Source organism: Lepisosteus oculatus, chromosome 9 (genome assembly GCF_040954835.1).
Source record: "Lepisosteus oculatus isolate fLepOcu1 chromosome 9, fLepOcu1.hap2, whole genome shotgun sequence".
NCBI classification, from domain to species: domain Eukaryota; kingdom Metazoa; phylum Chordata; class Actinopteri; order Semionotiformes; family Lepisosteidae; genus Lepisosteus; species Lepisosteus oculatus.
In genome coordinates, this window is record NC_090704.1 from 25,989,836 (window position 1) to 26,118,605 (window position 128,770).

A 128,770-nucleotide genomic window follows, 5' to 3' on the forward strand; every position below is an offset into this window, starting at 1 on the left:
GGTTTTTCAGTAGCCAATTCATTCATGTATCTAATCTAACCCTTTCTTCAGGGACGTCAGGATATCAGCGTCCACATCATAGTTGGGATGTTTGTTCCAGGCCCCAAACCCTTTGAATAAAAATATGCATTTCCCTGTTTGGTAGATTTAAACCTCTTATATTTTTTAAATCCAAATAGTTTCCCCTAGTTCGTGCTGCACTACTAAATCTTATGAAGTGCACTACTGTAGGTCAGTAGCTTTGAGGATTTTGAATACTTACAGTAAATCAGGTCTTGCTATAACTATGAATAGAATTATGAAGGCTAAGACTGTTTTATTTTTTTAATGGTATAGTACACCAATAAGATATTTACAGACAACTAACAAACCATTTTGTGATTTAGTTGAAAAGTGTCTGGTCATGCATGTGGTAGTGTGCTCACCTATTTGAATAACACAACATTATACAAAAACATGAATGCGATTATTTTTATTTCAGAAACAGTAGATCAGCTAGGCAAATGAGGTTCCCATCATTAGAACTCCTTTTTTGAGTTTTCATTGCAAGGAGTTTCCCCTCCATGTGAAACATGTTTGATGGTGGCAGATGGATTATTACAGGAAGGCTCTGGATAAAGCAGTCGACATCTTCGACAGCAACGATGTTTTTTTTGGCATCTTCCTGGAGTTTGGAATTACAGGGATCCCTGGAAACACAGAGTGGTTTGACATGTCACTGTTCCAGTTTCTTTATTCCATGGCAGCAGGTAAGATAGACTTTGGATACAGTTCTACCCAGAGGCATCTTAATGTCAGGTTTATTCAATAAGAAGCTATTTGATTAAAGGTGTGTGGTAATTTGGCTATTAGACAACTGTTTTTCAGTCATTTCAATCACATTCATAACTATTATTCCTGTCATCTTCTATTGGACTATTCACCCCTGATCTGTACTATTACCTGTCCCTTAACCAGTTCAATACATGAATTTCCCTAAATGCCTATTGCCTTTAATTTAAGAAGAACATTATCAAAAGCATCTTTAAAATCTAATCATATCATTTTGTACGTTCTGTGTGTTTACTGCTGTCACTTGTTTGAAGAATTTTAACAAGATGGTAAAGGAAGAATGACCTTTTCTAAAACCATATTGACTACTGCTAGGGTCTTATTTTCATATGAGCGATCCTGTTGTTTAGTTCTAAAGTGGTTTTCATAACTTTACTTGTAAAAGAAGGAAGACGTATTAGCTTATATCTTATATCTATCATATAAGTCACATTTAGTCATATTTACTATACCGAGAGATACTGTAGAAGGGAATGAGGGAGGGCACTGAAAATTGAGAAAATAGAGTACTGTTGAAGAGGACTGCCAAAGATTGATGCAGTGGACAATGGACTATTTAGAAGAAGAGAGATCAGGGAAGAGTAGAGGTGCACAGTTGACCACTTGATCAGAGTGGAGTTTAGAGTTCTGCCTCACCATTCCTATGGAGGTAGCAGAGTCAAAACTTGCCGTTTGCAGAACACTAAGGCCAATTTGTATACAAATCAGTTTGTTTTTTAAAGGATTCTAAATTTAGGATGAATTCCCCCATTCTACATAAATTCCATCCAATGTCTAATTCTGAACCACACTTGTCACTAATGTGCTACACAAAATAAAATCACAGTCACAAACTAAATACTCACCATATGGAGTGTTCTGAGGCTTATTCCTACTGAATCTGTCCAAACTAAAAGCTTTTTTTGAAGAACTATGAGCACACAAAGAAAACAATTTAGGAATATTTCTTCCACAGCTATTATACTTGAACTGTTACGTACTGTATTGATCTTGATAAATTTGTAGTCATTATTCATACAGAACATTCAGCATTGGCCACCATACAGTAGCAGTTGCTATTCTTGTTGATTGCAATTAATAGGAATGTCTTCTAGAATGTTATTTGATGTACAAATGAGCATTCTATTCAAATAATTTCTGTAGTGCTAATATTAAAAATACAATAATGCCCAAATTAATTAATAATTAAAGTTTGGGTAACTAATCCATACCTTGTGTTTTTGAGGCTTGTTGTACTCATCAGGCACTTGAAATGGTCCAAAGCTTTCACAGCTCCCACGTCCACTGGATGTTCCCTGGGCTCTTAACTTTTCCAAAGATGGATTTGTTTCATTCTGAATTCTGACGTCTTTTGACCTATTACCCATGATCTTATGCTTTATCATGGAGCCAAACTTTTTCAAAGGATGTTTCTTGACTTTCTGGCTCACATTCACATCTTCATCCGGCATATTAACTGCAAAGGGGATGTTGCTGTGAGAGAGAAGCCCTTCGCTCTTAGAGTTTTGGTCAGTTGCATTGGGGTCCTGTAATGTTTTGCTATGTCAATGCGCAGACCACTCTTGCTTTGGGCTGGACTGAGATTTTTGTCCTTATTAAGGCTGGGATTGTACACATACCAAGATGAGTGTCCGGGCAACTCCTGTCACAAAAAAACAAAAAGTTACAGTTCAATGATTGTTCAGTGTAAATCAAAACAAGTAACACTTCTCTTACTGAAAAGAAGATAAGGATTATGGGGTGTGTATATGTTTTTAGCACTGACGTTAACACTAGAATAAAGGCAGACAATGAAATATAAAATAATAAACCAATGTGAATGTTTACAATTGCATGTATAGAAAATAATGCATCTCAGTTTTTTTTATGATGCAGACATCAGTTTGGAAATGTAGACAATACTTTGAGCAAGTCTCTCTATAGTAGCATTAACTCACCTGATTGCTCTTGTACTAATTGAATAAGAAAGTGATAAAGCTGACATCCACAGACACGTGAGTTTAGAACGTATGCTATGAACTGACAGTAGGGATATTTCTGAGATGTTACACAGTGTTAGGGAAAACAAATCTGGATTTGTAGTTTTATTGTAAAGGAAAATGCACAACATAACTATCATCATATTTACAAAATAAAAGTTTCATTTTCCAGTACCTTCTACACAAATGTCTGTTAATTAGGTACAGAACAGGTCCATCCTACTTTCATAAGAGAAATTTTTACAGGTTTGGAACTGTTGGTCATACCTCATCAACCACATCATGCTAAGAGGACTCCAGAAGTCGTGTTTTAATACAGTCTGGCCTAGAGGAGCTTTTCTTCCCTAAAGCCTTACACTGCTGTACTCCTTCTAGATACTGGACTCTTTGAACCAGATAATCTCCAGGCTTCTCTCGTGTCTCAGAAGCTAACAAGGTGTCACACCAACAGCTTCTCCTAGGGAACGTGATGAGCAGGGCTTATCCATAGTGTCTTCTGGCTGGAAACTGTTTTCAAAACCACTTGGGACTGTTGGAGAAAAGCCTTTTGGAAACTTTGTCATAGAAGACTGTTGTTTTTTACTTCTGACTGTTCGACAAATAACAGGTGAAGGTTCTAACTGGTCCATTTTGGTGCACATGAGCTGCTCAGTGCTCCGGGTTTCCATATCAATGGCAGCTTGAGGAGTACTGGCTGGAACAGTTTAGCTGAATTTCCTTTAGCAGATTATGTGTGATTCCATGTACTATTTCAGAAGAAACAAGAGAAACTTCAGAAAACTGAGGACTGGGTATTGCCTCTTTGTTGTGCTCACTAGTTATGTTAATATCACCCCTCACCTCATCAACGATCTCACTTGCTTCTCTGCTAATACTGGTCTCTGGTGAAAGGGATGAACATCGGGAAGCTGAATGTGTCAGCTTGGAAATGTTGGTCACCATAGAACTGATTATGGTTTTGACCACTGTCTCATTTCTGGTGGCTACAGCTTTCTGTAGAACCTGTTGGGATCCAGTTTGGCACAGCAATTCATTGTGAACAGAGCTAGCAACCTGCTGAATCTTGTGTGGTTCATGAAACACATCATTATCCTGTTTCACAACTGTTATCTCCTGGTTTTCGGACAAGTCCTGCAACACACTGTCAAAGAGGTCCACAGCTATCTGACTCAGCAAAGACACAGACATCTTCCCTGGGATTTCAGTAGAAGTTTCCTCTTTTATCAAAGTAGGGTATATCTGCAATAGCAGCTGTGTTATGATGTTTTCCACAGTCTCAGTACACACTAAAGTCATATTAAGTGATTCTGTTGATTTAGCCATAGAAATTTCCTGGAGCCCAACTGAGGAAACCGGTTCAATATTCAACGGTTCTACAGGGACACTGAGTGGTTTGATTTCAGAACTGTTTTCAAGATGGGAGTCTCTTTTCAGTTCCTCAGAAGAACTGTTCTCAATTTCTGATGTAACGATATGATTATATACGTGTATTGCGACATTTCTTTGAAAAAATAGAATAGCAATATTATGGACAATTAATTGACTTTTATATTTCTAAATATCACAACATGATCGAATTTAAGTCATTTTAATAAACAATGAATAGTCACCTATGCGTTACAATATAAACATTTATACTGATTTAAATCGCAAACGAGGGTTTAAATTTATTTGTTTTTTGATTCACAATCAGACAAATGCAACATTTGCAGAACTGGTCCTCACACTGAACGCATTCTCTTTCAATAATCTTTTTTACCAACAGGTCAGTGGAGTTGCCATGGGCACCAGAATGGGACCCAGCTATGCCAACATTTTTGTCGGCTGGGTAGAAGAACGCTTCTTCGCTTCCTACACTGGCTATGTCCCTGACCTCTACAAACGATATATCGATGACTGCGTCGGTGCCGCCACATGCTCCAACGATCAGCTTGAATTCTTCCTGCACCATTTCACCAACTTCCACCCGTCCCTCAAATATACGGTTAACATTTCTTCCACCACTCTTCCGTTTCTAGACATCCACTTGTCTATCAACTACCCCCGACTGTCCACTTCAGTTTATTACAAACCCACGGATTCACACAGCTACCTCCTGTACAGCTCATTTCACCCCAACCACACTAAAAACTCTCTTCCTTTTTCACAGTTCCTTAGGTTACGACGATTATGCAGCGACGACATCGACTTCGAAAACCAAGCCCTCGAAATGTACTCCTTTTTCATCAACAGAGGATACCCCAGCAGTGTGATTGACAGGGCCCTTGCCCGAGCCAAAAACACCCCCCGGACCATCAACCCGATCAGGAACTCCCGCCGTAACAACCGCATTCCTTTGGTGCTTCCTTACCACCCTAACACACTTCCTATCCCCAGGACCATTAACCAGAACTTTTCCATCCTACAGGATGATCCCTCCATTGGGGCCCTCTTTTCTGATAGCCCTATCATCTCATATCGCCGACCACCTAATCTGCGTAACCTCCTTGTCCACAGCTCCCTTGACCGCCCTCAGCAACCATCCACACCAGGCACTTTCCCTTGCAAAAGAGCTCGCTGTACCACCTGCAAGTACACAGCCACCACCACACTCATTCAAGGCCCCTCAGGACAATTCCGGATCACCCAGACAGCATCTTGTACCTCCAGCAACCTTATTTACTGTATCTCTTGCAGTAAATGCCCAGCCATCTACATTGGGGAAACAGGAAGGAGACTCGGAGACCGCTTCAGAGAACACGTCAGGGCTGTGAAGATTAAAGATCTCTCCAAGCCCATTGTTTCTCATTTCACCTCTGACGGCCACGACCACTCTAATCTCTCCGTCTGTGTTCTCAAAGACGGTTTTCCGAACTCATACATCAGAAAGACCACCGAAACTAAAATTATTCTGCAGCTAGGATCACACATTCTCCCTTCCCTTAACGACAGATTACTGTTCTTTTAAATTTTCTCCATTCATTGGAAGTTTCATTTCACACCTCTCTGCACCCATTCTGACTTCACACCTCTTGATTGGCCTCTCTTTCTGTCCCCTGCTCCCGCCTCTCACTCCTCCTCCCTCTCAACCTTTGTTCTCCCGCTACTTTACCTTTGCCTACTGCCCTGTCTCTCTCACACCTGAAGAAGGCTCCATGGCCGAAACGTTGTGTTCTCTTTCTTCTTTTTTTCAGCATGGAATAAACCTATTACTTGTTCCTTTGCAGCCTACGCATGCTGACGCAGCTACCCACATAAATTGATATCTTTGTCTTCTAAGTATCTTAATAAACTTTCAGCATAGCTTTCTCTCTGTTTAGATTTATTTTTCTTGGGATCTTGGGATCAAACGTGGAAAGATTAGATTGTAATCATTTTATTTTTTAAATACATTTTAGAAAAGTGTAATCTATACTAAAAAGCTGTACACCACCTGCTATAAAGATACATATTGTAATACTTTCGGGCTCAGATAGGACGGACACAAGAACTCAGATTTGCGGAGTTAAATCTCAACAAAACAACAACAAATCTCAATATCTAGTACGAATTATTTGTAATACAAACCAAAAACTCTCAAATTCCTACAATTAGCATAGCCTGCCCCTTATGCAAAACTAAACCCTCCTCCCATCCCAGTTTATCCTCTTTATCATAAACAAAATCCAATTTTCAACATACAGCATTACACAAAATCAATACATCAACACTCTATACTCAATAACGATAATTCACAAACAGCCAGAACATGTAACTCCACATTCCCAAACAGAACTAATTTCCATAGCCCCGCCCCTTATGTAAAACCATCATCCCTCCCCTGTTGTCTCTCTCCGCTGGCCTTTGTAATCGTTTTTATTTTTAAATTAGTTTAGCAAAGTCATGTATTTTAAAAATCTTAAGATTTCTATATTTATGTCTTTATTTAGTGGTTTCATTAGTGACAAAGGCTAAACTTTCTTGGAAAAATGTCTTTTATGTAAATCATATTTGCTATTAATTCATTTAGGGCTAGAATATGTTCATTGTCTTCCAATGAAAGAAGGGTTCCTTTCGCCGTAAATGTCGGGTTGACATTACAAGCTTGCCACGCCCGGACTGTTACACCAACGTATTAGCATGTTAAAGCGATTTCATTGAGGAGCCTAGCTTTCTTAACTAGTAAGTACTGTACTTTTGGAGGGGGGGAGGTGTCTTTCGCTGGAAATCTTGCCCCCTTCTACTGTGAAACCGGTTTAATTCGTCACAGCCAGCACTCCCGCAGAGAGGGGGGTTGTACTCGTTAATGTCTAAACCAGAACACATCATTATATCTCATTTTGTATTTCTATAAAAAAATCGTTTGCCCAGCCTGACACTATTGTTGTTATTGTTTTTATCCTGTAAAGCGCTTTGAGGAGCCACCTTTAAAGGCGCCATATACAATAAAGTTCATTATTATTACTATTGTTAATTTGCTGGACAGAGAGGTGAACATTATTACGCAGAAGACAAAGATAGCGATTTACGTTGCATTGTGCATTGTGCTGCTGTAATACAGTTAAAAATAATTAAAAATCTAAACAGTATCAGCTTTATTTATGGGTTGCAATTTAAAAAAAGTCAAAAACCGCACTCAAAATGCAATTTAGAGCTTTCTGGCAAGAGGAGACACCCAAATTAATAATGTCACATGCCACTGTTTGTGCATGAACAAGGTTATACTGCTAGTTCCTTAGATACGCGATTAAAACGTTTTTAATAAAATGCTTTTATTCACTCATAATCTGACAATTTCAGGAAGACTAAGGAAGGACTAAGGGAATTGTCATCTGTTGTTGAAGCTCTGTGAGCTAGGTGACTTTGAGACCACTTGTTATCCCAGGTTGTTTGAATCGCCACAATTCAAATAGAGAAAAAAGAACTGACTGACAAGATTTAAGATGTGGCTGTCAATGTTGGATTAAAAAAAACACGTTGCCTGACGTTAGTTGCATTGCTTGAAAAATAATTTTATTTCGAGAGACTGGATAAGTAATTCAAGTGTTTTTTTAACTTCCTGAAAAACAAATAATAATTAAACTACATGTGCAAACGTTTTATGATATTTCGCTGTTGTGAATGTCTGTGGAGTGTATCTTATTTGCCTGTCTGTCCTGGCTGTGCTCTCTGGGTACAATGGGGACAGATGGGTACAATCAGTGTTGGGTATTTACTTTGCTTTGAGATGCCACTTTTAAAGGTGATATATAAAATCAAGGCTTTAACTTGCTTTGACTCCGCAAGTCTGAGTTCTTGTGTCTGTCCTATCCGAACCCGAAAGTATTACAATATGTATCTTTATAGGAGGTGGTGTACAGCTTTTTAGTATAGAATACACTTTTCTAAAATGTATTTAAAAAATAAAAATGGTTACAATATAATCTTTCCACATTTGATCCCAAGAAAAAATAAATCTAAACGGGGAGAAAGCTACGCTATTTTATTAAGATACTTAGAAGATAAAGATATCAATTTATGTTGCATTTGTCTGATTATGAATCAAAAAACATGTATTTAAACCCGCGTTTGCGATTTAAATCAAAACGTGATTTAAATCAATATAAATGTTTATATTGTAACGCATAGGTGACTATTCATTGTTATTAAAATTACTTAAATTCGATCAGAGTGGGAGTCAGGAACCTAACCCACAGCGCCACCAGCAAGGTCATATGCAGAGTGCTGAAAAAGCACTACAGAAACATTATCAACGGACAATGTACAGCGTGTACTATTCTTGTGTTGCGGTATATGAATATAATGATATCTTTATTAATTTCTTTAGATACACAATTCCATATTATATTCCCTTTTAATCAAATTCTAAAAGTATGCTTGTTGACTCCAGTATCACATTAGTTAAAGACTTCGAAGCTTAAAATGTTTAGGGAGAAACAAAATACTGGTGTGTATTGTTTAGTACCGAGACCAGCCATATACTGTATGTTTATGTTCCAAAATTAATACCATTTATGGCCTTCACACACGTTACAGTATGCTCCTATTCTTTTTATGCTCAGCTACTAAGATTTCCCTTCAGTGGTAAAATTCCATATAAATATTCAATACTTAAACTGGCACAGTAAAGACATTTAAATCTTTCTACGACCGATCAACGCACCACGAGTGCCCGTCGGTCAACCCATCACGTACCGCGGTATTTTGCATCATCTCGCGTCACGATGCGCGATGACGTAGCCAATTACCCCCGGTACGTGCCTGTGCCGCGCACTTTGAATGGCTGCATCTGTAAATCCAGGGTACAACGTCTATGATTTTTTTGTCATAAAGAAATTACTATTGTATTTTAAGTCTTTTTTTCCTTTCAATAGTTCGTTTTGAAACGATTCACCAGAATGTATTCTTGAGGAGAGTAATGTTTGTGAGATGCTTGCCTTGCCTCGCTTCTTTTAGTCAACTGTTGACTCTTTGTCAACTGCTGCAGTTCAGTTCTACAGAGCTCTGCTGGTTTAAAATGCAGAAAATGAGCTCTAATCGCATAAGATTATTCCAGTTTTGCCACAATGCTCATGTCAAACATGGGTGACCCCTAAAAACAAGAGCTATTTTTGCTTTGTAGGCCACTACATCACCTAGAAATGATCAAGGCTGCTTGACCCTTCTTCTCTTGCCACAGGTTCTGTTCATCTCCCAGAAGCACCAGTGCACCCACAGACTGGCAACAGACACTAGTATTGTTTAAGTGCCCTTTTTATTTTCTAGTGATCTCAACAGTTAACACTGTCCAACACCCAGGACACATTGTACAGTGTCACAGTTCTAGAGCAGTATACAGGATGTGATACTCTTTTATGTGTTTTTGGAATCATACAGGTTTATTCTGTATAAGCTGCCAGACCACGATGAAGGAAGAGGTCTGCGATACCTCTACATGGATGACCATACCAATGGCTGGGTATATGGGAAGAAATTGGTGAATGACTCCAAGAGTGCAATGGGGCAGACTTTGCAGCCTTTTTTGTCCTACATTATAAAAAGGTAAGAAACCTTTATTTATTATTTGTGTCATCTCCCAGAATGTGAGGTAAGGATGTACATTATCTTTTCAATCTGTTTATTTTCACAGGTTTCTCCTATAATTCAGAAGCCTTTTGTGCAATACAAATACAAATATAAACTTTGTATTGGTATTTTTTATATTCCTTCCTAAAAGACTGTGGACATTGGGTATCTTCTATACAACGATCAACCTCCAAAGTCATTTAAACCTGCTCCTTCATCTTTTGGACACAGCAAAGGTAAGTAACATTTTATAATGTACAAGACAGAAGGGCACAGAAAATGGGGGGGGAAAAAACATCATAGACAACACAACAAACAATAGAATTGTATCTGCAAAGGAACAAGTAATAGGTTTATTCCATGCTGAAAAAAAGAAGAAAGAGAACACAACGTTTCGGCCGTGGAGCCTTCTTCAGGTGTGACACGGATGCTAAAACGGGCACAGTAAAGACATTTACTGTAAATCTTTCTACGACCGACCAACGGACCACGAGTGCCCCTTTCGGTCAACCAATCAAGTACTGATGATGTTTTTTTGCGTCATCGATGCGCAACGCCGTAGCCAATTACCTCCGGTACATGTCTGTGCCGCGCACTTTGAATGGCTGCGTCTCTATGGCTACTGAATATATGGCTTTATTCACTCATTCTCTCATTCATAGTCATGGCCTACACTATCTTGGTCTACATACATCAAAAACTTTTTAAAGATACAACAGATAGAAAATCAAGGTACTGTATATTTATATACAGCCACTACATTTTTTAACTTGTACTTCATAGCAACTAAAATGTTTATACACTATTAAATGATTTGATTTGATTTCCTTCTTAACTTGATTTTCACTGTCTTCAGGCTCCGTTGATAAATCACACGTAGCAGACAAAACATCCATGACAGACTTTACAAGCAAGCTGGAAAGCTGATTAATTGCATCATGGTACATCTGTGAACTGGGCACTGATGGTGCAGTACTTTTCTGTGGTCTGTGATCCTTGGCAGTCAGAGACATTTTCTCTGAAATCCTTTGGGAAGACTTAAATTCCGTATTTGTATCACACTCTTGAAAAAGTGAAACATCTTTCTCATTTGTGTGAAAAGTTGGAGAATCTGGAAAACTGAGGCACTGCTTCAACAGCCTTTTCACTGATTTCTCAGTAAATGAATACAACAACTGCATAGAAAGCTCTGAGGACTTTGGATGGGATAAATCCTGAACTACTAGACGGCTCGTTAAAGTTGGATCTGAATTAGATTTGTGAGCTGTGCCCAATTGTACTGTAATTCCTGATTTCAAAATTAAATGGAAAACATTTTTGACAAGTTCTTCTGAAAATACACGCAGAGATCCACTCGAGACAAGTTGTTCCACTTTCCTTTCAATTGGACTCATTGTAGGACTCTCTGTGGAGGTCCTGACTTGGTCCTTAGGCTCTTCTGAAACCCTTGTCTGCAGTGGGGGGAGATTGTGCTTTGCTGTGGCTCCTGGTACTTGAGATGCACAGGACGCCTCTTCAGCTGAAAGCTTTTCAATGTTCAAGTTAACATTATTGGAATGGGTATGAAATGCTATATTCTCAGTGACGAGACCAGCAACACGCCAAACACGGGACCGGGGAACTTGATTGCTTTTACATGTCAATTCATTTTCTTGTTCTGCTGTAGTGTAGGTTGATCCTGAAGCTTTGATGAAGCATCAGTCAGGACTCTATAGGGAGTGTCCTGACTCATGACTTCTGTGTCATCTGTATAAGAATCAATCACCATCCCAGGCACATTTATGGGTGGGAAACGTTGAACAGAATATTCTCTACGGTTACTTTTAGTGTATTCTTTATGGACAGTGTCTTCTCCACTAGACATCCTGTCTTTCCCATATTGTTCACCAGAGAGGTGCATTGTTTCATAATCTGGCTTTAAGACCACATCTGAAACTTTAAGATTTTCAAATGTAGATAAAACAGAATCCACCAGTTCACTTGCTTAAAGGGTTTCTTCTGAGGGTTTTGCTTTGCTCCTGAGCAACATCCTTTGTCATCCCTATTTATTTCACTCCTGATTGTTTGCAATATCTGACTGCCAACATCCTTGGCACAGATGATTAAATTTGCCTGATTTTCCTGAGTAGTCCTGCTTTGCCTTGAGAAATCAACGTTCATTAACACACCTAAAGGTTCTGAATCTTCACTAAGATGCTTACGGGGTGCCGAGTTTGGTACTGACATGCTTTTCTTAGTCAAGTGTGGTTCACTAAAGCTCAGGTGTGAAACCTGGACTGAAGGAGGAAACATCTCAAGTGAATCTGCTGATCTCTGCTCTTTAGCAGATAAAACTTTCCTTGCTTTGAACAAAGACAGGCTCTTCTGATTCCAAAAGTGTTTCAGTTTCTTCTTCACAGTTTTGAAGAGTTCCTCAGTCATTGTCCTAAGGTGCTCAGCTGTTCTAGTATCAGTTTTAATTTCTGATGTTCCTGGTAACAGGGCTGTATCACAACTTTCTCATTTAACTTTGTAGTCTGTTGAGAAAGAAATCTTCTAAATGCATGTAGCGTAATGTAGTCTTTCTTAAACATCAACAACAATATCTGAAGCCAGTTCAGTGTTTTGCACATGAGAAGAAGAGTCTGAGGACATTGCTTCTTGAGCATGTTTTGTTGCATCCGGTGTTTTACATACATCATCAGCTGTACTGTTTGGTTGCTCAGGGAGATGGGCAAGTCCAGAAGATATATATTTTGCAGCTGCTTTTTCAATAATTTCACTTATTATCCTTGTTGCTGTTCTATGGAATACAGAGCTGGAGGTCCTCAGCATCTTCTCTGACCCTTCACTTTCTGCATCTGATTTAATGCTCTGTCCAGAAGGTACTCCAAAACTGAAGTAACAACCTCTCTAGCCAGAAGGCTTTCATCTGAAGCCTTCTTTGCCACTGTTGTGCAATAAATCTCCTGGTCTAACTCTTTTTTTTCATTGCTTCACAAATGGCTCCAGCAGTTTCTACTGTATAGGTGCACAAATCTGAAATATCTGACACAGAATCAGAAAACACTGAATTTGTTGGTGAAGAGCAGACACTTGAGCTCTTTGCATTGCTTTGAGCACGAGAACTGGAACTAGATACATCTTCTTCAGTCTGGGTGAGTAAAGATTTGAGCTTTCCAAATATAGTCCTTCCAATGCCTTTTGCAACTGAACTAAAGTCAAAGGTATGATCAATGGATCCTGTTTCTGTGCTGCTTCTAGAAGTTTGAAGAGCAGCAGCAACATTTTTTTTATTTTATTTATTTTTAGAGAACAAAACCAAACCATTTTATATATGAACATCCATTATTCAGCCTTACATTGCAGGCACAAATTCCTGTTTGTTCCCCTAATTTTTACAATTATATAACTTTTTAACAAAACTATATACATTCAAAAGAAGGAAGATGTATACATTTATGAATATGAAAAGGAAGTACACTATATAAATGTATCTTATTACATTTCAGTTATTCTGTATCTCAACAAAATCTGACCTTAAAGGTTTAATGTGCTGAACCCATCTAAACCAATATTTGACCATTTTTTTCATTTGTAATTTTAGTGAAAATGTTATTTTTTCCATTAGATATATTTATTTTATTAATTCAATCCAATCATTCATTGTTGGTAGATCTGTGAGAAGCCACTTTCTTGTTATAGCTTTCTTCCCTGCTGATATAAGGACTCCAAACAAATATTCATCCGTTCCCCTCCAATCAAAATCCAGTTTACCAAAATATAAAGCCTCAAATGTAAAGGGTACATTCCTTTCAAATATAGTTTCCAGGGCCTCATGTAATTCATTCCAGAAAAGCCTTATTTTAGGGCAGTTCCAGAATATATGCCAATGATTACCTTGGTTTCCGCACTGTCTCCAACACTTAGCGTTTTCCTCAGTATGGTGCGCCTTCTGACCCGGAGTAACGAAAAATCGAACAATGTTTTTCCAGCAAAACTCTCTCCATAAATGCCACTCTTCATTCAAAATTCTAACTTCACTTTCTTTCACCCATTTATCTTATATATTCTCTGTAGAATATGATTTCTTTTCCATAAAACTTTTATATAATCCAGATTTAATACCTTTGCCTAATTCTGATTTGTAGGCTTCTATAACTATTTTCACTACTCCATCATTAACAATATGTAAATCTCCCCTTAAAATCTCCTTATTAAAATAATGGCTACAAACTGAAAACTTTGTAGCTGATTCTTATCCATTATATTACAAAATGCAGTTATTCCTTTTGTAATCCAAAATTTAAATCTATTATCCAATTTATTTGGTTTAAACTCTGTATCATAGGCGCACCATCTGAGTATCTTTATCGCCTCACCTAAATTATACTCTTTTGTGATCATATTCAATGTCCTTAATTGAAACTTTATCCATGGATTGAATATTTTTTCAGTAATTTTGTCTAAATTTCTATTACCTAATAGTGCCTGAATTGGGGGGCTATTTACAAGGGACAATTCAATATCTTTCCATCTGGCTTGATATTCTGGATTACAGGAATTAATGAGAGGTTTAACCTGAGATGCATAATAATAATCTTTTAAAATTGGTAAAGCCATACTCCCTTTATCTTTTGAAAGTTGCAATATTTTGAAACTAATTCTAGATTTTCTCCCCTCCCAAATAAACCTAGAAATCATCTTATCCCATTCTGAAAATTGTTTTGTAGAGAGTTTTACAGGGAGAGCTTGAAATAGAAAGAGTAACTAACTGAGGCAGTAGACTCATTTTTACAGATTCAATTATAATACCAAAATATCTTTTGGTAAATAGACTCCTAAATATCTCATTGAACTTTGGGTCCCACTTAAGGTGGTATTTGCCTTTTAATAAATCAGGAGGGTTGTAATTAAAAGTTAGAATTTGTGTTTTTTGAACATTTAACTTATAGCCTGCCAGCAAGCCAAAGCTATCTAAGAGTTTCATTACTTCTAGAAATGAACTAGTGGGATCCTCCAGATATAATAAAACGTCATCTGCGTACAGTGCTATATTTTTGCTCATTACCTTGTGTAGTTATATCTTTTATTTTGTTATTTTGTCGTATCCACTGGGCTTGTGGCTCTATATATAGAGCAAAAAGCAATGGAGATAAAGGGCAGCCTTGTCTAGTCCCTCTTTCTAAAGTTATTCTATCGGATAAATAACCATTTATTTTAATTCGTGCTGTTGGTCTATCATATAAAGTTTGAATACCTTTAATAATATTTTCACAAAACCCAAACCTACCTAAAACCCCATAAAGGTATTTCCAACTAACAGAGTCAAAAGCTTTCTCAGCATCTAGGCTCATCAAAGAAGCTTCTAAATTATGTTGCTGAATATGGTTCATGATATGCAATGTGTGTCGAATGTTATCATGGGTTTGTCTATTTTGAATAAACCCTGTTTGATCATAGTGTATCAAATGAGGGAGAATCTTTTCAATTCTTTTAGCCAGTATTGCTGTATACATTTTATAATCCACATTAAGGACTGAGATTGGTCTGAACGATCCACAATCCAATCTATCTTTCCCCTCCTTAGGGATAACGGAGATGATAGCCTCTCTCCATGATGGGGGCATTTTCCCATCAATTAATACCGAATTACAAGCAGAAAGAAGATTTGATATCAATTCAGCTCGGAAGGTTTTATACCATTCTGAATTAAAACCATGAGTTCCAGGTGATTTATTAGCTCTGAGGCTCGTAATCACTGAATTCAGTTCTTCTCGTGTTATAGTCGTTTTTAATATATTATTTGGATCTTCCGTAAGAGTTGGTAAACTGAGATTCCAGAAAAGTATCCATCTTTTCTTCACTTTCTGAATGGGGTTGTGTATATAATTTTCTGTAAAAATGTGTTAGTGTTTTGAATTTCTTCCCATTTATATAATACACCCTTACAGTTCTGGTCCCTTATTTTATCTATTGTATTATCGGTCTGTTTATTTAATTTTCTTGCCAACAGCTTTAGTGATTTTGACCCTGATTCATAATATTTTTGTCAAGTAAATATATATTTTTTTCAATTTCCTGTGTATATAAGACATCTATTTTGTTTCTTTATTTCTTTCATGATTTGTGAATCCTGTTTTTCTTGATGTTTTTTCTCCAACTCTTTTAACTTTATAGTCAGATGATATAATTGTAGTTGCTTTACCTTCTTCTTATGACTACTCAGAGCAATAATTTCCCCCCTTATAACTGCCTTTAATGTATCCCATATCATCTCTGGTCTCACTTCCCCATTATCATTCTCCTCCAAAAATCATTTTATTTCTTGTTTTATCTGTTCTTTACATTGTGGATTGTTCAACAGACTTGAGTTCATCCTCCATGTTGTATTTTCCCGATTACTTAATCGTATGGACAATGACATAGGAGCATGGTCTGAAAAATTACTTCTACCAATATCACAATCTTGGATCCTATGTCTATCTCTCTTGTGTATAAAAAAAAATAATCAATCCTTGAATATTCCAAATGAGGGAAGGAATAGTGAGTGTAATCCCACCCACTTGGATAGAAATCTCTCCAAAGATGTATTATTCCCATTTCCCCCATCAGTACATTAATCTTTTTATACAGTGACTAATCTCTCTGAGAAGATATATTTGTAGAATCAAGCCTGGGGTTAAAACACACATTCCAATCATCCCCACAAATCAGTACCCCTTGTGCATTAACCATCAAATCGACCATTTTTTAATAAAAATTAAAATCACTACCAGGTGGAGCATATACATTAAGTAATGTTAGTAATTCCCCTTCAATTTTTCCCAATACTAATACATATCTCCCCTCCTTATCTTTAACTTCTGTAAGCAACTCAAATTGAACCTTTTGAGATATCAGTATAGCCACTCCTCTCCTATGGCCAGATTTATATGAGGAGAAATAGATTTTTGAGAAACCCATTCTCCTTAATTTCTCATGTTCCAATACACTCAAATGTGTTTCTTGTAAAAAAGCAATATGAGCCCCTTTCTTCATTTTAGACAAAATCTTACTCCTCTTAAGAGGGTTAAGCACTCCATTAACATTAAATGTAACTATTGTAAGGTCTTGCTTGGACATACTTTATGTAAATGGTAAAACTTTCAAAATCTCTCCCATACAACATATGTTTCATATTGTTAAACATCCTCTTCCTATAATTTTTTTCTAATAATGCACCACAATCAAAAAACACAATAAACAAAGACATTAACCAAACAATCTTAAACAAAACTGTATCCATCTCCGTCTCTTTCAGAGTACTTTCTTCCAACTGTGCGGTTCTTTTCAAACGAACCCTATGTGGGCTTCTCTCCGTTAGGGAAATCCTCCTTCTCCTCTGGAGGAGGGCCCTTAAGTAGGGGGCGGTGGCAAATCCGAACTTATATGATAAAGAGAAAAAAAAAGGAGTGTAACCAGAAAAATAAAAAGTCACCAAGAATCTGTCGTAATCACCAAGTATCTGTCCCGACATGTACAAATTCTCTTAAAACATGGCAGGAAACTTATTTTTTTTAAAAAACCCTTAACTATTAAATCACGACCAACTCACTATCAAATTTCTTCAATCTTGCGAGGGGGGTCTTCTCCTGAAACTCTGTAATTTCTCCTGATATTGCTGTTTTGAGGAATGGTCTTTCCCAGGACCACCCCGTCTTCCAGCCTTCTGCCAAGTAAACAGTCGCTTGATGCTGCTGAATGGTATAGGCAGGTGCCGTCTTCGTAAAACACCCGCAACCTCACTGGAAATGGAGTCTGAAATTTAATTTTCGGCGATTTCAGCTCCTTTTTTACTTCAGAATATTCCATACATTTTTTTAGTACTGTCGGGGGGTAATCATTATCACCCTAAAAGTGTTTGTTATTGTGGAAGAGTTCTTTCTTTTGCCAAGCTTTACGCAACACTAACTCTTTTATCTTGTAGCTTAAAAACGTGGCGACAATGGAGCGCGGTTTGGCGTCAGGGCCTTTAGGTCTCGGCGCTAACGCTCTATGCGGCCTTTCAATTCCCAGTTCCACGTCCTTCGGTAAATCAAGTTCCCCCCCTAGCAGATTTTCAAGGAAGGTGACCATGCAGCGACCCTCCGATTCTTCGGGGATTCCGTAAATCCAAATGTTTTCTCTGCGCCATCTTCCTTGCTGGTCTGTTAATTTAGTTTCTAAAGTAATTTGTCGTTGCAAGAGTTTCTTTATCGCAGTTTCTCTTGTTAAGACCCTTGTTTCCACTTCTTCGATTCGTCCCTCTGCTTTATCCAGTCTCTTATTAACCTTGCTCAGCTCCTGTTTAATATCCATAAGCTGCTCTTTATTATCCCATCTGAAGTCTCTAAGTTCGTATAATATTTTCTGAAGACTGGCGTCTGCGCCATCTTGTTCAGAGTCCGTTGAGCTACTTCGACTATGGTCCGAAGTTGCAATTTCGACATTTTCCACGGTCGTTAGTTTTCTCCTGCTTCTCCTGACAGCCCCTTCAGCCATAGTTATTATTTTTTCAAACGTAATGTAGAAAAAAAAACACTTTTTCAGGGCTTTATTACAAAGTTGCTGGGAGATCCGTATTTATGCTGCCTTTCCCATCCGCATTCTAACCGGAAGTCAGCAGCAACATTTTTATTGGATTCTTGCAGATATTTATTTGTTTCAATACAATTCAGTGCAAACAAAACATTTTCAAAAACAGAATTTACAATGTCCTTGGCAATAACAGTGACCCTATTGTTGGGAATCTGAGATTTTGGACTTCTTTTTTCCAAAATGGAGATTTCTGCAGCTTCTGGGAGCAATAATGACTCTTTTGAGTTACTCTCATGTAAATTGTTACCCGCAGGGGTGAAATCCCGCTTTGTTTTTTCAACGATCTGAGAGACTATCTGTTCAGCAATTTCAATGATTTTGGCTTTAGAGATCCCAAAAGCAATATCACTGTTTGCTCTTTCCATTCCCACACTTGATTCCAAGGAGTGAGACTTTAATTTGAAAGATGGGGGGCTACTGCCATTTGTTCTTTTCTTAGTCACTTTCGCCTCATCTCTCTCATTCTGCTGGGCATCAGGACTCTGAAGAAGGTAGTTCTTCTCCACAGATAGCAGTGTACCTTACCTGTCCATATAAACTCTTCTCAATCACCTTCCTTTCACTAAACAACATTATGATAAAAATTAATGTGTGACATTGTTACTACATGGCCAAAATACTAACTAGATTTTGCAATATTAAACAATGGTGACTATTTAACAATATATAGGCATCTTTTCTAGTGGTAGAACAATTAATCTATTTTAAAGCACATTCCTGTGTAAAAAAGATGGCCTCCTAACCATGATGTTGTGGGAAATCCTACATCCAAGGAGCAGGACACAGTCTTTGTGGATTCAGTTGTTTTATTGAGCTCAATAATAACATCAACGCGCGTTGGGTCTGCCCAGCAGGACAGACGAACCACAAGGGTTTCCCAGCTCTTATATACAGTATGATCTCAGGAAGTTGTTTTGTTTCATAGCTTCATGTGTATTCGTCTTGCCCTTTGATATGTAGCATGAGTTGACCGGTTGGTCCTGTCTGAAGTCCTGTCCTTTGATGCGTAGCTGTAATTGTTGGAGCTGCTTAAGAAATGTTAAAACACCCGACATATTACACAATGTGCCTGAACCAACACTGTAGTGTTGAATACAGATATATATATATTTTCCATCAATGATATATATATATAAGTGTTTTTCTACTTCAATGATTATGTTCGTACTTTTTCAATTTACCTACTGGATGTCTAAAACTTGCTTAGGTTTTTAACTTTAATATGAGAGACTTATAAAATAAAAATCACCACAACAAAATAGGACATTGGAAATTATAAATCTTTAACTTCAAACTGCAACTGTTCCATAACACTTTAGCAAGTATGGTACAATCGTGTTCCTATGTGAAGAAAGATCACTGGTAGTTAACATCATTGTGTTTTCAACAACAACTACTTGGTCAGGTGCAATGTATCTAACCAGTTTCATACTGGGTACTTCATAATTGACACATAACAAATACAGTTAAATTCAGAAAATAAATAATAAGTCTATATTGAAATGTGCAGAAATATGTCATGTTTATGTTTGTACCCTGTTAACTTCATAGAGATTAGACCTTAGAGAATTTAACGATTCTGTGAAACACGCAGTTTGACCAGAGGATCCCAAACTTTTCCATACAACTGTATGTTGCTGCTGCATCATTCAGGACAAAGCCCAAAATGCGTTTCCAACACATTTGATGACTTAGTTTTACTTAGTTGTTACTGCCCTCTGGTGGTTGTTGATTGAAACATAACATCCATTCTAAAACGACCAGACATTTCTCCCACTGTCAATACTTCAGCAAAACTTCACATTTTATACCGGTGCCACAACATGTTGTTAGTTATTATGATAGAAATGTGTTTTAATATGACTAATATATTATTGTTGTAATGCAGTATGATCAGAGTTATACATAAGTACAATACAACAGTTTATTTTTGCGAAGGTTCAGTTAGTGTATTTTGACTGCTGCTCTAGTCATTGTCAATATCAATATTCAAAGTCAATGTTCTAGTCATTACAACAAAGCCAGTCTATGGTAAACTATATCTAGGATTTGGAAAAATGCACATGAGCTAACACGAAAATGTGCACATGTACTGTACTGTTAACAGACTGATTCATGCATTCGCAAAGAGAGAAAAAGCAATTTAACGAACGCAGCTGGGGAAGTGAGCTCAAAATAGAAAACAGTTCCTCTTTAAACATTTACACATCACCATACTAAAATGATTAAAATAAAAACTTTCTGTACGCACTGATGCTTAACATACCACAACTGCAGAATGTAGGACTTACCCATCAGACAGCCTACTGATCAGAGGGACTTCATGAAACCAGTTGGAATCAGTAGTCACCTCTTCAGTGGAGTCAGGTGAAATATGAACTGACCCAAGAGAAAAGAATTATTGTCGCATTAGAATTCTCATGGCATGCATAAAAAAGTGATCAATCCAATTAACATCCAAAATAGGCAGAAAACATGTATTTATTCATAGATAAAATTAGGATGCTGATTAGGGTTTATTTATCTGTTTACCCATATAATTTAAACAAATTCTACAGTTCTGTAATCAGTAGTAAACCTGAAGGTGTTGTCAACCTGCATCATTCCCTCTGGCCAACAAACTAAAACACATTAAATTGTGAACTAAATCTCAGTTGTATCACCATTGGATCTAGAAGCTTACCCTGTTTTCCAGACTGAAGAATCTCATTAAAATATTGCCTTTTTATTCTGTCTTGCATTTCTCTTTCAAAATCCTTCCTTTCCTGTAAACTCTCATTTAGCTATTGCTGCTGGAGAGCAACCTTCCTTTTATAGAATTAAAAATGCCTGAGAATGACAGAAAACCTTTCACAAGTGGCTATTCTTTAAAGAAAAAGGAAAGCCTCTCAACAAAAGATGAAAAGGTCCATATCATTGTTGAACATCTTGTATTAAAAAGCACATGTTTTTCCATTACTCTAGTATTTAATGACAAATGAACTAGCTTGCAACCCAACATGTTGCTAGTAGAAAACTTCCCATCCATAAGGTCACAGTTTAATTTAGTATCAGACAGAAGCTGTTGGGCACCACTGAAATTCCAGCTCAAGTAAAAACTACAGGAGACTCCTGGAGTCTGGTCAGAGCTCAGAAGAAAGGCTGGGTCCGACATTACTTGGATGAAAGACTCTGTGTGTAGTTCAGAACCTTGCAGGCTGGGTATAAGAGATTGAAGCAGCAATGTCTCTCCTCTAATGCTTAGGTAATGAAGAGGAGAGATCATCAACCACCCTCTTGGATCCTCTTGGGAAGATACCCCTGAGGGATACTTTAGAACAGCCAATTATGCAAAGCAGCATGTCTCTGGGATGTTACTTGGAATTAAAACCCACAACACGCAGAATAAATGGCAGGTGCCCAAGGCTGGAGATAAACCATGGGCTTTGGAGAGTCAGTGCTATAACCAAACACTACCAGAATATGGTGCTTTGGCACCTCTGTAGAATATCTTGGCATAACCACCCTAGAGTAGACACACAATATAAGAGGTGCCAACATACCATGCTCATTGTGGTCACTGAGGATCCAAAAAGTATTAGTTTAGGTTATTAATTTAAACCTATAGGTGGTCATCTTGGAAATACAACAAAATATAGCTGTAAGGTCAGTGTCAGGTCCGGAATTTGCATGAAGAAAAGTTCACCTTAAGAGGATGAATCCAAACATCCCTTACTCCAGTACCTTTTTGTGCCTTCTAGGTCTGGTCTCTTTCTTCATCTGGGCCTGTCGCACCTCCCTCCGGGCATCTTCCTCTATCCTCATCTGAAAAGCTCTCTCTCTGATTTTCCACATCTGTAAAGCCGTCAGTGAAAAGGCAAAGCAGATGACAAACAGCAGAAAGCTAGATTGTGTTGAGCACAAAACAGCTACGCTACTAGACATTTATATTTATATATGTCACCTGCTTATAGGTGGTACATTAAATATTTAGGATTCTGTTAGATCATGTGGAGCTGAATCTCTCCCCTTTTTACAATCTAGCAATTGAGGCCTTTGGGCATTTTTCAGCATATTACAGTAGGAGCATTCAGCAGCTGAATGTGGTCTGGGAAGCCAAAAGTAAAAATAACTGGGAAAATAACATACCATACAGCAATGTACAGTGAGAATGTGAAAAAAAAACAAGAAACATGATTTAGCTGATGTAGAAAACCGATGAGGCTAAATACTATATATTGATAATGCTGATGATTTGAAAGCTGATAAATCAATGAAAGGGGTGAATAAACTATGTGTTTTAAAAGTGAGTTAAGCTATAGAGTGGAATGTGAAATGGAAATCTAATAAGTAAATTGATTCTTAAAATGTAGAGAGCTTTGCAAAAAATATATATTGGTGCTTTTAGAAAGTACATTTCAAGGATGTAACCGCTGAGGTACGGGCAGAATTTTAGAAAACAGTGCATCAACAAAGTACGCCTTGTTTAGGTTACTTTAGAAGACAATGTACCAAAACAATATATGCTGTCTGGGTCATTAGATTAGCTGAAAGTAACTGATAAACTTTGAAAAACAAATCTAGTGGTGCTTCTTTCGTTTTATGATGTAATCTGTTTGGTCTTAGGGAAAGGGGAAGTGTTAGAAGGGACAAAGTGTTGAGCTTTCTCTTACAGCGCAACATCTTATTAAAACCCTGTACTGCTTGTAACAAATTGAGTCTCTGATGCACTTTGCAGAGTGGCAACAGGGCTCCCAATATTGCAATATTGAAATAAAGACCTTACTCAGGTGAGAACTCTCTCTTGTGGCTTCCTTGAAAATTAATATTTCCATGACAATTGTAAGATTCATAAAAGCATATGAAAAGTGTCTGAAGTCCAAGTGTGACGATACAGTAACATGATTCACTAAGGGTATCCACTCTGCAGAAATCTGTTCGGCTGGAAGAGGAGTATACAGTATAAGGTGAGAGAATTTTTTTAATTCGCATTATGCAACATAAATGCTTAATTATTTGTCAGAAAGACAACATCTTTTAAAACAGTTATGCTAGAGATCCTGTTATCTTTTGCTTGCTCCCCAATCATGCTGTATTTACAGAGGTGTCACAAAGTCACTTGCCAGAGTGGATATAAATGTCTCTAATCAGTTTAAGATGCAGAAGGAAACCAGCTATTAAAGATCTCCCATCCTGGTGATGACCAGGAGCAGCCCTGGGTCAAAATAAATCAAACTGTATTCTCATACCTCAGCCTGTCTGCTGTACTGCAGACCTTTCATACGCTGTATTTCACCACTGCATATCTCCTCTGTTTTCGGAGCTCCTGCCTGGTGCCTTCATAAACAACAACAGAAAAGAAAGCTTAATCCACAAGGCAAGGTCAAAATGTCAGACAGCAGCAGAGGAATTTGTGAATGTGGTATTTCCGTAGAGCAAATGCCAGCAGCCATATCACTCTGCAACTCACAACTGGCAGAGCCTGGTCAGTACCTGGATGGGAGACCTCCTGGGGAAAACTAAGGTTGCTGCTGGAAGAGGTGTTAGTGGGACCAGCAGGGGGTGCTCACCCTGTGGTCCATGTGGATCCTAATGCCCCAGTATAGTGACGGGGACACTATACTGTAAACAGGCACCGTCCTTCGGATGAGACGTAAAACCGAGGTCCTGACAGTCTGTGGTCATTAAAAATCCCAGGGCGAAAAGAGTAGGGGTGTAACCCCGGCATCCTGGCCAAATTCCCCATTGGCCCTTACCAGTCATGGCCTCCTAATAATCCCCATCTATAAATTGGCTTCATTACTCTGCTCTCCTCCCCACTGACAGCTGATGTGTGGTGATTGTTCTGGTGCACTATGGCTGCCGTCGCATCATCCAGGTGGATGCTGCACATTGGTGGTGGTGGAGGGGAGTCCCCATTACCTTAAAGCGCTTTGAATGGAGTGTCCAGAAAAGCGCTATATAAGTGTAAGTAATTATTATTATTATTATTATTATTATTATTATTATTATTATTATTATTTTAATACCCTGAATGTATGAAATGAGCACATGCTTGTTTTTAGCCTAGTCCTGCTGACAATCACATTGCTGGTCTGATCACCTGCAGGATACGAGAACTCCGTTTCTATAATATTTTATCTTTGAAGAACTGGCATCTGATTAATTTCCAGTAGTCTCTTTCATTACTTGACTGTCTGTTGGGAACTTAGTCCTTAGTCCTGTGTTTATTCTGCAGTCTGGTGAACAACAGGTTGTGAAATTAAGATCTATTTGATTAATTGTCTTTTATCCACCCTTTATCAGAAGGCTACTTATTCCTGTTTAAGGGTTTAGCTGACCAGGAGTCTATTCCAGAATCCCAGAGGTGTAACTCGGCATTAGTAGTATACTTGTCCTCTTGTAGGGTACATACACAAACACACAGGGCGATATAGACATTCCAGTGAACTGAACAAGCATGTGTTGAAGATGGAAGTTGAAGGGAATCACCCAAAGAAAGATTATGTGAAAGCAGGGAGAACACGCAAACCCCCTACATAAGGTGCACACGTCTGGAATCAAATTAAATGACCCCCAAACACGTTCACCAATTTTATTTCTAAAAAGATAACTTTCTGCATTATGATAAATGATGAATGCACCTTCGTGTTTATTAAAATATTATTCTAAATGATTTTTAAAAATGGTGTTATTTTTATGTAAGAACTGTTTCAATCAAACACAAAAAAAACAATATTTTAGGAAATGTTGGAAAAGGAAAAGATGGTTGAAAAGTATGGAAGCCCGTTTCCGCCAGGGAGTAAAAAAAAACACGCTATGGTATCTCAGAATTGCGGCTTAGTATCTCACATTTGCGACTTCGAAATAGCCCATATTTCATTGTCTGTCCTTTTGTTATTGTAACAGATTCGGGTTCTAGGGCTTGTGCCCTCGCCGCTGTCGCAAATGTGAGATATAAAGTCGCAATTCTGAGTTGCTAAGTCGCAATTCTGAGATACCATAGCGCGTTTTTTTTACTCCCTGGCGGGAACGGGCTTCCATACTTTTCAACCATGTTTTCCTTTTCCAACATTTTCCAACACTTCCTAAAATATTGATTTTGTTTAGAAAAAGCCTAGAATGCAAGTGTAATCCTTACTTAAGGGGAGCCGGGTTTTAGAACTGGCTACAGTTGCTCACGGACATAGCGTTGGCTTTATGAACTACAACTCCCATAACGCACTACTCAAGTTTACGTCACAGTCCCTATTCTGCCTGGCTGTGGTGACCTCTAGCGGGTCCCTCTCAGTTCTGGCAGCTTTACCGTTGATCTTGTGCACTCACCGGCGTGCGCAAGAGGAACTCATACACGGCTCCCTTTTTTAAAGTTTATTTTCTAAAAAATAGAAGAAAATAAGGGAGGGTTTCCAGAAATACGTACAAGTCAGGTTTACAGCAGGCTGGTAGCAAGAGTCTGACTCCTACCCTCGTACATGTTGTTTTCCCCTGTTTACTATAACACCATTTAAACGCGACACAACATAACAACTCAACTCACTAAGAAATTAACTCACAACACACAGACAGTTTTCATCTAGCGACTTAACACAGTTAGCTAACGAAGTTCAATTTCGTCTCTGATAACCCGCAGAGCCCGAATACACTTTTGATACTCTTAAAACAAATATAAACGAGTAAACCTTAAACCGAAACTATGACATCAGTAAACATAAATTTACAGACCTTTTAAAAAAGCCTTATTACTTCAGATCTTACCTAACAAATTAGAAAGAACCATGGGAGAGAAAGTCAGGCGGACAGCAGGCTGGAAGCGAGGGTCTACCAGCCCGCACGAGGCGCTGTTCCCGATTCCCGTGCCCAGCTGCACATCACCTGGTTGCACAAGCTTGACTTTTCATTTTCATTACTATATTTTCAGGTTGTGTTTTTCATACCACTACCGAATAAAAAACATATTTTAGAGGAAGATGTATAAAAAAATATTGCTCCTTTAGCCTAGTCCCTTACTGTACTAATTCTGTCACCTACTGGACAAGGTAATAAATAAAACAAGAAGAAAATCATAGAATATAACACCCACATTACAGGCCAGCCAAGTAAAGGGTGTAAGATGACCAGGGGAAGGGTCATTCATAACAGGTATTTTCAGAATGACCTAGTTAAAATACTAGATATGGACCCGAGCAAAATGGCTGCCAAAAAGAATCAGCTGACCCGTATATGGAAAGGGTCTACCCTGAGAAACAATGAGACACAGCTGAGCCGCATCAGGAACCGAAATATAAGTGCCCCGGAGGCAGTGAACAGGGTGGAAGTCGATAAGGTGAATGCGGTTTGGAGGAAGAGAGAAGAAAGAGGTTTATGTTAAAGATTGGACTAAGGAATAATGGACTACTGAAATGAGAAAAGGTTTATGGTTTTTGGATTGCAGATATTGGATAAGGATACATCGCGGATTGGCTTTATTACAGACTTTTGGAACTCGGATCGGAACAGGATTAAGAGAGCGGATTATGGACTGGATTTGGAAGATAGGTAGAGGAAGAAACGCCACGAAACTCAGGAAAGAAAAGTGTGGTGTGAGTACTTCTCTCATTTGCATAAATGTTCCCCCGGAGGCATCACAAGGGATATCTGAAGGACTGAAAAGAAGTGCACTGATTGTCACATTATCTAAGGTTGTCTTTTAAAATGTACTTGTATTCCATTAATAGCATCTATTGCATTGTCCGAGAAAATTAGAAATTACTGTATGTAATTTGTTGGAATTGGGTTCCTATGAAAAAGACTTGTGAAGAAACCCAGCTGGGACTCAAAACCCTTGGTATCTCTTCAGAAGAAGAGAATGCAATGTGCCCCAAGCAGTATGATTTTCAAAACACAGATTTAGTACCAGAAAGAAAAAATTTGTAGCTATTTTATACGAACCTTTCATCTTTTGTTTTAATTGTAATATGTGTATTAAAATGCACGATGCTTTGGTTTTGGGAAGAGAAGGAATAGGAGGGAGAGAGGTAAGAAGGGAAAGCAAACAAAAGAATAGTCCAGAATAGGCTGTAGGCTGTAGAAAAAATGAGAATAGAATATGACGTATTCCAAGGAGAAGTCGGGGAAAAATAAGACCTTAAAAAGAAATCAGCCTATCGCTGTTTGCTGGGAGAATGGATGAATCCTGTCTAATGCTCAGCTGACACCCTGTTAAAAGCAATAAAAGACAATGTTAGTCCTCCGTGGTTAACATACATTTATGCTGTTGCTTTAAAACAGATAACAATAGAAGAAGTGAATGACATTGTGGAGAATATAGTGGCGTGGGTGGGAGTGTCCATTATCAGAGTGCTGCTCCCAGCCATCTCCCTGTACGATGAAAAGAGGAGATGGAGAAGAGTCTCCTAATCACCTGCTGCAGATCTAATAACCTTGCCTCTGAATTGTGGATGGTGTTCTTGAATGTGTCAACTCTCCCTTGTCAGCAAATAAGCCAAGAAGAAAGAATTCCCACCCCAAAGACTGTGCGTCTTGGTCAATCTGCAGACTCAGAGACTGACAGTGAGATTTTACAGGTTATCTCTAAAAGCTTGAACCACTTTCACTGGATGTATTGAGTCAGTGTCAGTCTACAGTCTCCATATTAAATGAGATGTAAAGTCTCAAATTGCACTTAATGAGTATGTTTTCTTTAGTGTTTTAATGAGACTTTCTGGTAACAGAATGGATGTAGTGTTTTTTGCAATGGAATGCACAGCAGCACTGTTACAGAAGGATATACAAAAGGTAAAATGTACTGTAATATTGTGGTAAAATAGTTGATAGGTGAATGGATATGATTCAAAATTACAGTGGTTTCCAGTAGTAAAATTAGTGTTAAAAGGAAAGAATTCTATGAAGGTTTTAATCTATCCATTTTCTAACTGCATTACCCAATACAGGGTTGCAGGGGAGCCAGAGTCATGATTTACCCTGAACTGGACCCCAGTCCATCACAGCGCACACTCACACCAGGGACAATTTTCACAAAAGCCAAATACCTGAAGACAACCCAAGCAAACACATGTAGAACCTACAAACCCCAGGTCTGAGGATGAACTCATGGCCCCAGTGCTCTGAGACAGCACCACTGTGCCACTTTTTTTATGCTACTATATTCCAGTTAAATACCAGTGTTTACTGTTGCTTATTTTAGCCTGGAAGAGATACATTATGATTATTTGATACTGGCAAATATTCTTGTAGTGCAAGGAAAGCGGTACAAACATTATATTTCCACTAGGGGGAACAGTAGGCTTTTGGACTAAACTGTCCTGCTTTGCCAACACTGTATATTTATGGTATATAAATTAATTATTTCTAGATAATCACTTCAGGAACTCACTTTATCCCCTGACCAGTAGTCACTGTAAATATCATCTGTCTTTTATTATTTCCCAAAACAATTCAATATTTCCCACTGTACTGCATACAGTATTTAGCCTCTAGAATTTAATTTGCTCAATGTTAGTCTAGAAGCATGTAGTTAGTACTGTATAGGTACTATCATTTAACAGCATTCATGAGATACATTCAAATAGAATATTAATTCCATATATTCAATTGAATCTTTCAAAGAGAACAACCATTTCCCTGCGAAATTAGGCGTTTCTCTGTCACTTCTCAGGTGGCTCTGACAATCAGCTGCCGTTAAATTGTGGCTGTTGGCATCTGTTTCAATGGAGTTTGTACTCCCTCTTTAAGTGTGATATTAGAAATACATATTTTTTTTGCTCAAAAACTGCCTTTTACAAATTAAAGATATGGCTTTAAACTAATATGACGTTTTGGGAACCTGTTTTTTCTCTCTTCTCTCTTCAGCATGGAATAAACCTATTGTTCCTTTACAGACTACGCATGCTGACGCAGCTACCCACCTGCACTACTATAAATGAATATAGCATACAATGGCATCTAATTATAACAACATATACTTGGGAATTTTTAAAGAATCGTTTGTTTTTAATCCACAGCATAATATTACATTATGAAAGACAGTTTTGTGCAGAAAAAAAGCACCTTTACATTTTCCTTTATTTATTTAAAAAGTAAGAGCTTTTTTTTAAATGGTAAGAATGGTAAATTGTGCCATGTGAAGTTCATTTTTCAGTTTCCACTGTCTACATTCCCGGGCACAGCTTATATGTGGGTTAATATTTACCTATCGGATTAGCAAAGGTTAAAATAAAACAATTGAAACAGGATGAGGAAATGTGCACACACTCCTCTGGCATACTCATGAGAGAGAGTCTTTCCCCGCTTGACATGCTTTGAGCTTATAAAGAGAGATCACCCACTGGAGAAGAACACGACTGTGAGTGACATCACTGTAAGGTCACAGGCATTGAGCAGGTCAGTAAATCAAGACTTCAAGGGGAAACTCAATCCTACCCGACATTAGAGACATGCCTACTTTTGCAAGTGCCAGCTTGATAATGGTTTAAGTTCCTCAGATATTTTTTAACTTCAGCTAGGTGTATGGCCTTTGACTTAAAAATCAGTAAATCATTAAGGAATGCTGGAAGGTTTATTAGACTTAAGATATTCTTACCGGATCGAAACACCAGCACGGCACTGTAACCTTATTCTTTATAAAAATGTGAACATAAACTCTCTCTTTTAAACTGTACAGGCCTATTACAAAGCCAGTCGAAGTGGACAGCTCCACAGAGTAAACAGTCATACTGTATAATCCAATGCTTCAAGTTGATCAAAAATGTAGTAACTGTACTGTATATGAAGATGTGGTGATTGTTTTTATTTACCTTTATGACTATTATTTAACCTTATCCACCTGTTCTGAAAAGAATGATTGTGTTCCAGAGTACTTATTCTCGGTAGTCATAAAGGTAAGACAATGCATATTGAAAACTTATTTTATTTTCTTAAATGTAGCACAAAAGGGACAACAGTGAACACTAAATCCCTGATCCACCCCTCTTCATATTATACTCACTGGATATATATGGCATACAGTATATATGGGGAAACAGCCAAGTCCTGTCAGCTGCAAGTGGGCAGGGAGGTTTTTGGTAACATTTGGTAGAAAACAGACCTTTTGCTCTTTGAGTAAGCAAAACATGCAGCTATCTGGAACCTGATTCTGTGATTTTTTTAAGGAGCATATTTGTGATTTTAAAAGTGGGGCTTAGTTTCTGATCATTAATATTCATGTTTTGTTTAGGTAAGATGACGGTCACGATCATTGTTGATCATTGAGAGAGGTTAATGTTACAAATTACTGCCAGAATTACTTCAGTATACAAACTACCAAGAACAGAAAAACGCAAAAGAGGTTACAGACACAAGTGGGTTGCTCAAGTGACTGTATTCATTAGGTTGCTAGTAGCTAGTAGTTTACTGATGAATCATGTGAAACTGTCTCTTGTACTGTAGGAATCCCAGGAACAGGTTTATCTCTAGAACAAATCTGACAGCTTGTCCCAGAGACAGTTCCCCCTCTCAATGCATGACATCATCCTGGCGCCCAAAAGCTGACACCAAACAAATAGCAGGTTTAAGTGAAATTAAGTCAGAAGGAAGTCCCTACCTTCTGGGTCCAGTGAATGCACACACGCTACATACTCCTGCATGGCCTGTTCTTTGCTCATGTCCCCAAGCTGCTTCCAGGCCTGCCTGCAACATCACAGCACAATGTGTAACCCATCAGCAGCCTTGCAGAGTAGAAACTCTTAACCACTTTTCAGTAGGGCAAATGTTTTGTTTTCTATTTTTAATACAGTTCGGCAAGGAGACTGTCAATACTAGAACTCAGCTTCTCGGGTATGTAATTTAGTCATAGTCTATCCCATAAGTTGACTGACAGATCTTACTTGCCTAGGATGTTATTTAGCCTTTAACAACTGAAATCCTACTTACACTCCCTGGTCTGTTGGGTTTCTTACAATCACTGTAAAAGTTCGCACATTTACCTTTCTTTTTTCTGGACAACACTGAAACCTATATTTAGTGTGGGTTTTGTGGACTCGCAAAGATTTGTCTCTTGCCTCGTGTAACTTAAAATGACTTTGTGCACAATACTTTAGCTATCGCTTACTGAAAAGAATACATATTCAACAACTGAAAAGGTATCAATGAGAAGAAGCAAACTTTAAGAATATGATTAGCTAGTCATCATGTGAACACAGGATAACAATGGCTGTTTCAAACAGCAAATCCACTGGAATTTAACTGTATTTAACTGTATTCCTATTTTAAATTCACAGTGGCAATATGCTCACTGTGTGGAAAATGATTCAATTTATTTTTTAAATGTACCTGATATGATATAGATATATTTTATTACCCTGTTCATTTATGCCTACTGCTTATTTCTAAATTTTGCATATAAATAATGTATAAAACTCAGTATATGTGGCCAGTAGGTTTGTCAGTAATACAAAATATTTGGAGAATACCAGGAGAAATAAAGTCACAGGTCCAATGTAGCCCTACTACAAGGAGGTACTGTAGATGGATTATGCTTATAATCACAATGTAGTTCTACAATTATCTAAGAAGACAGTTTCCAATTTAACCCGTTTAACTGTAATTCATTCTAACTTACCATTTCCTTTGTCAATGGACCCTGGTTTTGCTGTTACATGTTCCAACTTTGACCTGAAAAGTCAAACCAGATAGAATGTGTCTGGCCGAGCCGGGTCGGTACCTGAACCTGTAGCAGAGTCGGGGGAAGACGATGGAGAGCGAGACGCCATATTGGAGTATGTCTATAAATATAAATGTTATGATCGTAGTTTGAATTTCTCGAATAATCTAAATCGATCTACAGGGAGAAAAAATTATATTAAAATTACGCTGGGAAAACGTTCCGAGGTCAAATTCTTCCAGCACGGGGGTACCTTTAAAGCCGAGACAACGGCACCGAAATTTTTTGGCGCGCCTTCTCTTTAAAGCCCTGGCCAAATATGAAGACAGTACGTACAGTTATAATTCAAACGGAATTAAAAACTACACATCCCAGTTACCATGGTGATGCTTGTGATCATTGCGTTTAACCAGGGCGAAAAATCAGTCACATGACTTTGGGGCAGAGTTTCGAAAGCTTAACCTATCAGCAACAAAGCGAAATTTACACGATGGGCTACCACAAACTGTCAGTTACACGACTGCGTATGTCGCTTAAGCCACTCCTATTTGGCATTTTAGTTATGGAGGCGAGAAGACGCCCCCCCCCCTCTCTGGGTGCCTGATTTGCCGCCATCTTTAACCGCTTCGTGTCCAAATCGCAGTAGCTACGCGTACGAAATAAAGTTCATCCCAGCTACAAAACATATATATTTTTGTGGTAAGAGGGAGCAAAACATCAGTATTTACTGCTTTTAATTAGTGTACGATTTATAGTTGAAATCTGAGCCTAAATATAAAGTTAAAATCTCGACAAAGCAATGTAGGAAATACAGAGAAAATAAATCCTTTCTGACATCTAAAATCAGTTTCGATCAAGGTCTCTAAAACGAACAAGAAAAAGAGGATTTTCGGAGGGCAATTACGCTGTATTTATATAGAATAAGTGATTTATGAGCAATCTAATTTCTTGTTCGTTTAAAACAGTGAAATGTCAGCTGCAAAAGATCGCACCAGAAACAGCACTCTCTCTGCCTGTCATAGACGTTCAGGAAAGGCTGAATGAAGTCATGGTGATCAATAATAACAGTTGTAGGACAAGAAACAAAAGATAGTGAAAACTTAAGATTTTTAAGGCTAAAACTCAAATTCATTCTACAAATTAAGGCAAATGAAAATTCAGGACGTTAAAGTGCTAGAGGTGTAAAAAAATACAAAAATGCACATGAGCAAAAAGTTTTAGAAATGGAGCAAACAGAATAAAAGCCATGCCTATAGTGCAGAAGAGGGATGCTGGAACACTTGCTTAGATATACAAAAAAATTACAAAAAGGTGTATGTTACAAAAGAACATGTAAACATGTACATCAATTTCCCTTCGCGATCAATAGTCTTATCTATAAACATGAAACAGAGTGAGGAATCAGAAATTAGCATGCATAAAAAACAGCAATTCTGTCAGTGAGCCCTAAATGAATTAATAGCAACTATGGTTTCATGGAGGGCTTATCAGATAGTTGGGCATTTAGGTAAACTGCCAGGTGAAAGGACTTGTAAACATATTTTGTTAAAGCAAGTCAGTTTTTTCCGCAACACATAAAAGACATTTTTCCAAGAAAGTTTAGCCTTTGTCACTAATGAAACCACTAAATAAAGACATAAATATAGAAATCTTAAGATTTGTTTTATTTAATGTTGGTAGCAGGATGAACTGTCAGGTTGAGCCAAGTGTATATTTTGTCGCAGAGTTGCTATAAGATGTTAACAGTGAAAAGGGTATTTAGAAATGAGTTATTTCAAGATGAAAATATTCAGAATAATTGCAAATCTAGCAGGATAGAGAAAGCACAGAAAACTGGCAGTTAGATTGATCAGATTAGTATGAAAAGTCATTTAGCAAAGGGAATGAAAAGAGTGACAAACTAGTATACTTTAGATCTTTTTTTCTGAACCAGGGAAAATCTGATCATGTTTCCCTATAACAATAATAAAAAAAATATATTTTATATATTACCATTAAAGGTGGCATCTCAAAGCAATACAGTAGATGTAAAAACGGATAAAAGGACCACAGATTACAAAGTAAATACATATAAGAAAGACAAGCAGTTAGAGGTGCTACCAAAATTAGAAAATGAAGCAGATACAGACACTAAGTCTTCTGAAAAGAAAGGTTCTGAGGTTAGATTTAAATGCACTCATGGTACGTGACTGATATCACTGGGAATACAAATTGAGAGCTCTGGGGTGCAGCTAGAGAAGACCCTGTCACCCACAGAATGTAGATGTTCTTGAGGACAGCTAGAAGACCAGAGTCAGACAGACAAAGGTGGGGGAGTAGACAGATAATAAGCCATATACTGTAGGTACAGAATGAGGATGAGGAATTTGAAGTTGACTCGAAACCTGATAGGTAACCAGTGCAAGGACTTGAAAACAGGTGTAATGCATCCCTGATAGGATTCTTGCTGTCATATTCTGAACATATTGAAGATTTCTCAATGTGGATTTAATTTCCCCAGTGAACAGGATGTGCATTTATTAATTCTAGGAAAAAAAGCCTTTCTTAATTTCTCTAGTTCTTAGTTTCTCTAGTTCCCTTTAAAATAAACTATTATCCCACAATGCAGAGTATTAAATGGCCAGTATTTACACATGATATTTGTGATTTAAAGAAATTAACACAAGCAGCTTTTGGGGATTTAAGTGTTGGCTGAGTTATTGCAGGATAAAAGACTAGAGATGTTGGTAAGAAGAAGATAATTTTGGGAAAGCTAAGGAATACACTGATAACAAGAACACTTCCTAATGGGGTTAAGCATACTTTTGATGAAGATGATGAAGTTAACAGACTGTATGTTTACATAGATACTGAAATGAGGATTGTATTTTAGATTTTGTGCAGTTACTAGTGTTGAACTGTGTGTTGGATGCACATGAATTGAAGGAATGGGCAAACATACTGTAGCTGATGCGGATCCACAGAGCCAGCATATTAAGATGTTTATAATTAGAGGTAATTTGTTTAAATAACTAGGTATGGATACTGATGTGCAAGAGAGGTGAAAAGGCCAGCAGTATAAAATATTTTATTCTCAGTGAGATGCTGCCATTTCATAGTGGGTTTCTAACACTGTGTATAGTTCCATCTATTTCTAATCTCTTTATCCAGTACAGAGGATTTGGAGCCTATCCCAGTAAGCAACGGACACAAGGCAGAATACACCCTGGACATAGCGCCAGTCCATCACAGGACAGACAGACACAAACACACACACACCAGGGCCAGTTTTCCCATAAACCAATTAACTTACCAGTATGTTTTGGAGTGCGAGAGGGAGTCATATCACACATATGGAGAAAAACCATGTAACCCAGAGAGAACATGCAAACATCACACACACACAGGATGGCAGGAATTGAATCTAGGACCCCAGTGCTCCAAGATAGCAATGCTAACCACTTTGCCACCATTATAAATGGATGGATATCTTAGTTATCTTTCTAGTTCACAGGTTTGCATGCATAATTTAATTTTGAAAGGCGCTGAGACATCAGGTACTACTGTTGTATTTATGAAAAAGAAACAAAACAAAAAGCATACTAACAACTGTGCCATCCTACTCTTTAGTTAATACAATTTATTATTTATAAACAGTTAACATTGTTAGCAAAATATTTTGAATTATATTTAACCCTATTTCTTCTTTAGTTTTGTATTTAACTTATTATATGATAGTCAGATTTAATGTATATTTGAACAATGAAAATATATTTTTACAAGATGCGGGGGAAAGTGCAACAACTTATTACAGTGCTAAATTTAATATTGATTGCTAATAGTTTATGCTAACACCTAACTTTCTTAATAAGGTGTAATTAAAACAGTGAACTAAGTGTAACATACCATTCAGAAATACAATCGAGAATAGTTTTGTGGTGTTTGTATGGATGAAACGTTTCTAAAATGTATAACGTAACAAAATTAAAGACGATTAAATTCTGTAATCTTTCCAATTGTAATGTCATTAGACAGAACAAGAAGTTTCTGCTTTGTCTAAGGATGGTATCAAAAAGTAGTCTAGGTGGTGAGAAAGCTGTGCTTGATAATTAAGTTACTTAAAAGTAAAAAGAGATGCTTCATATTGCTTGATTAATTTTAAAAACTAAGTTATAAATGCAGACGCGATCGCTGCCATAAGCGCTCCAGGCAGTAGAACGTTCGTTCTGTGCTGCTGAGCTCCGCGCCTCCTCCCTCTCTCGGTGCCGCGCCCCTCTCTGACGGAGCGCAGTGGGCGGTACGCTATTTTCAGAGCCTCTGATTGGGGAAAAAAAGACCTGCTGATGAGTTTCACACAACAGGAAGAGAAAAGAATGGGATTTTTTCTCTTCGAAACGTGTGTTGTCTTTATGAAATTCGTGAATTTTAAACGTTTAATTAAGAAGTAAAAACCTTACAGCGTACACAGAGATTCTGAGCTGATCACGAGGAAGAAAAATCACCCATTTTTCGCGCATAAAAAGTGGTTTTTAACTCTCGAAACCCATTTTTATAGGTTTTAAAGTCGTGCAATGTCTAAGTTGAGCAGGAACACATCATTATATCTCATTTTTTATTTCTTTTAAAAAAAATTTAAAAATCGTTTGCCCAGCCTATTAAAATTACTCCATCCTGCAGACAGTATCAAGATGCTGGCTAACCGTTTCGGGACTTGTTCCTCACCGCGGTCCGTTTACCGTTCGCTCCCCTAAGCGGTCCGAATGGAAACCAAAAAGAGACTAGATAAGTTCCTGGTCCATACAGTATATATATATACACACAGTACAGATGGAAAAAAGAAACGCAACACTTTCTGGAATGAGAATACTATAGTTATAGCTTATGTACTTTCACAAAAAGTTGGCAATTTGTTTTAAGCCCTCTGACCAGGAATACAGCTTGTGCAGTGAGGCATTGCAACTTGCCAATCACACGAAAGTTCATTAGGTGCACTTGTTGGTGCACAGTAGAACGTTGATAGTTCATCTGGCTTGCCTGGTTTTTCAGTAGCCAATTCATTCATGTATCTAGTCAAACCCTTTCCTCAAGGACGTCAGGATATCGGCGTCCACATCGCAGTTGGTATGTTTCTTCCAGGCCCCAAACCCTTTGAATAAAAATATCCATTTCCCTGTTTGGTAGATTATTTAAACCTTTTATATATTTTTTTTAAATCCAAATAGTTTCCCCTAGTTCATGCTGCACTACTAAATCTTATGAAGTGCACTACTGTAGGTCAGTAGCTTTGAGGATTTTGAATACTTACAGTTAATCAGGTCTTGCTATAACTATGAATAGAATTATGAAGGCTAAAACTCTTTTATTTTTTTAATGGTGTAGTACACCAATAAGATATTTAAAGACAACATTAAAATTAACCAACCATTTTCTGATTTAGTTGAAAAGTGTCTGGTCATGGATGTGGTAGTGTTCTCACCTATTTATATAACACAACATTATAAAAAAAAACATGAATGCAATTATTTTTATTTCAGAAACAGTAGATCAGCTAGGCAAATGAGGTTCCCATCATTAGAACTCTTTTTTGAGTTTTCATTGCAAGGAGTTTCCCCTCCATGTGAAACATGTTTGATGATGGCAGATGGATTATTACAGAAAGGCTCTGGATAAAGCAGTCGACAACTTCGACAGCAAATATGTTTTTTTTGGCATCTTCCTGAATTTGGAATTACAGGGATCCCTGGAAACACAGAGTGGTTTGACATGTCACTGTTCAAGTTTCTTTATTCCATGGCAGCAGGTCAGATAGACTTTGGATACGGTTCTACCCAGAGCCATCTTAATGTCAGGTTTATTTAATAAGAAGCTATTTGATTAAAGGTGTGTGGTAATTTGGCTATTAGACAACTGTTTTTCAATCATTTCAATCACATTCATATATATTATTCCCGTCATCTTCTATTGGACTATTCACCCATGATCTGTACTATTACCAGTCCCTTATCCAGTTCAATACATGAAATTCCTTAAATGGCTATTGCCTTTAATTTAGGAAGAACATTATCAAAAGCATCTTTAAAATCTAATCATATCATTTATGTACGTTCTGTGTGTTTACTGCTGTGACTTCTTTGAAGAATTTTAACAAGTTGGTAAAGGAAGAATGACCTTTTCTAAAACCATATTGACTATTTAGAAGAAGAGAGATCAGGTAAGAGTAGAGGTGCACAGTTAACCACTTGATCAGAGTGGAGTTTAGAGTTCTGCCTCACCATTCCTATGGAGGTAGCAGAGTCAATACAACTTGACGTTTGCTGAACACTAAGGCCAATTTGTATACAAATCAGTTTGTTTTTTAAAGGATTCTAAATTTAGGATGAATTCCCCCATTCTACATAAATTCCATCCAATGTCTAATTCTGAACCACACTTGTCACTAATGTGCTACACAAAATAAAATCACAGTCACAAACTAAATACTCACCATCTGGAGTGTTCTGAGGCTTGTTCCTACTGAATCTGTCCAAACTAAAAACTTCTTTTTTGAAGAACTATGAGCACACAAAGAAAACAATTTAGGAATATTTCTTCCACAGCTATTATACTTGAACTTGTTGTAACAGAAGGAATAAGGTTCTTGATCCCGAGATGAAGTAAAACAGATGAGTTTATTGCATGCAAGGAACAATAAAGCCGAAGTCTTGTTTCCCGCAAGAAACAACAAAACCGAAGTATTGTTCCCCGTACTGTTACAAACTTTTGGGTTATATAGTGTTTTCTTCTCCGTTTCTGACGTCACTCGGTCTGATGGAAAAGAGGGGGGTTCATGGTATTTGGCCAGTTTACGATGTTCTGGACAAAAAATGGTCAGTTTAAGATTACCCCCATTGGGGTTCCTAGCTTGCATCTGCAATCCTTATCAGTTAACCCCCTTTCCTGCCATAAACCCCAGCTTGTGACTTAGAAGTCTAAACCCCCTACAGAAAGGATTAAATTCAAACCCCCGTCTTCACATCTTTCTTCAAACTGTTACGTACTGTATTGATCTTGATAAATTTGTAGTCATTATTCATACAGAATATTCAGCTTTGGCCACCATAGCAGTTGCTATTCTTGTTGATTGCAATTAATAGAAATGTCTTCTAGAATATTATTTGATGTACAAATGAGCATTCTATTCAAATAATTTCTGTAGTGCTAATATTAAAAATACAATAATGCCCAAATTAATTAATAATTAAAGTTTGGGTATCTAATCCATACCCAAACTTTAATTTTTGAGGCTCATTGTACTCATCAGGCACTTTAAATGGTCCAAAGCTTTCACAGCTCCCACGTCCACTGGATGTTCCCTGGGCTCTTAACTTTTCCAAAGATGGATTTGTTTCATTCTGAGTTCTGACATCTTTTGACCTACAGTATTACCCATGATCTTATGCTTTATCATGGAGCCAAACTTTTTCAAAGGATGTTTCTTGACTTTCTGGCTCACATTCACATCTTCATCCGGCCTATTAACTGCAAAGGGGATGTTGCTGTGCGAGAGAAGCCCTTCGCTCTCAGATGTTTTGGTCAGTTGCATTGGGGTCATGTAATGTTTTGCTATGTCAATGCGCAGACCACTCTTGCTTTGGACTGGACTGAGATTTTTGTCCTTATTAAGGCTGGGATTGTACACATACCAAGATGAGTGTCCGGGCAACTCCTGTCACAAAAAAAAACAAAAAGTTACAGTTCAGTGATTGTTGTTTCATTTTTAAAAGTAAATCAAAACAAGTAACACTTCTCTTACGGAAAAGAAGATAAGGATTATGGGGTGTGTATATGTTTTTAGCACTGACGTTAACACTAGAATAAAGGCAGACAATGAAATATAAAATAAGAAATCAATGTGAATGTTTACAATTGCATGTATAGAAAAAAATGCATCTCAATTTTTTGTATGATGCAGACATCAGTTTGGAAATACTGGTAGACAATACTGTGAGCAAGTCTCTCTATAGTAGCATTAACTCACCTGATTGCTCTTGTACTAATTGAATAAGAAAGTGATAAAGCTGAAATCCACAGACACGTGAGTTTAGTACGTATGCTATGAACTGACATTTCTGAGATGTTATACAGTATTAGGGTAAAGAAATCTGGATTTGTAGTTTTATTGTAAAGGAAAATGCACAACATAACTATCATCATATTTACAAAATAAGAGTTCCATTTTCCAGTACATCCTACACAGACGTCTGTTAATTAGGTACAGAACAGGTCCATCCTACTTTCATAAGAGAAATTTTTACATGTTTGGAACTGTTGGTCATACCTCATCAACCACATCATGCAAAGAGGACTCCAGAGGTTGTGTTTTCATAAAGTCTGGCATCGAGGAGCTCTTCTTAGTCTTCTTAACTGTCTTCCCTGAAGCCTTACACTGCTGTACTACTTCTTGATCCTGGACTGTTTGAGCCAAATAATCTCCAGGCTTCTCTGGGGTCTCAGAAGCTAAGAAATCTTTTTTCTTATTAGAACAAGGTGTCACACCAACAGCTTCTCCTAGGGAACGTGATGAGCAGGACTTATCCATTGTGTCTTCTGGCTGGAAAATGTTTTCAAAAACACTTTGGACTGTTGGAGAAAAGCCCTTTGGAGACTTTTTCATAGAAGATTGTAGTTTTTTTACTTCTGACTGTAGTTACGTTTGAGTCCACAATTTTCTCCTGTTTGGACTTACTGGTTTTCTGAGAAATGAGAGATTGTGAAGATGGAATTGAACACCCGCTTCGTAAACCATAATTTGCAATAGTTTCTTTAGCCACACAACAGGCCATTTCCTTGATCATTTCTGGATTCTGTGAGGCAATTCCTACTTGTAATACTTTCTTGCTGCCAATGGATTCCATCAGTTTGCTGTAAACAGAGTAAACAGTATTCTTGATGGCTTGCTGTAATGGAAGATCTTCAGCCTTTGGTTCACTGATGGTTAGAGTGGAAACCTTTGACAATTCCTTCAGAGCATCTTTGGTGAGTTTCAGTGCCAGGTCTCTGACCTGAGACTCAGACAGCTCTTCCAATTCCCCAGAATAATCTTCTGGGTTGGGGAATCCAGGGCGAATTTTCAAAAGCAGTTTTGCCATGATATCTTTCACTGCATCTGTTCGACCAATAACAGGTGAAGGTTCTAACTGGTCCATTTTGGTGCACATGAGCTGCTCGGTGCTCCGGGTTTCCATATCATTGTCAGCTTGAGGAGCATCTGAAGACTCGATATCTGAATGTTGGAACTTCATAATTTCTCTCACAAGAGAATCAACTATCTTTTGGGCCAGGGCCTCACTCTTGGCTGCTACTGCTTGCTGTAAGTTGTCTTTGGAACCAGCACTCTGCAGCAGTTCTCTGTAAATACGGCTGGCCACTTGTTTGACAGAAACCAGCTCACATTGGATATTGCTTCCCATTGTTGGATTACATTCTGAGGTATCTGGGGCTGTAAATAGTTTCTTCAGCACATTGTCAATAATGCCCACAGCAAATTCACTAAGCTCTCAACAAGATAAACTTTCCATAATCTGTTCTTGTTTCTCCTCCCTCTTTGGAGAAATAGGATGAATTCTTAAGAGCAGCTTAGTTAAAATTTGTTTCACAATATCTGAATATGGTAGCTGAGTATAGTGAGTAGACATCGCGAGACAACGGAACGGGAGAGTAGAAGGCGGGAATATATGGTGTAAGGGAGTGATCTGTGTAGTTAATAAAATAGTTAAAATAATATAAGAACGACTCTTTATTAAGATACACAACATTTATTGGGACGAGAGATGAGTGCTTGGCGAACTCAAAGCGAGCAGAACACTGCAGATTTTAGTTCTCGTGCTGGTTGAAACGAACTCTTGAATTTTCGGACTGTTCGTTAAGCTTGCGCCATGGAAGATACGGCCGCCGCGCCGAGAAGTTTTGCTTATGCCCAGCTTTCTCCACCGCTTCCACTGAACCTTGGAGCTCCGGATTTGTATACGGAATACAAGACATGGATGAAGTCGTACAGATGTTTTGAAATAGCCAGTGGATCTACAGAAGCTCCGGATGCCTGAGACGGGCTGCATTACTGCACTGCATCGGGGCGCCCCTGCAGCGGATTTTCGCCAACCTCGCTGGAGAAAAAGGTCCATATGAACAGACTAGCTGCCTTAGACGCTTACTTTACACCGCGGAGAAATGTGGTTTTGGTACGGCATAAATGTAGGAATTCGTCTCAGGACGAATCTGTTGATGCTTTTGTGAATTCACTAAGAGAACTGGCTAAATCGTGTGACTTGGGAGTATTGGAAGCTGACATGTTAAGAGATCAACTTGTGGGAAAATGTGCACATAAGAGACTGCGTGATAAATTGTTGTAGGAGGGCTGACTTTAGAAAGAGCTCTTACAGTCGCTTACAATTCATGAAGCGGCTCAAGCAGAATCAAGAAATGCTTTCTGACCACAGTGAGATACCATAGCGTGTTTTTTTTACTCCCTGGCGGAAACGGGCTTCCATACTTTTCAACCATCTTTTCCTTTTCCAACATTTCCTAAAATATTGTTTTTTTGTGTTTGATTGAAACAGTTCTTACATAAAAATAACACCATTTTTAAAAATAATTTAGAATAATATTTCAATAAACACGAAGGTGCATTCATCATTTATCATCATGCAGAAAGTTATCTTTTTAGAAATAAAATTGGTGAACGTGTTTGGGGGTCATTTAATTTGATTCCAGACGTGTGCACCTTATGTAGGGGGTTTGCGTGTTCTCCCTGCTTTCACATAATCTTTCTTTGGGTGATTCCCTTCAACTTCCATCTTCAACACATGCTTGTTCAGTTCACTGGAATGTCTATATCGCCCTGTGTGTTTGTGTATGTACCCTACAAGAGGACAAGTATACTACTAATGCCGAGTTACACCTCTGGGATTCTGGAATAGACTCCTGGTCAGCTAAACCCTTAAACAGGAATAAGTAGCCTTCTGATAAAGGGTGGATAAAAGACAATTAATCAAATAGATCTTAATTTCACAACCTGTTGTTCACCAGACTGCAGAATAAACACAAGCAGGACTAACAGTTCCCAACAGACAGTCAAGTAATGAAAGAGACTACTGGAAATGAATCGGATGCCAGTTCTTCAAAGATAAAATATTATAGAAACGGAGTTCTCGTATCCTGCAGGTGATCAGACCAGCAATGTGATTGTCAGCAGGACTAGGCTAAAAACAAGCATGTGCTCATTTCATACATTCAGGGTATTAAAATAATAATAATAATAATAATAATAATAATAATAATTACTTACACTTATATAGCGCTTTTCTGGACACTCCATTCAAAGCGCTTTAAGGTAATGGGGACTCCCCTCCACCACCACCAATGTGCAGCATCCACCTGGATGATGCGACGGCAGCCATAGTGCACCAGAACAATCACCACACATCAGCTGTCAGTGGGGAGGAGAGCAGAGTAATGAAGCCAATTCATAGATGGGGATTACTAGGAGGCCATGACTGGTAAGGGCCAATGGGAAATCCTACACCCCTACTCTTTTCAAGAAACGCCTTGGGATTTTTAATGACCACAGAGAGTCGGGACCTCGGTTTTATGTGTCATCCAAAGGATGGCGCCTGTGTACAATATAGTATCCCCGTCACTATACGGGGGCATTAGGACCCACATGGACCGCAGGGTGAGCGCCCCCTGCTGGCCCCACTAACACGTCTTCCAGCAGCAACCTTAGTTTTTGCCAGGAGGTCTCACAACCAGGTACTGACCAGGATCACGCCTGCTGAGCTTCAGTGGGTTGCCAGTTGTGAGTTGCAGAGTGATCAAATGGATTGTATTCTCTTTTTTTACTAGGGATGTGAATTTGAAGGACTGTATCCACATCTTTTTGCACCCAGCCTGACCGTGTGGCTCTGCAGATCAATCAGTGAACACACATTTAGTTAGCTAATTTGATCCCTCTTTCATCCACTGAGTCTTTTTCAGACGTTCCAAGCTTTGGCATTTGTATTATGTAATCTTGGTCACAAATCCGAATGCAGATTCTGTCCAAAAGAAAGGATAATTCTCTTGCAACTGAACAGATAAGCAGTATAATTGTTGCAAATTTTCTTTGCTCTCACACTGCAACAGAAATAAAGAAACTGACCTCTGGTAATTGCAGAGCCCTTCTCCACAGCATTGAATTGGATCAAGTGATTAGACAATCGATGGATAATATTCCATGTGTCATGCTGCTGTGACTGAGAATATTGAGGACAACACCTGTATAACTATAAATGGCTACAATACCAGAATTGACCATAATTAAAATTGCATTTCTACACTTCTTTTCCATCCCAAAGGATCCCAAAGTCCATCACGCATTGTTCACCATTATACCAACAGTTCCTGGGAGCTACAGATGAAAAGTGGTTGAAAAGTGAGAAATGTCTTCACCAATTGTTTTAAGGAAAAACTTTAGGAAGGCCAGATTAAGAATTCCAGAGTGAAATCTAGCCAGAATACAGAGGGGTTAACACACCTATTCATTTAAACGGGGATCTGAAATAACCAAGTATGAAATTTAAAGCACGGCATTGCTACGGTACAAATACCTTCAGCCAAACCGCAAACAACCAGAACACATCTCGAGGCTGAGGAATTAGGAACCTCGTGAAATGGCCGTTCTGTTGTGACCTCATCCTACCGTCGCACCCAGATTAGTTTTTAAAAAGTTTCTGTCTGTACGTTTTTAATCCCTTTCTGCAGCTACCCAGCTACAGATACCATCTTACCAATTTAACCTTCTTCCTGCATATTAGGTGTCGTTTTAGACATATCTAGAAAAGACACATACAGACACATCAACCGCCAAAAAGCAAGACTGGGCAGAGAGAGGATGTTTTCATCCTTATTTCACCGGTGAAGCCCAACTGAAAGGAACTAGGAGACAGCAGAGTGCAAGAGTAGCATTATAAAATGCTTTGAAAAAAAAGTATTTTATAAGACTATAAAATCTACTGTATATACAATATACTTATATAAGAAATTAAGTCTGAAGGTGAACCGGACTCTCGTCACATTACGGACACTACAAAAAGTAGTTATTTTTAGGATATTTTCTTCAGCAGCACCACTTGCTTTCTATAACACAGTTAGGAAATGGAAGGGCACATCGCGGTAGTCACTGGAAACTAGGTCTTGATATACAGAAAAAAGACATTGTTTTTAAAAATAGTAATGTTGGAGATTTCCGTATGTACTGTGGCAACTGTTTTGTTATGTTGCTCTGTACAAATTACTAATCAGTCCATGCTTTTCAAATAAGGTGTTTATTACTTTGTATTATTATTATTATTATTATTATTATTAGGGGTGTAAATTCTTAAAAGGCAAACCGTGTGTTATATTTTTGGGGTCTCCAGGCTCCACTGGCAGAGCCAGACTGTTTGGGACGTGTGACCACACAGGTTTGATACCGTGAAGGCTTTGAGTTAGAATGGCGACATTCAAATTAGTATCCAAGATGTACTTCTTAAATTGAAATATTTAGATCAACAAACTACAGTAGCTCAGCCTTCACTCTTATACATATGCAAACACATTCGATCGGTGTGAGTTCAAATTAAAAATCTAATGGAAAAAGTCAGTGTTGGTTTTGAAGTGCACACTCGGCTATAATAGTGCTTAGGAGAACCTTGCAACGAAGGGAGTGTGACACTCTAGTAAAAGGCTGTGCTGGCTTTCAGAAAACAATAGTGAAGAAGTTCTTGGAGCTCCAGGAGCAGAACGAGATTCCCAGGGATATCAGCTTCACCGATGTGAGGGAATGGCTCCTGGAGGAAGGATCCAAGAATATTTCAGACCAGTTTATGGCTAACAGAGACAGGTAATGACATACGTAAGCTCCTCACTCTTTAACAGAATGTTCCTGCCTTTTAGATTCCCTGATTTGTTATATTTGTATCACATTTTTTTTTCGTTTCGCTGTAAATATTACTGTTATGTTAAAACATTGGATGTCAAGAATACAACTGTAAGTAAAGGTTTGCCTTAAGTTAATTAATTGTGCTAGCAAGTGGAAGTCTTGACTGAGTCAAAGTTTTCCAAAAGATAAACATTTATAATAATAATTGCTTACACTTACTGTATATAGCGCTTTTCTGGACACTCCACTCAAAGCGCTTTACAGGTAATGGGAACTCCCCTCCACCACCACCAATGTGCAGCATCCACCTGGATGATGCAACGGCAGCCATAGTGCGCCAGAACGCTCACCACACATCAGGTATCAGTGGGGAGGAGAGCAGAGTAATGAATTCATAGATGGGGATTATTAGGAGGCCATGATTGGTAAGGGCCAATGGGGAATTTGGCCAGGATGCCGGGGTTACACCCCTACTCTTTTCGCCCTGGGATTTTTAATGACCACAGACAGTCAGGACCTCGGTTTTACGTCTCATCCGAAGGACGGTGCCTGTTTACAGTATAGTGTCCCCGTCACTATACTGGGGCATTAGGATCCACATGGACCACAGGGTGAGCACCGCCTGCTGGTCCCACTAACACCTCTTCCAGCAGCAACCTTAGTTTTCCCCAGGAGGTCTTCCATCCAGGTACTGACCAGGCTCTGCCAGTTGTGAGTTGCAGAGTGATATGGCTGCTGGCATTTGCTCTACGGAAATACTACATTCACAAATTCCTCTGCTGCTGTCTGACATTTTGACCTTGCCTTGTGGATTAAGCTTTCTTTTCTGTTGTTGTTTATGAAGGCACCAGGCAGGATCTCCGAAAACAGAGGAGATATGCTGTGGTGAAATACAGCGTATGAGAGGTCTGCAGTACAGCAGACAGGATGAGGTATGAGAATACAGTTTGATTTATTTTGACCCAGGGCTGCTCCCGGTCATCACCTGGATGAGAGATCTTTAATAGCTGGTTTCCTTCTGCATCTTAAACTGATTAGAGACATTTATATCCACTCTGGCAAGTGACTTTGTGACACCTCTGTAAATACAGCATGATTGGGGAGCAAGCAAAATATAAAAGGATCTCTAGCATAACTGTTTTAAAAGATGTTGTCTTTCTGACAAGTAATTAAGCATTTATGTTGCATAATGCGAATTAAAAAAATTCTCTCACCTTATACTGTATACGCCTCTTCCAGCCGAACAGATTTCTGCAGAGTGGATACCCTTAGTGAATCATGTTACTGTATCGTCACACTTGGACTTCAGACACTTTTCATATGCTTTTATGAATCTTACAATTGTCATGGAAATATTAATTTTCAAGGAAGCCACAAGAGAGAGTTCTCACCTGAGTAAGGTCTTTATTTCAATATTGCAATATTGGGAGCCCTGTTGCCACTCTGCAAAGTGCATCAGAGACTCAATTTGTTACAAGCAGTACAGGGTTTTAATAAGATGTTGCGCTGTAAGAGAAAGCTCAACACTTTGTCCCTTCTAACACTTCCCCTTTCCCTAAGACCAAACAGATTACATCATAAAACGAAAGAAGCACCACTAGATTTGTTTTTCAAAGTTTATCAGTTACTTTCAGCTAATCTAATGACCCAGACAGCATATATTGTTTTGGTACACTGTCTTCTAAAGTAACCTAAACAAGGCGTACTTTGTTGATGCACTGTTTTCTAAAATTCTGCCCGTACCTCAGCGGTTACATCCTTGAAATGTACTTTCTAAAAGCACCAATATATATTTTTTGCAAAGCTCTCTACATTTTAAGAATCAATTTACTTATTAGATTTCCATTTCACATTCCACTCTGTAGCTTAACTCACTTTTAAAACACAAAGTTTATTCACCCCTTTCATTGATTTATCAGCTTTAAAATCATCAGCATTATCAATATATAGTATTTAGCCTCATCGGTTTTCTACATCAGCTTAATCATGTTTCTTGTTTTTTTTTTCACATTCTCACTGTACATTGCTGTATGGTATGTTATTTTCCCAGTTATTTTTACTTTTGGCTTCCCAGACCACATTCAGCTGCTGAATGCTCCTACTGTAATATGCTGAAAAATGCCCAAAGGCCTCAATTGCTAGATTGTAAAAAGGGGAGAGATTCAGCTCCACATGATCTAACAGAATCCTAAATATTTAATGTACCACCTATAAGCAGGTGACATATATAAATATAAATGTCTAGTAGCGTAGCTGTTTTGTGCTTAACACAATCTAGCTTTCTGCTGTTTGTCATCTGCTTTGCCTTTTCACTGACGGCTCTACAGATGTGGAAAATCAGAGAAAGGGCTTTACAGATGAGGATAGAGGAAGATGCCCGGAGGGAGGTGCGACAGGCCCAGCTGAAGAAAGAGACCAGACCTAGAAGGCACAAAAAGGTACTGGAGTAAGGGATGTTTGGATTCATCCTCTTAAGGTGAACTTTTCTTCATGCAAATTCCGGACCTGACACTGACCTTACAGCTATATTTTGTTGTATTTCCAAGATGACCACCTATAGGTTTAAATTAATAACCTAAACTAATACTTTTTGGATCCTCAGTGACCACAATGAGCATGGTATGTTGGCACCTCTTATATTGTGTGTCTACTCTAGGGTGGTTATGCCAAGATATGCTACAGAGGTGCCAAAGCACCATATTCTGGTAGTGTTTGGTTATAGCACTGACTCTCCAAAGCCCATGGTTTATCTCCAGCCTTGGGCACCTGCCATTTATTCTGCGTGTTGTGGGTTTTAATTCCAAGTAACATCCCAGAGACATGCTGCTTTGCATAATTGGCTGTTCTAAAGTATCCCTCAGGGGTATCTCCCCAAGAGGATCCAAGAGGGTGGTTGATGATCTCTCCTCTTCATTACCTAAGCATTAGAGGAGAGACATTGCTGCTTCAATCTCTTATACCCAGCCTGCAAGGTTCTAAACTACACACAGAGTCTTTCATCCAAGTAATGTCGGACCCAGCCTTTCTTCTGAGCTCTGACCAGACTCCAGGAGTCTCCTGTAGTTTTTACTTGAGCTGGAATTTCAGTGGTGCCCAACAGCTTCTGTCTGATACTAAATTAAACTGTGACCTTATGGACGGGAAGTTTTCTACTAGCAACATGTTGGGTTGCAAGCTAGTTCATTTGTCATTAAATACTAGAGTAATGGAAAAACATGTGCTTTTTAATACAAGATGTTCAACAATGAGATGGACCTTTTCATCTTTTGTTGAGAGGCTTTTCTTTTTCTTTAAAGAATAGCCACTTGTGAAAGGTTTTCTGTCATTCTCAGGCATTTTTAATTCTATAAAAGGAAGGTTGCTCTCCAGCAGCAATAGCTAAATGAGAGTTTACAGGAAAGGAAGGATTTTGAAAGAGAAATGCAAGACAGAATAAAAAGGCAATATTTTAATGAGATTCTTCAGTCTGGAAAACAGGGTAAGCTTCTAGATCCAATGGTGGTACAACTGAGATTTAGTTCACAATTCAATGTGTTTTAGTTTGTTGGCCAGAGGGAATGATGCAGGTTGACAACACCTTCAGGTTTACTACTGATTACAGAACTGTAGAATTTGTTTAAATTATATGGGTAAACAGATAAATAAATCCTAATCAGCATCCTAATTTTATCTATGAATAAATACATGTTTTCTGCCTATTTTGGATGTTAATTGGATTGATCACTTTTTTATGCATGCCATGAGAATTCTAATGCGGCAATAATTCTTTTCTCTTGGGTCAGTTCATATTTCACCTGACTCCACTGAAGAGGTGACTACTGATTCCAACTGGTTTCATGAAGTCCCTCTGATCAGTAGGCTGTCTGATGGGTAAGTCCTACATGCTGCAGTTGTGGTATGTTAAGCATCAGTACGTACAGAAAGTTTTTATTTTAATCATTTAAGTATGGTGATGTGTAAATGTTTAAAGAGGAACTGTTTTCTATTTTGAGCTCACTTCCCCAGCTGCGTTCGTTAAATTGCTTTTTCTCTCTTTGCGAATGCATGAATCAGTCTGTTAACAGTACAGTACATGTGCACATTTTTGTGTTAGCTCATGTGCATTTTTCCAAATCCTAGATATAGTTTACCATAGACTGGCTTTGTTGTAATGACTAGAACATTGACATTGAATATTGATATTGACAATGACTAGAGCAGCAGTCAAAATACACTAACTGAACCTTCGCAAAAATAAACTGTTGTATTGTACTTATGTATAACTCTGATCATACTGCATTACAACAATAATATATTAGTCATATTAAAACACATTTCTATCATAATAACTAACAACATGTTGTGGCACCGGTATAAAATGTGAAGTTTTGCTGAAGTATTGACAGTGGGAGAAATGTCTGGTCGTGTTAGAATGGATGTTATGTTTCAATCAACAACCACCAGAGGGCAGTAACAACTAAGTAACACTAAGTCATCAAATGTGTTGGAAACGCATTTTGGGCTTTGTCCTGAATGATGCAGCAGCAACATACAGTTGTATGGAAAAGTTTGGGATCCTCTGGTCAAACTGCGTGTTTCACAGAATCTTTAAATTCTCTAAGGTCTAATCTCTATGAAGTTAACAGGGTACAAACATAAACATGACATATTTCTGCACATTTCAATATAGACTTATTATTTATTTTCTGAATTTAACTGTATTTGTTATGTGTCAATTATGAAGTACCCAGTATGAAACTGGTTAGATACATTGCGCCTGACCAAGTAGTTGTTGTTGAAAACACAATGATGTAAATTACCAGTGATCTTCCTTTACATAGGAACACGATTGTACCATACTTGCTAAAGTGTTATGGAACAGTTGCAGTTTGAAGTTAAAGATTTATAATTTCCAATGTCCTATTTTGTTGTGGTGATTTTTATTTTATAAGCCTCTCATATTAAAGTTAAAAACCTAAGCAAGTTTTAGACATCCAGTAGGTAAATTGAAAAAGTACGAACATAATCATTGAAGTAGAAAAACACACATATTGATGGAAAATATATATATATATGTATTCAACACTACAGTGTTGGTTCAGGCACATTGTGTAATATGTCGGGTGTTTTAACATTTCTTAAGCAGCTCCAACAATTACAGCTACGCATCAAAGGACAGGACTTCAGACAGGACCAACCGGTCAACTCATGCTACATATCAAAGGGCAAGACGAATACACATGAAGCTATGAAACAAAACAACTTCCTGAGATCATACTGTATATAAGAGCTGGGAAACCCTTGCGGTTCGTCTGTCCTGCAGGGCAGACCCAACGCGCGTTGATGTCATTATTGAGCTCAATAAAACAACTGAATTCCCAAAGACTGTGTCCTGCTCCTTGGTTGAAGGATTTCCCACAACATCATGGTTAGGAGGCCATCTTTTTTACACAGGAATGTGCTTTAAAATAGATTAATTGTTCTACCACTAGAAAAGATGCCTATATATTGTTAATTAGTCACCATTGTTTAATATTGCAAAATCTAGTTAGTATTTTGGCCATGTAGTAACAATGTCACACTAATTAATTTTTATCATAATGTTGTTTAGTGAAAGGAAGGTGATTGAGAAGAGTTTATATGGACAGGTAAGGTACACTGCTATCTGTGGAGAAGAACTACCTTCTTCAGAGTCCTGATGCCCAGCAGAATGAGAGAGATGAGGCGAAAGTGACTAAGAAAAGAACAAATGGCAGTAGCCCCCCATCTTTCAAATTAAAGTCTCACTCCTTGGAATCAAGTGTGGGAATGGAAAGAGCAAACAGTGATATTGCTTTTGGGATCTCTAAAGCCAAAATCATTGAAATTGCTGAACAGATAGTCTCTCAGATCGTTGAAAAAACAAAGCGGGATTTCACCCCTGCGGGTAACAATTTACATGAGAGTAACTCAAAAGAGTCATTATTGCTCCCAGAAGCTGCAGAAATCTCCATTTTGGAAAAAAGAAGTCCAAAATCTCAGATTCCCAACAATAGGGTCACTGTTATTGCCAAGGACATTGTAAATTCTGTTTTTGAAAATGTTTTGTTTGCACTGAATTGTATTGAAACAAATAAATATCTGCAAGAATCCAATAAAAATGTTGCTGCTGACTTCCGGTTAGAATGCGGATGGGAAAGGCAGCATAAATACGGATCTCCCAGCAACTTTGTAATAAAGCCCTGAAAAGTGTTTTTTTTTCTACATTACGTTTGAAAAAATAATAACTATGGCTGAAGGGGCTGTCAGGAGAAGCAGGAGAAAACTAACGACCGTGGAAAATGTCGAAATTGCAACTTCGGACCATAGTCGAAGTAGCTCAACGGACTCTGAACAAGATGGCGCAGACGCCAGTCTTCAGAAAATATTATACGAACTTAGAGACTTCAGATGGGATAATAAAGAGCAGCTTATGGATATTAAACAGGAGCTGAGCAAGGTTAATAAGAGACTGGATAAAGCAGAGGGACGAATCGAAGAAGTGGAAACAAGGGTCTTAACAAGAGAAACTGCGATAAAGAAACTCTTGCAACGACAAATTACTTTAGAAACTAAATTAACAGACCAGCAAGGAAGATCGCGCAGAGAAAACATTTGGATTTACGGAATCCCTGAAGAATCGGAGGGTCGCTGCATGGTCACCTTCCTTGAAAATCTGCTAGGGGGGGAACTTGATTTACCGAAGGACGTGGAACTGGGAATTGAAAGGCCGCATAAAGCGTTAGCGCCGAGACTTAAAGGCCCTGACGCCAAACCGCGCTCCATTGTCGCCACGTTTTTAAGCTACAAGATAAAAGAGTTAGTGTTGCGTAAAGCTTGGCAAAAGAAAGAACTCTTCCACAATAACAAACACTTTTAGGGTGATAATGATTACCCCCCGACAGTACTAAAAAAACGTATGGAATATTCTGAAGTAAAAAAGGAGCTGAAATCGCCGAAAATTAAATTTCAGACTCCATTTCCAGTGAGGTTGCGGGTGTTTTACGAAGACGGCACCTGCCTATACCATTCAGCAGCATCAAGCGACTGTTTACTTGGCAGAAGGCTGGAAGACGGGGTGGTCCTGGGAAAGACCATTCCTCAAAACAGCAATATCAGGAGAAATTACAGAGTTTCAGGAGAAGACCCCCCTCGCAAGATTGAAGAAATTTGATAGTGAGTTGGTCATGATTTAATAGTTAAGGGTTTTTTAAAAAAAATAAGTTTCCTGCCATGTTTTAAGAGAATTTGTACATGTCGGGACAGATACTTGGTGATTACGACAGATTCTTGGTGACTTTTTATTTTTCTGGTTACACTCCTTTTTTTTTCTCTTTATCATATAAGTTCGGATTTGCCACCGCCCCCTACTTAAGGGCCCTCCTCCAGAGGAGAAGGAGGATTTCCCTAACGGAGAGAAGCCCACATAGGGTTCGTTTGAAAAGAACCGCACAGTTGGAAGAAAGTACTCTGAAAGAGACGGAGATGGATACAGTTTTGTTTAAGATTGTTTGGTTAATGTCTTTGTTTATTATGTTTTTTGATTGTGGTGCATTATTAGAAAAAAATTATAGGAAGAGGATGTTTAACAATATGAAACATATGTTGTATGGGAGAGATTTTGAAAGTTTTACCATTTACATAAAGTATGTCCAAGCAAGACCTTACAATAGTTACATTTAATGTTAATGGAGTGCTTAACCCTCTTAAGAGGAGTAAGATTTTGTCTAAAATGAAGAAAGGGGCTCATATTGCTTTTTTACAAGAAACACATTTGAGTGTATTGGAACATGAGAAATTAAGGAGAATGGGTTTCTCAAAAATCTATTTCTCCTCATATAAATCTGGCCATAGGAGAGGAGTGGCTATACTGATATCTCAAAAGGTTCAATTTGAGTTGCTTACAGAAGTTAAAGATAAGGAGGGGAGATATGTATTAGTATTGGGAAAAATTGAAGGGGAATTACTAACATTACTTAATGTATATGCTCCACCTGGTAGTGATTTTAATTTTTATTAAAAAATGGTCGATTTGATGGTTAATGCACAAGGGATACTGATTTGTGGGGATAATTGGAATGTGCGTCTTAACCCCAGGCTTGATTCTACAAATATACCTTCTCAGAGAGATTAGTCACTGTATAAAAAGATTAATGTACTGATGGGGGAAATGGGAATAATACATCTTTGGAGAGATTTCTATCCAAGTGGGTGGGATTACACTCACTATTCCTTCCCTCATTTGGAATATTCAAGGATTGATTATTTTTTTTTATACACAAGAGAGATAGACATAGGATCCAAGATTGTGATATTGGTAGAAGTAATTTTTCAGACCATGCTCCTATGTCATTGTCCATACGATTAAGTAATAATCGGGAAAATACAACATGGAGGATGAACTCAAGTCTGTTGAACAATCCACAATGTAAAGAACAGATAAAACAAGAAATAAAATGATTTTTGGAGGAGAATGATAATGGGGAAGTGAGACCAGAGATGATATGGGATACATTAAAGGCAGTTATAAGGGGGGAAATTATTGCTCTGAGTAGTCATAAGAAGAAGGTAAAGCAACTACAATTATATCATCTGACTATAAAGTTAAAAGAGTTGGAGAAAAAACATCAAGAAAAACAGGATTCACAAATCATGAAAGAAATAAAGAAGCTTAGAAACAAAATAGATGTCTTACATACACAGGAAATTGAAAAAAATATATATTTACTTGACAAAAATATTATGAATCAGGGTCAAAATCACTAAAGCTGTTGGCAAGAAAATTAAAAAAACAACAGACCGATAATACAATATATAAAATAAGGGACCAGAACTGTAATGGTGTATTATATAAATGGGAAGAAATTCAAAACACTTTAACACATTTTTACAGAAAATTATATACACAACCCCATTCAGAAAGTGAAGAAAAGATGGATACTTTTCTGGAATCTCTCAGTTTACCAACTCTTACGGAAGATCCAAATAATATATTAAAAACGACTATAACACGAGAAGAACTGAATTCAGTGATTACGAGCCTCAGAGCTAATAAATCACCTGGAACTCATGGTTTTAATTCAGAATGGTATAAAACCTTCCGAGCTGAATTGATATCAAATCTTCTTTCTGCTTGTAATTCGGTATTAATTGATGGGAAAATGCCCCCATCATGGAGAGAGGCTATCATCTCAGTTATCCCTAAGGAGGGGAAAGATAGATTGGATTGTGGATCGTTCAGACCAATCTCAGTCCTTAATGTGGATTATAAAATGTATACAGCAATACTGGCTAAAAGAATTGAAAAGATTCTCCCTCATTTGATACACTATGATCAAACAGGGTTTATTCAAAATAGACAAACCCATGATAACATTCGACACACATTGCATATCATGAACCATATTCAGCAACATAATTTAGAAGCTTCTTTGATGAGCCTAGATGCTGAGAAAGCTTTTGACTCTGTTAGTTGGAAATACCTTTATAGGGTTTGAGGTAGGTTTGGGTTTTGTGAAAATATTATTAAAGGTATTCAAACTTTATATGATAGACCAACAGCACGAATTAAAATAAATGGTTATTTATCCAATAGAATAACTTTAGAAAGAGGGACTAGACAAGGCTGCCCTTTATCTCCATTGCTTTTTGCTCTATATATAGAGCCACAAGCCCAGTGGATACGACAAAATAACAAAATAAAAGGTATAACTACACAAGGTAATGAGCAAAAATATAGCACTGTACGCAGATGACGTTTTATTATATCTGGAGGATCCCACTAGTTCATTTCTAGAAGTAATGAAACTCTTAGATAGCTTTGGCTTGCTGGCAGGCTATAAGTTAAATGTTCAAAAAACACAAATTCTAACTTTTAATTACAACCCTCCTGATTTATTAAAAGGGAAATACCACCTTAAGTGGGACCCAAAGTTCAATGAGATATTTAGGAGTCTATTTACCAAAAGATATTTCGGTATTATAGTTGAATCTGTAAAAATGAGTCTACTGCCTCGGTTACTCTTTCTATTTCAAGCTCTCCCTGTAAAACTCTCTACAAAACAATTTTCAGAATGGGATAAGATGATTTCTAGGTTTATTTGGGAGGGGAGAAAATCTAGAATTAGTTTCAAAATATTGCAACTTTCAAAAGATAAAGGGAGTATGGCTTTACCATATTTAAAAGATTATTATTATGCATCTCAGGTTAAACCTCTCATTAATTCCTGTAATCCAGAATATCAAGCCAGATGGAAAGATATTGAATTGTCCCTTGTAAATAGCCCCCCAATTCAGGCACTATTAGGTAATAGAAATTTAGACAAAATTACTGAAAAAATATTCAATCCATGGATAAAGTTTCAATTAAGGACATTGAATATGATCACAAAAGAGTATAATTTAGGTGAGGCAATAAAGATACTCAGATGGTGCGCCTATGATACAGAGTTTAAACCAAATAAATTGGATAATAGATTTAAATTTTGGATTACAAAAGGAATAACTGCATTTTGTAATATAATGGATAAGAATCAGCTACAAAGTTTTCAGTTTGTAGCCATTATTTTAATAAGGAGATTATAAGGGGAGATTTAGATATTGTTAATGATGGAGTAGTGAAAATAGTTATAGAAGCCTACAAATCAGAATTAGGCAAAGGTATTAAATCTGGATTATATAAAAGTTTTATGGAAAAGAAATCATATTCTACAGAGAATATATAAGATAAATGGGTGAAAGAAAGTGAAGTTAGAATTTCGAATGAAGAGTGGCATTTATGGAGAGAGTTTTGCTGGAAAAACATTGTTCGATTTTTCATTACTCCGGGTCAGAAGGCGCACCATACTGAGGAAAACTCTAAGTGTTGGAGACAGTGCGGAAACCAAGGTAATCATTGGCATATATTCTGGAACTGCCCTAAAATAAGGCTTTTCTGGAATGAATTACATGAGGCCCTGGAAACTATATTTGAAAGGAATGTACCCTTTACATTTGAGGCTTTATATTTTGGTAAACTGGATTTTGATTGGAGGGGAACGGATGAATATTTGTTTGGAGTCCTTATATCAGCAGGGAAGAAAGCTATAACAAGAAAGTGGCTTCTCACAGATCTACCAACATGAATGATTGGATTGAATTAATAAAAGAAATATATCTAATGGAAAAAATAACATTTTCACTAAAATTACAAATGAAAAAAATGGTCAAATATTGGTTTAGATGGGTTCAGTACATTAAACCTTTAAGGTCAGATTTTGTTGAGATACAGAATAACTGAAATGTAATAAGATACATTTATATAGTCTACTTTTCATATTCATAAATGTATACATCTTCCTTCTTTTGAATGTATATAGTTTTGTTAAAAAGTTATATAATTGTAAAAATTAGGGGAACAAACAGGAATTTGTGCCTGCAATGTAAGGCTGAATAATGGATGTTCATATGTAAAATGGTTTGGTTTTGTTCTCTAAAAATAAATAAAATAAAAAAAATGTTGCTGCTGCTCTTCAAACTTCTAGAAGCAGCACAGAAACAGGATCCATTGATCATACCTTTGACTTTAGTTCAGTTGCAAAAGGCATTGGAAGGACTATATTTGGAAAGCTCAAATCTTTACTCACCCAGACTGAAGAAGATGTATCTAGTTCCAGTTCTCGTGCTCAAAGCAATGCAAAGAGCTCAAGTGTCTGCTCTTCACCAACAAATTCAGTGTTTTCTGATTCTGTGTCAGATATTTCAGATTTGTGCACCTATACAGTAGAAACTGCTGGAGCCATTTGTGAAGCAATGAAAAAAAGAGTTAGACCAGGAGATTTATTGCACAACAGTGGCAAAGAAGGCTTCAGATGAAAGCCTTCTGGCTAGAGAGGTTGTTACTTCAGTTTTGGAGTACCTTCTGGACAGAGCATTAAATCAGATGCAGAAAGTGAAGGGTCAGAGAAGATGCTGAGGACCTCCAGCTCTGTATTCCATAGAACAGCAACAAGGATAATAAGTGAAATTATTGAAAAAGCAGCTGCAAAATATATATCTTCTGGACTTGCCCATCTCCCTGAGCAACCAAACAGTACAGCTGATGATGTATGTAAAACACCGGATGCAACAAAACATGCTCAAGAAGCAATGTCTTCAGACTCTTCTTCTCATGTGCAAAACACTGAACTGGCTTCAGATATTGTTGTTGATGTTTAAGAAAGACTACATTACGCTACATGCATTTAGAAGATTTCTTTCTCAACAGACTACAAAGTTAAATGAGAAAGTTGTGATACAGCCCTGTTACCAGGAACATCAGAAATTAAAACTGATACTAGAACAGCTGAGCACCTTAGGACAATGACTGAGGAACTCTTCAAAACTGTGAAGAAGAAACTGAAACACTTTTGGAATCAGAAGAGCCTGTCTTTGTTCAAAGCAAGGAAAGTTTTATCTGCTAAAGAGCAGAGATCAGCAGATTCACTTGAGATGTTTCCTCCTTCAGTCCAGGTTTCACACCTGAGCTTTAGTGAACCACACTTGACTAAGAAAAGCATGTCAGTAACAAACTCGGCACCCCGTAAGCATCTTAGTGAAGATTCAGAACCTTTAGGTGTGTTAATGAACGTTGATTTCTCAAGGCAAAGCAGGACTACTCAGGAAAATCAGGCAAATTTAATCATCTGTGCCAAGGATGTTGGCAGTTAGATATTGCAAACAATCAGGAGTGAAATAAATAGGGATGACAAAGGATGTTGCTCAGGAGCAAAGCAAAACCCTCAGAAGAAACCCTTTAAGCAAGTGAACTGGTGGATTCTGTTTTATCTACATTTGAAAATCTTAAAGTTTCAGATGTGGTCTTAAAGCCAGATTATGAAACAATGCACCTCTCTGGTGAACAATATGGGAAAGACAGGATGTCTAGTGCAGAAGACACTGTCCATAAAGAATACACTAAAAGTAACCGTAGAGAATATTCTGTTCAACGTTTCCCACCCATAAATGTGCCTGGGATGGTGATTGATTCTTATACAGATGACACAGAAGTCATGAGTCAGGAAACTCCCTATAGAGTCCTGACTGATGCTTCATCAAAGCTTCAGGATCAACCTACACTACAGCAGAACAAGAAAATGAATTGACATGTAAAAGCAATCAAGTTCCCCGGTCCCGTGTTTGGCGTGTTGCTGGTCTCGTCACTGAGAATATAGCATTTCATACCCATTCCAATAATGTTAACTTGAACATTGAAAAGCTTTCAGCTGAAGAGGCGTCCTGTGCATCTCAAGTACCAGGAGCCACAGCAAAGCACAATCTCCCCCCACTGCAGATAAGGGTTTCAGAAGAGCCTAAGGACCAAGTCAGGACCTCCACAGAGAGTTCTACAATGAGTCCTATTGAAAGGAAAGTGGAACAACTTGTCTCGAGTGGATCTCTGCGTGTATTTTCAGAAGAAAATGTCAAAAATGTTTTCCATTTAATTTTGAAATCAGGAATAACAGTACAATTGGGCACAGCTCACAAATCTAATTCAGATCCAACTTTAACGAGCCGTCTAGTAGTTCAGGATTTATCCCATCCAAAGTCCTCAGAGCTTTCTATGCAGTTGTTGTATTCATTTACTGAGAAATCAGTGAAAAGGCTGTTGAAGCAGTGCCTCAGTTTTCCAGATTCTCCAACTTTTCACACAAATGAGAAAGATGTTTCACTTTTTCAAGAGTGTGATACAAATACGGAATTTAAGTCTTCCCAAAGGATTTCAGAGAAAATGTCTCTGACTGCCAAGGATCACAGACCACAGAAAAGTACTGCACCATCAGTGCCCAGTTCACAGATGTACCATGATGCAATTAATCAGCTTTCCAGCTTGCTTGTAAAGTCTGTCATGGATGTTTTGTCTGCTGCGTGTGATTTATCAACGGAGCCTGAAGACAGTGAAAATCAAGTTAAGAAGGAAATCAATTCAAATCATTTAATAGTGTATAAACATTTTAGTTGCTATGAAGTACAAGTTAAAAAATGTAGTGGCTGTATATAAATATACAGTACCTTGATTTTCTATCTGTTGTATCTTTAAAAAGTTTTTGATGTATGTAGACCAAGATAGTGTAGGCCATGACTATGAATGAGAGAATGAGTGAATAAAGCCATATATTCAGTAGCCATAGAGATGCAGCCATTCAAAGTGCGCGGCACAGACACGTACCGGAGGTAATTGGCTACGGCGTCGCGCATCGATGACGCAAAAAAACATCATCAGTACTTGATTGGTTGACCGAAAGGGGCACTCGTGGTCCGTTGGTCGGTCGTAGAAAGATTTACAGTAAATGTCTTTACTGTGCCCGTTTTAGCATCCGTGTCACACCTGAAGAAGGCTCCACGGCCGAAACGTTGTGTTCTCTTTCTTCTTTTTTTCAGCATGGAATAAACCTATTACTTGTTCCTTTGCAGATACAATTCTATTGTTTGTTGTGTTGTCTATGATGTTTTTTTCCCCCCCATTTTCTGTGTCCTTCTGTCTTGTACATTATAAAATGTTACTTACCTTTGCTGTGTCCAAAAGATGAAGGAGCAGGTTTAAATGACTTTGGAGGTTGATCGTTGTATAGAAGATACCCAATGTCCACAGTCTTTTAGGAAGGAATATAAAAAATACCAATACAAAGTTTATATTTGTATTTGTATTGCACAAAAGGCTTCTGAATTATAGGAGAAACCTGTGAAAATAAACAGATTGAAAAGATAATGTACATCCTTACCTCACATTCTGGGAGATGACACAGATTATAAATAAAGGTTTCTTACCTTTTTATAATGTAGGACAAAAAAGGCTGCAAAGTCTGCCCCATTGCACTCTTGGAGTCATTCACCAATTTCTTCCCATATACCCAGCCATTGGTATGGTCATCCATGTAGAGGTATCGCAGACCTCTTCCTTCATCGTGGTCTGGCAGCTTATACAGAATAAACCTGTATGATTCCAAAAACACATAAAAGAGTATCACATCCTGTGTACTGCTCTAGAACTGTGACACTGTACAATGTGTCCTGGGTGTTGGACAGTGTTAACTGTTGAGATCACTAGAAAATAAAAAGGGCACTTAAACAATACTAGTGTCTGTTGCCAGTCTGTGGGTGCACTGGTGCTTCTGGGAGATGAACAGAACCTGTGGCAAGAGAAGAAGGGTCAAGCAGCCTTGATCATTTCTAGGTGATGTAGTGGCCTACAAAGCAAAAATAGCTCTTGTTTTTAGGGGTCGCCCATGTTTGACATGAGCATTGTGGCAAAACTGGAATAATCTTATGCGATTAGAGCTCATTTTCTGCATTTTAAACCAGCAGAGCTCTGTAGAACTGAACTGTAGCAGTTGACAAAGAGTCAACAGTTGACTAAAAGAAGCGAGGCAAGGCAAGCATCTCACAAACATTACTCTCCTCAAGAATACATTCTGGTGAATCGTTTCAAAACGAACTATTGAAAGGAAAAAAAGACTTAAAATCCAATAGTAATTTCTTTATGACAAAAAAATCATAGACGTTGTACCCTGGATTTACAGATGCAGCCATTCAAAGTGCGCGGCACAGGCACGTACCGGGGGTAATTGGCTACGTCATCGCGCATCGTGACGCGAGATGATGCAAAATACCGCGGTACGTGATGGGTTGACCGACGGGCACTCGTGGTGCGTTGATCGGTCGTAGAAAGATTTAAATGTCTTTACTGTGCCAGTTTAAGTATTGAATATTTATATGGAATTTTACCACTGAAGGGAAATCTTAGTAGCTGAGCATAAAAAGAATAGGAGCATACTGTAACGTGTGCGAAGGCCATAAATGGTATTAATTTTGGAACATAAACATACAGTATATGGCTGGTCTCGGTACTAAACAATACACACAAGTATTTTGTTTCTCCCTAAACATTTTAAGCTTCGAAGTCTTTAACTAATGTGATACTGGAGTCAACAAGCATACTTTTAGAATTTGATTAAAAGGGAATATAATATGGAATTGTGTATCTAAAGAAATTAATAAAGATATCATTATATTCATATACCGCAACACAAGAATAGTACACGCTGTACATTGTCTGTTGATAATGTTTCTGTAGTGCTCTTTCAGCACTCTGCATATGACCTTGCTGGTGGCGCTGTGGGTTAGGTTCCTGACTCCCACTCTGATCGAATTTAAGTAATTTTAATAACAATGAATAGTCACCTATGCGTTACAATATAAACATTAATAATGATTTAAATCACGTTTTGATTTAAATCGCAAACGCGGGTTTAAATACATGTTTTTTGATTCATAATCAGACAAATGCAACATAAATTGATATCTTTATCTTCTAAGTATCTTAATAAAATAGCGTAGCTTTCTCCCCGTTTAGATTTATTTTTTCTTGGGATCAAATGTGGAAAGATTATATTGTAACCATTTTTATTTTTTAAATACATTTTAGAAAAGTGTATTCTATACTAAAAAGCTGTACACCACCTCCTATAAAGATACATATTGTAATACTTTCGGGTTCGGATAGGACAGACACAAGAACTCAGACTTGCGGAGTCAAAGCAAGTTAAAGCCTTGATTTTATATATCACCTTTAAAAGTGGCATCTCAAAGCAAAGTAAATACCCAACACTGAGTGTACCCATCTGTCCCCATTGTACCCAGAGAGCACAGCCAGGACAGACAGGCAAATAAGATACACTCCACAGACATTCACAACAGCGAAATATCATAAAACGTTTGCACATGTAGTTTAATTATTATTTGTTTTTCAGGAAGTTAAAAAAACACTTGAATTACTTATCCAGTCTCTCGAAATAAAATTATTTTTCAAGCAATGCAACTAACGTCAGGCAACGTGTTTTTTTTAATCCAACATTGACAGCCACATCTTAAATCTTGTCAGTCAGTTCTTTTTTCTCTATTTGAATTGTGGCGATTCAAACAACCTGGGATAACAAGTGGTCTCAAAGTCACCTAGCTCACAGAGCTTCAACAACAGATGACAATTCCCTTAGTCCTTCCTTAGTCTTCCTGAAATTGTCAGATTATGAGTGAATAAGAGCATTTTATTAAAAACGTTTTAATCGCGTATCTAAGGAACTAGCAGTATAACCTTGTTCATGCACAAACAGTGGCATGTGACATTATTAATTTGGGTGTCTCCTCTTGCCAGAAAGCTCTAAATTGCATTTTGAGTGCGGTTTTTGACTTTTTTTAAATTGCAACCCATAAATAAAGCTGATACTGTTTAGACTTTTAATTATTTTAAACTGTATTACAGCAGCACAATGCACAATGCAACGTAAATCGCTATCTTTGTCTTCTGCGTAATAATGTTCACCTCTCTGTCCAGCAAATTAACAATAGTAATAATAATGAACTTTATTGTATATGGCGCCTTTAAAGGTGGCTCCTCAAAGCGCTTTACAGGATAAAAACAATAACAACAATAGTGTCAGGCTGGGCAAACGATTTTTTTATAGAAATACAAAATGAGATATAATGATGTGTTCCAGGTTAGACATTAACGAGTACAACCCCCCTCTCTGCGGGAGTGCTGGCTGTGACAAATTAAACCGGTTTCACAGGTATTTTCAAAGTAGAAGGGGACAAGATTTCCAGCGAAAGACACCTCCCCCCCTCCAAAAGTACAGTACTTACTAGTTAAGAAAGCTAGGCTCCTCAATGAAATCGCTTTAACATGCTAATACGTTGGTGTAACAGTCCGGGCGTGGCAAGCTTGTAATGTCAACCCGACATTTACGGCGAAAGGAACCCTTCTTTCATTGGAAGACAATGAACATATTCTAGCCCTAAATGAATTAATAGCAAATATGATTTACATAAAAGACATTTTTCCAAGAAAGTTTAGCCTTTGTCACTAATGAAACCACTAAATAAAGACATAAATATAGAAATCTTAAGATTTTTAAAATACATGACTTTGCTAAACTAATTTAAAAATAAAAACGATTACAAAGGCCAGCGGAGAGAGACAACAGGGGAGGGATGTTGGTTTTACATAAGGGGCGGGGCTATGGAAATTAGGTCTGTTTGGGAATGTGGAGTTACATGTTCTGGCTGTTTGTGAATTATCGTTATTGAGTATAGAGTGTTGATGTATTGATTTTGTGTAATGCTGTATGTTGAAAATTGGATTTTGTTTATGATAAAGAGGATAAACTGGGATGGGAGGAGGGTTTAGTTTTGCATAAGGGGCAGGCTATGCTAATTGTAGGAATTTGAGAGTTTTTGGTTTGTATTACAAATAATTCGTACTAGATATTGAGATTTGTTGTTGTTTTGTTGAGATTTAACTCCGCAAATCTGAGTTCTTGTGTCCGTCCTATCTGAGCCCGAAAGTATTACAATATGTATCTTTATAGCAGGTGGTGTACAGCTTTTTAGTATAGATTACACTTTTCTAAAATGTATTTAAAAAATAAAATGATTACAATCTAATCTTTCCACGTTTGATCCCAAGATCCCAAGAAAAATAAATCTAAACAGAGAGAAAGCTATGCTGAAAGTTTATTAAGATACTTAGAAGACAAAGATATCAATTTATGTGGGTAGCTGCGTCAGCATGCGTAGGCTGCAAAGGAACAAGTAATAGGTTTATTCCATGCTGAAAAAAAGAAGAAAGAGAACACAACGTTTCGGCCGTGGAGCCTTCTTCAGGTGTGAGAGAGACAGGGCAGTAGGCAAAGGTAAAGTAGCGGGAGAACAAAGGTTGAGAGGGAGGAGGAGTGAGAGGCGGGAGCAGGGGACAGAAAGAGAGGCCAATCAAGAGGTGTGAAGTCAGAATGGGTGCAGAGAGGTGTGAAATGAAACTTCCAATGAATGGAGAAAATTTAAAAGAACAGTAATCTGTCGTTAAGGGAAGGGAGAATGTGTGATCCTAGCTGCAGAATAATTTTAGTTTTGGTGGTCTTTCTGATGTATGAGTTCGGAAAACCGTCTTTGAGAACACAGACGGAGAGATTAGAGTGGTCGTGGCCGTCAGAGGTGAAATGAGAAACAATGGGCTTGGAGAGATCTTTAATCTTCACAGCCCTGACGTGTTCTCTGAAGCGGTCTCCGAGTCTCCTTCCTGTTTCCCCAATGTAGATTGCTGGGCATTTACTGCAAGAGATACAGTAAATAAGGTTGCTGGAGGTACAAGATGCTGTCTGGGTGATCCGGAATTGTCCTGAGGGGCCTTGAATGAGTGTGGTGGTGGCTGTGTACTTGCAGGTGGTACAGCGAGCTCTTTTGCAAGGGAAAGTGCCTGGTGTGGATGGTTGCTGAGGGCGGTCAAGGGAGCTGTGGACAAGGAGGTTACGCAGATTAGGTGGTCGGTGATATGAGATGATAGGGCGATCAGAAAAGAGGGCCCCAATGGAGGGATCATCCTGTAGGATGGAAAAGTTCTGGTTAATGGTCCTGGGGATAGGAAGTGTGTTAGGGTGGTAAGGAAGCACCAAAGGAATGCGGTTGTTACGGCGGGAGTTCCTGATCGGGTTGATGGTCCGGGGGGTGTTTTTGGCTCGGGCAAGGGCCCTGTCAATCACACTGCTGGGGTATCCTCTGTTGATAAAAAATGAGTACATTTCGAGGGCTTGGTTTTCGAAGTCGATGTCGTCGCTGCATAATCGTCGTAACCTAAGGAACTGTGAAAAAGGAAGAGAGTTTTTAGTGTGGTTGGGGTGAAATGAGCTGTACAGGAGGTAGCTGTGTGAATCCGTGGGTTTGTAATAAACTGAAGTGGACAGTCGGGGGTAGTTGATAGACAAGTGGATGTCTAGAAACGGAAGAGTGGTGGAAGAAATGTTAACCGTATATTTGAGGGACGGGTGGAAGTTGGTGAAATGGTGCAGGAAGAATTCAAGCTGATCGTTGGAGCATGTGGCGGCACCGACGCAGTCATCGATATATCGTTTGTAGAGGTCAGGGACATAGCCAGTGTAGGAAGCGAAGAAGCGTTCTTCTACCCAGCCGACAAAAATGTTGGCATAGCTGAGTCCCATTCTGGTGCCCATGACAACTCCACTGACCTGTTGGTAAAAAAGATTATTGAAAGAGAATGCGTTCAGTGTGAGGACCAGTTCTGCAAATGTTGCATTTGTCTGATTGTGAATCAAAAAACACATAAATTTAAACCCTCGTTTGCGATTTAAATCAGTATAAATGTTTATATTGTAACGCATAGGTGACTATTCATTGTTTATTAAAATGACTTAAATTCGATCATGTTGTGATATTTAGAAATATAAAAGTCAATTAATTGTCCATAATATTGCTATTCTATTTTTTCAAAGAAATGTTGCAATACACGAATATAATCATATCATTACATCAGAAATTGAGAACAGTTCTTCTAAGGAACTGAAAAGAGACTCCCATCTTGAAAACAGTTCTGAAATCAAACCACTCAGTGTCCCTGTAGAACCGTTGAATATTGAACCGGTTTCCTTAGTTGGGCTCCAGGAAATTTCTATGGCTAAATCAACAGAATCACTTAATATGACTTTAGTGTGTACTGAGACTGTGGAAAACATCATAACACAGCTGCTATTGCAGATATACCCTACTTTGATAAAAGAGGAAACTTCTACAGAAATCCCAGGGAAGATGTCTGTGTCTTTGCTGAGTCAGATAGCTGTGGACCTCTTTGACAGTGTGTTGCAGGACTTGTCCGAAAACCAGGAGATAACAGTTGTGAAACAGGATAATGATGTGTTTCATGAACCACACAAGATTCAGCAGGTTGCTAGCTCTGTTCACAATGAATTGCTGTGCCAAACTGGATCCTAACAGGTTCTACAGAAAGCTGTAGCCACCAGAAATGAGACAGTGGTCAAAACCATAATCAGTTCTATGGTGACCAACATTTCCAAGCTGACACATTCAGCTTCCCGATGTTCATCCCTTTCACCAGAGACCAGTATTAGCAGAGAAGCAAGTGAGATCGTTGATGAGGTGAGGGGTGATATTAACATAACTAGTGAGCACAACAAAGAGGCAATACCCAGTCCTCAGTTTTCTGAAGTTTCCCTTGTTTCTTCTGAAATAGTACATGGAGTCACAGATAGTCTGCTAAAGAAAATTCAGCTAAACTGTTCCAGCCAGTACTCCTCAAGCTGCCATTGATATGGAAACCCGGAGCACTGAGCAGCTCATGTGCACCAAAATGGACCAGTTAGAACCTTCACCTGTTATTTGTCGAACAGTCAGAAGTAAAAAACGACAGTCTTCTATGACAAAGTTTCCAAAAGGCTTTTCTCCAACAGTCCCAAGTGGTTTTGAAAACAGTTTCCAGCCAGAAGACACTATGGATAAGCCCTGCTCATCACGTTCCCTAGGAGAAGCTGTTGGTGTGACACCTTGTTAGCTTCTGAGACACGAGAGAAGCCTGGAGATTATCTGGTTCAAAGAGTCCAGGATCTAGAAGGAGTACAGCAGTGTAAGGCTTCAGGGAAGAAGAGCTCCTCGAGGCCAGACTGTATGAAAACACGACTTCTGTCCTCTTAGCATGATGTGGTTGATGAGGTATGACCAACAGTTCCAAACCTGTAAAAATTTATCTTATGAAAGTAGGATGGACCTGTTCTGTACCTAATTAACAGACATTTGTGTAGAAAGTACTGGAAAATGGAACTTTTATTTTGTAAATATGATGATAGTTATGTTGTGCATTTTCCTTTACAATAAAACTACAAATCCAGATTTGTTTTCCCTAACACTGTGTAACATCTCAGAAATATCCCTACTGTCAGTTCATAGCATACGTTCTAAACTCACGTGTCTGTGGATGTCAGCTTTATCACTTTCTTATTCAATTAGTACAAGAGCAATCAGGTGAGTTAATGCTACTATAGAGAGACTTGCTCAAAGTATTGTCTACATTTCCAAACTGATGTCTGCATCATAAAAAAAACTGAGATGCATTATTTTCTATACATGCAATTGTAAACATTCACATTGGTTTATTATTTTATAGTTCATTGTCTGCCTTTATTCTAGTGTTAACGTCAGTGCTAAAAACATATACACACCCCATAATCCTTATCTTCTTTTCAGTAAGAGAAGTGTTACTTGTTTTGATTTACACTGAACAATCATTGAACTGTAACTTTTTGTTTTTTTGTGACAGGAGTTGCCCGGACACTCATCTTGGTATGTGTACAATCCCAGCCTTAATAAGGACAAAAATCTCAGTCCAGCCCAAAGCAAGAGTGGTCTGCGCATTGACATAGCAAAACATTACAGGACCCCAATGCAACTGACCAAAACTCTAAGAGCGAAGGGCTTCTCTCTCACAGCAACATCCCCTTTGCAGTTAATATGCCGGATGAAGATGTGAATGTGAGCCAGAAAGTCAAGAAACATCCTTTGAAAAAGTTTGGCTCCATGATAAAGCATAAGATCATGGGTAATAGGTCAAAAGACGTCAGAATTCAGAATGAAACAAATCCATCTTTGGAAAAGTTAAGAGCCCAGGGAACATCCAGTGGACGTGGGAGCTGTGAAAGCTTTGGACCATTTCAAGTGCCTGATGAGTACAACAAGCCTCAAAAACACAAGGTATGGATTAGTTACCCAAACTTTAATTATTAACTTGGACATTGTATTTTTAATATTAGCACTACAGAAATTATTTGAATAGAATGCTCATTTGTACATCAAATAACATTCTAGAAGACATTCCTATTAATTGCAATCAACAAGAATAGCAACTGCTACTGTATGGTGGCCAATGCTGAATGTTCTGTATGAATAATGACTACAAATTTATCAAGATCAATACAGTACGTAACAGTTCAAGTATAATAGCTGTGGAAGAAATATTCCTAAATTGTTTTCTTTGTGTGCTCATAGTTCTTCAAAAAAAGTTTTTAGTTTGGACAGATTCAGTAGGAATAAGCCTCAGAACACTCCATATGGTGAGTATTTAGTTTGTGACTTGGATTTTATTTTGTGTAGCACATTAGTGACAAGTGTGGTTCAGAATTAGACATTGGATGGAATTTATGTCGAATGGGGGAATTCATCCTAAATTTAGAATCCTTTAAAAAACAAACTGATTTGTATACAAATTGGCCTTAGTGTTCTGCAAACGGCAAGTTTTGACTCTGCTACCTCCATAGGAATGGTGAGGCAGAACTCTAAACTCCACTCTGATCAAGTGGTCAACTGTGCACCTCTACTCTTCCCTGATCTCTCTTCTTCTAAATAGTCCATTGTCCAGTGCATCAATCTTTGGCAGTCCTCTTCAACAGTACTCTATTTTCTCAATTTTCAGTGCCCTCCCTCATTCCCTTCTACAGTATCTCTCGGTATAGTAAATATGACTAAATGTGACTTATATGATAGATATAAGATATAAGCTAATACGTCTTCCTTCTTTTACAAGTAAAGTTATGAAAACCACTTTAGAACTAAACAACAGGATCGCTCATATGAAAATAAGACCCTAGCAGTAGTCAATATGGTTTTAGAAAAGGTCATTCTTCCTTTACCATCTTGTTAAGATTCTTCAAACAAGTGACAGCAGTAAACACACAGAACGTACAAAATGATATGATTAGATTTTAAAGATGCTTTTGATAATGTTCTTCTTAAATTAAAGGCAATAGGCATTTAGGGAAATTCATGTATTGAACTGGTTAAGGGACAGGTAATAGTACAGATCAGGGGTGAATAGTCCAATAGAAGATTTCAGGAATAATAGTTATGAATGTGATTGAAATGACTGAAAAACAGTTGTCTAATAGCCAAATTACCACACACCTTTAATCAAATAGCTTCTTATTGAATAAACCTGACATTAAGATGCCTCTGGGTAGAACTGTATCCAAAGTCTATCTTACCTGCTGCCATGGAATAAAGAAACTCGAACAGTGACATGTCAAACCACTCTGTGTTTCCAGGGATCCCTGTAATTCCAAACTCCAGGAAGATGCCAAAAAAAACATCGTTGCTGTCGAAGATGTCGACTGCTTTATCCAGAGCCTTCCTGTAATAATCCACTGCCACCATCAAACATGTTTCACATGGAGGGGAAACTCCTTGCAATGAAAACTCAAAAAAGGAGTTCTAATGATGGGAACCTCATTTGCCTAGCTGATCTACTGTTTCTGAAATAAAAATAATCGCATTCATGTTTTTGTATAATGTTGTGTTATTCAAATAGGTGAGCACACTACCACATGCATGACCAGACACTTTTAAACTAAATCACAAAATGGTTTGTTAGTTGTCTGTAAATATCTTATTGGTGTACTATACCATTAAAAAAAATAAAACAGTCTTAGCCTTCATAATTCTATTCATAGTTATAGCAAGACCTGATTTACTGTAAGTATTCAAAATCCTCAAAGCTACTGACCTACAGTAGTGCACTTCATAAGATTTAGTAGTGCAGCACGAACTAGGGGAAACTATTTGGATTTAAAAAATATAAGAGGTTTAAATAATCTACCAAACAGGGAAATGCATATTTTTATTCAAAGGGTTTGGGGCCTGGAACAAACATCCCAACTATGATGTGGACGCTGATATCCTGACGTCCCTGAAGAAAGGGTTAGATTAGATACATGAATGAATTGGCTACTGAAAAACCAGGCAAGCCAGATGAACTATCAACGTTCTACTGTGCACCAACAAGTGCACCTAATGAACTTTCGTGTGATTGGCAAGTTGCAATGCCTCACTGCACAAGCTGTATTCCTGGTCAGAGGGCTTAAAACAAATTGCCAACTTTTTGTGAAAGTACATAAGCTATAACTATAGTATTCTCATTCCAGAAAATGTTGCGTTTCTTTTTTCCATCTGTACTGTGTATATATACTGTATGGACTAGGAACTTATCTACTCTGTGTTTTTGGTTTCCCTTCGGACCGCTTAGGGGAGCGAACGGTTAACGGACCGCGGTGAGCAACAAGTCCTGAAACGGTTAGCCATCATCTTGATACTGTCTGCAGGAGAGAGTAATTTTAATATAATTTGTCTTCCTGGAGATTGATTTAGATTATTCGAGAAATTCAAACTACGATCATAACATTTATATTTATAGACATACTCCAATATGGCGTCTCGCTCTCCATTGTCTTCCCCCGACTCTGCTACGGGTTCAGGTACCGACCCGGCTCGGCCAGACACAGGAGAGCCGCTCGGTGGGTCAGATTCGGATTCAGACTTGGGTCTCGGGGAGGAAGGTTGCGGTGCTGGTGACCTGGGGTATCGCCTGGAAGAGACGGAGCTCGAAGCCGAGTTTGAAGCGGCAGCTGAGCGGCTCCGTGGACTGGTACAGACAGCGAGCAGAGAACAGCTGCTTTACCTGTACGCCAGGTATAAACAGGTAAAGCGACCCCAAAACTTTGGCAACTCTTTAATAAACTGAAGCAAAGACGTGTTTGATGTGTTTTCGGGCTCAAGGTCAATTAGTTTGAAACCTTAAAAATGTGCACTCAGCATGTGCATAATCAGCTGCTGTCATGTAGTTGGTGACCTTCGTGTTTATAAAGTACTGAGTACGTTTGGATGAAGAAACCACTAGCAATATTTTCTAGTTCCCCAAGGGATCATCTTAACTGACAAACGTTGAATAGAAGTGTACAAAACGACTTTTCTGCTACTCTCCAAACATTTTGTATTACTGACAAACCTACTGGCCACGTAAACTGAGTTATATACATTATTTATATGCAAAATTTAGAAATAAGCAGTTGGCATAAATGAACAGGGTAATAAAATATATATCAAAATATATATATATCATATCTAGCACATTTAAAAAATAAATTGAATCATTTTCCACACAGTGAGCATATTGCCCCTGTGAATTTAAAATAGGAATACAGTTAAATTCCAGTGGATTTGCTGTTTGAAACAGCCATTGTTATCCTGTGTTCACATGATGACTAGCTAATCATATTCTTAAAGTTTGCTTCTTCTCATTGATACCTTTTCAGTTGTTGAATATGTATTCCTTTCAGTAAGCGATAGCTAAAGTATTGTGCACAAACTCATTTTAAGTTACACAAGGCAAGAGACAAATCTGTGCGACTCCACAAACCCACACTAAATATAGGTTTCAGTGTTGTCCAGAAAAAAAGAAAGGTAAATGTGTGAACTTTCACAGATATTGTAAGAAACCCAACAGACCAGGGAGTGTAAGTAGGATTTCAGTTGTTAAAGGCTAAATAACATCCTAGGCAAGTAAGATCTGTCAGTCAACTTATGGGATAGACTATGACTAAATTACATACCCGAGAAGCTGAGTTCTAGCATTCACAGTCTCCTTGCCGAACTGTATTAAAAATAGAAAACAAAACATTTGCCCTACTGAAAAGCGGTTAAGAGTTTCTACCAGCTGGGCTCTGCAAGGCTGCTGATGGGTTACACATTGTGCTGTGATGCTGCAGGCAGGCCTGGAAGCAGCTTGGGGACATGAGCAAAGAACAGGCCATGCAGGAGTATGTAGCGTGTGTGCATTCGCTGGACCCAGAAGGAGGCCAGAAGGTAGGGACTTCTGACTCAATTTCACTTAAACCTGCTATTTGTTTGGTGTCAGCTTTTGGGCGCCAGGATGATGTCATGCATTGAGAGGGCGAACTGTCTCTGGGACAAGCTGTCAGATTTGTTCTAGAGATAAACCTGTTCCTGGGATTCCTACAGTACAAGAGACAGTTTCACATGATTCGTCAGTAAACTACTAGCTACTAGCAACCTAATGAATACGGTCACTTGAGCAGCCCACTTGTGTCTGTAACCTCTCTTGCGTTTTTCAGTTCTTGGCAGTTTGTATACTGAAGTAATTCTGGCAGTAATTTGTAACATTAACCTCTCTCAACACAGCACCGTCATCTTACCTAAACAAAACATGAATATTAATGATCAGAAACTAAGGCCCACTTTAAAAATCACAAATATGCTCCTTAAAAAAATCACAGAATCGGGTTCCAGATAGCTGCATGTTTTGCTTACTCAAAGAGCAAAAGGTCTGTTTTCTACCAAATGTTACCAAAAACATCCCTGCCCACTTGCAGCTGACAGGACTTGGCTGTTTCCCCATATATACTGTATGCCATATATATCCAGTGAGTATAATATGAAGAGGGGTGGATCAGTGTTCACTGTTGTCCCTTTTGTGCTACATTTAAGAAAATAAAATAATTTTTCAGTTTGCATTGTCTTACCTTTATGACTACTGAGAATAAGTACTCTGGAACACAATCAAAAGAAAATTAAAATCTATATAAAGGGCCAGCATGGGTGTGGAGTGGATAGCGCTTCTGCCATGTAGCACTGGGGCCCTGGGTTCAATTCCAGACCTGGGGTGCTGTCTGCGTGGAGTTTGTATGCTCTCCCCATGTTTGCGTGGGTTTCCCCCCACAGTCCAAAGACACGCTGGTAGTTTAATTGGCTTCTGGGCAATTGGCCTTGGTGTGAGGTTGTGTGTGTCTATCTGTGTGTGTCCTGTGATAGACTGGTGTCCCCTCCAGCGTGTATACCACCTTGCGCTAAGCTGCAGCTCCCCTGCAACCCTGTATTGGGAAAAAGCAGTTAGAAAATGGTGGGATTTATAGTTTAAAGTGTGAAGTGTATGTAGATAGAACAGTTATATTTCAGAATAAACAAGTATTCCATGTCTATGTGGAACAATTATTTGTTTATATTTTGGGTATCAATTTTGAAGTGACTAAAGGATTTACAAAACAGTAGTGCCTGGACTTTAATGAAGAGGATATGGCATTAAGGAATTCGAATTGTTTGAATTCAGCATTAGCTCTAGTGTAGATTTAACAGCCCAGTTCATAGAGGCCACGCAGAGTGGCCTCGATGTGTCAGCGTCTCTTATGATCATTGGTGCTATTAGTTGCAGTTCATGCTTGGCAAATTTGACATCTTGCCCAGAGTGGTGAGTGCAGTATTGCGAGATTTTCTCTCTTCACAATTCTCATGACTATGCATTGAAGGACAATAATAATAGTATAATGTTAATTTTTGAGTGTTTTTAAATAACCCTCAAAGCTCCTTATAGTAGTACACATAATACACAAAAAAACTAATGGCACATATCAATGTTATAGCATTAATTTTTCAGTTGTTGAGCTAATATCAGTCTTGTCACGTATTTGCTTTCAGAAATGTTCTGTTGTATCTATGTCTTAATTTCAGACAGACTCCTGTAAAGTACAGAAACCAGAATAGTAGTAATCGAATTTGATTTTCAAATTAATCTGTCAGCAGGATAGCAGTGAAACCCAAGCCCACAATGGTAAAAACGTTGCCCAAGAGCCAGTGTATAAATATTAAATAGTTACGTTTCCAGTACAAATCTCTATGTAATACCTCGGGTTAGTGCAATAACATCACTTTTAACTAGGATTTATGAATTTGTTTCTGGTGGTGGTATTGATAAATAAGAGCTAAACCAAGGAAGGGGTGTGCCAGATATCCCAAGATAAGTTTCCATGTGATCCAGTGTGGGACTGTGATTGACACCAGCAGCATTTTAGTTGAATAAAAAGCACATCAAGTGATCCAGAAGCCACTGGAAAATCATTAACTGACTTAACAATGGTAGTTTCTGTACTGTGTATCCAAACTCCAACTGAAGAGGTTCAAAGAGCTCATTAGATACAAGACGCAATTAGAATTAAGTCGCATTGTCCATTTCAGAGTTTTTGTGAGAAAAGGCAACTTAGTGGTACATAGTGGTAGTTAAGTGCTTGAGGTCCTAGGTCAGTTTTAGAAACCCTTACGTAACTAGAAATTTATGTCGAAATGCCCATTAATCACACCCCACGGGCTATGCATACATGTGTACAGTACATCAATGTGTCAGTTTACATATGATGTTATTTCGGTCAGTTTCTTTCATATGAAGCACACATAGAAAATTAAGTTCAATAATTATTAATGCAGTGTTCTATAAATAGAACAAATATCTAAACATATTCATATGATGCATACAGAAAGTTAAGCTCTATAATTTATAACGTAATGTGATATCAATAAAAAAATTGAAAAAACCTGTTTGCCCGGATCGTGGTCACTGTCCCCCCAGATGACATGTTTCTTTTAAACCGCTCCACAAATTCTCACATGAACGTATTCTCCAATATCATCACAACAAAACCATAATGTTTGTTTCCACAGATATGACACTATTATGCAATAAACCAATAAATTAATGAACTAGCAGAATCCCAATAAAAACACCCGGCCAGCACAGTATGTCAATATTATACATTTTTACCAACAAAACCGCAAAAGCAAAAACCAGCAAATATATATATATATGCCATGTTTTTACCTTATTCTGAAGCATGATATATATCCAAAATAACCCAGACTTGAACGTTATTGACTTCATAGTAAATGTTTGAAGAACGACCGGTAGAAATAAGGCGATCTGATTAGTAAAAACCGCTTTCATTCATTGTATTTTCAGCCATTCAGAGCTCTTAGGGGGTAAGACTTCCTCTAGAAGCCTCGAGCTGCATTCCGCCTGCCTTTTAGCTGTCAATCATTGACTCAGAAGGGGTAATCAATCAGTTTTTTATCAGTGCTCCTTTTTTTCACACCAGAAGGCAACTCTGAGGTTTTTTTCATTGCATAACAGCAGATAAAGGCTCTCTAGCAGTGTCTAATAGTTTTTATAGCAATTGCAATGGTTATTATTCTTATTTTCAATATTTTTAGGATTTTTTATTATAGGCGTGAAATTTCATTCCAGGTTCAGTCTTCACAAAACATGATGTAGAATTTTTTCTAATTGATCAATTTTTCCCAGATTTGTATCCAAGCTAGTAGTCACCTAGAACAAGGCTCTTGACATGCATATAGTTAAAAAATCTGACCTCTGAAGACCAAAAAAACATGGTCGCCTGCTGTTTTTTTGTTTTTTTTCATATGTCTGTCTGCTGAGTGGACACATTAAGAAATATAAGAAATTTGACTGTTCACCCTCAAAGCCAAGGGGGTTACCTTCAATTTAAGACCTGAACCAGGCTCCTGCTATGTTCTGCTGCAGAGATATAACAAATGTTTAAGGAGGAGGAAATTTCAGGCGGAAATTGGCTAAACGCGTCAATGTTAATAACAGGTTAAACAAAATTTGGAAGTGTCAAACATTTTTCTCCTACATTTTAATGTGAGAAAAACAAAACAAAGAGTTTGTTACCTGTCAAGGTAGGTGGGATGTTCACTACCTCATTATTTTTAAAGCAACTTAAAAGGTAAGTGTACAAATGCATAAATTAAGATTCAAACAATTAAAAGACAGTACAACAATCAAACAGCAAACTGGAACTATTTCTGATCAAATAATCTGTTCTCTGATAATAAAGTTGTTGTGAAAAAGTAATGTTACATTGATAGTTCAGGTGGGTAGCTGCGTCAGCATGCGTAGGCTGCAAAGGAACAAGTAATAGGTTTATTCCATGCTGAAAAAAAGTTTTGGCCATGGAGCCTTCTTCAGGTGTGACTCCAGTATTCAATTACTCACCAGTTAAATGAATCTTCAATTCCAACTCGGCTCTTACCTACCCAATTAATCTAATTATTTGCTTAGCCACAACGGTTTAATGTCCTTCCCCAAATCTCTGGGTGCTTCAGAGATAAAAGCCATGTCCCAATTCTTGACCTGCGCCCTAAGCCATTTCTACAAATCCGCACTTCTGTAATGTAGCGCAAGTGTGGACTTCAAGTGCGCCAGTATTAAAGGGCGCACTAGTACAAAAAGGTAAAAAACACCCTCGCGTGACGTCACTGTTTTGTCACACGGCTCAGGAGGGTCGAAATCCAAGTCGGCTGTTAAATTTCGTTGTCTGCTTGCAGTTTGATTAAATTGAATTTTATCTCGTCAATCCCTGTACAAATGTAGTGATACTGTGTTCATTCATGTTGTAAACTTAACCTCGATTCATAACAGGCGAAGTAAACTAAGGAATCACTGGCAATATTGCTGCTTATTCCAAGCTGTGTACTATTAAATACATTTCATATTGTCTGTCCCAGTACAAAATGACAGTATGAGGAACATAACGCTTTCATTCAACTAAATAAGGTAAACTTGGCTATACCTCAAAGCTTGTACTATAAAATACGAGCACCATTAAATGTTCTGTGTACAGAATACAAAGCTGGTAAATGAATAAATATACATCAGTTGAAATGGGGGTGACGAAATAAAAGCTTTGTCAAAACTTTGTACGTAGAATACATACAGTTTAAATCTAAAGTAGCCTAATGAAGTTTGTTTTTTCAAAAAAATTGTAGCGCTCCGGGGTTCACGTGGGTATGCGCCCTCTCCTCTGCCACCTCAGGTCGAACCCCCACCATTGGGGACTCGAACCTGGGCCTCCGTTGCACTCGACAGGGACCCAGCCAGCTGAACTAAAGGGAAATCTCCCATCAGCCCGGCGGCTGCGGTCCCTGCTATTCACAGGGAAGGGCGGGGACGTCACCGCGCTGGTAAGCCGGCTCTCACAACCAATGGTGGCCGTATGAGTTACAATATTATGAGTTCTAAAACTTAAAAAAAGTTCAATTGTACCAATACGTGAATATTTTATTCTCCATGGCAACTTCTCTCCGCCTTGATACGTTAGAATGTGGAACGTCACCATTCCGCGAGCAACTGGGGGTAATTCCCTACAGCGGAGTCCATTCCGATGAAGACTTCAGAGAAGTCTGCATTGGCGGTGCTGGTGAGCACCCTTGTGACAAATTTAGAAATGGAATAACTATTGGATTTTAAGTCTTTTTTTCCTTTCAATAGTTCGTTTTGAAACGATTCACCAGAATGTATTCTTGAGGAGAGTAATGTTTGTGAGATGCTTGCCTTGCCTCGCTTCTTTTAGTCAACTGTTGACTCTTTGTCAACTGCTGCAGTTCAGTTCTACAGAGCTCTGCTGGTTTAAAATGCAGAAAATGAGCTCTAATCGCATAAGATTATTCCAGTTTTGCCACAATGCTCATGTCAAACATGGGCAATCCCTAAAAACAAGAGCTATTTTCGCTTTGTAGGCCACTACATCACCTAGAAATGATCAAGGCTGCTTGACCCTTCTTCTCTTGCCACAGGTTCTGTTCATCTCCCAGAAGCACCAGTGCACCCACAGACTGGCAACAGACACTAGTATTGTTTAAGTGCCCTTTTTATTTTCTAGTGATCTCAACAGTTAACACTGTCCAACACCCAGGACACATTGTACAGTGTCACAGTTCTAGAGCAGTATACAGGATGTGATACTCTTTTATGTGTTTTTGGAATCATACAGGTTTATTCTGTATAAGTTGCCAGACCACGATGAAGGAAGAGGTCTGCGATACCTCTACATGGATGACCATACCAATGGCTGGGTATATGGGAAGAAATTGGTGAATGACTCCAAGAGTGCAGTGGGGCAGACTTTGCAGCCTTTTTTGTCCTACATTCATAAAAAGGTAAGAAACCTTTATTTATTATTTGTGTCATCTCCCAGAAAGTGAGGTCAGGATATACATTGTCTTTTCGATTTGTTTATTTTCACAGGTTTCTCTTATAATTCAAAAGCCTTTTGTGCAATACAAATACAAACTTTAAGGTAAGTAACATTTTATAATGTACAAGACAGAAGGACACAGAAAATGGGGGGGGAAACATCATAGACAGCACAACAAACAATAGAATTGTATCTGTAATACTTGCTGGGTTTGCTTGCTTATTCCTATGATTAAAGCCAAGTGCAATGTTTGCTACATATGCAGGATGTGAATTGTTCATTTTATATATATCTAAAATAAAATATTTTAACATTTACACTATTTCAGGGTAGAACATTTACACGTGTGATTCTGCAGATGTTGTCCAAATCATTGATTCAGTAGAAAACATTTATTTTAGGATTTACTGGGTATGGTCAAGACATGATGGCACGTCCGAAGTATATACTGTGTCTTTAGAATACCAACACCAGCTTTCTGTGTTTTCTGGTTTTAAAACTTGAATCATAAAGCTTTAAAGTATATATTTCCATCTTGTTTTTGTTCATTATTTTTTTTCCCATTTCCATTTCTTTGACTGAGGCATCACATAAGCTAAGAACAAATCTGTTGCCTTCAAAGCTTTTTCTCCTGGTGAAAATCACTGAGTTTAAAAACACTTCTGTAAGTCAATATAATACTGATGTTTATAATAAAAAATTCATCTGCTGGGTAAAACAAAACTAAAGATGCTTGTTGTGGGCTTTATTGAATTGAATTTACAGTAGCAGATTTCTAAATGAATACAGTAAATTAAATTGTTGAGATTAAGAGATAGATGTACATACTTCATGGCCAATTGTCAGTTGAAGAGAAATGAAAACAATTAATAGGATTAAGAAAAGCCCTATTTTGGACTATGGTTTTCAATTCTCTTAATCTGACTTTTGGCCATGAAGTATGTTCAGTTTAATTCGGTTGGACAAAAAAGCCAAAAGTCAGATTAAGAGAACTGAAAACTAGCCCAAAATAGAAGATTTTTTGTTTAGTTTGATCAATTATACAGTTCGTTTGATTCTTGAACTTAATTGATTAATTGACTTCGTCAGCTGGAAGCAGGCTTGATAATGGACTCTGTTCAAAAAGAGCAGACTTGTCCTTTAAAAACATTGAAACTGAAAAACCAGACGGATCAAAAACGATAAGAGATTTGAATATATCTTGTGTGACCTTTTTCAGGGATTGTGATGTTACAGACAGGAGTGTGGCTGGTTCACAGCACCCCAGAACTTCCAGATGTGAAAAATCATTCTACATCATTCTTGCCCTCCAGTGGGCATGAAAATGCACAGACCTTCTTCTGCGGGACTTACACATACAGCACCTTCAAGGACATAGGTAGGCGTTCACATGTACATACAGCTGTGTGAACCTTTTCTTGAACAAGTTTGATTGCTGAGCTTTAGTATGTCCATGGCATTGACATCACAGTTGTCTATCACTTTCTGAAAGCCTTTGGTACAATTTTTCCAGATTTTAAGATTCAAGTATTGGTTATTTGCATTCTTGTTCTGGTTTGGAGCACCTTTTCTTTTCCTATTCTAAATTTACCTGTGGGCAAAAACCAGTCTATTCTGTTATTTTCTGTTGGTGGTTCAATTTCATATGCAAGCTTAATATAACCCTGAGAATAGGTGGACACTAATAGACTTACACCTCATTGTGTATACAGATGAAAATAAATACCAAAATAGTCTTAGACTTTCTAATTAAATCTAAATGATGTGTATTGTGGCTGCTGAAAATGTATGTCAACATTTTAGAACTTGGAGGATAGTTTAACAAGTGAAAATAAATAAAGGAAACTCTCCAGACTAATGGAAAAAGAAAGGGGGCATTTGACCTGGATGTATGAAAATGCCATGCCTACTCTTGGTTATTTTTCATTCTTGTCTCTACAGCTGTGCAACTCCAGTATATCCATGTATACTCTTTTGACTATCACGTCCCCCAAACCTTCCACAGAGACCTTCAGTGTGTGGCTCAGAGAACATGCTATCCCAGGAAAGAGCCTTGGTTTAAGCAGCTGCCCCTGACATCTTTAGCAGGGTAAACTTTCACCAGCTTTGCAAAATGCTCTAGATTTAATGACGGTGAGCACCACTCAAGGCAGAGCTAGAGTCTGCAGAAAAAAAAATCAGTAAAGTCTATGGATCACGTTTGTTTCCCAACTGAGCGCTTCTTTAGAAACTATTCTCCAATTCAAGATACAGAAACAGTATTGAACAACACAGTTGCCATGATCCATAAACAATCTCTGTGCTTCATTATTGCAGTTTGTTCCTGGGAAGTGAAAATGTCACATCAGCTATTTTTCTCATTTTAGATATTTGGGATCAATAGTTAATTTTTTGCATGCCTCTACATTTTAAAATCACAAATTAATTATCACAGTTCCAGACCTGTACCAGCTTGGAAGAGATGACAAATGTACTTATTTCTTCAAAATATGTGCTTAACAGCCCCACAGTGATGCTAAGTGTCAGAGTTGGCATAAGTTGTACTAATGGTTTTTCTTTCACTGACAACAGTACAAGAGCACTGGTGCCCAGCTGGTCATAGAGGTTGCAGTTATCGGACGCGTTTGAGATCGCTTGGATATCCCAAAGTGTCCAACCCTGTTGGTGTTGGTATCCAGTGAATTATGTATCACTGCTGAAACTTGGACAACAATGTCTGATTTACTCTGAACAAGCACTTATTGAGCCTCTCAGAATCTGAATTTATTTAATTTTTACAAAGTCTAACTCTATTGTATGTTGGCTGTTTCTAGCCAGCAAGACCCACTTTCTCACAAAGATTTTGTGGAACAATATCCAGTTTATTTTTACTCAAAGCCTTTCCCAATTGAAGATGTATTTATATAAAAAAGCATACTTTGTTTTGGTGAAACTTTCTCAATCTGCCAGCTGGCAACTGAACTTTCCTACATGTTTCTGCGGTTACACTTTAGATTTAAGGTTTCATAGCATCGCTTTCTTTCAAAAGAGATTTTATGGGATGTTAGTAAAGCATCAATTTATATTCAGTAGTAATTTAGGTTTAGGATGTGTGTCTGAGGTAGTTTGTAGGTGCTTTATTAACATTCTGTAAAGCCCAATTCTTGAACAAATTGATTAATAGAATATTTCAATCTTTTATTTATACAACAATTTAAATCAAATGTTTTTCTCTTGGTATGTTGATTTAAACATAAGAAAGGATAAAAATATAACTTGTGTAGCTTCTTTAGATACCATTTAATACCTAAGAACACGAGAGGTTACATTTGGCCCATTTAGCTAATTTCTTAGTAGTTAATTCAAGGATCTCATCCTGCTGTTTCTTGAAAGGAACCAGGACTTAAATAACATGTGCAGTTTGTTCCATTAATCTCAACTAGTTTTGAAAAGAAATTGATTAATTGATCCAAGGATCTCATTCTGCTGTTACTTTAAAGGTTATTGGAAACGGTTGTCATTTAAATACATTTAAAAAAAGGTTATGTAGAAAAGGAACAATCCAGTAAGTTTCAAACACTGCCCTTCAAAAGCAATATGTCACACTTCACACTTGATCTACTGTATATTGGTGGTGCTGATTTAAAAAAGAACGTTCTGGGTAGCAACCAGTACAGTACAGCATTCAGAGAGGGGGGGAAGAAATACACATTCACTTGTTCTCGGTTCCAGTTTGACGTTTTGGTCGCAAGTGCACTTCCTGTTTTTGGTTGGGTAGAAAGTGTGTCTGGGACAGATTCTTACAGGGAACCTGTGACACTGTTCCATTTCAGATCTCTACTCAGGTTTGCTGGTTAACTATTTAGGAGACGACTTCTTTGCCAAAAGCTGGGGGAAGCTTCATCAGCCTCTGCCGTCGAATTGCTCTGTGGCGCACAAGGTGTACAACGTGAAGACTATGCAGCTGCCAGAGGCCAGGCCTTTCAGCATCATGGTGGACCACTCCAAGTGGTGTGTGATGAAGGGTGGGGGTCAGCACTGGACCTGCATCGCGGACACGAACCGAGAGATCAGGCAAACGAGAAGAGGAGGCGGGGCTGTGTGCACAAGCAGGCCTGGAGTGTGGAAGGCCTTCCTCGCGGTAGTTGACACATTTGAGGACTGCCAGTAACACGTGGCTGGCAGAAATAGACGAACAAGAAAGGGCTGTTTTCAAAAGATACTGCATAGTTTTTCCAAGTCAAAGCAAATGGTGGTAAGTAATATGTAAGAAAACTCTGCAGTAGCTCAAGTAGGTAGTGCGTCAACACGCGTAGGCCGCAAAGGAGAAGAAAAGAAACGGGAACGGACACCTGAAGAAGACTCTACAGCTGAAATGTTTCTTTTCTTTTTTCAGCATGGAATAAACCTTTACATGATCCTAAACTATTCACTACTGACAATAGCAATAGTAAAATGTATTTGGAAAGGATATGTACTGAAAATGGCGGGGGGGGGGGGGGGGGAGTCAAATTATTTTTGCTGAGGCGATATACAAATATTTCAAATCATAAAAGTACATTCTGTTTGTGTTTCTTTAAAGGCTTGTTTGTAATAAAAGTGCTGGATCTGACCAGCCTTCCATTATTCCTGTGGCCCCATTAGGCAGTTCATATCAAGCACAAAAACTGACACTGACGTTATATTGATACTAGTAGTCCTGTTCGGCACATATCTGTGATTTTTTCTGTGGATGCGTTTTTTTTTTACGCAGAAACCACACAATGGATGAATAATATATATATTTTTACTAGCTAAATCAATAACACCACAGACTACGTATTGCAAAACACAAGACAACCTATGCAACAGGTGGATAAGGTTAAATAAAAACAATCACCACATCTTCATATACAGTACAGTTACTACATTATTGATCAACTAGAAGCACTGGATTATATGACCGTTTACTCTGTGGAGCTGTCCACTTCGACTGGCTTTGTAATAGGCCTGTACAGTTTAAAAAAGTTTATGGTCACATTTTTATAAAGAATAAGGTTACAGGGTCGTGCTGGTGTTTTGACCTGGTAAGAATATCTTAAGTCTATTAAACCTTCCAGCATTCCTTAATGATTTACTGATTTTTAAGTCAAAGGCCATACATGTCTCTAATGTCGGGTAGGATTGAGTTTCCCCTTGAAGTCTTGATTTTCTGACCTGCTCAATGCCTGTGACCTCACAGTGATGTCACTCACAGTCGTGTTCTTCTCCAGTGGGTGATCTCTCTTTATAAGCTCAAAGCATGTCAAGCGGGGAAAGACTCTCTCTCATGAGTATGTCAGAGGAGTGTGTACACATTTCCTCATCCTGTTTCAATTGTGTTATTTTAACCTTTGCTAATCCGATAGGTAAATATTAAACCACATATAAGCCTTGCCCGGGAATGTAGACAGTGGAAACTGAAAAATGAACTTCACATGGCACAATTTACCATTCTTACCATTTAAAAAAAATGGCTCTTAGTTTTTAAATAAATGCGTCTAAAAATATACGTGTCTCCACACACCTGAAGAAGGCTTCACAGCCAAAACGTCATATTAGTTTATAGCCGTATCTTTAATTTGTAAAAAGCAGTTTTTTAGCAAAAAAAAATGTATTTCTAATATCGCACTTAAAGAGGGAGTACAAACTCCATTGAAACAGATGCCCACAGCCACAATTTAACGGCAGCTGATTGTCAGAGCCACCTGAGAAGTGACAGAGAAAAGCCTAATTTTGCAGGGAAATGGTTGTTCTCTTTGAAAGATTCAATTGAATATATGGTGTGGCGTCGCCGGGGGAAATAGGTGTAAAAGACATTTAACTCACACCACACTGAACCTCTGTGTTCTTCGTCCGTATGTCTCTCCAAATCCGTTCCGCAATCCGTTGCCAGTATCCTTAAGGTCCCAAATGTGTATGTCCACACTTCTCCGCACCATATCCAAAACCCATATCCAATAGTCCGTTATTCTTAAATTCCTTCCAGTACACTCCTAAATCTCTCGTTCCTCCAAAACACTCTCACCTTACCAGCTTCCGCCCGGCTCAGTGCTTCTGTGGCATTTCTATTCCGTTTCCCGACGGAGCTCACCTGTGTCTCATTGTTTCGCCGTATATCTTTTCCAACAGCTGGTCAGCCGGGTATCGGTGGCGGCCATCTTGCCTAGGTCTATCCAGTAGTATAGACAGCGTTTCGTTACGAAAATACCAGTTATAAATGACCCTTCCCCTGGCCCTCTTCCAATGGAATTAATATTCTGTTTGAATGTATTGAAGAAAGATGTGAAGACGGGGGTTTGAATTTAATCTTTTCTGTAGGGGGTTTAGACTTCCAAGTCACAAGCAGGGGTTTATGGCAGGAAAGGGGGTTAACTGATAAGGATTGCAGATGCCAGCTAGGAACCCCCCTGGGTGTAATGTTAAACTGACCATTTGCCCAGAACATCGTAAACTGGCCAAATACCATGAACCCCCCTCTTTACCATCATACCGAGTGACGTCAGAAACGGAGAAGAAAACACTATATAACCCAAAAGTTTGTAACAGTACGTTGAACAATACTTCGGTTTTGTTGTTTCTTGCGGGAAACAAGACTTCGGCTTTATTGTTCCTTGCATGCAATAAACTCATCTGTTTCACTTCATCTCGGGATCAAGAACCTTATTTCTTCTGTTACAACAAATTTGGCGTAGGCGGCAGGATGCTCCAGAAGGCGCAGAACTTCCCATCGGCAGGAGAGACGGTCAGCGCTCACATTACAAAGAGGTAAGGACTCCTCTTTTTAAAAAAAAAGTCCCGACTCTCTCTGACCGATTGGGAAATCTCTGCTCCCTGCGAGAATCGCCCGAGATGACGGAGTAAACGTGAGTTTCTGAATTCCTCTGGCCCGGGGAAGGCACCGGTGTATGTAATGGGTTGTTTGCTGTAAGCCCAGAATTTGGTCTGGCAGGGGTTCCGCGGTATTGTGTACAGGCGTTCGAAGCTGGTGTATGCCTTAATTGCGCGTGGAGTTTTGAACGGGTTTTGGACCCTTACCGTGAAGTCAGGACTGGTGTGGGTCTTAATTGCACCCGGAGTTCTGAAGGTCAGAACTGGTTTGGGTCTTAATTGCACCCGGAGTTCTGAGGCTCTGAATCGGTGTGGGCCTTAATTGCGCCCGGGGTTCTAGAGCAAGTGGTGCATTAAATGCACGTAGTTCAGGACTGGTGTGGGTCTTAGTTGCACCCGGAGTTCTGAAGGTCAGAACTGGTGTGGGTCTTAATTGCACCCGGAGTTCTGTGGCTCGGGATCGGTGTGGGCCTTAATTGCGCCCGGGGTTCTGGAGCTGAGTGGTGCATTAAATGCACGTATAATCCAGGATTGGTGTGGGCTTTAATTACGCCCGGGGTCCTGAGATTAGCTACGCCTTGATCGTGCACAGATTGGCGTGGCGTGGTTTTTTTTTGTTTTAAAGGAAGCAGGAGTGGAGGAGATATATGTATGTATGTTTTTGGTGTTTTCCTTGTTTGTGAAATACATATACACACGCACTACACTAACATAAACACACCTCATAATAAAAGAGCAAAGCATTAAGTAGCAGGATTTAAAGGACGTTGAGACCCGAGAATCGCCCTGATTGAGCTCAGTGCGTAAGTCCACCCCGGGGCAAAAGCAGCGATGCTGGCATTCTGGGGATGGTGAATTACTGATCAAGAAAGGGGGTTTTCGAGGTCTCGTTTCTTACCTGTGAACAGTGCGGTGTAAATCCTCTCTAAAGTCTCTGAGAGGTATTTAGATCCGGAGGTAACAGACGCCCTTGGCTGAATGAGTGCAGGAATGCACAGGTTTTTTCAAGTGAAAACATCCCCCTACTGAATGAGCTGTTACCTCACACACGACAAAAGTAAATCTTAAAGAGACTGAACATGTGCGCTAACTGATGGTTTGAGAAAGTGGTGGAAGGGTCCGTTTAAATATCGGAAAAGTGTAAGTTGACGGAAAAGAAGGAGAAAAATATGGAAAAAGCTGAGTTTGTCAGAGGGAATTTGGGGCGAAGACGCCTGTAAAGAAAGCATATATGAGTATTGATTGGCAAAAGCACAAGCATGTAGCTCCCACCCGGGTGCACGGCCGGCACCAGTGGTGGCAGATACATGACGAAAAAGAAAGAAATTGGGATGTGACTTAAAAGTGTGTTTACGGGGAAAATAAATACCCGGAAAAAAAATATATACTTTACTCACTACGAAAGAGTATGGGAAAAAAAAGCTAAAAGAGGCAGTACAGGAGAATGAGAAACTTAAGAAAGAATTAACTCCTGGTCACGCTGCACTGGTTAATGTGCTGCAGCCGGCGACTAAGTTATGTCCTGCTCTCCCACAGGGGAACAAACAGGCAGGAAACGAAAATAATTGGGATCAATTCCCTCAGTGGCCATATGGAGAAGGGGGGTCTGATTGGGATAACACTTGGTATGAGTGTGATAAAGACGGATCAGGGTCTCCCCTGTTAGAGGGAGGGCGCCCGCAGATCTGTACTCTCACTCGAAGTGGGAAAGGACTTGATGTAGCAGGGGCTGGCGCCGTTGATGACAGCGCCACTCTAACACTGTCTCGCACCCCGTCGAGGGGGTCTGCAATCGCACCTACCTTCCCTGATTTCCCCCATACGATCAAATCCAAAACCGTAAGATATTGACCGGTGGGCTAAAGTACCGCACCCGAAATTAGAAATGCAGCGAACCTGGAGTGCGCTTCAGGAATTAAAAGGATTCATGTAAAAGTAAAACAAGAATACAGCACATTGTATTACGAAGAGAAAAATATATTCTCGATGTGTATGTGTGTTTAATGAATTTGTGTGCCGGCATGTATGTGTGTAACTGTGAGTTTTGGTCTACTAAATGACGGTGTGAGTGTGTTTAGCCAGCGGGACTGGCTAGAGACGTAACTAAAGAGACTTGACGAAAATCGACTTAAGGAGATTGGAAAATATAAGAGCGTCTGAAACGTATAAGTACAGTACAGGTGGACGTAAAAGTAGTTAAACAGTTTTTGTATTATTATAAATTATTATAAATTGTAATTTATACAATTAGTTGCAATAGTGGAAACAATTTGGTTTTATTCGAATGTCTCGAAACCAGACATGCTGAAACGCTGTAGGTTTAGAATCGAGACTGGGGAGAATAACGTCTTGTGAGAAAATCTGTTTACCGAACGATTAGATCCTGTAAATCCCTTGTAGCCTCCCTAAGTCTGTCCCAGTCCAGTGGATAAAAATGTACTGTTAATGGAGTGTTGGTTTTTCTGTAGGGGATACTGGAGCACTACTGTCCTGCTTGTTTCACTCCTCTGTTCAACAGTGTACTATAGAGCAATGTATATGGGAAGATGGCAGGAGGCCACAGGAGTATTGGGACAGCAAGTTTTACTTGCCGAGTACCAGATTTTAATGGGTGGTTTGATCCCAGATCTATTGGGTTGAAATATTATGCATTACAAAGAATGACTATGCAGAACAGGGTATCACGTGGCTTCAACTGGCTGTGATCACTCAGTATGTTGATGGTATTCTGAGTGCTTCCCCTGACGAGGAAACCCACAAGTCTGAGTTGCTTCAGCTTTAGAGTGTCTAATAGAAGCAGTTATGATAAGGCCCTTTTGTGTCTAGCATTGTGGAATTTTAACAGGGCCTGGGTAATATGTTTTTTACAGGGTGAGCACAACTCTTAACAGATCTGCTTAAGGGGGGAGTGCAGTACAAGGACAAGATTGCCTTGGTTCCTGCAGCAAAAGCCGCCTTTAATAATTTGAAACAAGTTCTCTTACAGGTGCTGAGACTGGGGTTTCCTCAGAGGGATCAACCATTCCTTTGTATTATTGCAAGTAGCTGACAGAGGCCACCCAAGGAGCCCGCGAGCAGGTCCTGGAGGCGTGGGGACCACCACCTGAAGGAGGGCACAACCTCATCCCAGGAGAGTGGGTGTGGATCAGGAAATTTCCTTCACAGGTTCTCCAGCCCAGGTGGGATCCAGATCCTGTTGACAACCGAGTCTGCGGTTCGAGTGGAAGGAAAAGATCGCTGGATCCACGCGCCACACTGCCGACGAGCCTCATCCCCATTTACAGACTCAGAATGAAATCATTTCTGTCAATAATGATAATTGTTGCTGTAGAACTATGTTCCGCAGGGATTAATGATCATCTCTCCCACAAAGGAGAACATGGAATTAATTCCTTTTTAGGCCTCTCCTATCTGACAGCTAAGAAAACCAACCAAAGTGCCTGCTGGGTGTGTGCAGCATTACCCAAATATGTACAGGGAGGACTTCCTATGGGAGCCATTCCTTGGCGTCTCGAGGAAGTCATAGGCATGATCATTTGGAGGGATAATTTAGGAGATTTTAATATGACAAACTATGGGGGTTGCCATAACACGACTTTAACCTGCACAACATTACAGTATCTACAGGAGCGAGGCTTAGAGCCCACGAGTTTCACAGGCTCTTACGCTCCTAAATATAACAGAAGCCATACACCACCATACCTGACTCTAAATAAGGAACGTGAGGGAAACATATGTTTTCAGCACACTAATGGTCTGCACTTGGTTGGATGGAGTCGTTGCAACCTTACCATCGCTGCAAATATATCCACCTCTACCTTCCAAATTCCAGGATGGGATCGGCACACCCCACAATTCGGTATAAGTTTCTTATTTTCAGAGGCATGGGGAGCGCCAAACGGAACATATTTCATTTGTGGAAAACGAGCCTACCCATGGTTGCCAGCCCAGTGGTCTGGCTCATGTTATTTAGGATATGTGGTTCCTCATATCCGTGTTCAAACCCACACCCCCTTCGGACCTAACCACAGACCACAAAGAAAATTGGCTGATTGGGAATATTATTTAGGTATAATATTTCCACAAGCCGGCATGAACTTTCTGAGTCGAGAGTTAATTCAAATGGCTTCGACTTTAGAAGAATTAGCAAATTCTACCTCATCTAGTCTGAAGGCTGTTAATGATGAGATGGTAGCCCTCAGAACAGTGGCCATGCAGAACCGACTAGCTTTAGATTATGTACTGGCGGCCCAAGGAGGAACTTGTGCAGTAATTGGCACTGAATGCTGCACATATATCCCTGATAATTCTGAGCACATCTCAGATCTGGCCCAACACATTTACAATGAGGGACAGAAATATTAGAACTATTATACTGAAAATTGGGGAATTGGGTTTTGGGTAAAGTCTGTGTTTGGGGCCTGGGGTGGAACCTTTTTATAGTGTTTATCTGTAGGAGTAGTATTGTTTATATGTATAATTGTAATCATCACGTGCACAAAAACATGTATCACATCTTGCCATAACCGTGGAACGTACAATGTCATGGCAATACATACCTGTTCGCCAAGAAAGGAAAGATCTGCCCTGACATTGTATGTATAAAAATAGGCTACACTGACGTATGCCATATTTTATAAGGGGGGAATGAAGAAAGATGTGAAGACGGGGGTTTGAATTTAATCTTTTCTGTAGGGGGTTTAGACTTCCAAGTCACAAGCAGGGGTTTATGGCAGGAAAGGGGGTTAACTGATAAGGATTGCAGATGCCAGCTAGGAACCCCCCTGGGTGTAATGTTAAACTGACCATTTGCCCAGAACATCGTAAACTGGCCAAATACCATGAACCCCCCTCTTTACCATCATACCGAGTGACGTCAGAAACGGAGAAGAAAACACTATATAACCCAAAAGTTTGTAACAGTACGTTGAACAATACTTCGGTTTTGTTGTTTCTTGCGGGAAACAAGACTTCGGCTTTATTGTTCCTTGCATGCAATAAACTCATCTGTTTTACTTCATCTCGGGATCAAGAACCTTATTTCTTCTGTTACAACAGTATCTCATGAATGCTGTTAAATGATAGTACCTCTACCGTATTAACTACATGCTTCAAGACTAACATTGAGCAAATTAAATTCTAGAGGCTAAATACTGTGCAGTACAGTGGGAAATATTGAATTGTTTTAGGAAATAGAAGACAAATTATATTTACAGTGGTTATCCAGAAATAATAAATGTATATACCATAAATTTACTGTGTTGCCAAAGCAGGACAGTTCCCCCTAGTGGAAATATGTTTGCACCGCTTTCCTTGTGGTACAAGAATATTTGCCAGTATCAAATGATCATAATGCATCTCTTCCAGGCTAAAATAAGCAACAGTAAACACTGGTATTTAACTGGAATATAGTAGCATAAGAAGTGGCACAGTGGTGCTGTCTCAGAGCACTGGGGCCATGAGTTCATCCTCAGACGTGGGGCTTGTATGTTCTACAGGCGTTTGCTTGGGTTGTCTTCAAGTAATTGGCTTTTGTGAAAATTGTCCCTGGTGTGAGTGAATCCTGCCTCTGGCTCTCCTGCAACCCTGTATTGGATAATGCAGTTAGAAAATGGATGGATTCAAGCCTTCATAACCTTTATAGAATTATTTCCTTTTACCACTAGTTTTAGTACTGGAAACCACTGCAATTTTAAGTCATATCCATTCAGCTATGAACTATTTTACCTTTTGTATACCCCTCTGAAACAGTGCTGCTGCGCATTCCATGCAAAAAACACTACATCCATTCGGTTACCAGAAAGGATCATTAAAACACTAAAGAAAACACTCATTAAGCACAATTTGAGACTTTACATCTCATTTAATATGGAGACCATAGACTGACACTGACTCAATACATCCAGTGAAAGTGGTTCAAGCTTTTAGAGACAACCTGTAGAGTCTCACTGTCAGTCTCAGAGTCTGCAGAATGATTAAGATGCACAGTCTCTGGGGTGGGAATTCTTTCTTCTTGGCTTATTTGCCGACAAGGGAGAGTTGACACATTCAAGAACACCATCCACAATTCAGAGGCAAGGTGATTAGGAGACTCTCCTCCGGCTCCTCTTTTCATCATACAGGGAGATGGCTGGGATCAGCACTCGGATAATGGACACTGCCACCCTTGCCACCATGTCATTCAGTTCTTCCATCGTTATCGGTTTTAAAGCAACAACAAATGTAGGTTAACCACAGAGGACTAACATGGTCTTTTATTGCTTTTAACAGGGTGTCAGCTGAGCATTAGACAGGATTCATCCATTCTCCCAGCAAACAGTGATAGGCTGATTTCTTTTAAGGTCTTATTTTTCCCCGACTTCTTGCAATACGTCATATTCTATTCTCATTTTTTCTACAGCCTAGAAGCCTATTCTGGACTTTTCTTCCATTTGCTTTCCCTTCTTACCTCTTTCCCAAAACCAAAGCATTGTGCATTTTAATACACTATTACAATTAAAACACAAGACGAAAGGTTCTTATAAATGTAGCCTGGCAAAGAATAATTAGCACAGGACACATTTTGGGTTCTTTATTTCTAGGCAAGTATGTGGTCTGATATGTTCTTGGTTTAAAAAAATAAAAGACATAACGATATTTCTATATACACAAAATACGGCAGTGGTTCACGCAGCGCGTTCAGAAATAAGCAGCTCACCTCTCAGCCCTCACCGAGAACTACATTACGATAATTAGTACGATACCTACAATTGCGAACACTTACACGGTGCTAAACATAAGTCCCTGTAAAGAATGAAGGAAGAGAAAATACAAGGAGCATGTGAAACCCATTACTAACAAACCAATAAACAGATATCCCCAGCCCGAGTAGTTGCCTAAATACTCTACTGCTTCAGTGTACTCCGTTAAAATCCAATATCCATCTTGCTAATCTTGTCTCAATCCTATGAAATTCCCCTCTATACTCATTTAGGGAAATGACACCGTATTTACCGTTACGACTCTGTAGAAGTTACGGGTTCTTTTTAACGGTAACTCACTGCTTCTTAGTCCCTACTGCCCATGCGCAGAACGCTGGACTCAACCGTCAGGAACCGCCATCTAGTGGATTTGGAATAACTCCGCTATTCACCACTGGGTCACAAAATAGCTACAAATTGGTTTCTGGTACTAAATCCGTGTTTCGAAAATCATACTGCTTGGGGCACATTGCATTCTCTTCTTCTGAAGAGATACCAAGGGTTTTGAGTCCCAGCTGGGTTTCTTCACAAGTCTTTTTCATAGGAACCCAATTCCAACAAGTTACATACAGTAATTTCTGATTTTCTCGGGCAATGCAATAGATGCTATTAATGGAATACAAGTACATTTTAAAAGACAACCTTAGATAATGTGACAATCAGTGCACTTTTCAGTCCTTCAGATATCCCTTGTGGTGTCTCCGGGGGAAAGTTTATGCAAATGAGAGAAGTACTCACACCACACTTTTCTTTCCTGAGTTTCGTGGCGTTTCTTCCTCCAACTATCTTCCAAATCCAGTCCGTAATCCGCTCTCTAAATCCTGTTCCGATCCGAGCTCCAAAAGTCCGTAATAAACCCAATCCGCAAACCATAAACCATAAACCATAAACCATAAACCATAAACCATAAACCATAAACCATAAACCATAAACCATAAACCATAAACCATAAACCATAAACCATAAACCATAAACCTTTTCTCCCTTCAGTAGTCCATTATTCCTAAGTCCGATCTTTAACATAAACCTCTTTCCTCTCTATCTTTCTCCCTGTTCACTGCCTCCGGGGCACTTATATTTCGGTTCCTGATGCGGCTCAGCTGTGTCTCATTGTTTCTCAGGGTAGACCCTTTCCATATACGGGTCAGTTGATTCTTCTTGGCAGCCATTTTGCTCAGTTTCATATCTAGTATTTTAACTAGGTCATTCTGAAAATACCTGTTATGAATGACCCTTCCCCTGGTCATCTTACACCCTTTACTTGGCTGGCCTTTAATGTGGGTGTTATATTCTATGATTTTCTTCTTGTTTTATTTATTACCTTGTCCAGTAGGTGACAGAATTAGTACAGTAAGGGACTAGGCTAAAGGAGCAATATTTTTTTATACATCTTCCTCTAAAATATGTTTTTTATTCGGTAGTGGTATGAAAAACACAACCTGAAAATATAGTAATGAAAATGAAAAGTCAAGCTTGTGCAACCAGGTGATGTGCAGCTGGGCACGGGAATCGGGAACAGCGCCTCGTGCGGGCTGGTAGACCCTCGCTTCCAGCCTGCTGTCCGCCTGACTTTCTCTCCCATGGTTCTTTCTAATCTGTTAGGTAAGATCTGAAGTAATAAGGCTTTTTTAAAAGGTCTGTAAATTTATGTTTACTGATGTCATAGTTTCGGTTTAAGGTTTACTCGTTTATATTTGTTTTAAGAGTATCAAAAGTGTATTCGGGCTCTGCGGGTTATCAGAGACGAAATTGAACTTCGTTAGCTAACTGTGTTAAGTCGCTAGATGAAAACTGTCTGTGTGTTGTGAGTTAATTTCTTAGTGAGTTGAGTTGTTATGTTGTGTCGCGTTTAAATGGTGTTATAGTAAACAGGGGAAAACAACATGTACGAGGGTAGGAGTCAGACTCTTGCTACCAGCCTGCTGTAAACCTGACTTGAACGTATTTCTGGAAACGCTCCCTTATTTTCTTCTATTTTTTAGAAAATAAACTTGAAAAAAGGGAGCCGTGTATGAGTTCCTCTTGCGCACGCCGGTGAGTGCACAAGATCAACGGTAAAGCTGCCAGAACTGAGAGGGACCCGCTAGAGGTCACCACAGCCAGGCAGAATAGGGACTGTGACGTAAACTTGAGTAGTGCGTTATGGGAGTTGTAGTTCATAAAGCCAACGCTATGTCCGTGAGCAACTATAGCCAGTTCTAAAACCCGGCTCCCCTTAAGTAAGGATTACACTTGCATTCCAGGCTTTTCTATGGAAGCCCGTTTCCGCCAGCGAGTAAAAAAACGCGCTATGGTATCTCAGAATTGCAACTTAGCAACTCAGAATTCTGACTTAGTAACTCTTTATATCTCACATTTGCGAGTTCGAAATAGCCCATATTTCATTGTCTGTCCTTTTGTTATTGTAACGGATTCGGGTTCTAGGGCTTGTGCCCTCGCCGCTCCCACCCTAGTTCGTACCTCACTGCATTGGCTCGAACCCAGCTCCTGAGTTGTTGAGGACAAGACCTGTATAACTATATATGGCTACAATACCAGAATTGACCATAATTAAAATTGCATTTCTACACTTCTTTTCCATCCCAAAGGATTAGAGGTGTAAATTATTAAAAGGCAAACCGTGTGTTATATTTTTGGGGTCTCTCGGCTCCACTGGCAGAGCCAGACTGTTTGGGACGTGTGACCACACAGGTTTGATACCGTGAAGGCTTTGAGTTAGAATGGCGACATTCAAATTAAACATTAAATCGGACATCGCCCTTTTGTCTGGATTTTCTCATTAAAACCTAATTATTAATATATATATAAAAAAACAAGTCCGTACAGGGACGAATACTGTAGCTTCCCTGCTGCAGCTTTTAATGACGTCTTTACTTGTACACGCTGGATACGTCAGATAAGGCAACTGCTTTGCAGATCTGACGTAATAGTCAACATTTTGGTTATACCGTGGTTTATGCTCAAGTCCGTATTATACAAAATAAAGTTTTACCGCTCACGAACACGACGGATTTGTTTTCAAAATAGATTAATTAATTAATGGATTAATGGAACGATATCAGGGATAAAAATGGAGAGAAAGAAACCGGGATCTGGAGCTGTGAGTGTACTATCCATACGTTTATATATTTGAACTTTTAGGTAGTGAATTTAAAAAAAAAATCACCATTAGTTTAGCTTTAAAATGTAAGGTTTAGTAAAACAGTAAAAACGTACACCTCGTAGTAATATTTCTAATACTGTTTTAAAAGCTCTAGAAAGTAAAATAAATGGAACATGATTTTAAAATTCCAGCTATGTGTTCTATTTCTGAAATCGTGGGTTAATAATTTATTGTTAACCCTTTCTGTATTTTATGGGAATATACGTACTGTACTTTTCTTTTGTTCTCTTAAGATGTCTTGGGTGAGAATATGCCTTCCCAATCTAAAACTCTAAACAGACTTAGAGAATCAACTCGTTTGTGCAGAAGAAAAAAAAAAGAATGTTATGAACTGATTTAGCCCTCTGAACACCCTAGGGTAACTCTTCTTACCTATCTATAAAAAGATATGTCAGGAACCGTGGCCTTTAAATGCAGGGACTGCTTTTAAAAGTTAGTTTTGTAGCTGATTATGCCACCTAGCAATTCTAAAGACCTTTTCCCCCAGCAACAAGTTCTTTTTATCTTCCAGAACCACTAGTGCATCCACAGACCAGAAGTCATCCTACATAATTTCCATTTGTATTACAGTACTTTGCAATTCCAGTATCTATCATAGCCTAATCCACAGAACAAATATTACAACTTATCCACCAGAGGTACTTACTTACTCACAGAACATATTGCAGACCAGCTCAAGAGCCCCATTTGACCCCAGTTACCAAAACCAGAGTTCCAAAGGAAAAGTCCAGCTGCAAATATTCTCCCAAACCCAGCCCCAGTTGGAGACCTGGTGTGCCTGCTTCTGTCATAGCAAAGAAACTCTGTGTAGTCTTAGGGATCCTCCTCAGTCCTGGCTGAGTCCGTTTTTTAATATGTCCCCCAATTTGTCTCTGAGTCAATTTTTTGAGTAGAGAGGGGGGGAAGACAATGCTAAAGCCTTCCTCCCTTGCTCACTGTAGAGAGTCCCTGGTGTCCAAACCCTCTCCTGGGTGCTGTGGTACAAATTGGTTATTCCTTTTTCTTCTGTTTCTGTGTGCTCTGGCTCTGTCACTGGGGTTATTAAAGCCCCCCTACCTTTCTTTGGGGGGGGGGGGTTGATAGTTTTGGGTGTAAGCAGAGCTAACTTCTTGGGGCTCATTGATCAAATGGCTATATACAGATGGCCAGGTGTAAGATTGCTCTAGAACATTCTAGATTTTCTAGAATTGTTATGTTCTAGATCCACCTCCTCGGTCTGAGGCTCAGCTAGGCCAGTTTTGACATGCCATGTGTCTTCTCTGAACTGTGTGGTAATTAACAATGTTTGCAATAGCATCTTTGATCAGTAGGAAGCCCCAGAACAAAGAAAGACACATATTACCACCCTCATTGAAGTCACTGGTCATTCTATACAAACTTCTATGCAAAGTCAACATTGTCCTTGATACCTGCTGTTGCCCCCACACCCATTTTATTTCACTCTGTGACAGATGAAATCATTTCTGCCATCAGCTCTGCTTGTTTTTTCTGGCGTTTTGGCTGTGGTTCTGTGAGGTACGATAGTTATGTTCTGTGTTTCAGGGCTGCTACACCATGCTGTATGCACTGCAGGGAGAGCAGCAGCTGTTGGAGAGACCCGTCGGCACTAAACTGCCGTTAATCCCAGGGTCTAAACCTCAATTTTGCAGGACTGCTCTTTCGAAGAAAGTAAGTGCAACCTAAAATGAAAAGCATGAATACATTTATTCTTATTTAAATCCAAACATTTAAATTGTTAAAAAATGACATGTTTATTCATGGTTTTCTTTCTTTTTAGGGGTAAACCAACATGTAAAATTGTATAATATGAAATGATACCTGGGACACATTAACACATTTCTGTGTGTGTTAGTATAATGTGGTTGCTGTAATGATTAAACTGTAAGCAAACTGTCTTCCCTTGACATCTTTGTGCATATAACATCAGGAGTAAGGTTATATATTTTTCTAGACGCAGTATATTGATCACATTATTGAAATTCACCTGTACTGTATGCCTTAAAGCTTATTGTGCTTACTGTCTTTTTGCAATGTAGATATTTTTAGTTGGCTACAATGACTGAGAAATTGGAATTTGATTTTCAAGAACGTAGAAAAAAATGATAACAGCGATTCTGGAGTAGTCTTCCAAGAAACTGGCGACCGCCTTCGGAGGGGGGAGAAAAAAAACATTCTCATTTTTATGTTCAGAAACATAGGGGGATACATATCTGTGTTTACCTGTACATATCATGTTTTAATAAAATACTTACCTTCTATTTCAGCTGCACCAGCCATCTCCTGACTTCACTCTGACTGATCCCCACGGTTTCCTTTTGGATTCGAAGTACAACAGCCTCCATGACCCCCACCTGCGCACCTATTACCATCGCAAGGGCATGCAGGAGTCTCTGCAGAACAGAGGCTTAATCAATGAGCAGAAGAAAGTAAGGCTGTTTGGAGTTTGTGCAAAGAATGAGTCTTTTTTGGTACGGTGAAGGAGTGAGGTGTTGTCAAAAAAAATAGACCAGGTTCTAGCTCATTTAGCTGTAATAGTTTCCAGTAGCGTGATTTAACTCATGTCTGCACTCCAGCATAAATGTATTCGGTGGGCAGGCCTTTGGTTGTAATCAAAGCATGTAATAGTAGATGTAATCAAAGCAGGCCTATGGTTTGTGCTAAAGTCCTTATGCTCAATAGATATTCAAACACAGAGTACTTGACTGTGCTCTAGATTTGTAAAATAAAAATAAAAACATTTAACCTCCTAGACAGTACTTGAAACAGGTTTTGTCTGTTTTCAGGTCCTCTGCTCTTTGAAAGAATACAATCAATATCATAACTACCTTAGCAATGTGAAGTTGCAGTATGACAAAAATTATGTGACTAAACAGGTAAGTGTGATGTTTTTAAACAACCGTCCATCTGATTCTGACTCTTCATCATAGACTTCTGCCTTTATCCAGCCCTCAATCAGTAACGTTTCTAGATGAAGGCTTCCATAAGATCTCTCCATTATGCACTTTTGAATATACTGCTGTCATCATGTCATCTTCAAGGAAATCTCTACCTTGACTGTGTTTGTATTCTAAGGATCAATTTCAATGTTTTCTTTCAGTTTCTTCTCTAATTGCTATGAAGCTCATTTCTGTTTTAGTGTTTTGACGCTGACGATGTTGTTGCTTATGTTTGTCACTGCTCTAGCCTATTTTAGCTTCTTCTTGTTAGTTCAGCCATACTGTACATCTTTTCATGCTACTTTGTGTTGTTTATAGCCCATATAGTCCTTTCTGCATGCAGGATATGGGTTTCATATCATAAGAAAAGTTACGAATGAGAGGAAGCTCTTTAGCCTGTTTGGTAATTACTTGCTAATTGGTCTGTGAGTCTCATCCAGCTGTTTCTTGAAAGAAGTCAGCATTCAACAAGCAGACTTGACTGTGAGGATTTTGAATATTTGAAACAGGTCGCCTTGTAGTCTTCTCTGTTCACGATAACAGAGTTAAAAAAAGATAGTTTTTTTATTCATTGAGGCTGGGCAATATATCTGGATGTTTTTCTTTGTGGTAAACCACTAATTGTACCACCCGAATCGGAGCATTCACTTCTTATCTGTACTGCTCTGTAGACTTTAATCCATTTTCAGTGCAAAAAAATGTATTTTTCCAAACACATGTTAATACAGGCAGCTTTTGTGTGTAGTCCAAAACAGAATTTATAAGTCTTCTTTGCCAGACAAGGCTGAAAAACGACTTGAACTTCCATCCATCCCTTTCCATCCACGTCATCTAATCTAACCGCCTCATCTAAGGGCTGCAGGGAGCCGGGGCCTATCCCAGAAAGCAACGGGCTTAAGACGATATACACCCTTGACCAGAATTAAGTCCATTGCAAGACACACACAGACACAAATTCACTCTAGAACCAATTTTCCTAGAAACCTTTTTTTCTACCAGTATAGTATGGCTTTTGACTGTGGGAGAAAACCAGAGCAAACCGTGAAAAACCAATGTGAATATGGGGAGACCATACAAACTCCACACAGACAAATCACCTCAGGCTCAGAATAGAGCCCCTGGCCCCAGTGTTGCGAGATAACAAGGTTAACCACTGTATCCAAGATATACATCTTAAATTGAAATGTTTAGATCAACAAACTACAGTAGCTCAGCCTTCACTCTTATACATATGCAAACACATTCTATCGGTGTGAGTTCAAATTAAAAATCTAATGGAAAAAGTCAGTGTTGGTTTTGAAGTGAACACTCGGCTATAATAGTGCTTAGGAGAACCTTGCAATGAAGGGAGTGTGGCACTCTATTAAAAGGCTGTGCTGGCTTTCAGAAAACAATAGTGAAGAAGTTCTTGGAGCTCCAGGAGCAGAACGAGATTCCCAGGGATATCAGCTTCACCGATGTGAGGGAATGGCTCCTTGAGGAAGGATCCAAGAATATTTCAGACCAGTTTATGGCTAACAGAGACAGGTAATAACATACGGAAGCTCCTCACTCTTTAACAGCAAGTTCCTGCCTTTTGGATTCCTGATTTGTTGTATTTGTATCACATTTTTTTTGTTTCGCTGTAAATATGTGTAAATATTTTACTGTTATGTTTAAACATTAGATGTCAAGAATACAACTGTAAGTAAAGGTTTGCCTTAAGTTAATTAATTGTGCAAGCAAGTGGAAGTCTTGACTGAGTCAAAGTTTTCCAAAAGATGAACATCTGCTCTACGGAAATACCACATTCACAAATTCCTCTGCTGCTGTCTGACATTGCCTTGTGGATGAAGCTTTCTTTGCTGTTGTTGTTTATGAAGGCACCAGGCAGGAGCTCTGAAAACAGAGGAGATATGCAGACAGGCTGAGGTATGAGAATACAGTTTGATTTATTTTGACCCAGGGCTGCTCCTGGTCATCACCTGGATGGGAGATCTTTAATAGCTGGTTTCCTTCTGCATCTTAAACTGATTAGAGACATTTATATCCACTCTGGCAAGTGACCTTGTGACACCTCTGTAAATACAGCATGATTGGGGAGCAAGCAAAAGATAACAGGATCTCTAGCATAACTGTTTTAAAAGATGTTGTGTTTCTGACAAATAATTAAGCATTTATGTTGCAAAATGCTCATTAAAAAAATTATCTCACCTTATAGTGTATACGCCTCTTCCAGCCGAACAGATTTCTGCAGAGTGGATACCCTTAGTGAATCATGTTACTGTATTGTCACACTTAGACTTCAGACACTTTTCATACGCTTTTATGAATCCTACATTTCACACTGTAGCTTAACTCACTTTTGAAACACATAGTTTATTCACCCCTTTCATTGATTTATCAGCTTTCAGATCACCGGCATTATCAATATACAGTATTTAGCCTCATCGGTTTTCTACATCAGCTTAATCATGTTTCTTGTTTTTTTTTCACATTCTCACTGTACATTGCTGTATGGTATGTTATTTTCCCAGTTATTTTGTCTTTGGGCTTCCCAGACCACATTCAGCTGCTGAATGCTCCTAATATGCTGAAAAATGCCCAAAGGCCTCATTTGCTAAATTGTAAAAAGGGGAGAGATTCAGCTCCACATGATCTAACAGATTCCTCAATATTTAATGTACCACCTATAAGCAGGTGACATATAAATATAAATATCTAGTAGCGTAGCTGTTCTGTGCTCAACACAATCTAGCTTTCTGCTGTTTCTCATCGGCTTTGCCTTTTCACTGACGGCTCTACAGATGTGGAAAATCAGAGAAAGGGCTTTACATATGAGAATAGAGGAAGATGCCCGGAGGGAGGTGCGACAGGCCCAGCTGAAGAATCAGACCAGAGCTAGAAGGCACAAAAAGGTACTGGAGTAATGAATGTTTGGATTCATCCTCTTAAGGTGAACTTTTCTTCATGCAAATTCCGGACTTGACACTGACCTTGCAGCTATATTTTGTTGTATTTCCAAGATGAGCACCTATAGGTTTAAATTAATAACCTAAACTAATACCTTTGGATCCTCGGTGACCACAATAATCATGGTATGTTGGCACCTCTTATATTGTGCATCTACTCTAGGGTGGTTATGCCAAGATATGCTACAGAGGTGCCAAAACACCATATTCTGGTAGTGTTTGGTGCCTCCAATTCATGGTTATAGCACTGCATCTCCAAAGCCCATGGTTTATCTCCAGCCTTGGGCACCTCCCTGTGTGGCATTTATTCTGCGTGTTGTGGGTTTTAATTCCAAGTAACATCCCAGAGACATGCTGCTTTGCATAATTGGCTGTTCTAAAGTATCCCTCAGGGGTATCTCCCCAAGAGGATCCAAGAGGGTGGTTGATGATCTCTCCTCTTCATTACCTAAGCATTAGAGGAGAGACATTGCTGCTTCAATCTCTTATATCCAGCCTGCAAGGTTCTGAACTACACACAGAGTCTTTCATCCAAGTAATGTCGGACCCAGCCTTTCTTCTTCTGAGCTCTGACCAGACCCAGCTTCCCAGCTTCAGGGTGCTGTAGATTGAGATGAGATTGGAGTCTCCTGTAGTGACCTTATGGATGGGAAGTTTTCTACTGCTAACAAGATGTTCAACAATGAGATGGACCTTTTCATCTTTTGTTGAGAGGCTTTCCTTTTTCATTAAACAATAGCCACTTGTGAAAGGTTTTCTGTCATTCTCAGGCATTTGAATATTATAAAAGGAAGGTTGCTCTCCAGCAGCAAAAGCTAAATGAGAGTTTACAGGAAAGGAAGGATTTTGAGAGAGAAATGCAAGACCGTATTAAAAGGCAATATTTTAATGAAATACTTCAGTCTGGAAAACAGGGTAAGCTTCTAGATCCAATAATTTGCAGTGGTGCAACTATGATTAAGTTCACAATTTAATGTGTTTTAGTTTGTTGGCTAGAAGGAATGATGCAGGTTGACCATCTTCAGGTTTACTACTGATTACAGAACTGTAGAATTTGTTTAATAAACACCTACAATTACAAAATTCCAAAGCTTTTCAATCATATGGCTGTATGAAAAGAATAATATGTATGTACTGAGATCAAAACTTTTTAAAGGGAAACACGCAATAAGTTGCAGGTATCATAAAATAATACATTAAGAAGGAATCCTTCATTATCTTCAGATTGTTTAATTTCCAGCCACAACATGTACATACATTATATTCAACATTTCTGTAATCCACATTTTGTTATAAAAACATTTACAGTATCTATTGATCTAAACTATCTGAAATAACTATTCAACTAAAAGGATGTTTTCTTTGTGGCACAGCTTCTACTGAGATCATTAGCACGGAGAATAGAGATGTTACCATTGCTAATGAGAAAAGTTCTAAAATCACCAAAGGTCAGTATTTTCATTTGTTTCTAGAAAAAATAAAGGTTTTGAAAAAAGTTATGTTTTGACAAATTTTCCAATGCAGCTGCAGAGAAATTCAGTGGGTGCTGAGATACTGAAAGATATTGTGAAAGACAATGGAACATATAATCCAAAAAATCAGTTTAGTTCAATTCAGTTTTATTTGTATAGCTAATTCAGATAAAAACATGTCAATGATTAATTCACAAGTGTTGGGTTTTGAAAGCTTTGGTAACATCTACTGTTAAGGCTGAAAAAGGTTCCAATTAAGTCTGGGGATCTCTGGGCAGCCATTGTGCCACAGTCTGGTGCAGTAAAAGTGTTGTGAGCTAAGGTGTGAAAATGATTTAAATTATATGGGTAAACAGATAAATAAATCTTAATCAGCATCCTAATTGTATCTATGAATAAATACATGTTTTTTGCCTTTTTTGGATGTTAATTGGATTGATCACTTTTTTATGCATGCCATGAGAATTCTAATGCGACAATAATTCTTTTCTCTCCACTGAAGAGGTGACTACTGATTCCAAATGGTTTCATGAAGTCCCTCTGATCAGTCAGCTGTCTGATGGGTAAGTCCTACATTCTGCAGTTGTGGTATGTTAAGCATCAGTGCTTACATAAAGTTTTTATTTTAAGCATTTTAAGTATGGTGATACGTAAATGTTTAAAGAGCAACTGTTTTCTATTTTGAGCTCACTTCCCCAGCTGAGTTTGTGAAATTGCTTTTTCTCTCTTTGCGAATGCATGAATCAGTCTGTTAACAGTACAGAACATGTGCATATTGTTGTGTTAGCTCATGTGCATTTTTCCAAATCCTAGATATAGTTTACCATAGACTGACTTTGTTGTAATGACTAGAACATTGACATTGAACACTGAACCTTCGCAAAAATAAACTGTTGTATTGTACTTATGTATAACTCTGATCATACTGCATTACAACAATAATATATTAGTCATATTAAAACAAATTTCTATCATAATAACAATTTGTTGTGGCACCGGTATAAAATGTGAAGTTTTGCTGAAGTATTGACAGTGGGAGAAATGTCTGGTCGTGTTTGAATGGATGTTATGTTTCAATCAACAACCACCAGAGGGCAGTAACAACTAAGTAACACTAAGTCATCAAATGTGTTGGAAACGCATTTTGGGCCTTGTCCTGAAAGATGCAGCAACAACATACAGTTGTATGCAAACGTTTGGGCACCTCTGGTCAAACTGCCTGTTTCACAGAATCTTTAAATTCTCTAAGGTCTAATCTCTATGAAGTTAACAGGGTACAAACATAAACATGACATATTTCTGCACATTTCAATGCAGAATTACTATTTATTTTCTGAATTGAACTGTATTTGTCATGTGTCAATTATGAGGTACCCAGTATGAAACTGGTTAGATATATTGCGCCTGACCAAGTAGTTGTTGTTGAAAACACAATGATGTAAATTACCAGTGATCTTGCTTCACATAGGAACACGATTGTACCATACTCGCTAAAGTGTTATGGAACAGTTGCAGTTTGAAGTTTAAGATTTATCATTTCCAATGTGCTATTTTGTTGTGGTGATTTTTATTTTATAAGCCTCTCATATTAAAGTAAAAACCTAAGCAAGTTTTAGACATCCAGTAGGTAAATTGAAAAAGTACGAACACAATCGTGGTTAGGAGGCCATCTTTTTTACACAGGAATATGCTTTAAAATAGATTAATTGTTCTGCCACTAGAAAAGATGCCTATATATTGTTAATTAGTCACCATTTTTTATTATTGCAAAATATAGTTCGTATTTTGTCCATGTAGTAGCAATGTCACACTAATTAATTTTTATCATAATGTTTTTTAGTGAAAGGAAGGTGATTGAGAAAAGTTTATATGGACAGGTAAGGTACACTGCTTATCTGAATGTAATGGATGCATTTTATTTTTCCAGATAGCTCCTTGAGGTTAAAATGCACAGTGTCATAACTAAAGAACAAATGTAAAGAAATATGTTAATTTGTTCCTTCAGTACAGTAAATCCTGAAATTTAGTCCACCTAGCTGTTGCTTAGTGGTTCCTTCCCTGACATGTTCAGCTCAGCTCCCACTAGGTTTTGATTGTGGCTGCCCTGGCGTTAGAGCCACATAGCCACTCCTCAGAGCAGAGATATTCCACTATGCCAAAGGTCTGCGCCTCTTTGCCAGAGAATATTAAGCTGTCAAGGTTCCAAGGGGGTGACTTCACTTTCTACCATAGACTCGATGCCAAAAGAACCCTTTGACACTGCCTCCTCTGGAATGAAACAGGGGTCTGCACATTTAATTATTTATAAATTAAGGGATCCACTTAAAATGTGCAATACTGACCATTCTATTTCTTTGGTTAGACTGGTATTCTGTTGTTCTTGCTTCATTTATATATTAGAAATACTGTACTGTATATATTTTTCTAGACATACAACAGTATATCTATAATAGATTTTTACTATACTGTATAGACAACAGTATATTTGTATTAGTTGCGTCTGTGCTGGCATTCAAAATTTGGTTGCAAATTTCTAAATGTTAACACGGGAAACAATGAACCCTGACAAGTAAGTAAAAGTAGGTCTTATATTGATAGGTGTACTGTATACTGAACATTTTTTGTGCTCTGTGGTTACTTTTGTACTATTGCTTTAAAACAGATAACAACGGAAGAGCTTAACGAAATGGCGGAGAATATAGTGGTGTGGGTGGCAGCGTCTATCATCAGAGTGCTGCTCCCAGCCATCTCGCTTTACAGTGAAGAGAGGAGCAGGAGCGTGTCTCACTGCTCCTTTGAGTCCCCGGTTTACTTCAGCAGTAGTGAGGAGGCCACCCTGAGTTCTCATTCTCTGCTTGGTACTGAGTCAGGGTCCACATGGCAGTCCCAGAGTAGGAGCAGTAGCTTCTGGTCAACGAGATGCAGGATCTCCACTCCCTTCCCTTCACCCCTCTCGTCCTCGGGTAGTTCAGGAGAAGAAACAGGGAAAAATACACCCTGCTTTAAATCCAGAACACCCTCGAAGGAGATTGTGGTTGCTGATGGAGGAGAAGATGCTGGAAAGCCCCTCTCAGAACCTTTGAAGGACCTTTTTGGAATCACTAAGTCAAGTATAATTACAAAAGCAGAACGTATAGTACAGGATGTCCTTAGCAGAGCCCTCACTGAAGCACAGCTTCCTGCTCAGCTGATGGAACCCCAGTGTTGTGCGTTAGGTGTCTTGATCACCCGCTGCAGATCGAATAACCTTGCCACTGAACTTGTGGATGGTGTTCTTGGACTTGTCATCTCTGCCTTGTCAGAAAATAAGCAAAGAATTCCCACCCCTAAGACTGTGCGTGTTAATCTAGAAGCACAGACAGAATCTGTAGCCTCAGAGGTTGCCAGTGAGATTATACAAGTTGTCTCTGGAAGACTCCAGCCTTTTTTCACAAGCGCTGTTGAGTCAGGGTCAACCTGTAGACTCCTGGGTGGCCATGGTGGTGACCTACATGCCATAGGACAATCCCAGAGACTCCACTCAGAACAATATGATGAGGCGGAGTTAGCTGTCACGGCAACAGAAATAATCAGTACTGTCTTACAAGAAGTCAAGAGTGAATTCTGCAAAGCAAATACTGAAAATAAGATGAGTGACGTGAAAGAAACATATTCAGGCGATAACCAATCAATGAGTGACTTTGTGTCAGCAATTCTGAAAAATTTAGAAACGATTTCACCCTCCTCCAGCTTATCTGTGGAGAAGAACTACCTTCTTCAGAGTCCTGATGCCCTGCAGAATGAGAGAGATGAGGCAAAAGTGACTAAGAAAAGAACAAATGGCAGTAGCCCCCCATCTTTCAAATTAAAGTCTCACTCCTCGGAATCAAGTGTGGGAATGAAAAGAGCAAACAGTGATATTGCTTTTGGGATCTCTAAAGCCAAAATCATTGAAATTGCTGAGCAGATAGTATCTCAGATCATTGAAAAAACAAAGTGGGATTTCACCCCTGTGGGTAACAATTTACATGAGAGTAACTCAAAAGAGTCATTATTGCTCCCAGAAGCTGCAGAAATCTCCATTTTGGAAAAAAGAAGTCCAAAATCTCAGATTCCCAACAATAGGGTCACTGTTATTGCCAAGGACATTGTAAATTCTGTTTTTGAAAATGTTTTGTTTGCACTGAATTGTATTGAAACAAATAAATATCTGCAAGAATCCAATAAAAATGTTGCTGCTGCTCCTCAAACTTCTAGAGGCAGCACAGAAAGAGGATCCATTGATCATACTTTTGACTTTAGTTCAGTTGCAAAAGGCATCGTAAGGACTATATTTGGAAAGCTCAAATCTTTACTCACCCAGACTAAAGAAGATGTATCTAGTTCCAGTTCTCCTGCTCAAATCAATGCAAAGAGCTCAAGCGTCAGCTCTTCATCAAAAACTTCAGTGTTTTCTGATTCTGTGTCAGATATTTCAGATTTGTGCACCTATACAGTAGAAACTGCTGGAGCCATTTGTGAAGCAATGAAAAAAGAGTTAGACCAGGAGATTTATTGCACAACAGTGGCAAAGAAGGCTTCAGATGAAAGCCTTCTGGCTAGAGAGGTTGTTACTTCAGTTTTGGAGTACCTTGAAGAGCAATATATTTTAGACACCATTAAAAGCCCTTCACCATATCCTAAAGACTGGGAGAGAGATGCTTCTACATTTATAAGAGAGGAGAGTATTCAAGATCAATCAAAATCCCAGATATCTCCTGTTGAAGAAATCATATTATCTGATATTGATAAGGCAACAGGACAAGTCCCTAATCAAATTACAATGGAGATTTGTAGATATCCTCCAAAGGTGGTGTCATCTGAGAACATTTCTTCAAAACAGCAAATTGGGCAAATGGACATGAACTTGGTTGAGGACAATTTGAGTGTTTCCTCTTCTGGAGAGAGCATCATATCAGATGGAGAAGGTGAAGGATCAGAGAAGATGCCGAGGACCTCCAGCTCTGTATTCCATCGTACAGCAACAAGGATAATAAGTGAAATTATTGAAAAAGCAGCTGCAAAATTTATATCTTCTGGACTTGCCCATCTCCCAGAGCAACCAAACAGTACAGCTGATGATGTATGTAAAACACCGGATGCAACAAAACATGCTCAAGAAGCAATGTCCTCAGACTCTTCTTCTCATGTGCAAACCACTGAACTGGCTTCAGATATTGTTGTTGATGTTTTAGAAAAACTACATTACGCTACATGCTTTGAGAAGATTTCTTTCTCAACAGAGTACAAAGATAAATTAGAAAGTTCTGATACAGCCCTGTTACCAGGAACATCAGAAATTAAAACTGATACTAGAAGAGCTGAGCACCTTAGGACAATGACTGAGGAACTCTTCAAAACTGTGAAGAACAAACTGAAACACTTTTGGAATCAGAAGAGCCTGTCTTTGTTCAAAGCAAGGAAAGTTTTATCTGCTAAAGAGCAGAGATCAGCAGATTCACTTGAGATGTTTCCTCCTTCAGTCCAGGTTTCACACCTGAGCTTTAGTGAACCACACTTGACTAAGAAAAGCATGTCAGTAACAAACTCGGCACCCCGTAAGCATCTTAGTGAAGATTCAGAACCTTTAGGTGTGTTAATGAACGTTGATTTCTCAAGGCAAAGCAGGACTACTCAGGAAAATCAGGCAAATTTAATCATCTGTGCCAAGGATGTTGGCAGTCAGATATTGCAAACAATCAGGAGTGAAATAAATAGGGGTGATGACAAAGGATGTTGCTCAGGAGCAAGAGCAAAACCCTCAGAAGAAACCCTTCAAGCAAGTGAACTGGTGGATTCTGTTTTATCTACATTTGAAAATCTTAAAGTTTCAGATGTGGTCTTAAAGCCAGATTATGAAACAATGCACCTCTCTGGTGAACAATATGGGAAAGACAGGATGTCTAGTGCAGAAGACACTGTCCATAAAGAATACACTAAAAGTAACCGTAGAGAATATTCTGTTCAACGTTTCCCACCCATAAATGTGCCTGGGATGGTGATTGATTCTTATACAGATGACACAGAAGTCATGACTCGGGACACTCCCTATAGAGCCTTGACTGATGCTTCATCAAAGCTTCAGGATCAACCTACACCTATAGCAGAACAAGAAAATGAATTGACATGTAAAAGCAATCGAGTTCCCCGGTCCCGTGTTTGGAAGAAACCCTTTACTGCAAATGACATGGGACTAGGTGAACAAGAGTTCATGGAACTTCCTTGCAGAAGCAATGTGATAGATGATTCATTTACAGCTCAAAACAGCTTAAATGCTGCAGAACAAAAGAAAGGCTCAGAGAAAACAACAGTTGACAATGTTGAGGAAGGAGACCAGCCAAGCCCTCTCATTTCACCAAAGCTTGACTTCTCAGCAGAACACATAGCCCGTGCAGAGTGTGCAGTGTCTGACATTGAAATTGTTGCCATGGGTATTGTTGACATTATTATGGGCAAACTTGATGTAACGGTGGCCTCAGATACAAAAAGCAAGTCTAGAGCAAGCCAAAAGAAATCGGAGTGTGCTGCTGGTCTCGTCACTGAGAATATAGCATTTCAAACCCACTCCAATAATGTTAATTTGAACATTGAAAAGCTTTCAGCTGAAGAGGCGTCCTGGGCATCTCAAGTACCAGGAGCCACAGCAAAGCACAATCTCCCCCCACTGCAGACAAGGGTTTCAGACGAGCCTAAGGACCAAGTCAGGACCTCCACAGAGAGTCCTACAATGAGTCCTATTGAAAGGAAAGTGGAACAACTTGTCTCGAGTGGATCTCTGCGTGTATTTTCAGAAGAACTTGTCAAAAATGTTTTCCATTTAATTTTGAAATCGGGAATTGCAGTACAATTGGGCACAGCTCACAAATCTAATTCAGATCCAATTTTAAAGAGCCCCCTAGTAGTTCAGGATTTATCCCATCCAAAGTCCCCGGAGCTTTCTGTGCAGTTGTTGTATTCATTTACTGAGAAATCAGTGAAAAGGCTGTTGAAGCAGTGCCTCAGTTTTCCCGATTCTCCAACGTTTGACACAAATGAGAAGGATGTTTCACTTTTTCAAGACTGTGATACAAATACGGAATTGAAGTCTTCCCAAAGGATTTCAGAGAAAGTGTCTCTGACTGTCAAGGATCACAGACCACAGAAAAGTACTGAACCATCAGTGCCCAGTTCACAGATGTACCATGATGCAATTAATCAGCTTTCCAGCTTGCTTGTAAAGTCTGTCATGGATGTTTTGTCTGCTGCATGTGATTTATCAATGGAGCCTGAAGAGAGTGAAAATCAAGGTAAGAAGGAAATCAAATCAAATCATTTAAAAGTGTATTAACATTTTAGTTGCTATGAAGTACAAGTTAAAAACTGTAGTGACTGTATATAAATATACAGTACCTTGATTTTCTATCTGTTGTATCTTTTAAAAGTTTTTGACGTATTTAGACCAATATAGTGTAGGCCATGACTATGAATGAGAGAATGAGTGAATATAGCCATATATTCAGAAGCCATATATAACGTATCTGTGAATATGGCTGCTTCTTTGTTTGTAGTTATCTGAGCTCCAAGATGTAATAGTTTTACAGGAACATGAAGCTTTATACTCAAATAATTTGTGATGCCTGTCATTCGTTACTTCTCAATATAATTTAGTTTTTGTTTCATGCTTTCTGATATTTTGCTTCACTATCATTAAATGAAAAGCTCTTTGTTAACATAGGTAATATACCAGCAGCCAGGGTGACATCAGAAATTGAGAAGAGTTCTTCTGAGGAACTGAAAAGAGACTCCCACCTTGAAAACAATTCTGAAATCAAACCACTCCCTGTAGAAATGTTGAATATTGAACCGGTTTCCTCAGTTGGGCTCCAGGAAATTTCTATGGCTAAATCAACAGAATCACTTAATATGACTTTAGTGTGTACTGAGACTGTGGAAAACATCATAACACAGCTGCTATTGCAGATATACCCTACTTTGATAAAAGAGGAAACTTCTACAGAAATCCCAGGGAAGATGTCTGTGTCTTTGCTGAGTCAGATAGCTGTGGACCTCTTTGACAGTGTGTTGCAGGACTTGTCCAAAAACCAGGAGATAACAGTTGTGAAACAGGATAATGATGTGTTTCATGAACCACACAAGATTCAGCAGGTTGCCAGCTCTGTTCACAATGATTTGCTGTGCCAAACTGGATCCCAACAGGTTCTACAGAAAGCTGTAGCCACCAGAAATGAGACAGTGGTCAAAACCATAATCAGTTCTATGGTGACCAACATTTCCAAGCTGACACATTCAGCTTCCCAATGTTCATCCCTTTCACCAGAGACCAGTATTAGCAGAGAAGCAAGTGAGATCATTGATAGGGTGATGGGTGATATTAAAATAACTAGTGAGCACAACAAAAAGGCAACACCCAGTGCTCAGTCTTCTGAAATTTCTCTTGTTTCTTCTGAAATAGTACATGGAGTCACAGATAATCTGCTAAAGAAAATTCAGTGTTCTAATAAGAAAAAAGATTGCTTAGCTTCTGAGACCCCAGAGAAACCTGGAGATTATCTGGTTCAAAGAGTCCAGGGTCTAGAAGGAGTACAGCAGTGTAAGGCTTCAGGGAAGACAGTTAAGAAGACTAAGAAGAGCTCCTCAAGCCTAGACTGTATGAAAACACAACCTCTGGAGTCCTCTTCGCATGATGTGAAGGTTGATGAACTGATGAGTGATATTAGAATCGCTAGTGAGCACAACAAAGAGGCAACACCCAGTGCTCAGTCTTCTGAAGTTTCTCTTGTTTCTTCTGAAATAGTACATGGAGTCACAGATAATCTGCTAAAGAAAATTCAGCTAAACTGTTCCAGCACTGAGTCCAGTACTCCTCAAGCTGCCATTGATATGGAAACCCGGAGCACTGGGCAGCTCATGTGCACCAAAATGGACCAGTTAGAACCTTCACCTGTTATTGGTCGAACAGTCAGAAATAAAAAACTGCAGTCTCCTATGACAAAGTCTCCAAAAGGCTTTTCTCCAACAGTTCCAAGTGGGTTTGAAAGCAGTTTCCAGCCAGAAGACACTATGGATAAGCCCTGCTCATCACGTTCCCTAGGAGAAGCTGTTGGTGTGACACCTTGTTCTAATAAGAAAAAAGATTGCTTAGCTTCTGAGACCCCAGAGAAGCCTGGAGATTATCTGGTTCAAAGAGTCCAGGGTCTAGAAGGAGTACAGCATTGTAAGGCTTCAGGGAAGACATTTAAGAAGACTAAGAAGAGCTCCTCAAGCCCAGACTATATGAAAACACAACCTCTGGAGTCCTCTACGCATGATGTGAAGGTTGATGAGCTGATGAGTTATATTAGAATCGCTAGTGAGCACAACAAAGAGGCAACACCCAGAGTTCAGTCTTCTGAAGTTTCCCTTGTTTCTTCTGAAATAGTACATGGAGTCACAGATAATCTGCTAAAGAAAATTCAGCTAAACTGTTCCAGCCCTGAGTCCAGTACTCCTCAAGCTGCCATTGATATGGAATCCCGGAGCACTGAGCAGCTCATGTGCACCAAAATGGACCAGTTAGAACCTTCACCTGTTATTGGTCGAACAGTCAGAAGTAAAAAACTGCAGTCTCCTATGACAAAGTCTCCAAAAGGCTTTTCTCCAACAGTTCCAAGTGGGTTTGAAAACAGTTTCCACCCAGAAGACACTATGGATAAGCCCTGCTCATCACGTTCCCTAGGAGAAGCTGTTGGTGTGACACCTTGTTCTAATAAGAGAAAAGATTGCTTAGCTTCTGAGACCCCTGAGAAGCCTGGAGATTATCTGGTTCAAAGAGTCCAGGGTCTAGAAGGAGTACAGCATTGTAAGGCTTCAGGGAAGACAGTAAAGAAGACTAAGAAGAGCTCCTCAAGCCCAGACTGTATGAAAACACAACTTCTGGACTCCTCGTCGCATGATGTGAAGGTTGATGAGCTGATGAGTGATATTAGAATCGCTAGTGAGCACAACAAAAAGGCAACACCCAGTGCTCAGTCTTCTGAAGTTTCTCTTGTTTCTTCTGAAATAGTACATGGAGTCACAGATAATCTGCTTAAGAAAATTCAGCTAAACTGTTCCAGCCCTGAGTCCAGTACTCCTCAAGCTGCCATTGATATGGAAACCCGGAGCACTGAGCAGCTCATGTGCACCAAAATGGACCAGTTAGAACCTTCACCTGTTATTGGTCGAACAGTCAGAAGTAAAAAACTGCAGTCTCCTATGACAAAGTCTCCAAAAGGCTCTTCTCCAACAGTTCCAAGTGGGTTTGAAAACAGTTTCCAGCCAGAAGACACTATGGATAAGCCCTGCTCATCACGTTCCCTAGGAGAAGCTGTTGGTGTGACACCTTGTTCTAATAAGAAAAAAGATTGCTTAGCTTCTGAGACCCCAGAGAAGCCTGGAGATTATCTGGTTCAAAGAGTCCAGGGTCTAGAAGGAGTACAGCAGTGTAAGGCATCAGGGAAGACAGTTAAGAAGACTAAGAAGAGCTCCTCAAGCCCAGACTGTATGAAAACACAACCTCTGGAGTCCTCTTCGCATGATGTGAAGGTTGATGAGCTGATGAGTGATATTAGAATCGGTAGTGAGCACAACAAAGAGGCAACACCCATAGCACAGTCTTCTGAAGTTTCCCTTGTTTCTTCTGAAATAGTACATGGAGTCACAGATAATCTGCTAAAGAAAATTCAGCTTAACTGTTCCTGCCCTGAGTCCAGTGCTGAAGATCTGAAGAGACCTCTGCAAACCCTGAGTGAAATGGTTATAAGTATTACTGAATCTGTGATCATGCAGTTATCAGCTGTTCCAGGAATTACTATAGGCACACCTGACCATGACAGATGCATCTTTATTCAGCCTTTGGATGCAGACCAAATGATTGAAAAAGTGTACAATGACTTGCTGCAAGAAAGTGCCTCCCTTATTGCATTGTACGATGCAATAATGTCCAAAAATCAGGAAGTGTCCAATGCCATTATTGTATCTTTGGTTAAAGAGCTCTCAAAGCTCTACTTTTCAACAGCTGAGTCTTCAGCCTTAGGTCCTTCTCCTTCCTTCATTACAAACGAAGCCACTAATGATGTGAACAGCAGTGAAAATGACACCTTTAACCTTGGTTGCCAAGAAAAGGGAATGTCACCTCCAGAGCCCGCTTCTGATATTCAACCACTTTCTGATATTCCCCTACCATATTCAGATATTGTGAAAAAAATTGTAACTAAACTGCTCTTAAGAATTCATCCTATTTTTCCAAAGAGGGAGAAGAAACAAGAACAGATTATGGATAGTTTATCTTGTTGGGAGCTCAGTGAATTTGCTGTGGGCATTATTGACAATGTGCTGAAGAAACTATTTACAGCCCCAGATACCTCAGAATGTAATCCAACAATGGGAAGCAATATCCAATGTGAGCTGGTTTCTGTCAAACAAGTGGCCAGCTGTATTTACAGAGAACTGCTGCAGAGTGCTGGTTCCAAAGACAACTTACAACAAGCAGTAGCAGCCAAGAGTGAGGCCCTGGCCCAAAAGATAGTTGATTCTCTTGTGAGAGAAATTATGAAGTTCCAACATTCAGATATCGAGTCTTCAGATTCTCCTCAAGCTGCCATTGATATGGAAACCCTGAGCACTGAGCAGCTCATGTGCACCAAAATGGACCAGTTAGAACCTTCACCTGTTATGTGTCAAACAGATGCAGTGAAAAATATCATGGCAAAACTGCTTTTGAAAATTCGCCCTGGATTCCCCAACCCAGAAAATTATTCTGGGGAACTGGAAGAGCTGTCCGAGTCTCAGGTCAGGGACCTGGCACTGAAACTCACCAAAGATGCGCTGAAGGAATTGACAAAGGTTTCCACTCTAACCATCAGTGAACCAAAGGCTGAAGAACATCTTCCATTACAGCAAGCCATCAAGAAAACCGTTAGCTCTGTTTACAGCAAACTGATGGAATCCATTGGCAGCAAGAAAGTATTACAAGTAGGAATTGCCTCACAGAATCCAGAAATGATCAAGGAAATGGCCTGTTGTGTGGCTAAAGAAACTATTGCAAATTATGGTTTACGAAGCGGGTGTTCAATTCCATCTTCACAATCTCTCATTTCTCAGAAAACCAGTAAGTCCACACAGGACAAAATTGTGGACACAAACGTAACTACAGTCAGAAGTAAAAAACTACAGTCTTCTATGAAAAAGTCTCCAAAGGGCTTTTCTCCAACAGTTCCAAGTGGGTTTGAAAACAGTTTCCAGCCAGAAGACACTATGGATAAGCCCTGCTCATCACGTTCCATAGGAGAAGCTGTTGGTGTGACACCTTGTTCTAATAAGAAAAAAGGTTGTTCTGCTTCTGAGACCCCAGAGAAGCCTGGAGATTATTTGGCTCAAGGAGTCCAGGATGTAGAAGGAGTACAGCAGTGTAAGGCTTCAGGGAAGACAGTTAAGAAAACTATGAAGAGCTCCTCGAGGCCAGACTGTGTGAAAACACGACTTCTGGAGTCGTCTTCGCATGATGTGGTTGATGAGGTATGACCAACAGTTCCAAACCTGTAAAAATGTCTCTTATCAAAGTAGGATGGACCTGTTCTGTACCTAATTAACAGACATTTGTGTAGAAAGTACTGGAAAATGGAACTCTTATTTTGTAAATATGATGATAGTTTTGTTGTGCATTTTCCTTTACAATAAAACTACAAATCCAGATTTGTTTTCCCTAATACTGTATAACATCTCAGAAATATCCCTATTGTCAGTTCATAGCATACGTACTAAACTCACCTGTCTGTGGATGTCAGCTTTATCACTCAATTAGTACAAGAGCAATCAGGTGAGTTAATGCTACTATGGAGAGACTTGCTCACAGTATTGTCTACATTTCCAAACTGATATCTGCATCATAAAAAAAAATTGAGATGCATTATTTTCTATACATGCAATTGTAAACATTCACATTGATTTCTTATTTTATATTTCATTGTCTGCCTTTATTCTAGTGTTAACGTCAGTGCTAAAAACATATACACACCCCATAATCCTTATCTTCTTTTCCGTAAGAGAAGTGTTACTTGTTTTGATTTACTTTTAAAAATGAAACAACAATCACTGAACTGTAACTTTTTGTTTTTTTTTGTGACAGGAGTTGCCCGGACACTCATCTTGGTATGTGTACAATCCCAGCCTTAATAAGGACAAAAATCTCAGTCCAGCCCAAAGCAAGAGTGGTCTGCGCATTGACATAGCAAAACATTACATGACCCCAGTGCAACTGACCAAAACATCTGAGAGCAAAGGGCTTCTCTCGCACAGCAACATCCCCTTTGCAGTTAATACGCCGGATGAAGATGTGAATGTGAGCCAGAAAGTCAAGAAACATCCTTTGAAAAAGTTTGGCTCCATGATAAAGCATAAGATCATGGGTAATAGGTCAAAAGACGTCAGAATTCAGAATGAAACAAATCCATCTTTGGAAAACTTAAGAGCCCAGGGAACATCCAGTGGACGCGGGAGCTGTGAAAGCTTTGGACCATTTAAAGTGCCTGATGAGTACACCGAGCCTCAAAAACACAAGGTATGGATTAGATACCCAAACTTAAATTATTAATTAATTTGGGCATTATTGTATTTTTAATATTAACACTACAGAAATTATTTGAATAGAATGCTCATTTGTACATCAAATAACATTCTAGAAGACATTCCTATTAATTGCAATAAACAAGAATAGCAACTGCTATGGTGGCCAATGCTGAATGTTCTGTGTGAATAATGACTACAAATTTATCAAGATCAATACAGTACGTAACAGTTCAAGTATAATACCTGTGGAAGAAATATTCCTAAATTGTTTTCTTTGTGTGCTCATACTGTAGTTCTTCAAAAAAGAAGTTTTTAGTTTGGACAGATTCAGTAGGAACAAGCCTCAGAACACTCCAGATGGTGAGTATTTAGTTTGTGACTGTGATTTTATTTTGTGTAGCACATTAGTGACAAGTGTGGTTCAGAATTAGACATTGGATGGAATTTATGTAGAATGGGGGAATTCATCCTAAATTTAGAATCCTTTAAAAAACAAACTGATTTTTATACAAATTGGCCTTAAACTTCTGCAAACGTCACTTTTTATTGACACTGCTACCTCCATAGGAATGGTGAGGCAGAACTCCAAACTCCACTCTGATCAAGTGGTTAACTGTGCACCTCTACTCTTCCCTGATCTCTCTTCTTCTAAATAGTCCATTGTCCAGTGCATCAATCTTTGGCAGTCCTCTTCAACGGTACTCTATTTTCTCCATTTTCAGTGCCCTCCCTCATTCCCTTCTACAGTATCTCTCGGTTTAGTAAATATGACTAAATGTGACTTATATGACAAGATATAAGCTAATACATCTTCTTTTACAAGTAAAGTTATGAAAACCACTTTAGAACTAAACAACAGGATCGCTCATATGAAAATAAGACCCTAGCAGTAGTCAATATGGTTTTAGAAAAGGTCATTCTTCCTTTACCAACTTGTTAAAATTCTTCAAACAAGTCACAGCACTAAACACACAGAACATACAAAATGATATGATTAGATTTTAAAGATGCTTTTGGTAATGTTCTTCTTAAATTAAAGGCAATAGGCATTTAGGGAAATTTGTGTATTGAACTGGTTAAGGGACAGGTAATAGTACAGATCAGGGGTGAATAGTCCAATAGAAGATGACAGGAATAATAGTTATGAATGTGATTGAAATGACTGAAAAACAGTTGTCTAATAGCCAAATTATCACACACCTTTAATCAAATAGCTTCTTATTGAATAAACCTGACGTTAAGATGCCTCTGGGTAGAACTGTATCCAAAGTCTATCTGACCTGCTGCCATGGAATAAAGAAACTGGAACAGTGACATGTCAAACCACTCTGTGTTTCCAGGGATCCCTGGAATTCCAAACTCCAGGAAGATGCCAAAAAAACCATCTTTGCTGTCGAAGATGTCGACTGCTTTATCCAGGGCCTTTCTGTAATAATCCATCTGCCACCATCAAACATGTTTAACATGGAGGGGAAACTCCTTGCAATGCAAAATCAAAAAAGGAGTTTTAATGATGGGAACTACTGTTTCTGAAATAAAAATAATTGCATTCATGTTTTTGTATAAAGTTGTGTTATTCAAATAGGTGAGCACACTACCACATCCATGACCAGACACTTTTCAACTAAATCACAAAATGGTATGTTAGTTTTAATGTTGTCTTTAAATATCTTATTGGTGTACTACACCATTAAAAAAATAAGACATTCTTAGCCTTCATTATTCTATTCATAGTTATAGCAAGACCTGATTTACTGTAAGCATTCAAAATCCTCAAAGCTACTGACCTAGTGCACTTCATAAGATTGAGTAGTGAAACACGAACTAGGAAAACTATTTGGATTTTTAAAAAAATATAAGAGGTTTAAATAATCTACCAAACAGGGAAATGCATATTTTTATTCAAAGGGTTTGGGGCCTGGAACAAACATCCCAACTATGATGTGGACGCCGATATCCTGACGTCCTCAAAGAAAGGGTTATAACCTCATAGTTATTGTTTCATTTCAAATCCAATGTGCTGGAAAAGAGCCAAAACAGCAAAAAGTGTGTCACTGTCCAAATACTTATGAACTACACTGTATATTGGTTTTCTTTCTCACCGTACATCAGTTAAATATATAGTGTTTAAATGTCTTGGGTAATGTGTTGTGTCTATAAATGTATTATGTGTTATGTCTTTACCAGCCTGCAAAGCAAATTTCCCATCTGTGATTAAGTAAGAGACAGAAATCAAATTGGTTTCCGTAATGAACAAGTGCATTACTGGGACAAGTAATAGGTTTATTCCATGCTGAAAAGAGAAGAAAGAAAACAACATTTCGACCCTGAAGCCTTCTTTAGGTGTGACTTCAGGTGTGAGCAGGTAGCACCTGAAGAAGGCTTCACGGCCAAAATGTTGTTTTCTTTCTTCTCTTTTCAGCATGGAATAAACCTATTACTTGTTCCTTTGCAGCCTACGCATGCTGACGCAGTTACCCACCTGAACTACTTCCAGTACGTTACTGTATGCACAAAAATCTTTCTTTAGAAAATAAAATCATGTTTATTTAACGGTTTATGTATATAGTGCCTTTTTCCCTCCAGTGAATGAGAAAAGAAAAAGATGATCACTTTATGTGGAATGTCTCCTCCGTGAATTTTTGTTTTTCAGTGAAATTAAATGTTCATTTTTGTACCTAAGAGCAAGGCTCCCTGAAATGGCATTAACTTCCATTTTAACAGTAACATTAGCAAATGACAGGACAGCTACTTTCATAGACTTTTTCTGAACAATACAATAATACATCATAATAGCCAAATGAAACATGCTTAATTGAACTAATTATTTCTAGTTTAATTCAATTTCAATATTTCATTCATTTTTAGTTCAATTTAGTTTATTTTAGTTGATTTAAAGAGATCTCTAAAAATGCCTGAGCTGTATCACACAACAGGAGTGAACCTGGCTGAGTGGGGAAGATCCAACCTTTCCAGCGCAGGTTTTGCCAGCAGGTGGCAGTAAGTCACAAGACATGAAAACAATGTTTAACTACAGCAAAACACATTAACGATAGTAATGACAGAAAGACTTAAAACTATTGCTTAGATTCTCTGAGACCCATGATGTGATTTGACTTCATTTGGCTGGTGTCTTAATTTCAAAGTAACAATTTTACATTTCAAAATGAAAAACTAATTGAATACAGATGCAGCCATTCAAAGTTCGCGGTACAAACCCCATACCGCACGCAACTATGCACAAGCCCCCGCGCCGTACCGCGGTACGTGATTGGCTGGCCAAAATGATGACAGGGGCACTCGTGTGCATTGGTCGGTAGTGAAAAGATTTAATCATTAAATCTCTTTACTGTGCACGTTTCAATCCGCTTAGTATTGAATATTTATATGGAATTTTACAACTAAAGGGAAATTTTAGTAGCTGAGCATAAAAAGAATAGGAGCATAACGCATCTGAATGTCATAAACGATATTAATTTAGTAACATAAACATATTATGTAAACTGTATATTGCTGGTATTGGTAGTTTAAAGAAAAAATACACACCAGTATTCCATTTCTCCCTAAACATTTTAAGCATCAAAGTCTTACATGTGGTTATTTCGGAAATGTTTTTACGTCCTCCTTCTGACCATATTGCTGTGTGTTTATGTACTTTGTGAAAATGGATTGTTTTAACCTTTTCTGAGAATACGCTCGTTTCGGAGTAAACAAAAGCATACTTTTAGAATTTGATTAATAGGGAATATAATATGAAATCGGATAGCTAGCTAAAGAAATTAATAATAATATAACTATATTCATGTACTGTTGCACAAACAGTAGTATAAGACTTTCTATTGATATGTGTATGGCTGTTTCAGTACGTGATACGTGTCTGTTTCTGTTGCGTGATGGCTGAAATGACTGGCTTATAAGCCTGAGGGTGAGTGTTCAAATCCAGCTGTTGCTGTGAATTTTCTTTTAACAAATAAACATTTATGAAAAACTAAAATATCAAATATTATGGGCACTATATTGTCTCTGTCTCTATCTCTGTCTGTCTTTCTGTGCTGGCTGTGCCAAATTTCAATCCACAGTCTGAGTCTCTGTGTCTACATTGTTTGTTAACAAACTGGTTTCACAAGCCTTTTTCAACTTATTCATTTTCAAGGTAGAATAGGGCAAGTCTTCCAATGAAAGACAGTCCACTTTCCCCCCACGGACAGACTGACACATGTTTTCTTAGAAAAATAGATCACAACGTGAACCTCTGTCAGTCTTCTGTGTAAAAAAAAATCGTCTTGAACAACGTGGGTGCTGTTTTTAATAAGCTGCTGAGTAAAGAATAGGAATTTTCCTGCTGTCAGCAGTATTGTGTATATAGCTTTATGTACAGGCTGTGAAAAGTTTCACAAGTAGAGGTCTTTAAAATTACGTGGGTTTGTTTCTACACCCTGCAGTACCACTGTGTACATACTGTACAGTATGAACATGTTGTGATATTTAGAAATATAAAAAATTTCAATATAATGACAATAATATTTGCTATTTTAGTTTTCCAAAGAAATGTTTATTTGTTAAAAGAAAATTCATGTTGACAGCTGGGATCATACCTCCAACCTCAGCCTTATAAGTCAGTCACTTAAGCCATCACACCACAGAAAGTGACAGGTCATGCAGTGTAACAGCAATACAGATATCAATGGAAAGTCTTATACTACTTTTTGTGCAACAGTACATTAATATAATTATATCGTTATTAATTTATTTAGATATGCGATTCCATATTCTATTCCCTATTGATCAAATTCTAAAAGTATGCTTTTGTTTACTCAGATAACGAGCTTATTCGCAGAAAAGGTTAAAACGATCAATTTTCACAAAGTATATAAAACTACAATAATATGGTCAGAAGCAGCACATAAAACCGTTTCTGAAATAACCACATGTAAGACTTTGATGCTTAAAATGTTTAGGGAGAAATGGAATACTGGTGTGTATTTGTTCTTTAAACTACCAAGACCAGCCATATACAGTATAGTTTACATACAGTGATCTGTTTATGTTCCTAAATTAGTATCTTTTATGAGCACGTGAAAGGCATAGTGAATCGGTGATTCTCAAGACTTTGTATGATTGAAAACGAATGTGTGATCGGATCAATGAAATGCTGTGGTGTTACTTTTTGTCAATGAAAAAATAAAGTATTTTCGTTTACAAAGACGATTACAAAGAATGTGGACCAGGGTAATACTTTGAGTTTAAAGCTTGTCCGAAGTCATTCATTATTACTATTAGTAATATCTTGGTAAAGACTTTGATTAATAAAATATTTCTGCATAATTAAAATATTTATTATAAAGGTGGTAGACTGCGTACTCTTGTCCAACTGACCAATCTTGCTTTCATAAAATATACCAACTTTTTAATGTCTAATGATTAACATGCTGTAATACACAGTTTAAATTTGAAAGTCTAAAGAGTATACAACTGAAATTCTTAACTGAGTAAAGATTGTCCTTCAGCAGTGAGCAGGATTCGAAACCAGTTTTTTTCTGGTGACAACTCAAATGCTGTACATGAAAGTTTTATTAGCTCCACCTGCCAGTTTTACAAGGTGATTCTGGATACTATTAACATAATATAATTTGCATACAGTAAAGGGCGGTATGACGCGAAATGACGTGTTATGACGGTATTTGATGCGATATGCCTACCGCGTTGTACCGCAGCGTACCCCGCTCATTTTGAATGGCTGCATCTGTAGTTATATAAATCACCTTTTGTCATGTGCCATAGTCCATTAGGATTGTATTGCCTTTTGAGCACTATTTAATTTTGTTTTACAAAAAGGAACAATAAAAACAAAAAAAAGTTCTGGAGCTCAGTTTTAAAAAAGCAAAAAGTTCTATTCTATGAGAACCAATGTAGACAAAAAATATACAAATTAGTCACATTGTGCAATGAAGTTCAGATTGCACTTAGTGATATACTGTATACTGCACATCAAAAGACAAATATGATAAATTGCATGTTTTAGAAAAAGTGTATAGAATTTGGATATTGAATAAATCTTTTGTATTATCGACTTCAGTGATCATGAGTAACCGTGAACACAGTTGAATCATGGTGACTGCTGCATAACCATTAAGTTGTCTCTATCTGAAAAAAACATATATAAAAGAACCACTGTGTCTAGCTTATGAAATTTATTGACAAGCTGGGCATAATGCCGAAGTACAGAGGCACCTTTGTGTCAGCAGTATATTGGGAGATGGATTAAGTAAGTGCATTTTAAACTGTAAGTAAACAAAAGGTATCTAACCTGGCAAGATCTTACAGTGAAATGAAGTCCATACAGTGATAGGCTACCATCATGCAGACTACGAGTCACACATCTTGCCAAGAGTTGCTCATCACTATCAACTGTGCTGGTCTGGAGAGGAGTGTCTAGTCACTACAGAACTCCACTTGTAGGAACTGATGCCAGCTTGACTACATGGACATGATACAGCATTGATGAAGTCCTGGCATCACACTTGCTTCCCCTCCAGTGACCTCAATCTGATGCGATCTGTTGTCCTGCTGGAATGTCATGTCGTCGTGCTGCTCAGGGAGCGTCTGTTTTCTCAAGTGCTGGGAATTGGACTGTTATTCTGTGGATGCCTTTCTCCCCAGACCCATGGAGCCCCATGCAACATCTGTGGGATGACTTTAGCATCCAGGGCAACAGAGATCAATGAACGGGCACATGCTTTTCCAGGTATTATGTGAGGAATGGGACAAAATCCCACAACACACCACCAGGAGCTGGAGCAAAGCATTGTTTGCAGGTCTTCAGCTCATTTTGCTTTCAACAGCACCAATACTCCTGTATCCCGAGGCTTAACAGTAGACACCCTGTTGCTCAACCCAATTGGTTACAAATATTAAACAGCATAATCTGTAAATCCATAAATTGTCATTTTACTTAATACAGAATTTTTGCAATAACTTTAACATGAAAGTGTACATTCCAAAAAAATATATACAGTCATTATCTACAACAAAAGCCATGAACATGACAAATGAATATTACAAAGACAACAACCCAGTGGTGTCAGATTCATTACTGTAGTGGGCTAGATTTGATTGATGTGCTTCAAGCAGGTCACACATACAATACATTAATGAAGTACTAGGCATCATTACATTATATTTGTCATGTTTTGTGGTTTTAGTGTTTATACAATGACATACCCACCTTTTAAATCCTATTAGACGTCAGTGTTTGTTACATGCTAATTTAGAAAAAGTTACTCATTCTTCAGGTATGAGTAACTGAAGTTTTTTTAGCTTTATTCACTGTAATTATTTTAAATGTTAAAGTCATGATAAAGTTTGGTAATTCAGGAGCCTCATTCCCAGTGCTTTAGTGTTGAAGTCAACGGTTTCTGTGACATGAAGACATATACAGAGGTTTGTCATTTCCAGCATTTTTCCTGGAGATGACATGTGGTGAAGATAGATATGACTATTGAACCCAAAGGCAAATTGATGTGTTACAGCAGTCCAGCCCAAGACAAGCAAAAACAGACATCAGAATAGTTATAAAACAAAAGACAAAATCAATAAATAAAAAATAAATACATAGGTGTGTGCAAAATGTGATGATCATAGTCACTGTAAAAACAATAAAATATGTGCAAAATGTGCATAGGTTTATACAGACTGATTGTCCAAAAAGTACAATGGAGCAAACATGCTGTCCATAGACGAGCAAATGAAGGGCTAACAGTCCTAGCCTAGGGCAGCGTTATACACCCTGACAGCCGCCGACCTGCGGAAACTTTCCCTTGAACACCGTAGCTGGAGCAGTCTGTTGCTAAAAGTACTCCGCCTTTAATAACAGCCCCATGAAGCGGATGAGAGGCGTCGTTCATGATGGCTGTGAGCTTGGTCAGCATTCTCCTCTCAGCCACCACCTCCATGGGGTCAAGGCTCATCCCCAACACAGAGCCAGCCTTCTTGATAAGTTGAAGAGATCAAGTCAGTTGTGCCTCTTGATGTTATAACTCTACACTGAAGCTCAACCAGGCATATTGTGAGTAAAGGTGTAGTGCTAGGGTGCACAACTTCTAGCTAGAGATCCACAGTCCACCTTTTTCAGTAGATCTCTTTAAATCACCACCGAAACACCTGGGCACAGGGGTTAATCTGGTTTGTTTATGTAACGCTGCTCTGTAGAGGTGAAAAGGATCCGATGCAGATGCAGGAGTCGCAGGGAGGTAAGTAAACGTACCGAGCAAATCCAGGAGCTGAGTCGTAGTCCGAAGGCGAAGGTACTGTAGGTAGAGATCCGGTAAAGGCACTGGTGGCGAACAATCCAAAACGTGAGACAGAATCGTGGTCGAAAAGAGAGCTACAGGGTCAAATCCAAAACAGGCAATGATAGCAAACAATCCAAGGGGCGAGACGAGATCCGAAGTCCGAAGGCAAAAGGTGCAGGCAGAATTCCAGGAAGGCAAAAGAGAGGTAAGAACGCTAGGCTGAGCAACAAGTAGAGAACTCAATACCGAGCAACGGGAATCAGGTAAGAATGGTATAAATAACCCGGCGTGACGCACGGTAGAACAATTGCAGGTGTGTTAACTCGTGCGGCGGCGCTTGTTAGTAGTAATCCGCTGCTGGTGCTGATTGGCTCGCTTACGTGTTGATCTCAGCTGGCTGGTGGTCGTGACAGCTGCAGGGAGCCGGGGCCTATCCCAGAAAGCAACGGGCTTAAGGCGATATCACCTCAGGCCCAGAATAGAGCCTCTGGCCCCAGTGTTGCGAGATAACAAGGTTAACCACTGTATCCAAGATGTACATCTTAAATTGAAATGTTTAGATCAACAAACTACAGTAGCTCAGCCTTCACTCTTATACATATACTGTACAAACACATTCTGTCGGTGTGAGTTCATATTAAAAATCTAAAAAGTCGGTGTTGGTTTTGAAGTGAACACTCGGCTATAATAGTGCTTAGGAGAACCTTGCAATGAAGGGAGTGTGGCACTCTATTAAAAGGCTGTGCTGGCTTTCAGAAAACAATAGTGAAGAAGTTCTTGGAGCTCCAGGAGCAGAACAAGATTCCCAGGGATATCAGCTTCACCGATGTGAGGGAATGGCTCCTGGAGGAAGGATCCAAGAATATTTCAGACCAGTTTATGGCTAACAGAGACAGGTAATAACATACGGAAACTCCTCACTCTTAAACAGAAAGTTCCTACCTTTTAGATTCCCTGATTTGTTATATTTGTATCACATTTTTTTTCAGTTTCGCTGTAAATATTACTGTTATGTTGAAACATTGGATGTCAAGAATACAACTGTAAGTAAAGGTTTGCCTTAAGTTAATTAATTGTGCAAGTAAGTGGAAGTCTTGACTGAGTCAAAGTTTTCCAAAAGATAAACATTTGCTCTACGGAAATACCACATTCACAAATTCCTCTGCTGCTGTCTGACATTTTGACCTTGCCTTGTGGATTGAGCTTTCTTTGCTGTTGTTGTTTATGAAGGCACCAGGCAGGAGCTCCGAAAACAGAGGAGATATGCAGTGGTGAAATACAGCGTATGAAAGGTCTGCAGTACAGCAGACAGGCTGAGGTATGAGAATACAGTTTGATTTATTTTGACCCAGGGCTGCTCCTGGTCATCACCTGGATGAGAGATCTTTAATAGCTGGTTTCCTTCTGCATCTTAAACTGATTAGAGACATTTATATCCACTCTGGCAAGTGACCTTGTGACACCTCTGTAAATACAGCATGATTGGGGAGCAAGCAAAAGATAACAGGATCTCTAGCATAACTGTTTTAAAAGATGTTGTGTTTCTGACAAGTAATTAAGCATTTATGTTGCAAAATGCTCATTAAAAAAATTATCTCACCTTATACTGTATATGCCTCTTCCAGCTGAACAAATTTCTGCAGAGTGGATACCCTTAGTGAATCATGTTACTGTATCGTCACACTTAGACTTCAGACACATTTCATGTGCTTTTATGAATCTTGCATTCCACACTGTAGCTTAACTCACTTTTAAAACACATAGTTTATTCACCCCTTTCATTGATTTATCAGCTTTCAAATCACCAGCATTGTCAATATATAGTATTTAGCCTCATCGGTTTTCTACATCAGCTTAATCATGTTTCTTGTTTTTTTTCACATTCTCACTGTACATTGCTGTATGGTACGTTATTTTCCCAGTTATTTTGTCTTTGGGCTTCCCAGACCACATTCAGCTGCTGAATGCTCCTAATATGCTGAAAAATGCCCAAAGGCCTCATTTGCTAGATTGTAAAAAGGAGAGAGATTCAGCTCCACATGATCTAACACAATCCTCAATATTTAATGTACCACCTATAAGCAGATGACATATATAAATATAAATGTCTAGTAGCGTAGCTGTTCTGTGCTCAACACAATCTAGCTTTCTGCTGTTTGTCATCTGCTTTGCCTTTTCACTGACGGCTCTACAGATGTGGAAAATCAGAGAGAGAGAGCTTTTCAGATGAGGATAGAGGAAGACGCCTGGAGGGAGGTGCGACAGGCCCAGCTGAAGAAAGAGATCAGAGCTAGAAGGCACAAAAAGTTACTGGAGTAAGGGATGTTTGGATTCATCCTCTTAAGGTGAACTTTTCTTCATGCAAATTCCAGACCTGACACTGACCTTGCAGCTATATTTTGTTGTATTTCCAAGATGACCACCTATAGGTTTAAATTAATAACCTAAACTAATACTTTTTGGATCCTCAGTGACCACAATGAGCAAGGTATGTTGGCACCTCTTATATTGTGCGTCTACTCTAGGGTGGTTATGCCAAGATATGCTACAGAGGTGCCAAAGCACCATATTCTGGTAGTGTTTGGTGCCTCCAATTCATGGTTATAGCACTGCATCTCCAAAGCCCATGGTTTATCTCCAGCCTTGGGCACCTGCCTGTGTGGCATTTATTCTGCGTGTTGTGGGTTTTAATTCCAAGTAACATCCCAGAGACATGCTGCTATGCATAATTGGCTGTTCTAAAGTATCCCTCAGGGGTATCTCCCCAAGAGGATCCAAGAGGGTGGTTGATGATCTCTCCTCTTCATTACCTAAGCATTAGAGGAGAGACATTGCTGCTTCAATCTCTTATACCCAGCCTGCAAGGTTCTGAACTACACACAGAATCTTTCATCCAAGTAGTGTCGGACCCAGCCTTTCTTCTTCTGAGCTCTGACCAGACCCAGCTTCCCAGCTTCAGGGTGCTGTAGATTGAGATAAGATTGGAGTCTCCTGTAGTTTTTACTTGAGCTTGAATTTCAGTGGTGCCCAACAGCTTCTGTCTGATAATTAAAATGTGACCTTATGGAGGGGAAGTTTTATACTAGCAACATGTTGGGTTGCAAGCTAGTTCATTTGTCATTAAATACTAGAGTAATGGAAAAACATGTGTTTTTTAATACAAGATGTTCAACAATGAGATGGACCTTTTCATCTTTTGTTGAGAGGCTTTCCTTTTTCTTTAAAGAATAGCCACTTGTGAAAGGTTTTCTGTCATTCTCAGGCATTTGAATTCTATGAAAGGAAGGTTGCTCTCCTGCAGCAAAAGCTAAATGAGAGTTTACAGGAAAGGAAGGATTTTGAGAGAGAAATGCAAGACAGTATTAAAAGGCAATATTTTAATGAAATACTTCAGTCTGCAAAACAGGGTAAGCTTCTAAATCCAATAATTTGCTGAGGTACAACTGTGATTTAGTTCACAATTTAATGTGTTTTAGTTTGTTGGCTAGAAGAAATGATGCAGGTTGACAACATCTTCAGGTTTACTACTGATTACAGAACTGTAGAATTTGTTTAATAAACACCTATAATTACAAAATTCCAAAGCTTTTCAATCATATGTCTGTAGGAAAAGAATAATATGTATGTACTGAGATCAAAACTTTTTAAAGGGAAATACGCAATAAGTTGCAGGTATCATAAAATAATACATTAAGAAGGAATCCTTCATTATCTTCAGATTGTTTAATTTCCAGCCACAACATGTAAATACATTATATTCAATATTTCTGTAATCCACATTTTGCATTATATTATAAAAACATCTACAGCATCTATTGATCTAAACTATCTGAAAGGACTGTTCAACTAAAAGGATGTTTTCTTTGTGGCACAGCTTCTACTGAGATCATTAGCACGGAGAATAGAGATGTTACCATTGCTAATGAGAAGAGATCTAAAATCACCAAAGGTCAGTATGTTAATTTGTTTCTAGAAAAAGTAAAGGTTTTGAAAAACGTTATGTTTTGACAAATTTTCCAATGCAGCTGCAGAAAAATTCAGTGGGTGCTGATATACTGAAAGGTATTGTGAAAGACAATGGAACATATAATCCAAAAAATCAGTTTAATTCAATTCAATTTTATTTGTATAGCTTATTCAGATAAAAACATGTCAATTGTTTTGTGTCATTTAATCAATATTAAATGATTAATGCACAAGTGCTGGGTTTTGAAAGCTTGGTAACATCTACTGTTAAGGTTGAAGAAGGTTCCAATTAAGCCTGGGGATCTCTGGGCAGCCATTGTGCCACAGTCTGGTGCAGTAAAATTGTTGTGAGCTAAGGTGTGAAAATGATTTAAATTATATGGGTA

At 38.7% G+C, this 128,770-nt stretch overlaps 1 protein-coding gene, 2 long non-coding RNA genes and 1 pseudogene across 4 annotated transcripts; 3 read left to right on the forward strand and 1 right to left on the reverse strand.

Annotated features, from left to right (window-relative positions):
- Nucleotides 1-8,992: 8,992 nt before the first annotated feature.
- LOC138241306 (deoxyribonuclease-2-alpha-like) lies at nt 8,993-82,838 on the forward strand (annotated as a pseudogene).
- LOC138241229 (uncharacterized) lies at nt 22,273-28,078 on the forward strand. The gene is made up of 4 exons (XR_011190417.1): nt 22,273-23,200; nt 24,237-24,377; nt 26,845-26,992; nt 27,681-28,078. It is a non-coding gene; the product is annotated as an uncharacterized lncRNA (long non-coding RNA).
- On the reverse strand, nt 41,845-47,851 carry LOC138241231 (uncharacterized). The gene is made up of 3 exons (XR_011190418.1): nt 47,179-47,851; nt 43,352-43,492; nt 41,845-42,170 (listed from the first exon to the last, which is right to left on the reverse strand). It is a non-coding gene; the product is annotated as an uncharacterized lncRNA (long non-coding RNA).
- On the forward strand, nt 70,509-78,372 carry LOC138241230 (acyl-CoA-binding domain-containing protein 6-like). Of its 2 annotated transcripts, none has more exons than XM_069194295.1 (2): nt 70,509-71,297; nt 72,364-73,101. In XM_069194295.1, exons 1-2 carry the CDS (start codon nt 71,025-71,027, stop codon nt 72,472-72,474), a joined length of 384 nt encoding a protein of 127 aa, XP_069050396.1. In that variant the 5' UTR covers nt 70,509-71,024; the 3' UTR covers nt 72,475-73,101. The 2 variants fall into 2 exon arrangements, with proteins under 2 accessions (XP_069050396.1, XP_069050397.1); XM_069194296.1 differs by lacking the exon at nt 72,364-73,101 and adding an exon at nt 78,232-78,372 and having other exon boundaries at nt 70,513-71,297.
- Nucleotides 82,839-128,770: the final 45,932 nt, after the last annotated feature.

Excerpts from the sequence above, each read along its gene's own strand:
- LOC138241230 (XM_069194295.1), top strand. The coding sequence starts at position 71,025 with ATGGCGTCTCGCTCTCCATTGTCTTCCCCCGACTCTGCTACGGGTTCA. Across the intron at positions 71,298-72,363 it reads TGTACGCCAGGTATAAACAG|GCAGGCCTGGAAGCAGCTTG; the intron begins GTAAAGCGACCC and ends GTGATGCTGCAG.